At 40.0% G+C, this 116,533-nt stretch overlaps 3 protein-coding genes across 5 annotated transcripts; all 3 read left to right on the top strand.

Annotated features, from left to right (window-relative positions):
• Positions 1 to 2,126: 2,126 nt before the first annotated feature.
• On the top strand, positions 2,127 to 73,706 carry LOC103030813 (protein shisa-7). Its single transcript, XM_007256473.4, has 7 exons — positions 2,127 to 2,699; positions 37,035 to 39,174; positions 45,543 to 45,715; positions 45,897 to 45,989; positions 49,416 to 49,481; positions 50,445 to 50,633; positions 64,300 to 73,706. Exons 2-7 carry the CDS (start codon positions 38,423 to 38,425, stop codon positions 65,199 to 65,201), a joined length of 2,175 nt encoding a protein of 724 aa, XP_007256535.2. The 5' UTR covers positions 2,127 to 2,699; positions 37,035 to 38,422; the 3' UTR covers positions 65,202 to 73,706.
• Positions 73,707 to 77,385: 3,679 nt separating this feature from the next.
• si:dkeyp-69b9.6 (zinc finger protein 865) lies at positions 77,386 to 87,740 on the top strand. Its single transcript, XM_007256472.4, has 3 exons — positions 77,386 to 77,743; positions 80,091 to 82,874; positions 83,039 to 87,740. Exons 2-3 carry the CDS (start codon positions 80,807 to 80,809, stop codon positions 85,441 to 85,443), a joined length of 4,473 nt encoding a protein of 1,490 aa, XP_007256534.3. The 5' UTR covers positions 77,386 to 77,743; positions 80,091 to 80,806; the 3' UTR covers positions 85,444 to 87,740.
• Positions 87,741 to 92,519: 4,779 nt separating this feature from the next.
• dbpb (D site albumin promoter binding protein b) lies at positions 92,520 to 110,956 on the top strand. Of its 3 annotated transcripts, none has more exons than XM_007256471.3 (5): positions 92,520 to 93,133; positions 96,539 to 96,753; positions 100,276 to 100,695; positions 106,283 to 106,536; positions 107,273 to 110,956. In XM_007256471.3, the coding sequence occupies exons 2-5, from the start codon at positions 96,561 to 96,563 to the stop codon at positions 107,486 to 107,488; spliced, it is 1,083 nt and encodes a 360-aa protein (XP_007256533.2). In that variant the 5' UTR covers positions 92,520 to 93,133; positions 96,539 to 96,560; the 3' UTR covers positions 107,489 to 110,956. The 3 variants fall into 3 exon arrangements, with proteins under 3 accessions (XP_007256533.2, XP_007256532.2, XP_049336359.1); XM_007256470.3 differs by having other exon boundaries at positions 92,521 to 93,133; positions 96,536 to 96,753; XM_049480402.1 differs by lacking the exon at positions 92,520 to 93,133 and having other exon boundaries at positions 93,775 to 96,753.
• Positions 110,957 to 116,533: the final 5,577 nt, after the last annotated feature.

Below are 116,533 nucleotides of genomic sequence, written 5' to 3'. Positions count from 1 at the left end.
AATAATACAATATAAAATAGTAAAAAATAAATATAAAATAAAGGTACTAATTTTAAATTAACATTTAATTTATATAAATAATATATATATATATATATTATTTATAGTATATATAAAATACCATAAAAAACTAATTTGACACATAAGTATAAAATATAAAATAATTAAAAAGATAATAGTAAAAGGGTTAGTAAAATGTTAAGAATGATAAGAAAGGATTAAATGAATAATAGAACTGAGAACAAAAATGAAAATATAAAACATTAGAATAAAAATAAATAATAAATAAATAAAAATAAATTAAAAATTAAAAAGATAAACTAATTTAAAAAAAACTAATTAAAAAAATCACAGGCTTTCTGGTGGGGATTTGAAACTAAAATTAAAAAAAAAAGATTCAGTGAATAATACCAAAGGAATGGATGTTTATTTGTTAGCTGGTTGGTAAGCTACGCTAAGATTTTCATTCAGTGGTGTGCAAAGTTTGTGTTAGTGTCAACTAGCTTTTTCCCATATATGTAAATAAATACTGAAGACACCCATACTATGAAAGAACCCAAAGGGATCATGTTGTAGCTTAAAGCTGATATCAGTAAGTTTTGGGATTTGGGGGGTTTAGGGCCCTCTCTGGTGACAATGGGTAATAGGATGTGGAGAAATCATTTTTTAAACTGGGCGGGTGTGATGTGGTCTCCTATCAGAGCAGATGAATCCGATTTCAGGTTATGTTCAGTCAAAGAGAGAGATGAGTGAATGAGCTACTGAGATCTGAGCTTCCCCTTCTGAAGTCTCCAGTGCTCCACCAGATGCTCGAGTTCAGTAAAACTGAGCCAGGCTGTAGAAGAACTCTGGCAAAAAATGACTCCCAAGTTTTTAGAATAAATATATTAGGCTTAGCAGGGATGGTCGTTCCAGCACACTGCTAACATTAAACACAATATTTTATCACTTCTCCACTCAGAAATTCTTCTGCTTTGAGTTTAGAAACAAAGTAATACGAATTGCCACTTTAAAAGTGGCTCTTATCTTGGGTGCTGTTAACATGCGGTTTCTGATGAACTCATCCTGTACAACAGGGGGAACTCTTGCTCTTCCTTTCCTTATTTTTAATAGAGTTTGCAACTGCACTAGGGGATACTGCTTGAGGTATGTTTTTTGAATCTTTTTGGATTGACTGACCTTCAGTTCTTAAAGTATTTTATTTATTTATTTATTTTATTTACATAGTTGAGTAGTTCTTGTTATAATTTGAATTAGAACATTACTCAAATAGGGCTGTTATTCACTGTATACCAACTCTACCTCTGTACAACTCACTTTACAACTGATACAACTCTCAAACCTATTAAGAGGCAATAAATTCAAGTAATTAACTCTTGATGAGTTCAGCACAGCTGTTAACTGAAAGCCTGAAATTCCAGGTGACACTACCTCATAAAGCTGACTGAGAAAATCCAGCCAAGATGTGCAAAGCTGTCATCTAGGCAAGAGGTGCCACTTTGAAGAGTCTTTTTGAAGTTTTTTTGTATGTATAACTATTAGAAGCTGTTACAGATGCACTTTACATCAGATCTGGCATTGCATTTACCTGTCTTATGGATTAGGGTGGTAAAGTGTCTGATCTGAGCTCTGGTGCATCTGGACAGCGTGCCGGGTGGCATCCAGCTTGTAAAATCGTGGGTTCTGCATTCTGCATCCAGCATCCTGCAATTCATCACGAACCTCTCTTTTTTTATTATTTTATTATATAGAATATAAAACATGCATCACCAGTATACTGCTGCTGTTTTGGTGGGCGTGAGTGGTTGGGGTGGGGGGGTGCAGTGGAGGTGGAGGTGGATGTGGGGGGCTTGTCATGCGACACGGAATCACTTATTTTTCGTTTTTAAAAAGTTAGTTATCGATTAATTCTGAAAAAAAGCTAAGAAAGACCAAAATTTAAATATCAAATATCGATGCATCCTTTTTTTCGTAATTTTCTTTTTTTCACACAGAAATGAATAAAAAACAAACACAAAAACACGAACACAAAAAATACGCAACACACACACACAAAAAGAAATGACAGCGTTGCCCGGCAACCGACTCCATCCCCCTCATCAACCTCCTCCCCTCTCCCTCTTCTTTCAAGCCAGCCAGCCAGCCATGTTCGCCAGGAATTAAGGAACCGAACCCAAGACCCACAGGTTCTGGTCTGGTCCAGGAGGTTTGGATGAACAGGAACCACTGAGGAACCTGCTGTGAAACCACACCACCAACATCTGAGCACCACCACCAACAGCATCACCATCAGCAGCATCAGCACCACCACCAGCAGCATCACCAGCTCCAACACCAGCAAGTAGCAGCAGCAGCAGCATCAACAGGGAGGGGGTGCGTGCGCGCGCGCGTGCGTCCCTTCGAGCGAGCGCGTGCGTCCGCGTGCGCTCCTTCAGAGCAGAGCAGAGCAGTCTGCAGCGGAACCAGCAGCAGCCAGCTATCTAACATGTTGTTGGGTGGCACTCTGGGTCTGCAAGCAGAGCTGACACGACTCCCATTCATTCCTATGGGGAAGAGTTTCCGATATTTTGGCCACGCGAGGAAATAAGTGAGGGGGGAAATACCTGCGCGCGCACTAATTCACAAGTTCTGGAAGATGGTCCGCGGTGTGGTGTGAAGTTCTGGGATGGAGAACCGGCGTGAGAACGTGAGGGAAACAAGTAGGTGGAACGCCAAAGACGCGTTTTCCCGTTTTTTTCTTCGCTTCGTGTCGGAATTGTCCGTTCCACCTTAAATGGGGCAGCAGTTACGTTGGGGCGCCTGAGGCGCCTCAGTCACCCCAACGTTACTGCTGCACCATTTAAGGTGGAACGGACAATTCCAGCAGCAACGAAAATTCAATATTCTTAAGTTCAAAACTGAAACAATATGCAACAATAGTCTCATCGTTTTGTCTTTTTTGTGTTCTTTGTTTCTTCAAACAATTAGCACTTCTTACTATATGGACAAAAGTAATGGGACACCTGCTCGTCTGTTCGGAAAAAATATATAGTAATATTAGAAATCGACTCCGATACTGGAATACTGTCCAAAAGGATCTATGTTTTTAAACCTAGGCTCATTTTCTCTAAAGTCAGAGTCAAAGTCCTATTTTTTTGGCAGTTCTTTTTTTTTCTTTTCTTTTTATCTGCAGAGTCAAGACATGAGAAAAGACACAAGCTGTGTGTGTCTCTCTTCATGCATTTGCACACCACTGTCAGTAACTGTGGGGGGGGGGGGGGAACTCATGACCAATTAATACTAATGATTAATTTGGTAGTCGATAAATCAGTCGATTAGTCTGCAAATATTTCTAGCTGTCTCTATCGCTTCAAAAGATGCAAGCAACAAAACATGGAATTTAAGCAATACTAGTGATTATTTTATCAGTCAGATAATCAGTCGATTATAATTCAGGTTAGTCAACAGGTTAGTCGATTAGTTGACGATTATTTCTAGCTGACCGTATTGCTCCAAAACAATATAAACTGCAAAACATGGGATTTTAGTGATACTGTTTATTTTGGTATTCGACTAATCAGTCGATTATTTCTCAGATTATTCAGTATAGACGATTAGTTGACAATCATTTCTAGCTTTCTCTATCTCTTCAAAATGGTAGAAAAAGCTTAACATGTGATTTAGGCAATACTAATGATAGTTTTTTCAATTTAGTCGATAATTTGGCTTTTTTTTCTAGCTTCTTCTATGGCTTCAAAATGATACAAACAACAAAACATGGAATTTAAGCAGTACTAGTGATTATTTTAGCAGTCAACTAATCAATAGATTATTTTTCAGATTAGTCGATCTAGTCGATCAGTTGACAATCATTTTAGCTGTTTCTATCGCTTTAAAATGATACAAACAACAAAACATAATTTAGGCAATACTAAAGTTTATTTTGTCAGTCAGATAATCAGTCGATTATATTTAAGATTAGTTGAAATAGTCAATATTTAACGATTTTAGCTTTCTCTATCGCTTCAAAACAGTATAAAATGCAAAACATGGAATTTAGGTAATGCTTATGTTTATTTTGGGAGTCGACTAATCAATTGATTATTTCTCAGATTAATCAGTATGGTCGATTAGTTGCCGATAATTTCTAGCTGTCTACACCGCTCTAAAACACTAGGAACTGCAAAACACGGGATTTTAGTAATACCAATGTTTACTTTGGTAGTCAAGTTATCATTCAATTATTTATCAGATTGGTCGATTCAGTCGATTAGTTGACAATCATTTTTAGCTGACACTATCACCCCAAAACAATATAAACTGCAAAACACGGAATTTAAGTTATACTGTTTATTTTGCCAGTCGACATATTGGCATATAGGTGATTAGTTGCTGATCATTTTTAGCTAACTCTATCGCTCCAAAACAATAGAAACAAAGTAGTCGACTAATCAGTCAATTATTTATCAAACTAGTTGATAAAGTCGATTAGTTGACAATTATTTTCTAGCCTTCCCTATTTCTCCAAAATAAAAGAAAAAGCGAAACATTTTATTAAGTAATACTTCTGTTTATTTTGGTAGTCCACTAATCAGTCGATTATTTATCAGATTGTTTGATATAGACAATTAGTTGATGATTATTTCTAGCTTTCCCTATTTCTCCAAAATAAAAGAAAAAGCATAACATTTCATTAATTAATACTGATGATTATTCTGGTAGTCGACTAATCAGTAAGTTATTGTTCTGTTTTTTTTTTTTCCATAATTTTTTGCATTTTTTTATAGCTCCAAAATGATAGAAACAGCAAAACATGGAATTTAAGTGATACTAATAATACCAATGATTACTTTGGTAGTTGACTAATCAGACGATTTTTTTTTTCAGATTATTCGATTAGTCGCTGAGTAATTCTAGCTTTATCTATCGCTCCAAAACGATAGAAAAAGCAAAATATGGGATTTAAGTAATAATAATAATACTTTTTATATAATTATTATGGTGGTCAACTAATCAGTAGATTATTTTTTGATTAGTTAGTCGATTAGTTGATTAATCAATGATTACTATATTTCTCGCTTTCTCTATCGCTTCAGAACAAAAGAAACAGCAAAACGTAGGATTTAAACGTCAATTAAAAAGACTGGCATGTGCTAATGCACTCCACATGCACTCCGGTAACGGGAAGTCTCCAACTTGGGCTCGTGCACTCGCCTCTCTCCACTCGGCTCAGCTCGGCTCGGCTCGCCACAGCTCAGCTCTGCCCGCGCGACTAACTGGCCTTTATATTATGCCTCGCTATTACTATAGCAACTGTCTGCTGTCTGCAGAGCCCTCAGGCATGCTCGGTTTTCATGCAACTGCTTGTTTTAAGACGGTATTATATGTTTTTAATTCATACTTTTGTAGTTATTGAAGTGTTCTATTATCTTTTTAAGCAGCCTTACTCGGATTATATTAAAGATGTTTTTATTTATTAGTATTATTCTATTATTTTCTTCAGAACATAGAGCAGGTGGCTTGCTACATTTTTTTACATTGCTGCATTATTATTATTTATTTTTGTGACATCGTGATGTATAAGAACCACTGGCTTCAGTATATCACTATAAAGAAGCCTTAAGGAAGAGTATAGCGCTAATATGTATACATGCATATACATATACATGTACACATACAAGCCGTTCATATATATATATATATATATATATATATATATATATATATATATATATATGTGTGTGTGTGTGTGTGTGTGTGTGTGTGCAAGTGGTTGTTTTGTGACATAACTATACTATCTGCATCACAGGGAAGAACTATTGAAGCATAAACTGTATTTATATGTGGTTATTCAAGCTTTAATAATTCTGTAATAAGTCTGTATATATAACCTATTGTCTGTATATAACATAAAAACAGCTTTAAAAAACCACATCAACACATTCTGCAGATATTACCTAGAACCCTTTCTGCAGAACCCGTAACAATAGTGGAATCTATATAAAGAAGGAGACATTCCTCATGGTATTGAAACGTTGTCTTTACTGAAGAACTCCTGAAGAACGTGACTCATTACATTAGGTGGCATCCTTTCTGCAGCTTTGTAAAAAAAAAAAAAAAAACATGTACGAGACATTCTTCATCACAGAGAAGAACGGTTAAAGCTATGTTTATCTTTTGAGCTTTTACGGTTCTAAATGGAACCACTGTGCTTAATAAAGAACCCTTGAGGAGGGGTATAGCACTGAAAAGAGGCTCTTTAAAACGTTACCACAGCTTTAAAGAATCATATACAACAGACAGACATTCTGCAGGAAATCCTGAGGAACGTGACTCACAACATTATTATATTTACAAGATATTTACATGAGTCCACTTCTGAATTTCAGTTTATTTCTGATCCAGTTTCTGAATCAGTTTCTCTGATTTTGATATTTATAGGTATATGTTTGAGTAAAATGAACATTGTTGTTTTATTCTATAAACGACAGACAACATTTCTTCCAATTTCCAAATAGAAATATTGTTGTTTAGAGCATTTATTTGTAGAAAATGAGAAATGGATAAAATACCAAAAAAGATGCAGAGCTGTCAGACCTCAAATAATGCAAAGAAAACAAGTTCATATTCATAAAGTTTTAAGAGTTCAGAAATCAATATTTGGTGGAATAACCCTGTTTTTTAATCACAGTTTTCATGCATCTTGGCATCATGTTCTCCTCCACCAGTTTTACACACTGCTTTTGGATAACTTTATGCAACATATATATTATATACAACACATTCTGTCAGAACTCCAGAAGAGCGTGACTCATAACAGTAGTGGGATTCTTTCTGGTGCTTTGTAGAACCATAAACAAGATACTGTCCATCACATGGTTCTATATAGAACCATTGTCTTCTTTGGTGCCTTAAAAGGGAAATTTTATCCATCTTTTTTTCCATCCAAGTTAGAATATGTCTATAAGCTATACAAAACATGTTCATGAAGTTCTTTGCACAGACGTTTTCAGTTTCAGTCTCTTTCGGAATGAGCCATTTAATTTCTCGGTCACTTTTATGCAAATAAGCATGCTCACACTTGGTGTTTACCACATGTTAGTGTTAGCTTGTGCTAAATGAAAAGACATAAACAAACTAGTTAATGCTTAACTGTGATAGAAGTACAAAACTGATTATTTGAAAGTATTTACCAGTATATCTCCCTCATCTGCTAGCTTGCCACGAACAGTAGGTACAGATCCCTCCCTCAGACGAAGTCTTCTGGCTAATCCTGCTGTGTATTGTCTGAGGTTCTCAACCAAAATGACGAATATGGCTTTTTTTCTACTGATCTTGTTGGTGGAGCTCTGGTGTGGGTTGACAGACGAGGGCTGGTGCCAGGATGGTTCTAGACCCAATTGGAAATAATGTGGCTCCTTTAAAAGGTAGAGACAGCTTTGAAAAACCTTATACAAGACATTCTGCATCACCCAGAAGAACTTTATAAGCATATATTTGGTTATTTGAGCTTTCATGGTTCTATGAATTGACCTGTTGTCTTTACTTCTGAAGTCTTCTGAAGAACGTGACTCATAATATCACTTGTCGCATCCTTTCCGCTGCATTGTAGAACCGTATACGAGACATTCTTCATCACAGAGAAGAACTATTGAAGCATATGCATGTTTTTAAGCTTAAGGAAGGGTGCAGTACTGAAATTAGGTTCTTAAAAATATATCTGCAGCTTTAAAAAAACATATAAAGACATTCTGTATCATGCAGAAGAAATGTTTGAGAATATATATGGTGAATCATTTGCTGTTTTTCTACTGCAGAGCTGAACAGTTCTGAGGACAGAGGGTATCCATTTCTGGTGGCTTCCAAACTGAGCTGGGAGAGCTAATCTTACTTAGCACCACAGAACCGGACAGTGGAAAGGCTTACAGACTAAGAGATCTGTCTATTGGTTAGTTATGCGGCCACCATAACAATGTTTAAATTAACCCTGCCGCTAGCAATGCTAATGCTAATGCTAATGTTAAATGGACAGACTGATGATTAGGTGAATGATGGATGCATGAATTTATGGACTGATGGATGGGTGGATGGATGAATGGATAAAGCAATGGAAGGATTATTTGAGGGAGTGATAGATGTATGGATAAATGGACAAGATGTGTGAATAAACAAATTAATCGACGAATGGATTTACAGTGTAGAGAATGGAGTGAAGGAAGGGTGAAAGAATGGATGGAGTGATTGTTGGATAGATATATGTATAAATGTACAGAGTGATGTATGGGTGGACTAATTGATTGATACTATGAATGAGTGATAAATGATTAGAGTGATAGATGGGTGAATGATGGATGGATGACTGGAGGCATGCAAGGATAAAGTGATAAAATGATGGATAGATGAACAAACTAAAGAATGGATAAAGGGTCAGAGGGACAGTGTCTGGGACTGAGTGATTGCTCATGTTCTGTCTCTTTTTTCTCTGTTTCTCTCTCATGCGTTTTCGCTTTCTTGTGCTGTCTGTCTTTCTCTCATGCTCTCTCTTTTTTCATGCACTGTCTCTCATCCTGTCTCCCTCCCTTTCTCTCATGCTCTCTCTTTCTCTCATGTTCTCTCTCACATGTGCTGTATCTCTCTCTCTCATGCAGTTTCTCTCTCCCTTTCTTTCATGCTCACTTCATGTGATGTCTTTCTCTCATGCTCTCTCTCTCTCTCATGCTCTCTCTCTCTCTCTCTCTCATGCTGTCTCTCTCTTCATGCGCTGTTTCTCTCTCTCTCTCTCATGCTGTTCAGTATAATGTGTGGCGCTGCCCTCTCCTCCCACCACCTGCACGGCTGAAACACGTCCGTGTCAATCAAGCTCCACTCAGAGCCCTCAGACTGTACCCGTCTTACAGCCGCTTCCCTTCGTCTGTTCCTTAATCTGATCAGACAGAACCCACAGACGGTTCTTTGTGAGGCAGGGGAACCGGGCTCCTCTGAGAGAACGCTGGATAATAGCCGACGCTCCGGAGTGACAGAACGTTTCGGCCATTTGCGCCACGGACTGCCCGCCGGTGCCAAGAAGGCCATGTGTAATTTCCCTGTGATTTGCACTGGCTGTGTAAAGTCAGAGCCGGAGTCAGAGTCACTGCTGAAGTGTCAGAGTAGATGTCAGCTGGGAGGGATGGGGGGATGGAGTGAGTGGTGTATGGAGGAGGGAAGGAGGGATTGATGGAGGGATGACAGAAAAGAGGATGAAAGGACAGGTGGAGGGAAGGATGGGTGGATGGAGTGAAATAAGGGAAAGAGATTAAGGAATGGAGGGTAGGGATGGATGGAGGAACAGATTAGAGAGGAGTGAATGGAGAGATGGATTTAGAGAGAAATAAACAATGGATGGATGGGTAGATGGAGATGAAGAAGAACAAGCTATTGGGGATTGATAGAGGTAGTGATAGATGGAGTAAGTGATCAAGATATTGAGGTAAATATGGGTGCAGGAAGAATGGAGGTAGGAATGGATAAAGGAATAAATGGATGGATGACTGGATGGGGAAGAGATAAAGGGCTAGAGGAAGAGAGGGAAGGATTTATTTAAGATAGAGATAGATGGAGGAGCATATTGAAGGATGGGTGGAGACAGGAACATAGGTAGAATAGGTAGATGGATTAATGGGAGAAGGGGTTGATGGAGAGAAGGACGGAGAGAGGGGTGTATAAGGGATGGATGGAAAACTGGGTAGATAATATATGGAGGAATATATGGTGGGATAGTTTCAGGGAGTGATAGATGGATGGTGCAATAGACAAAGGTAGAGGTTAGCGAATTGAATGAAGGGATTGATGGAAGGATGGGTAGAGGGAGTGATTGTTAGATGTACTGAGGAACAGAATGGAGTAATGGATGGAGGGATTGATCTATGATGGAGGGATGAGCAGTTGAAGCAGTTAAAAATCTTGCACATGATTACAGTGTATTAGCATTGCTATGGGCTACGCTAGTGGGTCTGTGCAGAGAGCAGAGGACAAAAGGCAGTTTCTTGGAGGTGTGCGAAGAAAAAAGCTCAGAGGGAGAAGGTCTGTTCGTCCTCTCTGTCATTCTCTTTTCTCCCTCTCTCCCTATACACAAGTATGAACTGCTGCAGTGCTATTCTGAGAGAGAGCTAGCTGCCTCAACCCACGCACTGAATATCATAAAGAGAGAGAGAGAGGGAAAAAAGAGAGAGAGAGAGAGGGAAAGTGAGAGAGAAAGTGAGGGTGGGGAACGGTGGAGAGAGCGAGAGAGAAAGAAGAGAACGTCCAAAAAACAGAGACACGTCGTTCACTGGGCTGGTGGGAAGAGAACCCCTTGTGGTAGCGCTAACGCTGTAGCGATGTTGACGCTGACGTCGCGTGGTGATTCGCAGCGAGATGTTTGGGCCCGCTGACGCTTCCCTGATGAACCCGGCGTTCGGGTCGAGCGTTCTGGAAAGTGGCTGTTTGTCAGTGCGCCACATCTCCAGCGCCACATCTCCCTCTCCCATCGCCCACAGTCTCTTGCTGATCGGGCTGCTGCGCTTAAGAAAGGCTAATCCAGTTTACACAGAGGGGCGTTCTGTTCCACACAGATTATAAGCTGTTTTAAATGGCCTACGCAGGCTAGCGCCAGTTCCCTGTGTGCACTGATACACATGTGCGCACCGAGGTTACTGCTGACCATTAATGTGGAGTTTTAACCTTCATATTTAACCCTTGTGTGGTGTTCATATTTTTGTAACTCGTTTACTTTGTTACTTGTATTTAATTCAGCGAAATTAAGCAATTTTACATTAAAATGCTTTACACATGCTTGCTTCACCTAAATTGTAAGCAATATAAACAGCTTACATGGTTAATATTTGCCCTTTACCTTTCTTATGTTACATTTCTTTCAAAAAGTGCTACTCTTTTTTTATTAGTTTTTTAATAAAATGTAAAAGAAAATGAATTTAACTCAAGATATGAGTAGAAAATTTGTTTAGTTTCAAATTTACAAATGAAGCAATGTTTATTAGTCCTTGGACAAACATACTGTATGTAATATAAATGTGTAGGGGGGGGGGGTTGGGGTGTACAGTGTGTGTTTATCGAAAATGTGTTTTGATATATGTTTTTCACAAAAAATGAGCCAATGCCAATGAGTTTGAGTTAGAAAAAATATATTTTTAGTATCATTTGATGAAAAATGAAAACGGGTCCCACAGACCCGAACACCACACAAGGGTTAATATCATAAATTGATCCATGAATCGATCAGTGCTGGTTGAGCAGCACAACCAGCATCACCAAACTTGATGACCAACATGACTACCATTGCTTTCAGGGATGTGGGGAATGTCCAGCATCACATGACCAGCATCACCAAATCTAACGACCATCATGACTATCTGTGCTGAAGCCTCTATAGACATTTATAACTTGCAAAGAGACTAGACACCCTTAATAAATATGAGTACAATTGAGCTTAAATCATTAAGGACATATTATGCAAAACTCAGTTGCTGTGTGCTTTTTTTCCCACTTGAATCAAATGCTTCCATGATCCGTTGGATGGTCAGCAGATGAGGGAGGTGTAAGTAATTTCAAATAATGAGTTTTGTGCTTCTGCCGCAGTTAAGGATGAAAGTTTTTGGCTATTTAGCACAACCAAACACAAACGTGTGGTAAAGGCTCAGTGTAAACATGGGGCTTGGCCAGCAACAGCTTATTTGCATAAAAGTAATTTAGCCTTTAAACCAGGAGTGTCCAAACTACGGCCCGCGGGCCATTTGCGTCCCGTTTCCTTTTTTGGAGCGGCCCGCGAGGTTTTTCTTGCACAGAAAAACGGGCAAAAGAGTCTAAAAGCGAAGGGTGCGCATTTCTAGCACAGAAAAACGGGGCAAAAGAGACTAAAAGCAGAGAGGGTGCGCATTTCTAGTGCAGAAAAACGGGCTAAAGAGTCTAAAAGCGGAGAGAGTGCGCATCTCTAGCGCAGAAAAACGGGCCAAAGAGTCTAAAAGCGGAGAGGGTGCACATTTCTAGCGCAAAAAAACAGGTCAAAGAGTCTAAAAGTTGCCGTAATGAAGGAGTTTAATATTAGGAGACATCATGAAATTAAACATCAATTTGAAAAATCTTTGTTTACACAAAACTGTCAAAATAAAGACAGTTAGTCAAGTAAAATGGTGTGTAAATGAAATAATCAGGAAAATGTATTATTTAAAGTGGTATATTTCATTATTTGTTTTATTACAGAGTCTGTGGCCCGTGACTTCAAATATATTTCTTCTTCTGGCCCCCATCAGAAAAAGTTTGGACACACCCCTGCTTTAAACGGTACTTAAATCATTCTGAAAGAGACTAAAACTGGCAAGAATAGAGCTGGTGAGATCTCTTTATGTAAGAGTGATTTTGTCAAAGATTTTTGAATGGTCCATAGAGGTATTCTAACTTAAAAAGAGAGAAAACTGTCCCTTTAAAGTTGCGTGGTCAGGGTTGGCCAGTTGTAGTAGTGTTGCCCAAGCTTTTTTCAGGTATACAATAAAAATGTCAGCAAGTATTGGTTTGAATTATTGGCCATATTGATATCATCATGCATACCTAATCACCATGTTGGTTGACCTTCTTGACCAGCATCACCAACTGATCATCCATTGTTGTAAATTCACCAACTTGACCAGTAAGACCATGTTGGTCAAACAGCATATCCACAGATAACAATTTTTGATTACTTGAACAATTTAAAATTTGTATTATTTCACAATAACATTTACATTTTTTTCAATTTAAAAAATTCAGACCCACAAATTCTCTAAATTGCTAAATTTGTATTTTTTAATCAAATAGATTCAAATTCATGCATCTCAAAACACAAAAACAGAATTGTTCGGATTCAAATGTATGAATGAATCACATCATTACATCATAAGTACATCATTAGCATTCAGCCAGTGTTATGTACTGCTTCTATTACCTGTGGAATTGCTCACTGGATCCAGAGATATTTGAATGTATGTATGTGTGTATGTATGTTTGTATGTATGTATGTGGAAGTGGAATAGGCTGGTCAGAACAGAGCTCCACCAGAGCATTTCCCTCCATCCATCTGTGCTAAATTTACCTCAGAAGATTCAGAGGAATCATCCATTATATAGATAAAGTACATCACATCCCATTAGGAACATTATAGACTAATACATGTCCACCTAGCTTCACTGTCAGTCTAAACACGCTCCAAAGCACTCAACCTTCTGAACAGTTTAGTAACTGTAAACAACAGGTGGTAATAACAGGATTCCTTTCCTATTAGCATGTAGCCTGAACATGGGGTTACAGTTACTGTAATACTTAGGCTACCAGTTACACCTGCCTGTAAATCTGAACCCACTGTAGTTCTAAAAGGTGGAGTCATTAAAAAAGTTACTTTATTTCATTAATTTGTTTTAAAATGTGAAACTCATATATATATATATTATATAGATGTATTATACACAGATTGATCTATTTTAAGCGTTTATTTATTTTATTGTTGATGATTATGGATTACAGCTAATGAAAACCCCAAAATCAGTGTTTAAAAAAATAAGACTACTATATAATTATATACTTTTGGCAGTGTGGGCAGTGTGCCAATTCAGGCTGGAAAATGAAATCCTCATTTCTATAAAAGTTGGCAGCAGAGGGAAGAAGCATGAAGTGCTGTAAGATTTTCTGGAAAAAAAATGCACTGACTTTGGACTTGATGAAACACAGTGGACCAACACCAGCAGATGACATGTCTCTCTAAACCATCACCGATCATCAGTAAATTTTACATTTCATTTGTAAATCAAAGAAGCAAAGTCTGGAGGAAGAGTGGAGAGACACACAGTCCAAACTGCTTGAGGTCTAGTGTGAAGTTTTCACCAATCAGTGATGGTTTGGAGAGACATGTCATCTGCTGGTGTTGGTCCACTGTGTTATTATCAAGTGCAAAGTCAGTGCAGTTTTGTTTTCCCAGAAAATCTTACATCACTTCATGATTCCCTCTGCTGCTGACAACTTTTTATGGAGATGAGGATTTCATTTTCCAGCAGGACTTGACACACTGCCAACACTGCTAAAAGTACCAATTGGTCTTATATAATATTATTCTTTTCTCAGATACTGACTTTTGGGTTTTCTTTAGTTGTAAGCCATAATCATTAACAGTAGAAAAGTAAACCTTTCCCATGTTAAAGGTCTAATCAGAGACATTGTTAATGAATAGACCAGCCACTGATTCAAATATGACTGGGAGTTTTAATAACGCTAAATAGAGCTTCCATTTAAGAATAAAGTCCTGAAAGAGCCAATCAGATTGATGCTTACACTGTGAGTGAAGGGAGGGTCACCATGCTAGTGGGAAAGACCTGCTTCACTGAGGAGATCAGTAGTAGTCCATTAGCCAGCATTATTTTGTGATTTTTAATCAGTGACATAAAATATGTTGTTTAATTGGTAATTTGGCCCTCAGTTCAGAGTAATTTGGTCTCTCCTTACTTAAACATTTAGGGGGCTTCTTCTTATTGTATGAGTGCATATTTTCGTGTTTGGCGAGGCATTGTGACAAAGATCAAGTTTAATATAATAAATATATGAGCAATGTTTCTAAGTTAAGTTTTAGAAGGTTTTGAATGTCAAAGAACATTTTTATTCACAACGATTATATTATGTAGCCTGAAAATAAAGCTAAAAGTCTAAAAGTTGAAAAAAGGGCAATGCAAAAAATGCTTCTTTTTTTACATATATTTAGCCTTCATTTTGTTTGCAGACAGACAGTTGTAATTAGTATCAGTAAATATAGTTACTCTGTATTGTAGTAGAGAAGTGGGCGGAGCTTCTGGTCATGGTGAACATAAGGCTTGTGTTGTGTACAGTAGTAAAGTTGTAAGTGGTATTAGTGAATATAGTAACTCTGTATTGTAGTAGAGAAGTGGGAGGAGCTTCTGGTCATGGTGAACATAAGGTTTGTGTTGTGTACAGTAGTAAAGCTGTAAGTGGTATTAGTGAATATAGTAACTCTGTATTGTAGAGCTTGTTGGTGATAAAGGTGTTTAAAATAATCTCTTGTTCATGTGGTTCTATTAGCAGTTGTTGAATGAGGGATGAATATGCAAATTCCTTCCCATTTTTCTTTAAAAAATATTGTTTTTAAACATTTAAATCATTCTCTCACACATTTGTTAAAAAAATGGTGATTCATTTTAGTTGAGAACTTCGGACAGTACACAGCAAGATTAGCCAGCAGACTTCTTCTGAGGGAGGGATCTGTACCTACTGTCCAAGGCAGGTCAGCAGATGAGGTAGATGTAAATTCTTTTTAAAAAATAGTTTTATGGTTCTGCCTCAGTTAGGCCTGAACTAGGTTGTTCGTGTTTTGACATTTGGCACACGCTAAAAGCGTAAGCATAAAATATCTTGTGTTCATACTATAAATAATCTATAGTAAAAAAAAAAACACTACACCTTTTTATTATTTGTTCAGAATATTAAATAAATTACTCGTTAATGGTCGTGAGAGACACACTGACACATTTGGTTGCTTTATGGTCACAGTTTATGACCATTTTTAATTAGAGTAGCATGTATTGCTTCTGCCATCTGCCTGTTATGTATCCCGAATTATCTGGATTTACTGACTGACATCCTCACATGTTCTTCTGGACAGTGGAGTTTATCTGGATTTTGGTGTTTAGATTCTGAGCTTAGTGGCTGTTCAGTGCTTTGTTCCAGTTGGGTCAGTTTAGCCTTTGCTGTGGTGGCAGTTGCCATCTGTTGCTCTGTTGTCCAACACCAATCAAATCATCATATTATTCACTGTGTAATTTTAATGTTATGCCTGATTGGATTATAGAACTAAAAAGACTAAGACATACAATATCAGAAACTAGGTAATTAAAGTTAATATGTTAGGGATTGCTGAGGAGGAATTGGCTAGATCAGGGGTGTCCAAACTTTTTTTGTTGGGGGCCAGAAGGAGAAATATATTTCAAGTCACAGACTCTGTAATAAAACACATAATGAAATATACCACTTTAAATAATACTTTTTTCCTGATTATTTCATTTACACACCATTTTACTTGACTTACTATCTTTGTGTAAACTAAGAATTTTCAAATTGATGTTTAATTTCATGATGTCTCTTAATATTAAACTCCTTAATTACGCCAACTTTTAGACTCTTTGGCCCGTTTTTCTGTGCTAGAAATGCGCACTCTCTCCGCTTTTAGACTCTTTTGCCCCGTTTTTCTGTGCTAGAAATGCGCACTCTCTCCGATTTTAGACTCTTTTGCCCCGTTTTTCTGCGCTAGAAATGCGCACTCTCTCCGCTTTTAGACTCTTTGGCCCGTTTTTCTGCGCTAGAAATGCGCACTCTCTCCGCTTTTAGACTCTTTGGCCCGTTTTTCTGCGCTAGAAATGCGCACCCTCTCCACTTTTAGACTCTTTGGCCCGTTTCTGACACCTAGAGTTCAAACTTTGAATCTCACATTATAAAAACCTGCTTAACAGCGGGCCAACTTTCATTCTATTTCTAAAATACCTCGGGGGCCGCTCCAAAAAAGGACATGGGCCGCAAATGGCCCGCGGGCTGTAGTTTGGACACCCCTGGGCTAGATGCTTCTAATACATCTTAGCTCTATTGGAAAGACACTGTTGGTGGACTATTCTCAGTCCAGAAGTGAGAGTGAAAATCTCCAGCAGCACTGCTGTATCTGATCCACTCACTGTACCAGCAGAACACACACTAACACCTCATACACCACCACCATGCTAATCAGAGTCACTGCAGTGCTGAGGGGAGAGGGAATGGAGAGTGAGAAGAAGGGGAGAAAGGGAAGAAGGGGAGAGGGTGAAGAAGAGGAGAGAGAAATAAGAGAGGGAGAAGAAGGGGAGAGGGAGAAGAAGAGGAGAGAGAGAAGAGGGAGAAGAAGGGGAGAGGAAATGGAGAGGGAGAAGAAGGGGAGAGGGACCACAGAGGAAGTAAACAGGGAGAGGAGAGGGAGAAGAAGGAGAGAGGGAGCAGTGAGGGAGAAGAAGGAGAGAGGGAGCTGAGGGGGAGAGGAAGGAGAGAGGCAGTGGAGAGGGAGAAGAAAGGGAAAGGAAGTGGAGAGGCAGAAGAAGGGATGAGGGAGCAGAGAGGGATAAGAAGGGGAGAGGGAGCGAAGAGGAAGTGGAGAGGGAGGAGAGAAGGAGCGATGAGGGAGAAGAAGTGAAGAGGAAGAAGAGAGTGAGAAGAAGGTGAGAGGGAGCAAAGTGGAAGAAGAGGGGGGAAGAAGCGGAGTGTTAGAAGAAGAGGAGAGGGAGAAGAAGGGGAGAGTAAGCAGAGAGGGAGAAGAAAGGGAAGAGGGAGAAGAAGGGGAGTTCGAGCAGAGAGGGAGTAGAAGGGGAGAGGGAGAATAGGGGAGCAGAGAGGGAGAAGAAACGGAAAGGGAGAATAAGGGAGCAGAGTTGGAGAAAAAGAGGAGAGGGAGCTGAGAGGGAGAAGAAGTAGAGATGGAGAAAAAGAGGAGAGGGAGCTGAGTGAGAAAGCAGAGAGGGAGAAGAAACTTAGAGGGAGCTGAGAAGGAGAAGAAGGGGAAAGGGAGAAAAAGAGGAGAGGGAGAAGAAGAGGAGAGGGAAATAAAAGGGTGGAAGATGGAGAGAGGGAGCTGAGAGAGAAGAATGGGAAAGTGAGCCGAGAGTGAGAAGAAGAGGAGAGGGAGAAGAAGAACAGAAGGATGGAAGAGGGAGAAGAAGGGAACAGGGAGCTGAGAGGGAGATGAAGTTCTAACCCCATAATTCATTGTGGTCTCTCTCTGAAGCTTTCTGCCGAGTTAATGTTAAATTTACTGTTCTAATGTTGTTAGGTTTTATGACTCTTAGTAGCTGTTGATCAAGACATACACTACGGTCAAAAATTTTGGAACACCCCTTAATGTTTAGTAGTTCAGTAGCAGTGCTTTATTACTGCACTTCACCTGTCAGACCTCTGATTCTGCTCTTCACTGCTGAAACTGAGGCTTAGTCCAATCTTAAGCTAACATCGGCCAGACATCTTCCTGTTTCCTGTAGCAGTTTCTCCACTTTCCAAGAGTCTTCTGTAGGTGTAGGAAACAGTACTCACCACTCTCTGGCTTCATCTGTAATTTCTCTGAAGAAAATACTTTTACTTTTAATATTTACAGAATTCTCTGTATTCCTGTGTCTTTTTTCTAGTTATTATGATGAAAATGTGAATGTACACTGGATTTTGTAAATTTGTACCATTAACTGATACTGTTTATGTCAATATATAAAATTGTTTAAATTTTAATAGCTTTTAAATATAGTTTGCACATATATGTACATTTACAAGTGTTTACACTTTACTTCATGGATGCTGGGTAATGAGTGTAGAGCTTGATGTGTAGACTGGAGTGTTTTGTTTGTGTAGGTATGTTCGTGTCCATGCAGGTCGTGTGTTTGGGGGTGGTGACTAATGATAGAAATCACAAGTAGGCCTATTAGCCACACGGCTGCAATTACACTAATAGGAATTATTAAGGGGGGAAAACACTGTGTTCACTGAAAATGGATTCCCTTGCAGTAATATAAAAAACTGTATGAAATGAATTGTGTGCGAGAGTGTGTGTAAAAGTGTGTGTGTGTGTGTGTGTGTGTGTGTTTGCTGAGGAGGTGCAGGAAAGGCAGAAGAAGAACTGCTGAGGAAATGAAACTTCATGTCTTCTAAATTGGCTGAGAGTGAGATTGATAGGCAGAGTTTAATAAATGGTGATATAATTAAATCGCTAAAAAGTAATTAATATAGAGGTCATAAAAAGCTGAAGCACTGTGTGTGCGTGTGTGTGTATGTGTGTGTGTGGAACAGTTTTTCCAGCTCTTTGTTGTACGTAGTACAGTCTTACGATTTCAGTATAGTAGTGTATAGGGTGCAGTATAATATTATATCAAACAGACATGTACTGTAAGGTACTAGAGACCCAGAGGTGTCAAGGAATGATGTAAAAATACTTCGGTACCTTACTTAAAGTGTCAGTCCATTTTGTTTTGTTTCTAAACTGAAAAAAGAAGCATTTCTGAGTGGAGAGGGGATAAAATATTGTGTTTAATTGGTACCAGTGTGCTGGAACGACCATCCCTGCTAAGCCTAATATATTCATTTTAAAAACTGGAGTGTCAGGCGGGAGTTTTTCTGGTCACGTCACACATTTTTATGTACTTACGTCACACTTACAGCCTCTAGAAGAGGATACGGCTCAGTATCACTGAACACGAGTGGCTGGTGGTGCATCGGAGACTTTAGAAGAGGAACCTCAGAGCTCAGTAACTCATTCATTTACACTGACAAAACTGACAACTGTATATAATAACTCTCTTACATCCTCTGAAGACGTTTTCCTCAGCAGTTTCTGACTGAGAATACTCTCTCTCTCTCTCTCTCTGACTGAACATAACCTGGAATCGGATTCATCTGCTCTAAAAGGAGACCGCATCACACCCGCCCAGTTTAAAATGATTCTTCCGCATGTTCAGTGCAATTACCCATTCTCACCAGAGAGGGCCCTAAATCCCCCACTTCACAAATATTACAGACATCGGCTTTAAGTTGAATTTATTGTTATCTATTCTTTACTGAAGTAAAGACTTTTTTACTTCTACGCCTTACATTTTCACACAGTTATCTACCCTTTCTACTTCCTACATGGTAAAAGAACCCTATCCAGATCCAGTGAATCTGATTGTGATTGGATGTAGCGGAGTATAAACATATACCATTCCGACACCCTATTGGTTTTTACTGTAATCCATCACACCTGCACATCACGTCTCTCCCCCCCCCCCCCCACACACAAATTACACTACAAAGCAAATTAAACTAATCCATTTATCTCAGCAATATGGAATATAAGGAATTCTCATTTTTAACTAAGTATTTTTTATCTTGTGAGCTGAGCTGAAGAACAAAGTGTAGAGATTCCAGATTTCTCCTGGATGCTCCTCAGCCAGCATGTGTATATTATGTTCAGTTCCGTCAGCAGCTCACCTGATTTACCACATTTACCAATTTACCAAACCAGGTGTTGATTAATATGAAAATAACTAGAAATAACTCTATTAAACTCAGATGAGGAGGAGAGATTAGGAGATGTTTTAAGGAAAACAGGGCTGTAAAAGCTCTGCTTTTTGTAAAATTGCTGTTTGTATTTATTGTAATGCTGGTGTTTTACTAAGCTAATAAACACTTCACAGATAAGAAGCTTTTTCTTTACTGAATATATCACAGGTGCCTAAAACATTTGCACAATACTGTATGTAGCCTAGTATGAAGATGATCCATGCAGAGATTTGTGAACTCGTGACAAACGTCCAACTACATTCTACTAAAATACATTCATTTTCAATTTGTGTATATATGCAGCTGAAACACCAAGTAGCCTAGTGCATCCCAAATGTATCAATATTAACACTTCAATATAAAATTATAGTCATTATATAGTCATTTTAGAAGAAAAGTGTTTTTGGGAGGGGGGGATAGTGCACCAAAGGCTCCTGTGGTGTGGACTTTTGTCCTTGATATCATTTTTTTCCCTTTACCACTTTTGACAGACAGACTACAGAACTACAGAAGTATTTTAAAAACTAGTATCTATACGTCTACCTGAGTAATGAATGTAAATACATTTTTACACTTTTGTAGAGACCCAAACTTGAGTAAAAGTATGAGAGCTCTATCAAAAAAGTGGAAACAGAGGCAAAACTGGTCTTTCTTTCCTGGGGCAGGACAGCTGTTTATATTTATACTAAGACTTAATTACACACAGCTGAACTCTATTAACTAATTAAATGACTTCTGAAGGAAGTTGATTGCAATGGATTTTACTTAGGGGTTTTAGAGTAAAGGGGCTGAATACTTTTGTCAAACAAACTTTGAAAACCATGTATCATTTTCATTCCACTTCACACTTATGCAATAATTTGTGTTGGTCTATCACGTAAAATCTCAATAAAATATATTTAAGTTTGTGGTTGTAAGGTGACACAATGTGGAAAAGTTCAAGGGGTATGAATACTTTTGCAAGCCACTGTAAAATGGTAAGAGCAGACATATGGACGTATAGACACTGAGAGGTCTGAGAGGCACTGTGATATTCGTAGAGAGATCAAAGGGTCTTCATACAGCATGTTAGTGTATATAGTGTACAGTATTTTAGTGTATATATGGTGAGCAGTATTTTGGTACAGTGTGTTAGTGTATATAGTGTGCAGTATTTTAGTGTATATATGGTGAGCAGTATGTTAGTGTTTATATGCTGAGCAGTGTGTTAGTGTAAATGGTGTGCATGAAGTTATTGTGTATATAGCGTGCAGTAGGTTAGTATATAGAAGATGAGCAGTATGTTAGCATATATATGGTGACCAGTATGTTAGTGTATACATGGTGAGCAATATGTTAGTGTATATATGTTGTGTGCAGCAGGTTAGTGTATACATGGTGAGCAGTATGCTAGTGTATATATAGTGTGCAGTATGTTAGTGTGTATATGGTGCGTAGTATGTTAGTGTTTATATGCTGAGCAGTGTGTTAGTGTATATGGTGTGCAGTATGTTACTGTTTATATAGCGTGTAGTAGGTTAGTTTATATATGGTGTGCAGTCTGTTAGTGTATATATGGTGAGCAGTATGTTAGTATATAGAAGATGAGCAGTATGTTAGTATATACATGTAAGTGTATATGGTGAGCAGTATGTGAGTGTGAATATGGTGTGGAGTATCTTAGTGTATATAGTGTGTGTGCAGTATGTTAGTATATACATGGTATGCAGTATGTTATTGTGTAACGTGCAGTAGGTTAGTGTATATATGGTGGGTGCAGTATGTCAGTGTTTATGATGTTCAGTATGTTAGTGTAGATAGGGTGTGCAGTATGTTAATGTATATATGATGAACAGTAGCTTAGTGTATACACAGTGTGCAGTATGTTAGTGTAGATAGGGTGTGCAGTATGTTAATGTATATATGATGAACAGTAGCTTAGTGTATACATGGTGTGCAGTATGTTAGTGTATATATGGTGTGTGCAGTATGTAAGTGTATATGATGTGCAGTATGTTATTGTAGATAGAATGTGCAATATTTTAGTGTATACATGGTGAGCAGTATGTTATTGTATATATAGTGTGCAGTATGTTAGTGTGTATATGGTGCGTAGTATGTTAGTGTATATGGTGTGCAGTATGTTATTGTTTATATAGCGTGCAGTAGGTTAGTGTATATATGGTGTGCAGTCTGTTAGTGTATATATGGTGAGCAGTATGTTAGTATATAGAAGATGAGCAGTATGTTAGTATATATATGGTGACCAGTATGTTAGTGTATAAATGGTGAGCAGTATGTTAGTGTATATATGGTGTGCAGTATGTTAATGTATATGTGCTGAGCAGTAGGTTAGTGTATATTTGGTGTGCAGTATGTTATTGTGTATATAGCGTGCAGTAGGTTAGTGTATACATGGTGTGCAATTTGTCAGTGTATATAGAGTGCAGTATGTTATTGTATATATGGTGTACAGTATGTTAGTGTGTATATGGTGTGCAGTATTTGTATAAAGCATGCATTAGGTTAGTGTATATATGGTGTGCAGTATGTTAGTGTTTATATGGTGTGTAGTATGTTATATATATATGCCGAGCAGTATCTTAGTGTATACATGGTGAGCAGCATGTTAGTGTATATATGGTGAGCAGTATGTTATTGTGTATATAACATGCAGTAGGTTAGTGTATAAATGGTGTGTGCAGTATGTCAGTGTGTATGATGTGCATATGATGTGCAATGTTAGTGTATATATGTTGATTTGTATCTTAATGTATATATGGTGTGTGCAGTATGTCAGTGTATATGGTGTGCAGTGTGTTAATGTTTATATGGTGAGCAGTATGTTAGTGTATATCATGTGCAGTATGTTAATGTATATAGTGTGCAGTGTGTTAGTGTACATGGAGTGCATTATGTTAGTGTATATAGTGTGCAATATGTTATTGCATATATGATGAGCAGTATTTTAATGTATATATGGTTAGCAGTGTGTTAGTGTATATATAGTGTGCAGTGTTTTAGTGTATATAGTGTTCAGTATGATAGTGTATACAGCATGCAGTATTTTGGTGTATACAGTATATGGTGAGCAGTATGTTACTGTATTTAGCATGTAGTATGTCATTGTGTATAGTGTGCAATATGTTATTGCATATAAGGTGAGCAGTATTTTCGCGTATATATGATGTGCAGTATGTTAATATATACAGTGAGTCCAAGAAGTATTTGATCCCTTGCTGATTTTCTTTGTTTGCCCACTAATAAAGACACTATCCTTCTGCACTTTTAATGGTAGATATATTCTAACATGGAGAGACAGAATATCAAGACAAAAATCCAGAATATAATTTTAAAGAATATATTTTAATTAATTTGTATTTCAATGAGGAAAATAAGTATTTGATCCCTCTTGCCAAACACACTCAATACTTAGTGGCAAAGCCTTTGTTTACAAGCACAGCGGTGAGACGTTTGTTGTAGTTAACCACAAGTTTAGCACACACACCAGGGGGAATTTTGGCCCACTCTTCTTTGCAGCTCCTCTCTAAATCATGAAGGTTGGTGGGCTGTCGCTTGGCAACTCTGACCTTCAGCTCCCTCCATAGATTTTCGATCGGATTGAGGTCTGGCGACTGGCTGGGCCACTCCATGACCTTAATGTGATTTTTCTTGAGCCAATCCTTTGTTGCCTTTGCTGTATGTTTAGGGTCGTTATCATGTTGGAAGACCCAACCACGGCCCATTTTCAGATCCCTGGCAGAGGGGAGGAGGTTGTCCCTCAGGATTGTGCGGTACATGGCTCCATCCATCTTCCCAGTGATGCGGTGAAGTAGCCCTGTACCCTTGGCAGAGAAACACCCCCAAAACATTATGCTTCCACCTCCATGCTTGACGGTGGGCACAGTGTTCTTGGGGTCATAGGCAGCATTTTTCTTCCTCCACACATGGCGGGTGGAGTTGAGGCCAAAAAGTTCAATTTTGGTCTCGTCTGACCACAAAACCTTCTCCCAATAACTTGGTTCATCTTTCAAATGATCATTGGCATACTTGAGGCGCGCCTCCACATGTGCTCTCTTCAGCAGGGGTACCTTTCGGGCACTGCAGGATGTGAATCCATTGTTGCGCAAAGTGTTGCCAATTGTTTCCTTGCAAACTGTGGTCCCAGCTGCCTTCAGGTCATTTGCTAACTCCTGCCGAGTGGTTGCAGGACGATTTCTGACCGTTCTCAGCATCATTGCCACCCCACGAGGCGAAATCTTCTTTGGAGCACCGGGCCGAGGTCTGTTGATTGTCATGTTATACTCTTTAAACTTTCTGATAATTGATAATAGTTGTTACTTTCACATCCAACACCTTACTAATCTTTTTGTAGCCCATTCCAGCTTTGTGAAGGTCAACAATTCTGACTCTGAGGTCCTGTGACAGCTCTTTGGTTTTACCCATGTTGGAGACTTGAAATCTGTGTGATCTGTCTGATTCTGTGGACAGGTGTTTTTCACACAAGTGATTAGTGAGAACAGGTGGCTTCAGGTCAGGTAACAAGTTGATTGGGAGTGTCTAACTGGTCTGTAAAAGCCAGAACTGCTAATGAATACTAAGGGATCAAATACTTATTTCACTCCATGAAATACAAATCAATTAATATATATTCCTTAGATTTGTTTTCTGGATTTTCTTTTTAATATTCTGTCTCTCCATGTAAGAATACATCTACCATTAAAAGTATAGAATGATCATGTCTTTATTAGTGGGCCAACAAAGAAAATCAGCAAGGGATCAAATACTTCTTGGACTCACTGTATGTATTGTGTGCAGTATGTTAGTGTATATATGCATATGTACCATGCTGTGCACTGCATGTATATGTGTGTATTTTGGTTAGTGTATACATAGTAAGCAGTATGTAGGTGTATATAGTGAGCAGTATTTTAGTGTATATGGTTTGCAGTATGTTAGTGTATACATGGTGAGCAATTTGTCAGTGTGCAATATGTTATTGCATATATGGTGAGCAGTATTTCAGTGTATATATGGTGTGCATTATGTTAGTGTATATAGTGTGCAGTATGTTAGTGTGTACATGGTGTGCAGCGTGTTAGTGTATATATGGTGAGCAGTTTTTTAGTGCATATATGATGAGCAGTGTGTTAGTATATATGGTATGCAGTGTGTTAGTGTATATAGTCTGCAGTATGTTAGTATATATATGGTGAACAGCATCTTAGTGTATTTGTGGTGAGACATATGTTAGTGTATATGCGTGTATATATAATATATAATGCACCTATATGTGTGTGTTGGTTAGTGTATATATGGTGAGCAGTATGTTAGTGTGTATATGTTGTGCAGTACCTCAGAGTGTATATGGTGTGCAGTATGATAATATATATAGTGCGCAGTATGTTAATGTATACGTGGTGAGCAGTGTGTTAGTGTATATATAGTGGGCAGTGTGTTAGTGTATATGTAGTGTGCAGTGTGTTAGTGTATATATAGTGGGCAGTGTGTTAGTGTATATATAGTGGGCAGTGTGTTAGTGTATATATAGTGTGCAGTGTGTTAGTGTATATGTAGTGTGCAGTGTGTTAGTGTATATATAGTGTGCAGTGTGTTAGTGTATACATAGTGTGCAGTGTGTTAGTGTATATATAGTGTGCAGTGTGCTGGTGTATGGTGTGCAGAATGTTAATATATATATAATGTGCAGTATGTTAATGTATACGTGGTGAGCAGTGTGTTAGTGTATATTTAGTGTGCAGTGTGTTAGTGTATATATAGTGTGCAGTGTGTTAGTGTATACATAGTGTGCAGTGTGTTAGTGTATATATAGTGTGCAGTGTGTTAGTGTATACATAGTGTGCAGTGTGTTAGTGTATATATAGTGTGCAGTGTGTTAGTGTATATATAGTGTGCAGTGTGTTAGTGTATACATGGTGAGCAGTGTGTTAGTGTATATATAGTGTGCAGCATGTTAGTGTATATGGTGTGCATTATTTTATTGTGTATATGCTGTGCACAATGTTAGTGTATATATGGTGTGCAGTATGTTAATGTATATATGGTGTGCATTATGTTAGTGTGTATATGGTGTGCAGTGTGTTAGTGTATATATAGTGTGCAGTGTGTTAGTGTATATATAGTGTGCAGTGTGTTAGTGTATATATGGTGAGCAGTGTGTTAGTGTATACATGGTGAGCAGTGTGTTAGTGTATATATAGTCTGCAGTATGTTAGTGTATACATGGTGTGCAGTATGTTAGTGTATATGGTGAGCAGTGTGTTAGTGTATATGGTGAGCAGTGTATTAGTGTATACATGGTGTGCAGTGTGTTAGTGTACATATAGTGTGCAGTACGTTAGCGTATATATGGTTTACAGTATGTTTGTGTATATATGGTGAGCAGTATTTTAATGTATTTTGGTGATAAGTATGTTTGTGTATATATGTTGAGCAGTATGTTAGTGTATAGAAGATGAGCAGTATGTTAGTGTATATATGGTGAGCAATATGTTAGTTTATATATGTTGTGTGCAGCAGGTTAGTGTATACATGGTGACCAGAATGTTAGTTTACATACGGTGTGCAGTATGTAATTGTGTATACATGGTGTGCAGTATGCTAGTGTGTATATGGTGTGCATTATGTTAGTGTATATATGGTGTGCAGCACGTTAGTGTATATATGTTGAGCAGTATGTTTGTGTATATATATTGATCAGTGTATACATGGTGAGCAGTATGTTAGTGTATAGAAGATGAGCAGTATGTTAGTGTATATATGGTGAGCAATATGTTAGTGTATACATGGTGTGCAGAATGTTAGGGTGTATATGGTGTGCAGTATGTTAATATATATATAGTGTGCAGTATGTTAGCGTATATATGTTGTGCAGTATGTTAGTGTATATGTGGTGTGCAGTATGTTAGAGTCTATAGTGTGCAGTATGTTAGTGTCTTTAGTGTGCAGTATATTAGTGTATATATTGCATGCAGTATATAAGTGTATAAATTGCGTGCATTATATTAGTGTTTATATGCTTTGCAGTATGATAGAGTGTGTATGGTGTGCAGTATGTTAGTGTATATATGTTGTGCAGTAATATATAGTGTTAATATATAGTGTGCGGTTTGTTATTGCTTTATTTCCTTGCTGTAGATACACTATATACTCTTTGCGCATATATACCATGCTGTGCACTGCGTGTATATGTGTGTGTTGGTAAGTGGTGTCACAGAATGCTCTCCATTCTCTGCCACCCACTCACTCAACTCCCACACACACACACACACACACACACACACACCATAACCACACACACAGCTTCTCTGCCATACCTCTGGCTCTGTTTGTTCCCGCTCCTCTCCGCTTTCATTTAAATCCCTACCCTGCATTTATCTCTCTCTTTCTCTCTCTTTTCTTTTTATCACTCTCTCTTTTTGAATCTCACCGATTCTTACAAATCTCTCACATGCAATGATTCTGATGTCTATCTCTCTCTATTTCTCTCTTCCTTCTCGTTCGCCCCTCATCTTTCCTTCTTTTTCTTCTTTACCTACTCCTATTTCTTTCTGTCTCACACTCTCTCTCTCTCTTCCTCTCTCGCTCCCTCTCTCTCAACATGCATGCACACCGCATAAACATACTGACACATATAATAATGCACCCACCATCTCTCTCTCTCTCTCTCTCTCTCTCGCTCTCTTGCTTCCTCTCACGCTCATCACACGCTGTATGAAAGGAATTGATCACTGTTTGTTCAGATCATTGCCACTATTCAAACCTCTCAATGCCTCTGACTCACACTGCCACATAGTAACACATTAAACAAGCCGCCATTACCCGGCCCTGCGACGCGTACCCTGCAGAACGGCTATTATACAATGTTCCTTCCTTCTTCTGTCCGTAGAGAACCTCTAATATACACCATTCCATCCTTCTCTCTTCAGAGAACATCTAATGTACATCATTCCATCATTCTTCTCTCCATAGAGAACCTCTAATATACTAATGTGCTCCTTTCTAATGTCCATAGAGAACCTTTAATTTACAGCATTCCATCAATCTTCTGTCCATAGAGAACCTTTACTATACACCATTTCATCATTCTCTCTTCAGAGAACATCTAATGTACATCATTCCATCATTCTTCTCTCCATAGAGAACCTCTTATATACTAATGTATTCCATTCTAATGTCCATAGAAAATCTTTAATGTGCTCAGTTCCTTCATTATTCCGTCTATAGAGAACCTTTACTATACACCATTCCATCATTCTTCTGTCTATAGAGAACCTCTAATATACACCATTCCATCCTTCTCTCTTCAGAGAACATCTAATGTTCACCATTCCATCATTCTCATTCTGTCTGTAGCGAAGCTCTAATATACGCAATAACTTCATTCCTCATCGCTAACTTTAGTTCTCTCCCTGGTAACATTAGTATTTTAGCTAGCTCATCACTAGCTTTAGTTCTCTCCCTGGTAACGGTAGTGTGTTAGCTAGCTTGTTGCTAAGGTTAGCTAGCTTGTGGCTAAGGTCAGTGCTCCCCGAAATAACACTAATATGTTAGCTAGTTTGCTTCTAACATTAGTTATCTTGCTGGTTTGTAATTATCTCTCCTTTTTGTTCTAGATGTCTGGAAAAATTAGCCGTGGTCTCTGAGGTCACTGTTATCGAAATGTGGCAGAATTTACATTCTGCTAAATGTTCTTTCTTTCAGGAAGTCCTGCATACAAATTCACGATGATTCACATAACCAAAGAGTGTAACTCCAGCGAGCCGGTGAGATTGGGGAGCTGTTAACTTTCAGTGTCTGAGGCTGGTAAATCTGATGATCTTTTCCTCTGCAACAGAGATATTTTTTGCTGTTCCGTTCCTGTGGCGGTCCTGATGAGTGCCAGTTCTATCATATAATTTTAATATTATAGTATTTATAGTATTTTTTCCTTATTTAGTTGAGTATTTCTTGCATTAAAATGTTACATTACTCAAATAGGGCTCACTGTATAGCAACTCTACATCTTCACAACTTTACAACTGATGCTCTCAAATACTTTAAGAGAAAAATATTTTTTAGTTTGGATAAGTTTGGATGAGTATTTATCTACAATGCAGGACATTTTAAAATAATGAAAAATCACTGAATTTAAAATGTTTCTAAAATTCGACTGCTACTGTGATTTATGTTTTTATTTTAATAATAACAACACAGCATAGTATTGGTGACTGATCATATTTGTAATGACGCCTATAATTGAATCGCTTTGCTTATTTGTGGGACTGTATCTGTGCTCCTGTTAGTGACACTAAAATATTGTTTTATAATGGAATTTCCTTCTATGATGCAAGCTAATGTGCTTTCAATATTCTTAACGTGATTGGCGGTAAGAGGAAAGAAATTGCTCAATAGGTGTAAGCGGTCATAAATAAGGGGATATCGTTGATAATAGAGGCTGACTTGTTAGCTAGATAGCTGCATGTGTTGGTGCACTAGTTGTAGCTAGCTCCTTTTAGTGAATGTACAATTATTCTTGCTTGCTTTTACTGCACAGTTCTTTGTGTGGTGTCTTCATTTTACAGTATTTATTTATTTTATTGTTTGTGATTAAATATTTAGTTAAAATGAATAGATTTTACAATAGACATCACTTACATTACTACATACAGTACCAATCAAAAGATGGCACACACATTTTTATTAAGTTGGCTTGTCAAAGCCAACTTATAGTTCTTCTTATTCTTCTTATTATTATTATTCTTCTACGCTAAAATTTCTCAACGCTACTCCTCCTACAGTTTTTGAGCTAGAACCACCAAACTTCACAGTTTGGTAGAACCCATAGCCACTTAAGTTGCTTGTGCTTTTCTAAGCGATCGGAGAACCAGGGTTCTAGCACGGTTCCGTCAAAGTCACTTTTTTCCCCATAGACTTCCATTCACACTTTTTTCAAACTGCTCTAAAAGTCACAATTTTCAAGTTAGAACCACGAAATTCACAAGACATACAGAACTTGCAGAGACGTTTCAGACGATATGCTGATCTCACCGATACGATTTACGGTTTTCGTAAAATTATCGTACGAACTTTCCCCATAGGAATGAATGGGCGGAATGTTGGCCATCTCACACACACCAGCCGATCCTGCGCACGGCCCCCCTCTCTGCCCTGCTCCTCAGTACTGTATCTGTATGGAGAAGAGACTGCTGAACACAACCCACACCAGAACCAATACCACACTACACACACACCACACCACACACAAACTCCACACACCACACACTCTACACACCCCACACATACCCCACACCACACATACCCCACACCACACATACCCCACACCACACACACACCACACACCCTACACACCCCACCACACTATACACCCCACCACACACACTCCACACACCACACACACTCTACACACCACACCACACTCCACACCACACATACCCCACACCACACATACCCCACACCACACACACCAAACCCCACACACACTATACACCCCACCACACACACTCCACACACCACACCACACTCTACACAACACACACTCCACACCACACATACCCCACACCACACACACTCCACACCACACAAACTCCACAGCCCACACCACACACACACACGAACACACCACACAAACCTCACACCACACACACTTTAAACCACACACACTCCACAGCTCACATAGCCCACACCACACACACTCCACCCCACACACACTTCATACCCCACACCACACACACTTTAAACCACACACAAACTCCACCCCACACATACCACACACACTCCACACCACACATACCCCACACCACACACATCAAACCACACATACCCCACACCACACACACTCCACACCACACAAACCCCACACCACACACACTTCAAACCACACATACCCCACACCACACACACTTCAAACCACACATACCCCACACCACACACACTCCACACCACACAAACCCCACACCACACACACTTTAAACCACACAAACTCCACAGCTCACATAGCCCACACCACACACACTCCACCCAACACACACTTCATACCCCACACCACACACACTTTAAACCACACACACACTCCACAGCTCACATACCTTACACCACACACATACCACACACACTTCACACCCCACACCACACACACTCCACAGCACACATACCCCACACCACACACACTTCAAACCACACATACCCCACACCACACACACTCCACACCACACAAACCCCACACCACACACACTTCAAACCACACATACCCCACACCACACACTTCAAACCACACATACCCCACACCACACACACTTCAAACCACACAAACCCCACACCACACACAATTCAAACCACACATACCCCACACCACACACACTTCAAACCACACATACCCCACACCACACACACTCCACACCAAACAAACCCCACACCACACACACTTCAAACCACACATACCCCACACCACACACACTCCACACCAAACAAACCCCACACCACACACACTTTAAACCACACACACACTCCACAGCTCACATACCCCACACCACACACACTCCACCACACACATACCACACACACTTCACACCCCATGCACTCCACACACACTTCACACACACAAACCACACTCTACACACCACACCACACACACTCCACACCACACCACACTCTCTACACACCACACCACACACACTCCACAGCACACATACCCCACACCACACACACTTCAAACCACACATACCCCACACCACACACACTCCACACCACACAAACCCCACACCACACACACCCCACACCACACACACTTCAAACCACACATACCCCACACCACACACACTTCAAACCACACATACCCCACACCACACACACTTCAAACCACACAAACCCCACACCACACACACTTCAAACCACACATACCCCACACCACACACACTCCACACCAAACAAACCCCACACCACACACACTTTAAACCACACACACACTCCACAGCTCACATACCCCACACCACACACACTCCACCACACACATACCACACACACTTCACACCCCATGCACTCCACACACACTTCACACACACACACCACACTCTACACACCACACCACACACACTCCACACCACACCACACTCTCTACACACCACACCACACACACTCCACAACACACACACTCCACACCTAATACACACAACTCACCCCACACTCCACCACACATACACCACACTCCACCCCACATTCCAAACACACCACACCAAACACACTCCACAACCCACTCCACACCCCACACACTCCACACCACACTACACAACTTAGTAACTATTTGACAAGCCAACTTAAAGTTCGTTCACGAACTTTGCCTTTTCTAGTTAATATTTGTTCTTTATTTGTAGTATTCACTACATTATAGATTAATATTAAAGACTTAAAAACTATGAAAGAATGTATATGCAGTTAGCTAGTAGACAAAAAAAGTGTTTGACTTCACAAACACCCGACATAAAAACCAACCCAGCTTTTCAGGTTTTGGAGGAGTTTGAGTGCAGAGTAAGGGAAAAGCTGTTAACAAAAGCTTAGCACTTCTAGAACTCCTTAAGGACAATTGGAGAACCATTCCATGCTCTACCTCATGAAGCCAACTGAGAGAATCAGCTAAGAGTTAGCATTAAACTTGGCATCAGAGCAAAAGGTACTACTTAAAAGAATCTAAAATATAAAACATATTGTGGCTTATTTAAAGATGTGGGCTCTATTTCAGCAATCATTAGGTGAAACGTTAATTGCGCATCACACAGCTGCATTTTGGTGATGTCAGTGTGTCTTTTAAATCTTGAGGGCACAAAAAAGTACACCTTGTGTGGCTCGAAACATGCAAAAGGTACTACATGTACTAATACTCTTAGGTAATCATGAGTGTGTTTTTGATGCAACGTAAGATCAACCAATCGGTGTGCCAGTAGTCATTCCCTTTAAGAGGCAGGTGCGCTCTGACTTTGGCGAATTGCTATCTTAACAGCGCTTTCACGAAGTAAAGGTGCACCAGCAGCTAATTTAGGGGAAAAGCAATGTTATTTTATACTTTATTCTGTCTATTGTTGAGGCTAAAGTCGGATATGAGCTCTGCGCTGCATCTGAATGTGTATTTAGCTAAGATAGGAATGGACTCTGACGATTCACTGTTGTCTAGGTTGATTTCAGATAGTAGCGTGCCTGTGTTTTCTGCTGCCAAAATAGCAACACACCAGAAATTTACCTGAACACACCTCACTTCCAGACCACCACACCCATCAATGTAGATTTAATCCTTAATTCTGACACTGTTTTAATGGCACAGCGGTGCACAGCGTGAAAATAGACTGTTGATGGGGTGTACTGTAGCAACAGATCATTGTTATGCACCTTACACATGGTGTACTATAGAGCCTTGTGTATTTACTCCATAAATCTGAGTTTAGCTGCACTTCAGATTTTGCTTGTTAAAAATACAGAAAATACAAAAGATACAGGTGTGTCCAAACTTTTGACTTGTTGCTGATGTCACTAATAGTTGTTTTAGGGTTTTTCTGTACATCTCTCTCAATGTTTCTCTCATCAACTGCTGTGTTTTTCCTTGGTCTACCTGTTTAACATCTGTTACTTAGTACACCAGTGATGACTTTCTTCTTCAGGACATTCCAAACTGTTTTTTTCTGGCTATATATATATATAGCTTGTTTGCATTATATTCGTTATAGCTTGTATTTTGGTATTTGCAGTGTAGAAAGGAACATTTAGCAAAATAGTAAAAAATATATATTTTTTATAATAAATATTATTATTTGTGGAGGGCACCTTTAATTTAAAAGCATTGATTCAGAGAACAAACATTCAGAATCTTCAAATTAATGTTGATTAAATGTCAGAATTTTAACATCACCTGATGCCTATTAGACATGTTAAATAAAGGTTGTTTTACGGTTGTTTTTGCATCATCAGCATTACACATTATACATTATACGTTTATTCAATGTTCTTTGCTATCAGGGGCAGTAATACCTTTTATTGTAGTATTATATTTACTGTGATAAAATGATTGAGTTATAATAATTACAGTACTGTGATTATTGCTGTAATAAAAAATACAGTATTTTATAGGTACGTTTCACAGTGTTCTCTTCAGGTTTTTAAGGAACACAGAGGCGTTATAACACAGCAGTCTCTGCTGGTGTCTGTGCTGTCTGTGCTGCAGAGCTGGAATTTCACCTGTTCCCTCTGCAGGGAGTGATTCAGCCTCCAGTATAATCAGTCCGACACCAGTCTCCTTTAATAGCTGTTGAAAGGCTCTGAAAAGCTCTCAGGTGCTCGTATTTATTAATGATCATCGGTGTAGTGATGGACTGATGTACCAGGGCCTCTGCTTGCTGGAGCTGTTATCCAGTCTCTAATATCTCTAATGTTCTTATTAGCATGACGCAGTAAAGGCTGTCTGACCGAGCGGCAGTGTGTGCGGACAAAATCCTGCGGTCAATATTGAGGCTCTGTCCTACAACTGTATACTTGTGTTTATGTATGGGTTTAATCTGTGGTATAAATGCTAAAATTGTGTGTAATCAAATTGTTTAACATGCAAGAATCAGTGAATGATTGGTGTATGTATATATATATATATATATATATATTTATCCTCCCGAGACCCAGCTTTAGCTTGCAATTAGTTACAAAAAATTAAGGGTGCGGGAACAGCACTTTATCTGAGGAGATCCTGCTGCTGTTCCGCACTGTATGAGCATTTTATCCAAGTAAAATAGAAAAACAACAGGAACCGGGTGGGGAGGGATGGATGTGGGTAGGGTGAACTGGAAGTGGTGGGTGGGATTTAAAAGAGGTAGGACTGTTTTTGTAATGCACTATATTGTTACATCTATAATCTATAAGACTTTCAATAAAAACTTGAAGACAGATGACAGCAATTATTCAAAACAAGAAGAATGGAATTGCTCAATCGATCCACAGGGGAAAGTTCTGAGTACTGAATCATTTCATTCATTTATTCATACAAATTTTACTTTGTCTTTGTACAGGAAGTCGTTTCTGCAAAAACGTCCTCAATATGTCCTCAAATGGGGACAAATATTTATTTATATATATATTTATTTATTTATTTATTTTATTTGAGTGTAATGTTGTCAATTGACCACTAGAAGTGTCTTCATATGTGGCCAAAGGGTCAATGTTTTAAATGATTTAGTAATAAAGCCCATATATGTCTCATTCTCATTTTGTCATGTAAATTAATGTATTAACTAGTGTCAATTAATAGTAGTTGAGACACTACTGAACCATTTTACAATGTTTATTACTGTTGTAGCATGCCAATAATCTTGTCTGGACCATTTTTGTTTATGATTATAATTATATCAATTTTACCTTTTTTTTTCTTTCTTGTTTTTGTGTTGTTCAGGGGTAACATAATTTTCAGTCGACACTATAAAATTACACTGATCATCAAAATATATTTGCAGTCAGAAGAAAGTGTGGGATTGAAATGCTATTCAATAGAAAGACAAAGGTTACCAAGATTAAAAGGAACAATACATGATAAATGTATGAGTGTGGGGTAGAGTGTTGATAGCATTTCAAATAGCATCCTACACATTTTCAATTAGAGATGGGCTTGGCGATGTCTTCATGACAAGCTCTTGAGTTGGCAGCACCAGTATGTGGACGAGCACTGTCCTGCTGGAATAACACAGGACAGAAAAGGTGGTGCCACTGGTTGCAGGACCTTATTAATGTAACATTTGGCTTTGGTTGTTAAAGGATTTGTAATGAAGACCAAAGGTGATCTTATGTATCATATCAGATCACATTGTCCCCAATAGGAACTTTTACAACTCGATGCTAAGTAGGGTTCTCATATTTGAAGGATGCCTCTCCCAACAGCAGATTTTAAAATCTCTTCACAGGTGTTCAATGGTATTTAGATCCAGATTCATTACTAGTCACTTCAGAAATATCCAGCTCTTTGTTTCCATCTATCTCTGGGTTCGTTTTAAAGTATGTTTGGGGTCATTGTCCTGCTGGAAGACCCGTGACCTAGGACGCAAACCCAGCTTTCTGACACAGGACCCTACATTGTGACCCAAAATCCTTTGATAAACTTTAGATTTTATGATTCCTTTGCACACATTCAAGACACCCAGTAGTGGAGGGCGATATGGGGAAAAACATATCACGATATGGATTTTTTTAATATCACGATAACACTATATATCATGATTTAAGTATGTTTTCAGTTATTCTTCGAAAAATATGACGAAATAATATTATTGCTTACTTTTTTCCAACTTTATTTCAAAGTGACATTAAACCCAACTTTTACAAATGAGAAAAACTACCTTTTATTGCAGCAAAATATATGTATCAAATGAAAACAGAGGAGGTAGATGCAGTATCTAATTTTTTCAAAAGAACAATGCGTCTCTATTGTTCAGCTCTCATGATATTTATCATCATATCGCACAGCACTAGCACTCAGTATCTTTGAACCTCTACCATGTAGGTATTGTGACTGTAGGTATTGTGTTCTTTTTTTTGTAGGCCTCATTTAATTTTCAGTAAACACAGTAGAATGATGTGATTTACCAAGAAGCATATCTTGGTCTCATCTGTCCACAAGACGTTCTCACAGGGTTTTCGCTGATGCACCCTGAGCCTGCAGGACAGCTTGAATTTCTTTGGAACTTGATTGGGGTTTTTTTCTCTGCTTTTTTTGTGTTGTTCCAACACACACAAAGAAATAAACATATGTAATTTCAATCATTTTCTAGTAGAAATACTTTTTTTGGAAAAAAGTGCCAACGTTTTCAGCCAAGACTGTATATCAAATAAAATGTACACAGTACACAAATTATTCTTATATATACTGTAAATATACGTGTGACATGCTGTATATATGACCTCACAAACCAATGCATATTTGTGTGATTTCTTATATGTTTCAGAAACTCACGGCTTCACATTCTGAGCGGTTAAAAGGATCGCCGGACCCCCAAACGCAACCAGAACCAGGGAGAGCGATGTAAAGGAAGGCTGAACTTTTTCAATATCATTAGGACTGTTTACACGTCTTGAATGGTTTCAAAAGATTCACTGAAGGCTCAAGACTATTCTGAAGAGTACTTTGAAGGTCTTCTTCTATTTTACATTTTTTTCGCCCATCTCTTTTTAAAACTGCTGGAATAAGTGCATTTTCTTCACTTCGCTGTGAGCTGTGAGCCATACCTACAATGCTATTTCAGCTGCAGACTTTTGTGAATTGCGAGGTTTTGTTCAGCATCAGGTCTGAATTATTTACAGACTGACCAGTAAGAGCTTACCCGGACAAATCTCACCAAGATTTGGCTTGCCTTGAAGATAAGCCTCTGTAAATATGAACGGCGGTTCGTGTTGACTTAACATCGGTTAGATGTGGCGAGAGTGGCCTCCAAAGGGCTGCGCGGTCAAAATGATTCCCCATCACACTGACCTTAACCATTCCAAAGATCTCACCACCCTACGTAGTCCTCTAAAGACGTAGATTAGCACAATGACTAGGGACATTACGGTAATGTCTATTAATAGAGTTGATTCTTAATCTCTTTTAAATACGTGAGAAATTTGCATTCAGGGAGTTTTGCTAAAGACTTAAGTGCCACTGTTGAATATATCGAGTGCCCAGTATTGTCTCGTATTGAGGTCGTAAAGAGGTCGTAATGAGGTCGTACTAAAGACGACGACAACACAAAAAGCCAGAAACATTAGTTTACATTTTATGGTGTTTACAGTTGACCTTAAGTGAGATTATTCATCTTAATAAGTGCCGAAACAGGGAGGTATACTTAATGAACACAGCTGTACAGCCTTCCTGACTCACCCATCGTTTGATGTAACGCAATTAATAAGGGAAGCCATTGTTACTCTTCAGGCGTAAACTCACTTTTTAGCACTTTCGTTCTGTTTAATCACAAACCTCTAAGGAAAGGTGGATGAAAGAACATCTCACGTCGCCTCAAATGAGAACAGTTTTCTTCGCGGCCATCTCCAGCATACTAAACGCCAATCTGAACTTGTTGGCATCTTCGTTATTTTCATTCCAAAGCATCAGATTTCCTCTAACCTTGAGAGCACACTGTAAAAGCCTCCCCACCTTTTTTATTCTGGCTGAGAACTTTGCACAACCCCCTCCTTTCCTTCCCAGTCATTAATTTATGGACTGTTTTGATACATACACTCCCCTCGAGGCCCGTCACTTGCTCGTCTCCCATGTGGCTCCCCTGAGGAGGCCTGTTTGGAAGGAGGATTCTGGGTTCCGCATTGTGTGACGAGGTTGAGTCAGCAAGAGAAAATAGCCATGTTTAGTCACAAAAAGATCACGATGCCCACCTTGGGAGCTGGAGTATGTGTCACCCTCTGCTTCCTGCTAATCTCTTTGCCCCTGATCGCATGGTCAGCCAGCGTTTCAGATCCCTCAAGGGCCAGAAACGTTCCCAGGAGGCCCACCAGTGCGCCCACCATCAGCCCCAGGCCCAGCAGCTGGGGTTTCCTACAGCAGGGCAGGAGTGGGAACGGGAGGAAGGGCCTGCCGGTACGGCAGAAGCCGGCACTCGTCACAGCGGAGACGCCGCAGAGACCCCAGGCCCAGGTCATGCTGTCCAAAAACGAGACGGCCAACGCCCTGAAACCCCCGCTCGGGGCGGCCCAGGTGGCTCCGCCTCCCCGGCGACGGGTGGAGGTGGACGTGTGCCGCGGCTACTACGACGTCATGGGTCAGTACGACCTGACCTTCAACTGCTCCAAGGACGACTTCATCTACTGCTGCGGGACGTGTCACTACCGCTTCTGCTGCACGGACCCCTCGCGCCGCCTGGACCAAAACCTCTGCAACAACTACCACTCCCCAGTCTGGGCCAACACGGCACCGCCGGGCAACAAGCCCACCCACCAGTCCACCGAAATCGACAGCAGCCGCATCGAGCAGAGCAACAACACCATCTACGTCATCGGAGGGGTCATCTCCTTCACGGTGGCCGTGGCTGTTGCCATTAAGGTGGCTTTCCACAAGGCCTCGCGGCAGCCCCGCAACAGGGAGCTCAACATGCCCAGGTGAGCAGATCCAGCTTTATGTCTTTTAAGGTCTCAAAACAACACGTCATATAGACTAGTCATATAGACCAGTGTGGGTAATGAGGGAGTTAATGAGGCTATGACACACTTCCTTTTTTATGATTTTATGATAAAACAATTTAAGCAATTTCAACAATGTTTCAATATTTTTTATAATCTTAACAATATAACAAGTATGTTACTGTTGATTTGTTGCTATATATGTCTTATATAGGTCTTACTATACAGCTGTTTTGTTTAAACCAGTATTGTGGAGAAATAATATTTCTTGCTCTGGGGTAATTTGCACTTTAAGCCAGCACTACAGGACACGCTTTACACATGCATTTGCTGACAAGTTACAGAGATGTTACACAAATGTTAATAAATTAAACGTTTGTGGTGCCACAATATAAAAACTACCTTGGCACCACCCCTCACCCGTCAATCCCAACCAAAGCCTAACCCACTAGACTAGACCGTTGAGGGTCTAACATCTCAGACAGTACAAAGCAGGATAAGCCAGCAGACTTCATATGAAGGAGGGATCTGTACTTACTGTCTGTGGTAAGTCAGCAAATGATGGAGATACAAACAAAAAACAAACAACTGTTATTGTGGGGCTCTGCATACTGTGTCTCACTTTGCACACTTCCATGGTTAGGAAGTTAACATGCTAACTTGTGACACTGTATTTACTTATTAATGGAAAACTATGGGGTGCCACACTAGATATTATCCTTGCATATTTATATATATGCATATCGCTACTGTAACTAACTGTGCTGAGAAAAGCAGGCTTTTATACAGTACCAGTCAAAAGTTTGGACACACCATAAATTCTGTGTTTTCATTTTTTTTAATGTTTTGCATTGTAGATTAATACCATCATCCAAACTATGAAGAAAAACATATAAAATTATTTGTAAACAAAAAAGTGTTAAACAAACCAGAAAAAACTTTTATATTTTAGATTCTTCAAAGTATCACTTCTTGCTTTAGACTTATCAAGAGTTAATTACTTGAATTTTTTGCCTCTTAATGTGTTTGAGAGCATCAGTTGTAAAGTTTTGAAGAGGTAGATTTGGTATACAGCGAATAGCTCTATTTGAGTAATATTCTAATCCATATTATGAGAAGCAAAAACTACTCAACTATTTAAAGAACGAAAATACTTTAAAAAATGAAGGTCAGTCAATCTGAAAAAAATCAAGAACTTTGAAAGTACTGTATCTTCAAGTGCAGTCGCAAAGACCATCAAAAACATTATGATGAAACTGGCTCTCATCAGGACCACCCCAGGAAAGGAAGATCAAGAGTTCCCTCTGTTGTACAGGATAAGATCATCAGAGTTACCAGCCTCAGAAATTGCAAGATAACAGCAAACCAGATAAGAGCACCTAAATGCTTCACTTTTTAGTTACTACATGATTTCTTTTGTGTTCCTTCATATTCTGGAAGACTTCAGTATTCATTTATAATGTTGGGAAAATATGCTGAGGCTTATCTGCTTATACACACACTATAGTAACCCAAATTACAGCACATTCACCCACTATAAAACAGTTACTATACATCAGCTGCTAAGCTAAGCTAACACAGATAACTGAACTGTGCCTTGAAATGACATCATGTTTGGGTATATCGACTACTTAAATCCAGCACAAAAGTTCCAAAACCTCCAAACCCACACTGGACAGAGCTAGCTGGTCTGTTTGTGGGGTTTAGGTGTGGTTTTGAGTGTTATCAGTTGGTATCAGTTAACAGTGGTATCAGTTCAGGGTGCAGCAGGGTGACCTTTAATGATCTCATAATGGAGGATCCAGTGATACTCCAGCAGGAAATGTACTTAAGATGAAACGTATCGGGTTTGGAACATTATTTAACGTCTTTCGTTTTTGGGAAACGCGTTCCTGTAGGGCAGAACTTCGTGAACTATCGTGTCAAGCCTTCGTCAAAATCGGCAAAAACACAGATAAAGACAAAAAGTGATCTGTTACTTCGAAGAAAACAAATGAGGGGCTTATTTCGGTGTTTAATTGGTTGTTCAGTAAAGCCTGAATTAACCCTATCCGGACGGGATTAGTTTCTCAGGGGGTCCTGAATTAACCCTATCCGGACGGGATTAGTTTCTCAGGGGGTCCTGTGGTAATTTTCTGTTTAATGGGGGTCCTGGGGGTATGTACTCTGAGAAAAGTACAAGCTGAATTATCTACTGTTTTTCACTGTACTTCGTGGTCCTCCGGTAATTTTAGTCCCATCCGGATGCACATCTCTGAGTTTCGTCATGCATTAAGACATACACAAGGGTTGGACAATGAAACTGAAACACCTGGTTTTAGACCACAATAATTTATTGTGGTGACGGACAGTTCTGGTGGAAACAGGAGAGTTGAGATGCACGTTGAATTCTGCCATCATTTGAGCAGCCGTGGTTTTATGTTTTTTTGGATACAATCCGGGTTAGCACCCGAACATTCCTTTCAGACAGCTTCCTCTTACAGCGTCCACAGTTAATCCTGTTGGGTGTAGTTGGTCCTTCTTGGTGGTATGCTGACATTACCCTGGATACCGTGGCTCTTGATACGTCACAAAGACTTGCTGTCTTGGTCACAGATGCTCCAGCAAGACGTGCACCAACAATTTGTCCTCTTTTGAACTCTGGTATGTCACCCACAATGCTGTGCTCTTACCCTGATACTTGAACCTTCACACTCTTCTCTTACTGGTGCAATGTGCAATTAATGAAGATTGGCCACCAGGCTGTTCCAATTTAGCCATGAAACCTCCCACACTAAAATGACAGGTGTTTCAGTTTCATTGTCCAACCCCTGTATAAAGAAAACTTTACAATAAGGATACATGAAGAGTACTTATGACAGAATGACTTAACTAATTGTTAATTTACTTTTTTTTCCAAAACAAATGGCTCAATTCATTATTAATTTACAAGATTCATTAGCATGATAACGTCACCTTCCTAAAATAATCCTAAAATATATTATTTTGCCTAAATCATCAAAAATGCTGCATGGCCACCTGTGGTAAAATCTCCTACATCCTCAGTTAATCAGATCATTTAATTCTACCCCTTTAGGATGATGACCTACTAATTTATCATGCCTAATCAAAATAAAATGTGACTTAGGCAGCTTTCCAAAACCAGGCTAACTTCACTGAACTAATCTCCACCATTGAGGTCTCAACCCCAATTGATATGAGATTTTTATTATAATAGAAAGTTTACTTCTTATTAATAAAGACTAAATTGTTGAATTGTTTAATGTATTTCTCAAATGTTTTTTAATCAATATTTTTTTTATTTTTTATTTAGGATTGTTTCTGGCTGGATCTACTGCTTTTTTGTATTTTGTGAAAAACTAAAATAAATAATTAGGTGATTATTTTAGAAAGGAGACGATAAATTAAGTTCAATAATTAGTGTCAATTATTATTGTCAATAAGTTGATATAATACTTAAGCATACAACAATGTTTATTACTGTTTTACTGTTTTATTACTGTTTTGTTCAGTTCATTGATGTACCCTTATGAATTGTGAGAGCGCTGAGTGGTCCAGAGGTCTAAACACTGCCAATATGATCAGGAGATCGTTGGTTCGAATCCCGCTCATGTAGCTTGACATCAGCTGCCGGAGCCCTGAGAGAGGACAATTGGCCTTGCTCTCTCTGGGTGGGTATATGGTGCTCATCCCTCCAAACTGTGATGTTGATCGGCATAAGGTGTCTGTGAGCTGATGTATCAGAACCGAGGTATCCATTACAATAAGACTGCTTACAAAATATTTGAAAAAATATTGTTTCTGTGAAATAAAATACTTTCTATCATATAATTTTAATTTTAAAATGAGAAAGAAAATCATTTTTATAAACCCAATATCGTGTATCGTTAACATGTTTCTCACAGAGAAAAATAGCTTAAATACAGAATTCATAATAAAGGACCAAATGTGCACCTGTGTCCATGTCTGTGATACCCCCGGCATGCAATATAAGACACTGTTATCTGAATAATATTAGTGCATCTCCAACAATTAGAATATAATTGAAAAGTTACTTTATTTCAGTAATGCAGTTTAAAATTTAAGATATAGAGTGATCTATTTTAAGCCTTTATTTTTTTATTGTTGATAATAAAAAATAAAAATAGATTACTCTTTGTGTAAACATCTACAGGGGTTGGACAATGAAACTGAAACAACTGTCATTTTAGTGTGGGAGGTTTCAAGAGCAGAGTGTGAAGGTTCAATTAGCAGGGTAAGAGCACAGTTTTGCTCAAAATATTGCAATGCACACAACATTATGGGTGACATACCAGAGTTCAAAAGAGGACAAATTGTTGGTGCACGTCTTGCTGGAGCATCTGTGACCAAGACAGCAAGTCTTTGTCATGTATCAAGAGCCACGGTATCCAGGGTAATGTCAGCATACCACCAAGAAGGACCAACTACATCCAACAGGATTAACTGTGGACGCTGCACCTCAACTCTCCTGTTTCCACCAGAACTGTCCAGCGGGACGATAAATTATTGTGGTCTAAAAGCAGGTCTTTCAGTTTCATTGTCCAACCCCTGTATAAAATATGAGTTTCACATTTTAAAATGAATTACTTACATGAAGTAAATTTTCATTGATATTCTGATTTTTGAGATGCACCATTAGATACATTAACCTTATAATCAAGTCTATTAGACATCTAAATAATTCCACACAGATTGACAAGAGAATAAGCTTATTTAAACAGGCAGTTAGCACCATGATATTTGGTGCGCCATGAGTAGAGCTGGTCAGTGTATTGTAAATATCAATATATTGATATCAGGTGGCGGAGGTGAGAGAGTGTGGGTGGCAGGCATATTTTAGAGCGGTAGAGGTAGGCGTTAGGGGTTTTATAGTGAAGTTGTTCACGTCTTTGCTGATGGAGTTCAGATTCAGATTCTGTGAGCTGAAAGCAGTTATGAAGGAACAGAAATTGCTGAAAGATGTAGTCAGTGGTTGTGGATCAGAAGGGCGGAGGTTGGGTGGGAATGGGTACAGTGTGTTTGAGGGTGTTGCATGATGGGAGATATTGGGCAATATTTTAGCAATCTGTAGGCAAACCATCAATGGTGCACCATGCAGCTTTTATTAGGGTGTGTCAGTGTGTCTTTGCTATCGTAACGACTGGAAAAGTAAGCCTTACACGGCTTGAAACTCTTTAAGATACCAATCTTCCAAAGTCAGAGAGCGCACCTGACTCTTAAAGGGAATGGCAAGTGACCCGCTGATTGGTTTATGTCATTTTATGCCCAAAACAAACCCATGATTAATTAGGAGTATGTATTTGCGTGTTTTGAGCTGCACAAGGCGTATTTTTTGCATTCTGTCGATACCAAAGACACACTGATGCCCTAAATCAAGCTGCAGAGTGCGCCATTTTATCTTCTATCGGTCCTGATAAGAGCCAGTTTCATCATAACATTTCTGATGGTCTTTGCGACTGCACTTAAGGATACTTTCTTTACTTAGTTGAGTAGTTCTTGCCATAATATGTTTTAGAACATTACTCATATAAAGCTATTCACTATATACCAACCAACTCTATCCCTTTACAACTTTACAACTGATGCTCTCGAACACATTAAGAGACAAGAGATTCAACTAATTACATTTTACATTTAATTACATTTTAAGTTCAGCACAGCTGTTAACTGAAAGCCATTCCAGGTGACTCTACCTCATAAAGCTGACTGGGAAAATCCAGCCAAGATAGTAGCAAGAGATGCTTCTTTGAAGAATGTAAAAAATAAAACAAATTCTGGTTTGTTTAATATTCCATAATTTTATACTCATGCTCGTACTCAGTTTGGAAAGATTGTATATATTAGGGCTCGAACCCCCGCTCATGCAGCTTTGCCATCAAGCTGCCGGTACTCAGAGGGAGCACAAATCGCCCTGCTCCCTCTGGGTGAGTAGATGGCGCTTTCTCCCCATGTCACTAAAGGGAGATGTCCGCAGCACAGGGCGTCTGTGAGCTGATGTATCAGAACCGAATCGCCGTGCTGTCCTCCAAGCGCGCTGTGATGCTGTTCGGCAATCCTGCATCAGCAGCAGCTCGAAAAGAAGCGGTGGCTGGCTTCACATGTATCACAAGACTTCACAGGAAGCATGTGTTAGTCTTCACCCTCCTGGTGTGTTGGGGCATTACTAGTGATAGGGGGAGTCCTAATGAGTGGGTTGGGTAATTGGCCGTGTAAATTGGGGAGAAAATGCAGCCGTCATATGTATGTCTCTAATGTCGGGATGAGTTTAATCTCACTTATGCACTCTTTTCTTATCACTTCCTCTAATTGTGTGGGTGGTTTGATAGGGCTCTAGTGGACATGCTGCGCCACCAGTCCAGCCCTGTCCAGCAGGGCGAGCGAAACAACAGCGTGGCTCTGACCACTGAAAGAGACGGAGGAGGAGGAGGAGGAGGAACAGGAACTCTCGGACGACCACCGAAAAACCTCTATCCCACCCTGCAGAGCAAAGACAACCGCCGTGAGTGAACCAAACCCCCCTTAAACTGCAAGAATCATAGTATCAAAAGTGTCTGCTTTAGGTGTCCACCAGGTTATTCAGTATCCACTATGAATTATTTAGAATCTTATATGATTTTTTTTTACGTATTATGAACTTTGTATGTCTATTAATGATTCAGTATCTGCTCTGAATTATTCAGTATCTACTGTGAATACTATGGGAGGAGGAGGAACAGGAACTCTCGGACGACCACCCAAAAACCTCTACCCCACCCTGCAGAAAGACAAACACAGTGAGTGCACTAACCCCTTCCTTAATCTGAGAATGATTTAGTAACCACTATGAATTATTTGGTATCTACTATAAATATTGAATATCTATTCTTGAATTGTTAGGTGTCTACTGTGAATTATTCATAAACTTCTATAAATGATTCAGTATCTACTCTGGATTTTTAAGTATTATTAAAATAATGAATTATTCAGTAACCACAATGAATTATTTGGTATCTATTATACGTTATGTAATATCTGCTCTTGATATTTTAGGTGTCTACTATGAATTATTCACAAATTACTTTCTCTACTCTAATTTTTTAAGTATTACGCAAATTATGAATTATTCAGTAACCACTATGAATTGTTAGGCATATACTATAATTTATTGAGTATGTACTCTTGAATTTTTAGTAGTGGTGTCAATCGATAAAAGACATTATAAAAATGAATCACAAAAGAATTCTGTGATTAATTACAATTATTTACACTTTTTCTTCCTTAAGACTAAGCTTTTTTATACTGAGTATTTAAATGTGAATATAAGAATCAGTGTTAGAGACACTTAGATTTGTATTATTAGTGCCAATCACTTAAAATAATTGTAATATTAACAACAATATTCTGTAACTAAATCATAGATAAAATACATGTTTTAAATGCTGTATGTTTGGGAAGGGGGCAAAAATAATGGTGTACTATGATTTACACCTGTAAGACCAGATCCTTTTTGTACTGTATTATAATATCTCAGGGTAGTTTTACTGTATTATAATATCTCAGGGTAGTTTTACTGTATTATAATATCTCAGGGTAGTTTTGATGCTTTTTAAACTAGAATAGTGTTAATAAGTTTAACTAGGAGGTTTAATGGAGACAATAAACAGTAGTGTAGCTCCATATTCCACACTCAACAGCATAAAAAAGGGTAATCTACATTCTGAACTCAACACTAAGTGCTGCTGTGTTATATCTATAAATTAAACTGATAATGCATCACCAGGCTCTGTCAATTTTGTCATGTTATTAATTTGTGTTTAAAACTTTAGTTAACGTGTTAAAGTTTACTGCATGCGTTAACATGTTAATGTTGACAGCACTAATTTTCAGATAGCTGCTATAAATTACTATTTAATTCTTATTACTATATTTTGGTATTTATTATAAATTGTTTACTGCTATGAATTATTTATTATATACTATAAATTATTTTATAACTACTATAAATAATTAAATATTTACTATTCATGTCTGCATGTCTTATTCACTATTATCTACTCTGAATTTGTAAGAATTCTCTATGAATTATTTAATATCCACTAAGATGTATTTAAGATCTACCAATAATTAATTTATCATTCACCATGAATTATTCAGTATTACCCCAATGATTTTTAAGTAACTAATATAAATTACTGTGTATCTATTTTTATGATTTATTTACTGTGTACTCTTAATTAGTATTAGTAAGTATCTATTATAGATGATGCAGAGCTTTACATATATAATATAACACTATATCTGTAAAGTGAAGCTGTGTGTTCTTTGCTGCTTTGATTGAGGAGGAGCAGGACGATGGTGGTGATGCTCATGTGATTTCAGGCATCACAGCTGCAGTGTTTGACCCGGGGTGATGGGACAGTTTGGGACAGTGATCTGCATGTTGGTGCCCGGGAGTCTCGTGGCATATGCTCGGCACAAGCCTGTGGAGCTTTTTAAATAACTCAAAATTATGGAACTACAACACACATAGACATTCAGGGGCTGGAACTTTAGCATTAGCATTAGCTTCAGAATAGCATAGCAATATATGATTTTAGGAAATGTATTTCTAAAATTAATAATAAAAAGCCTTTTGGCTTCCTAATGAAGATCAGATTGTTCCAGTCATGCTATCCAACTGTTCAAAACAACGCTTTAAAGGGTTTCCTACGGTGTATTTTCATATCAAGTTAAGTCTGGAGTGATTAGCTGCTACTAACCAAGTTAGTAGCTTGCTTCACAAACAGCAAGTAACAAAAGGGTTACAAGCTAGTAACACTGAGCAACAAATCACTACAGTTTAGCAAACGTTACCTTGTGGAAGTCAAAGTTTAAACTGAAAGAAGTGTTTAATTTGCTCTAATATATCCCTGCTTCACATATTCACACTGACAGGACCTGTTGTACTGAACCAGAATGTCTTTAAATGAACTTCTCCTAACAGTCTGCTGCTTTTATATGACTCAAAGAGCCAATCAGAAATAAGCAAGAAAATATCTTGCGTTGTCGTGATTGGTTCGAAGATTTTTCCAGAGATCATTTAAAAAATAGTATTTGCTCGCATTGCACTTGGGGGGGCAAAACGGATGCAACTGAATTTTATGATCTAGTTGAATTTTTGTTTCATTGTGATTTTTTTTTTTTGTGCAGTGTGAGGTGAAGCAATGTCCAATTAACTGCCCAAATAAGCTGCGAGCAATCTGTCAGTTCTGACATGCCAGACATTTTGTTTAATTTTATTTCAATTTTTTCCCATTTTCTCCCCAATTTACACGGCCAATTACCCAACCCACTCACTAGGACTCCCCCTATCACTAGTGATGCCCCAACACACCAGGAGGGTGAAGACTAGCACATGCTTCCTCCTATACATGTGAAGTCAGCCACCGCTTCTTTTCGAGCTGCTGCTGATGCAGCATTGCCGAGCAGCCAGCGCGCTTGGAGGAAAGCGCAGCGGCTCGGTTCTGATACATCAGCTCACAGACGCCCTGTGCTGTGGACATCACCGTAGGAGTGATGTGGGGAGAGAGCGCCATCTACCCACCCAGAGGGAGCAGGGCCAATTTTGCTCCCTCTGACGCTGGGGTTGGAACCTGCGACCTCCTGCTCATAGTGGCAGCCCTTTAGACCGCTGGACCACTCGGCGCCATGCCAGACATTTTGGCTACTTGTAAGCTGACTTCGTCACAACCTGTTTTCTCAAAATTCATTGCAAATATACCCCTTTAAAAAACCTTCCTTGCTTCTGGATGTATGGAGAAACGTTTTCGAGGAGATACTGGAAGTCCTCAAATGATATTTGCAGCAGGTCACAAAAACCCTTCTTATCATCCATCTACATACTAGATTTTCAATTAATCAGAAAAAATCCAATCCACTGAAGTAGCAGCATACCTCCAATTCCCACTGTAAAATGAACAAACCATAGAGTCCACATCATCTCAGCCACCTGTGAGTCCATGTACTTGTCTTTTTTTTACATGGAATTTCAGCGCACAACAGGGCACAAGTTTGCTGCTTTTGACATGCAGTATGAGTCCCTGTGTCGCAGCATGTCAGTCAGAACGTATAGTGTGAGCATATGAATCGCAGACTCTCCACAACGCACCTGATTAAGAAAATCAATCTATGTATGCCTGGTTTAAAATTTACTAATTCATGTGTAATTATTGTGTTTTCAGTGGGAAATCTGCAGCACAACTTCATCCATACTACAGGGTCCAGCCCCAAGCACACCGCCACTATTGGTAAGTCAACACATGACTCTTAAGGCCATTGCAATTTCTAAAAAAAAAAAATAATAATACATTCCTTTTAATGATGATATACAAAGATGATGATACATACTACTGTTCAAGGACTCATCATTCCATGCAGTATTTTATATTATTAAATTAAATAAACACAAAATAATATGTGACACTTACATTGCATATACCTTTCAAGAAACCCATGAGCCCAACATCACTTAGACACTTAGACATCACATATTCACATACACTGCTCGGCCAAAAAAAAAAAGTTGCCACCAAACAAAATGTGCTTAAAGTAGCTCCACACTTTATTGGTAGAATTCTGAGAGCCCTGACATTTAAAATGAGGCACTTCTAGTTATAAACACTGTTTATACACACAATACCTTGAGTGTTTTTTAATAAACTAGCTGTGCACTTTCAAAGCTCTTAGTCCCTCTTTTTAAATATCAGGGCCCTCAGAATTCTGCTAATGAAGTTTGGAGCTACTTTAAGTTTGATAATGGTGTAAAAATAGCCATTTCTTTGCATGGGCAACAATTTGCCCCTATTGCTAGCTTTGTAAGCCTTTTGGCAGCATCAGCTAAAAGTGCTGTATTTCAGAATGCTGGGGAAGAACTGAGGTGGACTATTCAACAAAAGTTTGTACTTGTTATCATGTTTCAGTACACTCCAAATCCATTTCACACTACATTTCTCCTTTAAGTTTTTTTACCTGGTAAGGATTGTTTAATTTTTGACTACAACAGGACCACTTCAACAGATGTGCATAATCTTTTGTATATGACTGTATATACAGTATACACTATATAACCTAACATATTTACTCATCTATCCAAATCACTGAACCCAAGCAGCTCCATCTATGAGCGGATAATTGGCAATATAATGTATGTATATTTGTATATATGTGTATGTGTGTGTGTAATTCTCTTTTCTATGTGTTTTTTTTCACAGAGCACGCTCCTCGTATGAACAACATGCAGATGGTCACAGGCGGGACACTGAAACCGAGTAAGCACACAAACGCCATGAAGCCCCAGCCGTCCTTCCACCATTCCCTCCACAACCTGGCCCAGCTGCCTCCATCCTACGAAGCCGCCATGAAGCCCGAAATGAACAGATACTCTTCCCTCAAACGTCTCGGTGAGTCTCCACAACCATCTTCACTTTAATCCAGGTGCCATGCATCATAGAACAACATGGACCAATAGAACAGAATGCTTCAGGGTAGCCATATTTGATCCTGAGGCCATTGTGCCCAATACAGAGCAGTACAAAATAAGAGTGTTAAATTCAACTCATGGTAACAAAATCCCACTCATTACAGTGTTAAAATAACACAAGAGATTGTATGGAGTCCTATATTAACTCATCAGTGTTAACAAATGTACTTACTAAGGTAAAACAACTCTTAAAGGTGATATGTATATTATATTATATTAATGTACATGTAAAAAAAAGAAATAATAAAATAAGGTAGCTATAACACAGCATTTAATTTAATTTAGTAACAGGAGACCCTTATTCACCCTCCAACCCAACACCAAGACCCAATCCCTTTTCACCCCTTGGCTCTACCACTTACCTCTACCCCTTGTTTCTGAGTGTAACCCTCCCCCTCGGTTTGCTAAAGTTGAGTAACCTACCTAGTTTCTGGTTAACTTGCTAATTTTAGGGCATTGTAGGTCTTCAGAAAGAGGGGAGATGGTGCAGAAATGAATAATTATTGTCCATTTCTTATTTTCTCTGTGATGGGTAGTTGAAATTAGCTTTAAATAGCTTTTGTTTTACTTTGTTTTTCCGTTCCACCTTAAGTGCTGCAGGACCTGCCGTCTGTTGCACCATTTAAGGTGGAAAGGCAAAGTTAGCTAGCAAGCTACCTTCTGAGACAAACTACTAGCGACCTTTTTATGCGTGTTATGAAAAATTTAGCCATAAAACATTCAAACTACACATTAAACTGTGGTAATATAGTGCTAATCGTCACTTTGATCTGGTTTCTTAACAGTTATTCTCATAACCCTCGGTTTGAAGTGTGCATCTGAAAAATATCCCTATGAAGGGCTAACAAACACTATCCCTTCCCCCTACCCCTCCAGCCTAACAAGAATCGGGACACCCCTACCCCTGTTTGTGCACACGCAAAACAAAGGGGTAGGGGTAAGGGGTAGGGCTTAACGGTAAAATGGAATTGGGCCCAAGAGGGTGAGGAACACTCCACCAGTGGACCCATCACAAGTCTATTTGTAATGGTCTGTTCATCATTTAGCGATATAGAAATAAAAGGACAATCATCCATAACATTAACACTGCTGCCGGGTGAAGTTAATAACATTGATGGTCTAATTCCAATGGCTACTGTAACAGGGTAGATATATACAGTATTAAGCAGCAAATGAACAGTCAGTTTAAGATGAAAACAGGGTAAGATGAAAGGGTAAGAATCTAAGGGTCCTATCTTACACCCTGTGCAAGACGCATTTGTGATGGTCATCGCTATCTTACTCCTTGCCAACAGTTTATTTTAAACCTTCCACCTGCGTTGTTTAAATAGCAACTATGCTTGTGAATATATATCTACACTGAAGGACATTGAAGTGAGGTGTGTTGAGGTAAATTTCTTGGCAATGGAAAACACAGGTGCAGCACTGACTGAAAACAACCTAGACAGACATCAACAGTCAGTTGTTTATTGCTATCTTGGCAATACAGACATGCCATGCATACATCCCCGAATATTACACATACAAGAACAAGCAGCAGTGCACAAACCCAAACTAAATTTCACATCAACAATAAACAGAATACTAAATAAAATAACATTTATGTTCCTGTAAATGCTCGTGCACCTCAAAACATAAACCAGCAGGTCAGTTTTCTGTGCTTAGAAGCATTTGGACACGTCCAGGTAGCTGCACTGTTAAAATAGCAATCTGCCAAAGTCTAGGATAATTTTCTGAGCATGATTTATTACAACAGGAGACCAGAACAGGTTGTAAAACAAGAAATGGTTCATGTATTAAATGCCAACTTTCTGATGGAGACCCTTATCCAACTTCCAATCCAACACCAATAGGGAGTTAGGATATGGTTTCACAAGTGCAACCATCAACTTAATCGCATTTATTTACATAAACACATATAACACACACACATAATTCCCACAAACAAAATAAAACCCCTTAAAAAATGACAAAAATGGTGATTTTCACTCATAAATCCATCCACTATAACATTAACACTGCTGCCAGGTAAAGTGAATACAACCAAATGTTGATCTACCCAATATTGGACAGGTGGTTTTAATGTTATGGCTAATGTGTGTATCAGCTTCTGCACTGTTGCATTATGGGTATAATTAATGGACATAACTCTAACCCTAAGCACAGCCTTGCTTAAAAATATCTGTACGCATGGGGGTTTTGTTTAAGGCAGTGTCAGTGTTACACAAGAACGTCAGGCAACTCTAAACGTTCGTTAAGGTCATTTTAATGAGGGCAGATTGCAGTAAGGCAACCTCATTCTAGCACAGACGCATCTAGCCTTAAGGCTTCTCTCTGTAAACCGCCTGGATGGAGAGAGAGAGAGAGAGAAAAAAAAAGAGAGAGAAAGAAGGAGGACAGTATAGACAGACAGAAACAGGCAAAAAAAAAGGGCAACATGGTATTTAAAGACATGGCTGTGGTGCGTCTGTGCCTCAGCGCACTGAAGCCTATACCCTAAAGTATTCACGTACGTATCGTCTGAAGCCGACAGATGGTGTTTCGTCACTCGCAGCACAATCGCTAGCGTTAAAGTAACACCTGCAGTGTTAAACTGCTCACTAATGTACAGTTTGTAGTAATATAGCGTCCCTGTGAGCTGGTAATTTAGTGCTAGGGATTTGTGGCGTGTGCAGGCTGGCTTTTTAAAGCATTTCTTCATACTTTTTTAGATTTTAGTGCATTTGATTTAAGACAGTGGCAAGAAAAAGTATGTGAAACTTTTGGAGTTGTATTGTTTTCTGCATAAATTTGTCATAAAATGTGATCTGATCTTTATTCAAGTCAAGGGTACTGACAAATATAATATGTCTAAAATAATAACTAGGGGTGTGACGAGATCTCGTGGCACGAGATCTCGCGATATTAAAACGTGACGATATTTCTCGTCAAGCTTTAACCTGTCTCACGGGGAAAAAAAATAATTTAGTGTGGACTTTTTAAGCGGGATCTGGCAACACAGCAGGAGTGCAACTAGTTTTAGCGCCCCGGGGGGAGGGGGTGGAGGAGATCCACAGCGCTAGTAATGACAGAACCAGCAAGCTGATTGGCTGTTTCTCCTGCGAGAAAATTTATATGGGGCTTTCATTTGGCGCCCCCTTTAGTGCAGCGCCCCAATGCGTTGTAGGCAGTTGTACTAATCCCTTAGTTCTGTACTGTATTTAAAAAAAAAAGTTCTGTCTCTGTTTGCACTTCAAGCATAGTCTTAATATGACTGGTTATGGTTATGCATAGTTAAATTACAAGTGATTTAGGGGAAAAAACACAAACCATAGGCTTATTATGACTGGTTGTGGTTTGCACTTATTGTTTGCACTATATAAGACCTAGAAAAGTTTTATTTTTTTCATTCTTTTTCTTATTTCTATTTCTTATAGAATCAATGTGTGAGAGGAACCAGTCTGTTAAATTTGCGTTAAATGATTTTGTCAAACAAAACTCTAGTTTTCATTTTTGACATTTTCTTTAAAATTTTATTTTTAAATATTGTCTCGTCTCGTTCTCGTGAACCCAATATCGTGTCTCGTCTCGTGATATTAGTGTCTCGTCACACCCCTAATAATAACACAAAAAATGGTGATCATTCTTGTCTTCGTCATTGAAAACAATCATCAAACCTTAAACAAGTGGAGTCTTGCTAGTTTGGAGGTGTGTAAAGCAAATTTAACTTTTTGAGTTTGTTTAGCACAAGAAGGATATGCATATGTGAGCTATGCCGCACCAAAAAGAGCTTTTAGATGATCTACATCTGCTTTGCGACGCAGTAAACTCACAGACCAATCACGTGTGGGGTAAGATCACCAAACGCTCTCTTCAGTCAATCAGATCTGTGCAGATGCGGTAAGAAAAAAAAAAAATAAATAAACACACCGCTCCTCACGCGGGATCGAACCCGTGTTGTCAGGGTCGCGGTCCCGCTGCTCCGGCTGTTGAATTGGGATGCGGCCGTGAAAAAACGCGCCGAGCGCGACAGAGAGACAGGCTAAGAATGTATACAAAATCTGGCCATAGAGGCATTTGTATTATTATTATTATAATATATATATATATATTTTTATGATACTTTTAAAGAACCTTACAGGATATAGCACTGAATCATAACACAAGTTAAAAATCGGTCCGGACCTTGGCCTGTCGAAATTTTGGACCATACTGAATTCTAATTAAATACCCCTGCTCAACAGTAAAGCAAATAATCTACAAATGGAGTAAATGTGGGACTGTGGCTACTCTGTGAAAAAAATGTACAAATTTGGTTCAAAATGACCCAAAGAGCACAAAGGAGACTCATCAATGAGGTAAAGAAACAATCCTTAATTACAAATGGAGATTTGAAGGCATTGTTGGTACAGTCTAACATCATGAGTGTTCAGGATGTGTTCTACAGTCTGTATAACCTTGAATAAACAGAGAGTCCAACAAAGGAAGCTTCTAACTTTTAGTAAATCTGCTTACTAAAAGAACATTGCTGCATGCCTGAAATATGTAAAATAGCTGGGCGGCACGAGGCGTCACCGGTGATGGGGACGCACAAAGGGGTGGGACAATTGGATATCTAAAATTGGGAGAAAATGGGGGAAAATCAGAAATAAAATTATAGAAAAAAATAATTAAAAAATCCACTAAAATCAAACTATTGCTGCACTACATCTGGCATACAAAAGGCACAGCACATCACCATGAAAGCATCCTTTCAACAAGAGGTGTGCCATATCATATCGTACGCAATAATATCGCCAACATTTTTGAATATCGTGAGCGATATTAAACCCTGAAATATCATCAAAAATTCACACTGTTTTCATTTCCCATTAAATATCTACTAGAGACAAATTATATCTGTCCAGTATCATTTGTTTTACTGCAGCACTGGATATATAGATATATATGGAGTGCATTATTAATATTGTATAGTAGTGTATTCTTGGAAAAAAAAAGAATTCAGTTTTTGTTATATCGTCCAGAGTATCGCTTTCGCAAAAATACCATGAAATATCGTGATATTATTTTAGGGCCATATCGCCCACCCCTACTTTCAACCATAAAGTATGATAGAGGGAACATCATGATTTGAACTTCTGTGCTACATCAGGGCCTGGCCACGGAAGATTAAATCAAAATATTTTACAGGATAATGTGAGAATGTCTGTATGTTTGCTGAAACTCTGTAGAACTTGGGTGATGCAACAGGACAATGACCCAAATCATTGTAGTTGTGAAGTCCACAACTGAATTACTTAAAAAATAAAATTAAGGGTTTACTTATCTTTTCCACTAACACTCTGAATGTTGAATAAGTGTGTTTAATAATGACCTGCAAGATCATATACTTTTTGTTATTTTTACAGACACATTATATTTGTGGATAAAGATCAGATCACATTTTATGACACATTTATGCTGAAAACCATGAAACAACCATGTTACAATATTATATCCAGTGCATGAGCAAACCAGTTGCCTGCAACTGCAAGTACAATGACTTTAGCAATGGTAAATAAGACCATTATAACTAAGCTAGCATTACACCGTAAACCCTCATTTTAATATTTATATCAATTGCTTTGCCCAGTCATTGCACTTTAGACATTTTATATTCATTTTATATGCATATTAATTTTTGTATGTCAATAAATGGTCCCAGAAGCCAATGGAAAACAAGCTGCCAACACATTAAACTCAGAGATCTTAGTTTAAATTATGTATATGTGGTCACAAACGTTCACCTAAACTTGGCACTCACTTACAGTCTTTAACAAGACTAGGAGAGCTAAAACCATTAAGCCACAGAGCTCAAATAGCCCAAAGGCCACCAACCCAGCTGTGTGTCTCCCAGATGGCAGATCCAGAGCGGTGCCCACCCTCTCTGCATAACCCCTCCCAAGGGAGATGCCCCACCCCTGTCATCCTCGCACACAGGAGAACAGAAACATGGCTACAGGCAGCCACACACACAACCCAGAGCCGCCCCCCTCCCAAGGGTCAGCCGTCCCGGCGACCCCACCGACCCAACACAAACCCCGTGTACAACAAAACAGTGCAACGAGTGCAAGGCCGGCAGGTTCCGCACCACTGTCCACAGTGTCCGACAGTCTCGGCCTATAGGGGGCCAGCCTATCACGGTGCACAATCATAGTGCGTCTGCCCCACCGGATCTTATACACCACCTCCCCCAGCCTGGACAGCACCAAGCACGGACCCACCCAGGCCGACTGGAGCTTCGGGCACAGTCCCTCCTTCCGCTGAGGGTTATATAGCCAAACCCTCGCCCCCACCGCCAACGGGTCCCCAAAGCAGCGCGTGTCGTACGCACGCTTCTGCTTCTGCCCGGCAGCAGACTGGTTGGAGCGTGCTAGACGGTGCGCTAATTCCAGCGAAGACATAAGGTCCGAGACGAAAGTGGGCGTGTCCGAAGCGTACCCGCCCCCGTCAGGAGGCGCCCCAAAAGCCAGGGAGACCGGCGTCCTCAGTTCGCGCCCGAACATAAGCAGAGCCGGCGTGAATCCCGTTGTCTCCTGCACAGCGGAGCGACAGGCCAGCAGCACAACCGGCAGGTGCCTGTCCCAGTCACGCTGGTTCTTGTCCGAAACCATGGCCAACTGCGCCGCCAGCATGCGGTTAAAACGTTCCACCAGTCCGTCACTCTGCGGATGAAGGGGGGTCGTCCTGGTCTTATGGATTCCCAGGATGCGGCAGACCTCCGCCATGACCTCCGACTCAAAATTTCTCCCCTGGTCGCTGTGCAGTTCTTCCGGAACCCCGAATCTGCAAAAGAACTCCCGCACCAGGATATCCGCAGTAGTGACCGCCCCTTGATCCGGCACCGCGTAGGCCTCTGGCCACTTCGTGAAATAGTCCATCGCCACCAGAACAAAGCGATTTCCAGAGTCCGTCACCGGAAAGGGGCCCAGCACGTCCACGGCCACCCGCTCCATCGGGCTGCTGCACTGGTAAGGGTGAAGTGGGGCGCGGGGCGCCCTCGAGGGGCCCTTCTTGGCAGCGCACACGTCACAGCAGTGCATGAAGAGTTCCACGTCGGTTCTACACCCAGGCCAATAGAAGCGTTGCCTCAGGCGCTTCAGAGTCTTGGTGACACCAAAGTGCCCAGCCCCAGGTGACCCATGAACTCCCCGTAGGACCGATCCCCTAAGCGCCCGCGGTACCACCACCTGAAAAACCCGCCGCCCGTTCGCCGGATCCTCCCAGGTATGGCACAGCACGCCGTCGGACAAACTAAAACTAGCCCAGTTGGAGCGCAACGCCTTAGCAATCGGGCCCAGCGGCACCACCTCCCCCCACGACGGTGTGACGTTCGCACTGAGCGCGTGTACTGCCCACGATAATTCACGATCCGCCCGTAGCGCATCGCGGAGCTGCTCTACGGACACCTGAGCCACCCCGACAGCGCCAGTAACATCCCCGGAGATTGCAGCGCAGCGTGCAGTCTCAGCAGATTTCTCCTCAGCACGAGCACAATGTTTGCAGTCGGCGGCCACACACGGCCGGCGCACTGCATCCGCGTTACTGTGGCCACGGCCCGGGCGGTGCACAACCTCAAAACGAAACTCCTGGAGTCTAGACAACCAGCGCGCGAGTTGGCCCCCGGGCTTGCGGAAACGCATGAGCCACTGTAGCGAGGCGTGGTCGGTGCGCAGCAGAAAGGGCACCCCATACACGTACGCTCGGAAATGTTTAAGGCTTTCGACCACTGCGAGTAGTTCCCGGCGCGTTACGCAATAGTTGCGCTCCGCCTTGTCCAGGCGGCGGCTATAGTACGCTATTACGCGCTCGGAGCCATCCTGAACCTGCGACAGGACTGCTCCGAGGCCGTGGTCGCTCGCATCAGTATCCACAATGAAACTCTCAGACACCTTCGGATACGCTAGAATCGGAGCATTGCACAGGCGGCTTTTTAGCTCCTCGAATGCCCGCTCCGCCTCGTCAGACCAGCGGAATTTCACACTAGGCTTAGTCAGAGCGCTGCCACGTCCACGAACCCCCTAATAAACCGCCTGTAATACGAGGCGAGCCCCACGAAGCTGCGAACCATTTTTGCGTCTCGCGGTGTGGGCCAGTCACGGACCGCCTGCGTCTTTTTGGGATCGGTTTCCACGCCAGCACCGCTCACTACGTGGCCCAGGAAGCTCACACGCTGCCTTAGCAGATTACACTTTGCCGGATTGAGCGTCAGGTTAGCCGCCTGAATTGCGCCGAGCACCATTTCAAGGTGAGACAGTGCGGAGTCGAAGTCGGTTCCGTGCGCCAAGACATCATCCAAATAAACGACGCAGCACGACCGCGGAACCCTGCATAAAACACGTTCCATAAGACGCTCAAAAGTAGCGGGCGAGTTACACAATCCGAACGGAAGCACCGTGAAATGCCATAGGGCTGAGCCGAGCGAGAAAGCGGTTTTCTCCCTATCCCCCGCCGCGAGGGGCACCTGCCAATATCCGCTCCTCAGGTCTAACGAGCTGAACCAGGCTGAGCCAGACAGCTGGTCCAGCGTATCGTCGATCCTGGGGAGCGGGTAGGAGTCAAGCTTCGTGACAGCGTTAAGTCGCCGATAATACACGCAAAAGTGCCAATTTCTATCCTTCTTTTTCGCAAGGACCACCGGGGCCAACCACGGGCCGCTCGAAGGCTCAATAATGCCCGTACTCGCCATCTCGCGGACTAACTGCTCTGCCGCTACGCGCTTTGCCAACGCCAGACGGTGCGGCCTCAGCCTGATGGGCTGGGCGTCACCCGTGTTTATCGAATGAACCGCAAGGTTAGTTTTAGTACACTCACGCTCAGACACAGCGAAACCCGTGCGAAAACGGCCGATCAGTTCGCGCAAACGGAGTTGTTGGGGACCAGATAAACCCACACAACTGCGCTCCAGCATCTCCTCTATCGGATCTACACTCAACCCCGCATCCAGCGGACCCTCTACCGTATTACGCACCGAATCACACACATTCCCTCCCACCAGTTCACTTACCCCTAACTCGTCGCGTATCTCTACGGGGAGTCCAGTCACCAGCACCGAGCCCCGTGCACAGTCAATGATAGCTCCGACGCGTGAGAGCAGGTCCTTGCCCAGAATGCACGGGTCGTTGATGCGTCCTACCCAGAACATCAATCGTCAACTCCGTTAATCCTAGGAGACCTATAGGCTCCGCGGTGACTGAAGAGAGCGATGCGCTGGCTGTTGTCAGTCACGAACTCGCCCGCTACCTCCGTCGCGAGCTCGGGCCGTATCAGTGAGACTGACGAGCCCGTGTCCACCAGCGCGTTCACCGTCACTCCATTCAATGTGCATCTCAGGAAGTAGCCGCTGAGTCCGGCAGTTCCGGAAGCAGATCCCGAGGGTAAGCATAGCGTTCCTGGCGGCCGCCTCCGACGGTTGGCGGCTGAAACGTGTTCTCAGCGCCCGCCTCAGTTCAGGCAGCTCGCAGCGGCACTCAGCGGGGAGCTCGATCAGTACCCTCAGCGCGTCGCCCTGCAGCGCCAGGCAGAGGTTGGCTGCCGTCTCTGCGTCCGTCCAGCCCGCACCGCCCGCCACGATCTCAAGCTGAGCTTCGAAGGCTGTCCAGTCAGCGCTGCCGTCGTAGGGGTTGAGCCGTCAAGCCCGCCATCCAGGAGGCTTGCGCCGCCATCATCGCGCCGTCCGTTCCACGAGTCGGCGCCGCTGTCCTCGCGCCATCCGCTTTGTGAGCCAGCGCAGCCGTCCTCGCGCCATCCGCTCTGGGAGCCAGCGCCGCCGTGCTCGCGTCGTCCTCTCCCCGACCACGACCTCCGAACAGCCCGCTGGCGCCGTCAGGTCCGAGTCCACTCCGCTGGAGAGCCTTGCCTCTAGTCCGTTGGTCCGCTGTCTTCCTCCTCAGCCATTCGATTTCCCCTACCAGCAGCTCAATATCTTCCAGCAGGGTCACTTCTGACACCAAATGTGGCGTGGAAGAGGAAGGAAGACCCGTGAGACTCATGCTGAATGCTCAATAGCTCCTTTATTGAACAGGCTTGCCACTCACTTACAGTCTTTAACAAGACTAGGAGAGCTAAAACCATTAACCCACAGAGCTCAAATAGCCCAAAGGCCACCAACCCAGCTGTGTGTCTCCCAGATGGCAGATCCAGAGTGGTGCCCACCCTCTCTGCATAACCCCTCCCAAGGGAGATGCCCCACCCCTGTCATCCTCGCACACAGGAGAACAGAAACATGCCTACAGGCAGCCACACACACAACCCAGAGCCGCCACAGTATTTTAGTCTTCTTTTTTTGTTTAATTGAACTAAAATACAGCTTCTAAATACTCACAGAAAATTAGAAGAACAAAGAAATATAGCCTACAACATAGATGGCAGGCTTTTAATCATAATATATGATGTACTGTACCATACCTAGGGTAGCTAGGTACCTAAAAGTGAGTCTCAGAAATGTGTATGCAATTGAATGGCCCTAGAAGCCAATGGAAAATAAGCTGCCAAAAGACTAAACTCAGTTATTATACACTGATCTCAGTTTGAATGTTTATGTAGTCACAAAAGTTCACCTAAACTCAAAATAGTGGAGTAATGTTTGTAAATATCACATTTTTAGCTAAAATAGATGTAATTTATTTAAGGTTATTTATATTGTGGGTTTACAGTGTGTAGGATATAAAATAGGACTTGTATAATTTGTATAATAATAATAAATATTTAATACATTGTACAAAATATAGAAAAACCCTGTATTTCTAAAACAGAACAAAACTGTATCTTGTGTCCGTTATTATATTATTTCAGATTATTTCAGAAGTATAGAAGTTTTTTATTATTATTATGCTGTACATCTGCTGCTTTAGAGATATGAGGTTTCAGCCTGACACTCATGATGTTTGTATAACTGTGGGTTGTGTAACTATTGATGTATTGACCTGAAGATCCATCTTGGAATTGATTACAATTAGTGGTGGCCGTCTGCCAATACTGATAATTACAGGCATAAATTACATAATTTCTTACATCATCATTCAGATTTCTGTCTTAAGTTTTTTTTTCTTTTTCTAACCTTTAAACATAGACTATGTTTTACATAATGATTTGGCTGCATAAATACACACAAATGACAGCTTAATAATATATTTGTTTACATTTGTGTGCATTTGTTTAAATCATGTAAAGGAAAGGTAGAAAGAAAGGTAGCACCTCTGAAAATAACACCAGTAGAGACCAGAGACAGTAAAATCAGTCACAGCAACACTGGTGACAGTAACACATAAAAATAACACCAGTGACAATAGTGACAGTAACAATAAACCAGAGACAGTAACATCAGTAAAAATAACACAGCTGACAGTAACACCAGAGACAGTAACACCAGAGACAGTAACACCAGTGACAGTAACACCAGTGACAAATCTTTATATGGAACCATGAGCTAAATCAGGGGTGTCCAAACTACGGCCCGCGGGCCATTTGCGGACCGTTTCCTTTTTTGGAGCGGCCCGCGAGGTATTTTAGAAATAGAATGAAAGTTGGCCCGCTGTTAAGCAGGTTTTTATAATGTGAGATTCAAAGTTTGAACGCTAGGTGTCAGAAACGGGCCAAAGAGTCTAAAAGCGGAGAGGGTGCGCATTTCTAGCGCAGAAAATCAGGCCAAAGAGTCTAAAAGCGGAGAGAGTGCGCAGTTTTATCGCAGAAAAACAGGCCAAAGAGTCTAAAAGCGGAGAGAGTGCGCATTTCTAGCGCAGAAAAACAGGCCAAAGAGTCTAAAAGCTGAAAGAGTGCGCATTTCTAGCGCAGAAAAACAGGCCAAAGAGTCTAAATGTTGCCGTAATTAAGGAGTTTTATATTAAGAGACATCATGAAATTAAACATCAATTTGAAAATTCTTAGTTTACACAACACAGTCAAAGATAAAGATAGTAAGTCAAGTAAAATGGTGTGTAAATGAAATACTCAGGAAAAAAGTATTAATTAAAGTTATATATTTTATTATTTGTTTTGGCCTGTGACTTCAAATATATATTTTTTCTGGCCCCCAACAAAAAAAGTTTGGACACCCCTGAGCTAAATTATAAATGTTCAGATATTTGTGACTTTCTTTGGACTTTACAATAGATGAAAAAAGATTAATATCCTCCTGAGACCCGAACTATTGCTATGTAGGAGCTATGTAGGATCAGTAGGACCGAACAAGTATAAAAACTAAACTTTGTCTTTGTATAGAAAGTCATTTTTGCAAATAACATTATCCTTATAAGGAGACAGTAGTTTATTTTAATATTTAAAAATGGTCAGAAGAACAAAATTAGTCCAAAAACTAAATTTTAACTTTCTGCAGTGAGTAAATAAACTAGTTTCAATCGTAAAATTGGATGAGAATTTTTACCTGGCCCATGTTTCTGTCTGGAATGGCTGTAGAAACATGTGACTGGGATTCCCGCCATCTTATTTTTAATCACTTTAAAAATTAAAGAGTTAATGTTGTCATGTGACCACCAGATGGTACAGGCAATGTCTCCATATGAGGACAAAGGGTTAGCATTAAAAAAATGTTCAATCATGATGCAGACATGCAGAAATTGAATGTCCTCATATAAGGACACAGTGGGTCTCAAGAGGATATAAGATGATTAATGCAATCAGTGTGGTTTTAATGCTGTACATTTGTTTCTTTAAATTTATTTATAATTTTATCTATGTCAAATAAATCATCAAGTAGATTATTTCAGATACAATAGTGGACAAAATGTTATTTTATTTAGGACACTTAATACACTAGATTGTATTTAGGGGCATTGGAGCACAGGGAGCCGAATACAAATGCATGGCATTTTCTTTATAATTCACAATTACTTGCTACTTTGTGTTGGTCCATCACATAAAATCCCAATAAAGTACATTCATTTGCGGGTGTAATGTGAATAAATGTGGAAAAGTTCAAGGGATATGAATACTTTAATATGCACTGTAATATGCAACCCTATCAGAGTGTTATATTTTAGTGTAAATCATACAGCTGTAATTGCAGTAATGTTCAGTGCTTCAGTGCGCCTCAGACTGGTCCTCTAGACCCTCAGACATTCCACATTTAGACATTAGTCCAGGCTCAGACTCGGCCACCAGTGTGCCTCCTCTGGGTATACAGTGATCTTAATGGTTTGGTTCAGGTGTTCTGGGGGTTTTGGGACAGAGCAGAAATGTGGAGCATGTTGGAGGACTGAGGACTCGTTTATTTGCAGATTCTTCTTTAGCCTAAATCACTCTGAGTGATTAAAATAAAATTATGAAAAAGACAGAGTGTACTACACACTGAAAAAGGGGGAGTGACTACACACTGACAGTGAGCGTCAGAAACTGGGAGGTTATTATAAGTTGATTTAAAGGTCCCATATATGTATCCGCAAATGATCATCTAACAAATTGTGGGTTTACAGTGTACCAATAATTTAGAAACCCACCAAAAGATTTCCAAAAAAAAATTTACTGGGAATGAATTAAAGCCATAGAAGTCCAAATGAAAGAGAGTCAGTAATTTTGAGAACTCACTCGATCCATTCTTTTCTTCTTCACAGAAAAAGGAGGTCTGGAGGAATATTCCGGTTACTGCACCACCAAGCGGAGACCCAACAATGCCCCTCCCGGCTTCCACTCCTCCCAGCACCACCTACCATGGGGTGGCGACTACACCCTCGGCGGGAGGGGTACACTGCCCACCCACGCCACACGTCCCCGGATACCCCACCCCCAGTCAGCCCCCAGCCACACCCCCAACCCGTACCCCCTGGAGCCACCCGAATCGAAGCACAACCCTAACTACGACACGCTCTCCAAGCCGCCACGGCGGGTCAAGTCTACCGACCAGCTCCTGGCGCTCGCCGACGGCAACACGGCGACGCTATCCCGCATGAACAAGAACCAGCAGCACCAGTACTACAAATCCAAAAACTCCAACACCCAGAACACCCTGCGCAAGTCCAAGGAGAGGCTGCTGATGTCTCCTGACCACCTGGAGGAAGAGGTGGGGGAGTACGGGAACGGCGGAGGCGGCATGGGCATGGGCGACTACACGGGCGGAGGGGGCATGGTGCCCACCCTGCCGCGCATGGGCCACCAGAAGGCACAATCTCAGCAAAACGTCTGCGCCACGCCCTCACTCGACCGCCATCACATGATCAAGATGAACTCCCACCCCACCTCAGGCCGGGAGCAGGAGCGCAACGCGGCCGCCATGTCTGGTCACCTGGGGGGCGGCGGCAGCGGCGGCGTGGGATGGAGCGAAATGCCCAGCACGGGGGTCGTGATGGGGACGGGAACGCTGGGCGGGCACAGCGCCAGGAGGATGGCGTTTGCGGCCAAGAGGCAGAACACCATTGAGCAACTACACTTTATCCCCGGTGGGGGAGGGCCAGGTGGAGGGGGCGTGGCCAGAAACCAGGAGGTCCGAACGGGGAGCAAGAACGAAGTGACGGTGTGAAGATGAGGACGAAGGGGAGGGTTAAGAGAGAGAGAGAGAGAGAAAGCAAGAACGAGAGAGAGAAAGAAAGAGAGAGTTAAGGAACATGAAGGATATGCGGAGGAGAGAGAGAGTGGGCAGAAGAGGGAGTGAAGTAATGAGAGAAGAGTGTAAAAAAGAGTGGGTGGATGGTAGAGGCAGAGAACGAGAAGCAGAGAAGGAACCAGAGAAGGAGAGGAGATGGAGGCACGATGGAGATGAAAGAATGGAGAACCTGGGAAAGCAGAAGCTGTAAATACAGAGAGAAGAAGACGGAGGTTGTGAAGACAGAAGCTTAGAACCATGTATTATTTTCCTCTTTGTAAAATTCCAGCCATAATTACAGTATAATAATTATGTGTATGTTCAAAGTTTGATGAAAGCCACCTCATAAAACAAAACATCAACAAACGAGCATCACACGAGCGAAGAGGCAGGACGCTGCTTCTCGAACGCAGAATTTCATGTCACTGTGTGTCACGTTTCTACTGGATCTTTAAAAACCATTATATTTATCGCCATTCTAGAGCCATATGTTCGGGAAATGTCCAATGGAACATTCATCCAGGACTATATATAATATTAAAAGGAAGAAAACTTGGACACATTCAGTGTGCCTACATAAAAAAAAGAATCCTTCGTATTGGTTGGGTTGCGCTAACGAGCCAACTCAAGCCAGTATTGATAAGAATAAGAAATACCACATACATACAGGATGGCCTCTGATAACGGGAGTGGGCTGGCTTTTTAATGTACCACAATCTACTGCCACACCAGTATATATGGGTGACGTCTGTAATAATCTGGGTTTGCTTGCATTCCAAAAAACATTGCCACGATGAAAAAAAAAATCATACAAGGGTAAGACTTTGCTTGAACTGTGTTACACAATGATGTGGGCATAACCATGCTATAAGCAGGTCACAGGAGACATTATATCAGCAATATACATAATATAACTAGGCCTGTTCACTTAGTTTAGTCTAAACAACTTAAAATTATTTTTTTTACTTCTGCATCTCAGTTTGGTCAGCAATACACAGAGGTGTCAAATGTATACACATTCACTCTATACTAGAAATATAGGTACTAGGATTTAAGAATACTTCTGTAGAAGCTGAAGCATTGATTCAAGCATTTTACTCTTTAAGTAAAAGTGTAAAAGTAGTTTTCATTACGTTTTTAGTGAACAATCAATTTGTTCACTCTATATATAACATAACATCTCAAGATTTGGATGCTTTTGACAGTGGAGCTCCGAGCTCTTGCTGGGATTTGAGCTCATGATGTCCTCACACTTGATGAGCTGTAGCTAGACCGTAGGGCCGGTCTAGAACTGTGAAATTACACTGCATAAATTTACCCTTCAATTCTTTCTCGCACAGAAATGTACATGGCTTTACAGCCCTAGAGTGGAGTTACTGTCTAACTGCTAGCTTGACAAGATACAGTATCATACTACATGAAATCATAGGTTCAGATCCCATCAACATCACACAGTCTGAGAGTAGGGTTGGTTATAGAGGCACTGTGTACAACCAATTTGTAACTCAATTTCTAAATTAATTGTTGAGCCAATTTAATTAAGCTATTTTCACATTGCACACGGTAGCCGCATCGCTGTATGCTGATCCCCATTGTGTTCCCCTGCACCCTTGTTTCCCCCAGCACCAGAGCATTTTGTTGCTTTAAAAGTGTTGTGTTTCCACGCCCATAACCACGCCTCTGCCATGCCGTAAAGTTCAGAGATAAAAGGAGGAAAACCAAAACCAGAGCTTTATTCTGAGTTTGAAACAATGTCTACATATCTAAAGATGCTGTAGCTGACACCACACACCAAATCACTAATCCCAGACGTCACGTTTTTTTAAAAACCCTGCCTATATCAGCTGGTGACCCTCTGTGTCAGAAGCATTTTCTCCCCAATTTACACGGCCAATTACCCAACCCACTCATTAGGACTCCCCCTATCACTAGGAATGCTGCAACACACCAGGAGGGTGAAGACTAGCACATGCCTCCTCTGATACATGTGAAGTCAGCCACCGCTTCCTTTCGAGCTGCTGCTGATGCAGCATTGCTGAGCATCCGGCGCACTTGGAGGAAAGTGCAGCGACTCGGTTCTGATACATCAGCTCACAGACGCCATGTGCTGTGGACATCACCCTAGGAGTGATGTGGGGAGAGACCTGCGACCTCCTGCTCATAGTGGTAGCGCTTTAGACCGCTGGACCACTTAGCGCCCAAGGAGAATGTTTGACCTACGGCCGAAATGCCAGTGCAGACACCTTTCCATCCCATTTTTTGAATGTTCTGCAGAAGTTGAAAATTCTCTGGTTGTCTTTTGTTTCATCCACCCTTTGCACGCATGCCATCCACCCCTTAAGTGCATTTTCTACACTCTTTAAAGTATAGAGTATAGTGTAACATGCTTACTGTTTCTAGACTTTCCTATACCTACTGTAACTGTATTAGCTCAAATCAACATCGCACAATATCTGGATCATCAGCTAAGGGCACCTTTGTGGCTCATTGGCTTATGACATGATTATACCTATAACTGTGTCACCCATTTCAAGCAAAGTGTTACCAGAATGAGATTAAATGAGACTGTACTCTCTTAAGAGATGCCCACAGGATCCTTGCCTTGTTTGTCCAACAGCACAAAATCTTCAGCACACGTTCTGCCAGAACAGCTCGGGGATAAGCACCTACTTCTGTTGGGATTCTGAACTGGAAAGTTCACAGAAGTTCACGGAAACCCAGTAACGATTATTTTAGTCACCTTGCCCACACAAATATCTCAAGGAAGGGACCGGCAGCCTGCCTGCCTTGCCAATAGAAGCCATTTTTTACACCTGGGCGGAAAGGCCCGGCCTGGAGTGGGTCAAAAAACAGAACAGAGCAAAAGCTAAACATAAAAAACAAGATATGACAATATGACAATCACCATTTCTATCCATCTGATGAGATGAACTTTGGCACTTTGTTGAGATTCTGAGCCGTCACTTTTCTTCAGCACGCAGGGATTCAGACCAGGATCACGCGGGACGCTTTGACCAGGAGGACACTTTAAGAACTGTTACGCCGTCGCAACGTCCCGACGACCCAACGGCCCAACAGCCCAATGTCACAATGGCCCAAAGCCTCAGAACTATTAGCTTTGGTTTGCTCACCACGTCGGGGCGTGCTTGGGTCGTTTGCGTTTGTTATGTCTGTCGCCGAACAGACAGGAATAAGAACGCTGACCACGTAACATAGCTCAGGTGTGCACGCGGGCACTTAGGTGAGCTCACGGATGAGCAAAAAAGAAAAAGAAAAAAAGAAAAAAAATACTCGCTGGGGTTTTTCTTTTCCAGACTTTCTGGAATCCCCCTAAAGCCATGACAGCAGGCGTCAGTGACGGGAGTAGAAAAGTTCAGCTGTGCTTTCATACATACCTGCTGTCCGTCTGTCATTCGGGGAAAAAAGGACAGAGCACCATACCCAATATCCTAATCAATAACTTATTAAGCTTATCAATATTAAGGGCTATACTACATGTGTGTCAGTGGCTTTGCCTGCCCACAGTTTTTGAGTTCTTATTTAAAACGACGACATTGACGTTGATGGCGGTAACGTTGATGTATAGAGGTGGCGGAGGAGGCGAAACGAGGTGTGACGAGGCGAAGCGGGCGGGGCTAGGTGAGGCGGGGGCGGGGCTAGGCGAGGATCAGCCCACAGGATAAGCCCTCTGAACCAGTTCAGCTCTTCTCGGCTCCTGTTTTACTCCTTTATTTTTATGGTTTTACTGCGAGTACTGGTGATTTCCGTATTAGATAGTCAGTTACAGATGTAATTATGTGTCCCAGTACAAGTACTTGCCTACAGAGAGCCACCTGAGGGGCGCTCGCTCGCTCAGCGGCGGTGGGCTAGGCTCGGTGGGCTACGCTCGTTTACTCTCAGACGGGAACTAAAAACGGATCTTGACGAATCACAAAACGATACGTAGAGACAATCTTCCTACAGACTACATAAGTGTTTGTTATCGTCATTACTATGACAGTTAATATTATGGTTATTGGTGATATTTATTCTTATTGCTGTTATGATTACTGATTATCTTCTCATTATGATGGTGATATTTTTTCTTCTGTGGTTTTAGTGTTTAACTCGTTTTTTCGATATATTTCTCATGCGATCGATTACTTTTACGACTGCTCGCGAAAAACACAAATAAATAAATGAACGAACGAACGAACGGACGTACAAACAGAAGCACAAGCGGGCGCTCGCTCTTTTTAGTGCATCCCGGCGACGAGTGCGCTCCGATGTTCCTCGGTGTGATGTCATATAGTGTGAACCATCATATCCAAGCTTGCCAGTTGTCACTGTTGCTGCGGCATCACAAACACGGGGTTTTTTCTATGATGTCACGGTGTGTGTGTAAATGAACAGTAGGTTGACATTAATGCGATCTCAGCTGTTTGAATGTTTATTTCAGGGAATATTAGAATAGCTAAATTAATTTAGCGGTTTTTATTTGTCTTAATAAGTCTGTAGCAACGTCTGTTCGGTTTTGTACCCACAAGCCATAACTGTACGTTTTTATGAGAAACGCAACAAATAAGATACCATCAGTTGTGCTAACTAACGCAAGGCCTGCGACATTTTCACCATGCTCAGTGCGATAAAAAAAAGACGCTTGGTGACCGTGTCGGCTTTGGAGGCTACGCTCTCTGTTTTGAGAGATTTGGTTTGAATGGGGGGTTGGAGATTGGGGTTGGGGTGGGGTTGGGATTTGGGGTTGTTTGGAAAGAGCCATAAAGGAACAGTCCTGTTCAATACTTATCATTAAAAGCTAATGTTAAAGTGGGACGTATCGTTTCGTAACAAGTCTGGGGACATGCCTTATTCAGGAATGCATCATTTAGCAGACATTATCAGCATCGTGCCCATATAAGGAACTCTACTTTGGGGTTTACGTTGGTTCTCTGTATAAGAAAAATGGATATCCTCACTTAATTCCACTGGATACACTGGATCCTCTGAATTATAGGTTTAGCCAAGCATGCTACATCAATATATAGGCTATAGGCTTAGCTGGGCATGGCTTATGAACTCACAGTTCTAGCTGCAACACTGAGATATTCCCAGCAAAAAACAAACGTTAGCAATGCTTAAAAAATGTTTAGCCTGAAATCAGAATGTTATTCAAACAATGCTCACATAATGTTCCCAGCTAGACAAACACAAACGTTATGGAAACGTTAATATAATAATATTTGCAGAACTGTTGCAGCAGCATTACCAGAATGTTTAAAAGCGCTAAATAAAAACAACATTCCAAAAAAATCCAAAACACTCTAAGAGAGTTAACTGTAACGTTCAGAAAACATTTTACTGATATACCGTATTTTTCGGACTATAAGGCGCACTTAAAAACTTTTAATTTTCACAAAAATTTACAGTGCGTCTTATAATACGGTGCGCCTTTTGTATGGATTTTACTCGTCAGGTTGTAAGGAGCAGTAAACACACACTCCGTGCAGCGTTATAGAGAGTTTCAGTGCTATACAGAGTCCAGAGCCGTGCAGCTCCGAGGCTGAGCAGCAATAGCATTAGCTAAATGCTAACCGCTAAGCTAGCTAACTTTTTCACTGTTCAGAGATCAGTATTATCTAAATTTAGTACTTTTAATACTGCTGGAGCAGTATTATTAGAGTTAGATGCTAATCGCTAAGCGTTCCCTGTTCAGAGGTGAGTTATCGGCCTGTAAGTCTGTGCTGCTTTGCCTGGCTAGCATTAGCTAGATGCTAAGCACTAACTCTCTCAGAGGTGAGTTTTATCAGCCTGTAATCTGCTTGTTTACCGTGTTAAAACAAGCTACGGGGGACGAATCGCTAGCTAATATCTCACTGTCTTACCAGAACACGCAGGATTACTCAGTGTAACGCTGTCGTTTAAGTTTGGGTTAACTTTACTAGTTTAGGTGACTAGCTAGCGTGCTAGCGGATAGCTATGCTAACGCTGGTGCAGCAAGCCTTAGTGGAAATCTGGAAATCTAAGCTTACTGTAAATAAACTGAAGCACTTTACTCACCCAAATAAACAGTTTTCAGGAGAGGAATCTGTGTAGATTAATATCCAGCACTCGTTTGACTTTGAAAGAGCTAGATTTGTATACTGAGACGCTCCACCGGCAAGACACCCCCCCCCGCCATGGCGCCACCCCTGTTCACTTTGATATAGGCACCCTTTCTAGTGTCACTTAATGCGCCTTATAATGCGATGCGCCCTATGTATGGAAAAATACCAGAAAATAGGCGTTCTTTGATGGTGCGTCTTATAATACGGTGCGCCTTATAGTCCGAAAAATACGGTACAATTGTTAGCATGGTCAGCACTCATGTATGACTATGTATGAGTCAGTGCTAGGCCATTTAGTAAGTGGTAGCAAAGTAAACTGATAGCTTCAGTCAGAGTGCCATTATCATGCAATACTGGCACTCGTAGAACATCTTTCAGCCAATCACATTGCACGGTCAGAAGTATCTGGGTAATAACGAATAATCAGACTGTGGCTTAAGAGTCAGAGTCTAGAAGCATTTTTAGCTGTGTATTTTAACACAAGGTATGATTGATACACAATTAGCCAGTGTGAAATGACAAAAAAATAAATATTGCTTCCAAATTCTGCATTTATTTGCAGAAAATGAGAAATGGCTGAAATAACAAAAAAGATGCAGAGCTTTCAAACCTCAAATAATGCAAAGATCATATGCCGTCCATATGCATAAAGTTTTGGAGTTCAGAAATCAGTATTTGGTGGAATAACCCTGGTTTTATTCACAGTTTTGATGCTTGGCATGTTCTCCTCCACCAGTCTTACACACTGCTTTTGGATAACTTTATGCCACTTCTGGTGCAAAAAATCAAGCAGTTCAGCTTAGTTTGATGGCTTGTGATCATCCATCTTCCTCTTCGTAATATTCCAGAGATTTTCAAATTGGTAAAATCAAAAGAAAACATAATTATTAGGTGGTCTCTCTTTTCCAGAGCTGTCTAATGATATTTTAATAATGCGTGTTCGGCAGCTTGGCACACAAAATGTATTAACCGAGTTTGTTATAACAGAAAGTCATGCCCCTGTTATACTAGAAAATTCATTTGAAATGCTAGTGCTCAGCTGATGTTACTCACGTGTCAACAGCAATGCCAAAAGCAGGGCTCAGCCAATGTTGCTAATGCTTTCTTAGCAATGTCTATGACCGTGCTCAGCCAACATCGCTAACGCCATGTTAGCAAAACCAGCGACCAGACATGTCTAATTTTGCTAACTTCAGCGGTGCCGGTCACCGTGCAAAGTCGACGTCACTAATGCCAGATTAGCAATTTGGGCAACAGGGCTCAGCTACCTAATAAGCAGATCCCACAGCCTGTAAGCCCTCCCACTGAACAGCTGTCCCAGTCTGGGTACCAACCATACTCAAACTATTCAGCCCTGCAGTTACAGTGGCCGAGAAATCCCAACACAAAAAGCAGGAAACATCAAAATGACAACAGAGGTGCTGCAAATACAGCCAGAACACAACAGACTTTCCCCTGGGGAGCCTAAAAGAGGCTGTACCCATAACCTACGTCTTCAGTAATGTTCGGTTAGGCAGCACTTTTAATATGCATGCAACCATAGTAATCACAGTAAACAAACATAACTTACTTTTCAGAAGGTCAGAGGTTGGCACCAATAGTCTTCTGTGCACACAGCAAAGTTTGAGATGTTAGCTTAGGGGTACAGTATCTAATATGGTCCCCTGGGGAAATTCCTTGCATTTTGACTGTGTTTGCAGCATGCTTTTCTATTTGCAGCAAGTTTCTCTATTTGCAGCAACTGTGTCGTCAATTCGATAGATGTGTTTTTGTGTGTTTGGCTTTCTTGGCCACCATTAAAAAAAACAAATGTAGTGTTACGTTAGCTTGCACGTAGCAGTATCCACATTTTGACTTGTCATTAAACCTGTAAAGCAGAGGACCCAGTGAGATTTAGTCCTGTATCACTCAGCAGACATCCAGCTTAAACCCATTACGATTTCCTATTATGGGCTCCACTGCAGAAAGACGACACAACGTCCACAGGTCTATTGCAACCTGCAGGTCCCCGAACAGAACTCAGTAAGAAGGTGAAAGGATGTGAATGCTTTGACTTGAATGGTTGTATGCTCACAATCTTGTGAAGAACCCCACACTCTTCAGTGAGGAGCAGATAGAGAGAGTCTGATTCGGATGAAACACCTCTGAATGTACCTTCAAATCTGCAGGGGAATGTACAAGACGAGAGAAGAGCCAGAAAGAATGTTTGGTCAAAAGTCAGTCAAGCTCTTATTCACTGAAATGTCCAAATCTCATATTGTTTTACTAAGTGCTTTGTTTCATATATCCCTCTTAGGTAAGAAATATAAGGAAAATTGTGATAATTTCACCTTTGTAAAATAAAGTCGACTGATGAAAACATTGTGTTTGGGATTACTGCCTTAATGACACACCTACACCTCTTATCTATGAGAAAATCACAATTTTACTATTGTTTTCTAAAACAGGGGGCTGCAAAGGTACTAATAAGGGCTGTTTGATAACATTTTTGTTTTCTTTTCTGTTAAAAAAGTACATATTTTACCAATTAGATAGTTGTATCATGCCCAGGCCAGGCTTAGAATAGAGTTAGAGCCCTATTACATTCAACCCTGTCACCTTGAACCAGTCATATTCAACCCCGTCACACTCAACCCCGTCACACTAAACCCCGTCACATTCAACCCCACGACAGTCAACCTTGTCACACATAACCGTTACTCCGTCTGAAACAACCATGTCACATTCAACTTCGTCACACTCAACCTCGTCATACTCAACCTCCTCACACCCAACCCCCGTCACACTCAACCTCGTCATACTCAACCTCCTCACACCCAACCCCGTCACACTCAACCTCGTCATACTCAACCTCCTCACACCCAACCCGTCACACTCAACCTTGTCATACTCAACCTCCTCACACCCAACCCCCGTCACACTCAACCTTGTCATACTCAACCTCCTCACACCCAACCCCCGTCACACTCAACTCTTCATACTCAACACAGTCACACCCAACCCCGTCACACTCCACTTTTCATACTCAACTCTTCATACTCAACCTTGTCACATTAAACTCTGTCACACTCAACCCTGTCACATTCAATCAGTCAGAACCAGCCCTATTATGTTTAAACCCGTCACACTCATCTATCACACTCAAACTAGTTACACTCAATACTGTCACTATCAACCCCATCACACATAACCCTGCCACTCTCAGCCCCATTGCAATTAACCCTATTACCATCAACCCTATTACATTCCACCCTCTCACATTAAACCCCGTCACACTTAAACCCGGTTTACTCAACCTTGTTACAACAACACTAAGATTTAACATTATGTTTTTTTTTTGTATGGTTTGTAATAAATGTTCATATCTTGTGTTAATACTATACTTAATGTAGAATGGTACATTAAAAAAACAATACATTTAATATTATTATTATTCGTACACTATAATTATTATTATTTGTAAAAGCACCTTTCAGCTAAAAGCATTGTGATTGCCAATATTTAAAAATGTAAACAATTCCTACTATTGAATATGTTAAAATACTATTGAACTGTTATATATAGGTTATATTTTCCATTATCAACAATACAATATGTAACACAACCACAAAATGAACGTTTATTCAGTGTCCTTTGCAATCAGGGAAATATTTAATGTCAATTCTTTTGACATTTTGTAAAGGTGACAATTTTGTTTCATACATTTTCAAATTTGAATGTGGTCCCAGATAGCCAAAGGACATTGAATCATCATTCAATTTACCAATTCAACAGAACTGTTTTTGGTACAACAATTTTACGTTGAATTTACATTATAGAATTTTAAATAAAGGTTGTTTTACAGTTGTTTGTTTATTGCTCTTTGCTATGGGGGAAATGTTTAATGTTAATTTAAATAGTATTTTATTCAATTTCGTATTTTAACATGTTTTCCACATTTCTTGTTGTATGAAGCTTGAATTTTAGCTTGTATTTTATTCTCTTTAATAATTTAACGTAGTTATGAAGGTAAATTAAAAGTAAAATAAGGTAAAAGCAGAGCTAAACCCTGATTCTGCCTCTCCAGCCAGCAGTTTATTTACTGTCCACCTGAGAGACACTGAGCAGCAGCAGCAGCAAGGCAGCCATTTTGATGCGGACAGGGATTTTGAGTTTGAGCAGAAGCGGAGCAATAAAATGGCCTCTGTCTGCTCACAGCTCACAGCGCTAAACACAGAGGAGTCGAAGCGTAAAAGAATCATTCGGAATGTGAAATTAAACCGCTGTGGAAGCAGAAAGTCGCGGTGTATCTCACTTAGCGCACATTAAATACCGACACACTGTAACCAGCTAGCCGCTACATACCACTGATGTGTCGTTTGAGCACGAGTCGGCTCATTGAATCATTAAATCGACTCGTCTGGGTAAAGGCTATGAACAGACGCGCAGAGAGGAGCCGATTCACTACTGCGAATTAACAAAAAATAAAAAAATAAATAAATAAATACAATAAAATAAAAAGATTACATTCTTTTTCTGAATAAAAAAAACCTAACTAATTTTACGTAATAATCAGTATATAGCATAATATATAATTTTCCTGTGGTAGACTGGAACTCTAATACGGCACCACCCACACCAATAAAAGTCCCTGTGCTAACCACTGCACTATTACGCTGTATAATATTCTCCTAATTATGTAATAAATTGTAATAACAATGTATGTGTAAGGAATATGTTTGGACACACATTTCATTTATTTTTACATTGTAGATAAATATTATAAAAACAATTAAGGGACACATATAGAATTATGCAGCAAACAGTAAAAACACAGTGTTAGTCCTCCACAATCCCCTGATCTAAATCTGATGAACTGAGATGGTAATTTGAGGTGATTTGGGATGAGCTGGAGCTTCACCTGAAGGAAAACTACAACTATTGTTTAGCACCTCCAGGAACTACTTCAAGATGCTGAGAAAACTATTCCAGGTGACTCTCCCTCATAAAGACACTAAGATTAAAACCAAGAGTGTGCAGATCTGTCCTCAAAGCTAAATGTGCTACTTAGAAGAAACATATTCTGTTTTTTTTTTGTTTACAAAATAATTATGCATGTCTTTCTGTATAGCTTTAAAGTACACTACAATGTAGAAACTCATAGGGAAACTAATAAAACAGATTAAATGAGAAGAGGTGTGTCCAAACCTTTGACTGGGGCTGTATATTACTATATTACAACACCTGGTTAGTAAAGGTGGATATTCAAAGAAATATTACAATATGTGTTACCTAGAAAGATGGATTTCCTAATGAGCACAGAATGGTTGTACTAGTTCCTTCTGAGCCATTACTACCCAGCTAAAAATCCAGCTCAAACATATAGAAAGGACATAGGGAGTATTATTTTTTTATTTTTTTTAGTATGACTGAGGTGAACCAACTTTTAGATGGTTGCTAAGGTGCTGCTGTGTGGATGTTCTCATCTTAACCTTTTCAGACCTGAATTATGTTCCAGTGATATAAGACAAATATGAGAATGCTTTTTTCTGTCTGCATTGCACTGAAAATTTACGGATTTAATAAACAAACAAATAAAATAAATATCTAATATTCATATTTGATCATTACAGTGGAATCATTTGTTATTTCTATTTTGTTCTTAGTCTGCAATGTAGATTGAAATAAATAAATAAAAAAAGAAATAAAGAAAAACACTGTACAGATTTTTGAGCGGTACTGTATATTTACACTGTTTAAATAAAAAAGATTAAAACAAAATCTTGATCTTGAATCTGTGGAGCCCCGAGTCATTTGACTCTGGCTCACTAAAAAGATTCGAATCTGAATCGTATATTCTACAAGTGCAGTGAAACAACAACAGTGAGCAAAACGAGCATTATTGGATTCTGTGTACACATTACTCTGTTTTAATCAGATTTATGAGCTCAAATAGACAATTATCTACTTTTTTCCCCACTTATTAAAGAGTTTAATGTGGTATAAAACTATCCGGAAGTGTTCAAAGAGGCCGGAAGCGACCGTTGTTAAGAGCTCCCACGTCATTTACTGCTTTGCAAAAAACCAACACAACATTTTAGCCGCCAAAAAAAAAGGGAAAATAATAAAAACACAGAAAGACTCGGTCGAAATGGAGGTTTGATGGCGTTTAAAAATGGGACAAATCTGCGTGGAGCGTGTTTACTGCGTGGAAAGAGGCGGGGCATGTGTTGAAGGGTGAAAAGAGAAATATGAGGCTTTAGCAGCAGCTAGCCGGGAGCTAACGCTAACGGAGGCAGCGCGCGCGGAGCAGGGGGGCTTTATATATATGAGGCGAGGGAGGAGCGGGGAGGCGGGGAGGGAGAGGGCAGCAGGCCCCGTTCATCTCCTAACCCGGGATAAAAGATGGACGCTTAGGTAAAAACAGAAGGCCTGGTTTGTGTTGTGTGTGCTGCTGTTTTGCTGGTTTCATCCAGATGTGTAGTTGCGCAACAGATAAACGACACGGCGCGCGGTGGCGGCGGGCTGTGCGCTGTGCGTTGCGGGCGCGCGCTGTTGCGGAGCCAGCTGTTTTTGCATGCATTCTAGCTAACGACGTGTTAACCGTAGCGTAGCCCCCAGCCCACCCCAGCCCATCCGAGCCGAGCTGTTTATCTCTGTACTCGTGCATTCGAAATACAGCCTTTAACTGTACGTTTTGCACGAGTTTATGTCCGAGTTCAGCGTCTCGAGCTCGTCGTTCGTGGTCTCGTGTTTGTGTTTGTCTAATTTAGCTTGGCTGTTTTCTCTCCCCGTTAGTTAGCTAACCTATCTCTGTCCCCATGTCCTCGCGCGGCAGATGCATGTTGGGTTTGTGCATGGTTTGTGATGTGCAGAGATGGGTCTAACAACAACAGTTATAATAATTATAATCTAGTGAAAATAATAATCATAACTGTAAATTCCCCATTATCTTAATATGTATCCCTCTTACTGACGATCCGTGCGGTCCACTAACCCCCCAAACATTACCTTTACAATATAACTAGTTAGTTAGCTAATAATAACACCACGCATCAGCGCGAGACACACACGCGGCGACGATGATGCACGTAAATGTGCATACACAGAAACCGAGTGCAACTTATGTGCGCGCGCGTGTGCGTTTGTGTGTTTTGTGTGTGTGTCGTGCAGCTTTATTTTATTGCACGCTCCTGCACGCGCTCGCTGTTTCCGCGTCGGTAACGATATGACGCTAATTTAATGCATGAATAAAACTGTGTTTATACAAGCAGTTCTGCACTGAGATAAACAGGGTTGTTTTACTGTTGTGTTACGGTTGAATGTGAATGTGTTTTTGTAATACCTGTATAAGAAAATGATACAAAGAGGACTGTCTATATCTATATGCATATAAATATAAAAAATATATAAGAAGATAAGTCCTACTGTTACATGTATTAAAATACAGTAAAAAAGCATGTAACATTAATTTTATTGCATGCTGGTTTTGTGCAGCATCGGTAATAATATGACACCAATTAAACACAAAATAAAAACGTTTATACAGACAATTCTACGTTGAGATATTAGATAAATTCAGTTGTGCTACTGCTAATGTGGTAGTGTGTTGCATGAGAGGCAGATGAATGTGCCTATTAATCAGAACAGAAGGCGAAAAAATCTAACATTAATAAAATTCGAATATAAAGTGTAAATATTAACATAAATATATGGATATATATTGGATTGGTTAGAATATTATTGTTTTGCATGTAGACGTATGTAATAGCTATTTAGCAAACGATGCACTATAAACAATTTATGACTATATATTATATATATTTGTATATCTGTTAAAAAATATTTGAATACTGGAAACCTTTTAGATTTTTTGATAGATTAAATGCATTAGAAAAGGCATTTTTGGTGCCATGTAGATATTAAATAAATTAAGTTGTGTTACTGTTTTTGAGCTGCATGTGAGGTACACACACACACACACACACACACACACACACATACATATACAGCTCTGGAAAAAAATAAAAGACCACTTCTGAATTAGTTTCTTGGATATTGCTATTTATAGGTATATGTTTAAATTGATTAAAATGAACATTGTTGTTTTATTCTATAAACTAAAACAACATTTCTCCCAAGTTTCTAATAAATATATTTAGAAATCAATATGTTCTCCTTCACCAGTCTTACACACTGCTTTTGGATAACTTAATTGCTACTCCAGATCAAGCAGTTCATCTTCCTCTTGATTAGGTTTTCAATTTGGTAAAATCAAAGAAACTCATAATTTTAAGGAGTCTCTTATTTGTTCCCAGATGTATGATCTATATATAAATATATCAAAAGTTTTAGTTTTTGAACACCCTGTATGGCCCAGTAAAGTAATGACTTTAATACTGCACTTTACCTGTCATATGTATATACTTACAGAGAGAGACATCAAGGAATAGTTACAGTTTATTTTGATTTGATCCAGGTTATGTTGATGTGCTCAGCAGAAATGGGTCTTATTTTTTTATGTAGAAAATGTAAATTATTTCACGACAAAATTATTTGTAAATCAGATTTTGTCCATAGAAATAATGAGTTTTACAATAAATTATAATAGCTCTTATTATTATTAATAATAATAATAAATACAGTTATTATTTTGATCATTTTTATTTCCGACACATTGTGTTTAATAGTCTGTCCCCTGTATATCTTATAATAAACATGTTTTCAGTTGATTTTAAATATTTTCTCTTTTTTTCTGTCTCAGAGGGAAGAGGAGTGGCATGGAGAGCCTGTCCATGCCTGTAAGGGCAGACACTCGAAGGAGGAGAAGACCTCTTATAACAGTGGAGAAAGTGGCCGGCATGTTTTACTGAAACATGGGAGTGGACTTTTGTATGGCTTGGCCTTGAGTGGATTAAAAACATAATAACTGAAGCACTGACTGTAACAAATGCAACACATGGCACTTGAAGGAGCTCATACATATCTGGGATGAGCATAAACACAAACATGTAACAAAGCAAGACGCAATTTCTCTCTGAAAGAGGACAACCTGAGGCACTTACTGTGCTCCTCTGAACATGTGAAAATAAAAGGTCACTCGATATTTTCACGGCTTCTTATTGACATTATATGAAAGCCCAGTTGTAAGACTGATGGTAAAGAGGAGCTGACCAATGTGCAATATAAGGAATATATTGTTTGAGAAGGAAACACACTATAAAGCACTGAAAACACACGATAATCAACTTTGTCTGAATGGAAAAGCCACAACTGGCAATAAAGTGAGGACTGATAATGAATTGATAATGGTTATATTCTGCAGTAGGTCAGCTAAAAGCAGGCCATTGTCTATAGAAAGATTTTTGTGCTAAAGGATAAACTTCTTGTCGCATCTCATCTGGCGGTCTCACAGAAGTTGTTGCTGCTCTTTGAGCAGAAGGTGTTGCCACAGCACACCCATGTTTTAGTGACTGGGAAATGTTCCAGTTTGGAAAATACAATGTGGACATCATAGAGATGCTAAGTGGACACCAAGCCCATCAGTTCAAAGGTCTTGGATTAGAGCGACAACTACAACACCAGCAGCAAGTGCAGCTTCACCAGCACCAGTTGCAGCAACAGCAGCAGCAAGTAGAAACATCTGGGGCTATTCTGTCTGGTCTTGGTTTGGGCCCGCTCCAAGGACCAAGAAGCAGTGCCTTTTCTGATTCTGCATCTATTTTCACAAAAATGAGCGCACCTCCCCCACCCCTGCAGCAGCAGTCATTGTCTTCATCCTCTCAGAGTTCGAGGAAATCCAGCAAAATGTCTGGGAGCAGTAGCAGTGGGGGAAGCCACGTGAGCGGGTATCCTCAGTTTCTGCGCTCATTTCATCCGGCCGAGGCAGCCCTCGCGCAAGACCATCTGCATCCAGGAGTCGGACGATTTGACCAGTTTGCAGGCAGTAGTGGAAGTGGAGGAAGTGCCGGCGGAATAGGAGGACTTGTATCGTCTGTCCCGCCACCACCACCTCCCCCATTACATCCTGGCCTCTCCGTCCCTCAGGCGTCCCCAGGGCCATCCTCTTCTTCTCCATCTCCTTCAAGTTCTGTTTCTAGCTCCAACAACCCCCCCAGCAGTAGTACAGTAACCTCTCTGGGTCACCAGTTGGCAGGAGCTCAGTCTGATGCAAGGAGCTTGCATCAGCAGTTTAGCTGCATGCTAGCAGCTAATCAGTATTTTCTTTCTGGAGTGCCGGCCAATTCCAGCTTAGAGCAGTTCTTGGTCCAGCAAGGCGGTCACAACCATCTTGGCTTAGGTTTGGGACAAACTGGAGGAGAGTCGAGTTCCGGCCTTGCTCCGCCCCCGGCTCTCCACTCCTCTCACCCGCACAGTCACCCGACCACCCTGCCACAGCCACAACAGCCACCGCCACAACAGCAGCAGCTGCCCCCTCACACTTTGTCACACCCACATCCACATCCCCATCACCCCCTCCATTCCTCCTCTCAGGCATCTTCATTAGGTGGTTTTGACTTTCAAGGAATCCCCGTCCTCTCCTCAAACCAGCTAGCATCCCTCATGCAACAAGAAGCTGGTTTGCCACTTCCTCTGCCTCTGCATCTCTCTCTTTCTAAAGATGAAGGGAAAGGAGACAGTGGATCAGGAGGTGGAAGTGGAGGAGGCAGGAGAAAGAAAGCTATGGCTGGCTACTTGCCTCAGCGAAAGGCTGATGGCAGTGGAAACAACAGCAGTAACAATCACGGCTCTGCAAATCCAAACCCCAACAGCAGTAGCGCTTCAGGGGGTCTAAACCAAGATGGCGGAGGCATGTCAGGTATTGGTGGAGATCCTCCTTCCCATCTGACTCCTTCATCTTCCTCTTCAGTTGTGTCATCCTCATCCTCTTCTGCTCCCTCTTCTACGTCAGCTTCAGTCTTGGTGACAAACAGTTCCAAAGGTGACGGTCACGGTTCCATGCACCCTCCTTCATCTCAGCCTGAAGCAGAGGCACTTTACCATTGCGGAGAGTGCGGCAAAAGTTTTACGCACTTATCCAGCCTGCGCAGGCACTTGCGGAGTCATGAGCTGACCACTGCAGGCACGTCGGGCACGAGAAGCAACGTAATCAATCCTATCTTGCACCCTGCAGACCCATGTATTCCCCACTCAACCCAAGAATCGGCTTCCTCCTCATGTCCCAGCCCGGACAAGACTTTCCACTGCCAGGATTGTGGTAAAGGTTTTAAGAAAAAAGGACACCTGCTTCAACACGGCGTCATTCACTCTGGTGCACGGCCATATGCCTGCAGTACTTGCAGCCGGGCATTCAATCGGCGCGAATCTCTCACCCGCCATGAAAAGATACACGAGGAGAAGCCTTTCCGATGCCCGGCTTGTGGGCGCTGCTTTCGTGAGAGCACCTCATTGCTGAACCATGCAGCCTCGGGCACCTGTGGCAAGTCAGGGAGAGGGCCAAGACAGAAGAATGACAGCAGTAACCCTGTTGGTGGCAAGAGCAATAAGACAGGGGCTTCCAGTGATGGAATGGTAACTAGTGCGGTGGGTGAGTAACGTAGTTTTAACAAAAGAAATGTAATATGTATGCATATGTAACAATATGCATTTATAATAATATGCAGTATAAACTAACATAAACCAAGCAAATGTGCCATGTTAATACTTTATGAAGGGTATTATTTTACTAATATTATTTACTCTGTTATGCAGGATCTTACCGGAGTGATGCTTACAGCGATAACTACAAAGACCAGCGCCCTCAAAGCAACCTATACTCCGGAGCATCCTCATGTGGTGGAGGCTTAGGTGGTCCGGCACTTAGAAAAGCACCTTTAGCTCCCACTTTGCACCCACACCCACAAAGCCAACAGCATCACCATCCTCAGCAGCATTTACCCCTCTCTTCACTGCTTGAGGATTCTGAAGACGACGTCACAAGCTCTGTCAATAATGCTATATCCGCCATCACTGCTGCAGCAGCAAATTGCATGGGTGGTGATATCAACACTGGTGGAGGCCGAGGAGACGACAGAAGGGATATCATTGGAGGATTACTTGGAGGTCTCGGTCTGGGCTCTCTTTCATCACCTGGGGGTCCATCATCAACATCCGGTATGGACAAATCTTATAGGGGTGGTCCGAACCAGGATGCCATGGCTCCTAACCAACAGTCAAACCACCAGACACCAGGGGGAAAACCTAAGCGTCCTCGGAAACCAAGAAAAAAGAAAGAACCTGGTCCACCAGGTACAGAGCCTCCAAAAAGAAGACCACCCACTCACAGACCTGTGGGTGTCCTTGGGGAAGTTAGGCCATATTTATGCAGCATCTGTGGCCGTGGATTTGCACGAAGAGAGACCCTGCGGAGGCATGACCGTATACACACTGGAGAGAAGCCTCACCACTGTACAGTGTGCGGCAAATATTTCAGAGAGGCATTTCACCTTAGCAAACACCATACTGTGCATTCTGGAGAGAAGAACTACAAATGTGTTCTTTGTGGGAAGGACTTTGGATATGCCCAAAGCCTAAAAAGACATGGGAAGCTGCATCAGAAGGGAGAACTGGAAGAAGTGCCAACAACACCTGGAGGAGACAACCTTAACAGTTATCCTTCAGCTAGTGGGAGCATGATCCCAGGGGGTCCAGGCAATTCTTCGTCGTTCTACTCATACCCACAAGACATCAAGCCCCAAGGAGGGAATCCTCAGCCCCCTCCCAGGCTGTACACATGTGCTATATGTTGGAAATCCTTCCGCCATCACTTCCACCTTACAGCGCATCATCAGACGGTGCATGAGGGAGGTGGTGACAAGCTGTTTTCTTGCGAAGTGTGCGGGAAGGCCTTTGCATACTCCAACAGCCTTACGAGACACAGACTGTCTCAGCATGGCCTGACGCGTAATGGTCAAGGTACACCTCAAGGGGGCAGTAGTGTACCAGGAGAAGACAGCAACGTTGCTGGTTCAATATCTGAGAGTGAGGCTGCAACAAATGCTTTGCTCCAGCTTGCACCCAGCAGCGGAAGCCAGGGAGATCCTCCACCTCACAGCGGAGTTCTTCACAGTCACCAGCAGCCTCCACCCCAACCGCAAGCCGGGTATTCGCCTCTGTTCTACGTACCTGAAGCAGGTACGTCCCTACCCTCATCCTCCAACACCACCCCTTACTCTCAGCCTCTGCCTTCAAGTTCCACCATTTCCTCCCTCACCCATCAGCATGGTGGGGTGAAAGGAGAGCCAATATATCAGCCTGGCCAAAGACACACGCTCAACCCAAACTTGCCTGTTCACCCACTTGTGTTGCCTCTGCCAGAGCACCACTCCCAGCACCACTCCCATCCCCAACAGCATCCAGATGATGTCCAGCCACACCACCACCACCACCACCACCACAGCTTTCCCAGCGAGGAAGAGCTGCGTCGTCGCAAGAAAAAAAAAAAAAGACGGATCGGGAGAGAGAAGATAGGCTACGAATGGAGCCGGACCGCAAAAATGGACGGGGACCAGGGGGATCTCTCGGCTGGGGAAAGGAAGCGAAATGAAAGGAGAAGACTTCAGAAAAGAAGGAGAAAAGCGATTCGCAGGAGGCAGCGCAAATTCCGGAGAAAGATGGCCATGCTCCTGAGGGTCAGGCGAGGTGGTGGAAGTGGTAGGGTTGTATATGAACTGGGTCCTCCAGAAGGACTTGAACTGTATAGATTGTTCTCTTGGCAAGTCCCTCTCAAACGGTTTCCTTGCCCCTTCTGTTTTCTCACCACATTTTCACGACGAGCAGCACTCATGGTCCACATAGCGGCTAGACACTGTCCCAAAGTTAGTTACCGAGTGGATCGATTGAGATGTCTTGTCTGCGGGAAGCAATCTCGCAGGTTCCTCTCAGCCCTTATCCACCGGAGCTCTCATTTGTCCAACAGGGCATTCTCCTGTAGACGCTGCCCCTCGCGTTTCTGGAACGCAGCTCTCCTCACGAGACATAAGAGAACTTGTCGGGGAAAACTGGCGGAACTGAGACAAGGGAGAACCCTTTGTTTTAAATTGACAACGGGGAAATTTTTCAAGAGGGTAGAGGGTAAAGGGAACATCTCAACCCTGCAAATACAATACAGTCACTGAGTGCCCTTCAGTTATTAAGACTTTGGTATGTCATTGAAGAAGAGGGATAATTGAGTTTTGCATGGAAGAATACTGTAGAGATTAACTGACTTGGTATCTGACCCCTCAGTAACTTTTCAGTGCTTTTAGAGTTTATTCTTTTCTGTCTCTCTCTCGCTCTCTTTCTCTCTCTAATCATCACCATAAGTTACTCTCACAAATCAAAAAACTTCCAAATCAAACTTTCTCACACAAACACACTGCAGACATCTTTTATAAAGGTATCAACTTCCCTCTCTGATCCACCCCTCCTAATCCTCTAAAGGATGCTATACCCTTGTGCGCGTTAAAGAAAACCTTGGCTCCTTGGCTGACATTAGGTGAATCTATAGTAACGTTACTAATACAGTACTTTCCCCTAACAGTAATGCTTACTGTAACTCAACAAACGCTCTCTGTAGAATTATTCTGTCTCTGGTATGTATAACGTGTAGTCGATGTTCACTTAGAGCAAGTGTGGGGATGTAAAGCTCTTCAGTGTGTAAAAAAGAAAAAACGAAACTTAAAAAAAAAAAAAAGCATTAGTAGCATAAGGAGAAAAGAAAGATTCCTCTAAGGAAGATCAGTGTTTTGTTTAAACCTGTGCATGTTGAACACTGGTCTCAATGTGTTGGGTGAGTGTTAAGATTGTGGACCTTTGATCAAAAGGTTACGCAGTCGATAAGAAGTGTGCAAAAAGAAATTAAAAAAAGGAAACCCAAAATAAGCTTTACTTTCGTATCTCCATCTTCATGCTAGCCATCGGCGACAAAGATCTAATAAGATGGAAACTGGCATGAAGAAGGAAGGACCAGCACTTAAATTTAAAAAAGGCTTTTTCTAGATAATCAGTAATAAGGACTATGTCCAGCCCTGCTCCTGGAGAGCTAGCTGTGTGCAGTTTATTACCAGTCCACCTACACTAACATCTAGTCACCTACAATTGGCCAGTTTACCAGAAACTCTTCAAGAATCACCTTATTTCATTAGATGTTGCAGGTTTATATCCAACGTTATGGACTGTAGTCCATTTGGTTTGTGTTTATCAGGCACAGCAGCATAACTCAAGCAATGTTCACCAACCCTCACCCTTCTGACGATTGACTTTCCTACAAATTTGAATCCAAATCTAATCTCAAATCAGTGTTGATCATGGTTGAATCTAAGACGAAGACAAAGGTGTCAAACCTGCCCACGACTGGCTCGGTCTGGCTGCGGGTTCTTTATTCCAGAAAAACAGAAGCGCATGTGATTGTCTGTTTGAAAACAAGTGGAATGAAGGAGCTTAAACGCTGACATAAGTATTGAATCTGCACTTTGTATTAAATTCGTTTGAATTAAACATGGAATATTTAATGGGGTAATTCATAAATGTGAATTTTAACAATGTTTTCTCTCTTTTGAAGGGGTGAAAAATAAATTAATTAAATAAATAAACTAAAGATTACGATTACTGCCCAGATATACCAAACTTCGTTTCAGGAGGGGAGGGTTTTAAATGATCATTTTTTTTGGTAGGTGACTAATCTGCCTAATCTGACTCGAAACCTGCACTAAGGTCGATGTCCAGGACCATGGCTGGTGTCCCTGAATGGCTAGTGGATGGCATATGCCAGCAGATGGCCTATAGCCTCTATCTAAGTCTTAACACCAGCTCGATGGCCCTACAGTGCAGATGTTTCTGATAAAGTGGCCAGTTAGAGTTTATCATGTGAATGAAGGTTGGAACTAAACTCTCCGTAGGGTAGCTCTCCAGCATCAGTTTTGGGCTTGCCTAAGTTACAGTAGAATTCCAGGATTGAATTTCAGTGGAACGAGGCGGAACCCTCTTCATATTGATATCTACCCTGTTAGCACAGTGATAATTTTATATATAGAGTCTAAGTTAGAGATAGAACGGAACAAGTGTACTGTAATGTAAATTGTGTCAATATTTTATTATTGTTATGATTTTTTTAAAAACAAAGGTCAACTATGTTTCTATCATAGCTACATCGCAGGTCGTAGGGAAAGCTAGTGGAAGTTATCACTTTAGATCAGATCTTGATTAATGTATTAATGTGTCTGACACGGTCTGTCCACTTGCCAACTATGAACATATCCCTTATATCTTTCTCACCTTTTTTCTTATGTAGAGATGTCATACTACTCATAGCTCATCTCTCTTTTGTTTCTTTCTTGAAAATACGTAAAGTAATAAGTATGTTTCTATCACTTTATTTACCTATGATAAACTGGTTGTTGATGATATCCAAGCATTTAATAAAATTTTAAAACCACTTCTTTGTTTAATCCCCTAAAATGTGTAGATTTATCGACACCAGGCCTGGCAGAGTGCATTAGGGGGGTATTAGGAAATTGTGGAAAAAAAAAATTGGGTAACACTTAATTTATTGTTTTTTATTTTTTTAATCAAGAGTACTTGCGACAAATTCATAAGTAATTATGAATTGACACTAGCTGAGACATTATTAATTAAAAAAAGCAAATGTTTTTTAAAAATAATTTAAAAAAATGTTATTTGCAACATTTTAAGCATTAAGTGTCAATTAATAATTAGTTAAGACATTATTCACACAGGTAACAATATTTATCTATATATTATTTTAAACATATTAGCAGGCTTTAGAGAGAATGGACACCCCAGTTCATTCAGCCTATATCGTCGCTGTCCAATGAAAAACATTTATCTCCACAACAGCAACTTTACAGGAGAGATAAAACCTTCTTAACTTTCAATCAAATTTTATATAAAAAAATTCATTTTAGTTCATCCTGAAGAATTTCTATTGGTTTATTCATTAATACATTTTGGCACAGTGAAAGGCACAGTTTGGGTTTTCAAAATGTATGGTAAACTAAATGTACTTGTTTTTCATTGGACAACAACAATACACTGTAAATCGTCGCTGTACAATGAAGAACAAGTATCTCCAAAACAGCTAATATATAGCAGCTTTTTTATTCCAGGTAATTTTGAAAAATATGTATTTGTTTGTTTATTAAGAAATATTGTCTTAGTGTAAAGAACAGTTTGTGTGTTCAGATTCTGTAATAAAATGGACAGAGACTATTTTTTTCTCATTGGACAGAGACGATATATTGGTGGTTATAGGGAGGATATTCAGCCTGGACTGTGTTTTAAGTGAGGCAGGGAGCAGCCAATCAGAACAGAGCTCATTTAAATGTTTTATAAAATGTAAAAAACAAAAAATGATAATAATAAATTGCAAGTATATATATAATATTTAAATTAGAAGCTCTACAGGCTTTTGTTCCAAAACATATTTAACTCTCTGGAGAACTTCTCCATTTTGGCCACAAGGTGGTGGCATTAGATTGTTATATGATTTAGGCCGCATTTCAAAAACAGAGCCTTTCACTCTCCCTAGATACTTCCTCTAGAACGAGTGCACTCTTCAGTGCTACACACTAGTCATCATTTTGATGCATTGTAGTGATGTTCATTTTAATAGATTGTTATGTAATTGCTGTAATCAGCTCAAAACACGTTCTCTCGTGTCAGCACGCTCGGAGTGTGTGTTGTGGACTTGGTGGACCGTGCAGAAGTAGTGATGTGTGGATTGGGACAGGGCCCGGGTCTGCAGCAGTAGTAGGCAGAGAATGACTGACTGTCACATGGACTTAACACTGACAGTGGGTGGGAAACAAGTGGAGCGTACAGGCCCTTGTGTATGTATGTTCAAGGGAGGTGTTTGTGTGTGTGTGTGTGTGTGTGAAAGAGAGAAAGAAAAACAAATCTACACCACAGATAAAAGAAAATCTTATTTTTTTTGTATCACACACTATCAGTTAAAAGTTTATAATACCCCATTTTTCAAAATTTTTGCCCTTTATATTTAGCAAACAATTAATTGCTTAACAGCTTACAGTTTGTAAGCAGCAAAGCAAAGAAATAAACTGAGGTTTGGAAATTGATTAAAAAGCCTTTGTCTGTAGTAAAGCAGTGCTGGAACAGATGGTGTTACTGCACTCTCTCTACTGCAGCATTTACACACTTACACACAGCACATTCACACTTTCACCATAATACATAGAAAAAGACACAGAAACAGAGATAACTGAGTGAGTACTGTTTTCTTACACCTTCAAAAGACTCTCAGGAGAACTGGAGAAAACTGGTACAGGAAGATTAATGTCTGGCTGACCCACATGGCAACAGCTAAATAGCTTTAGCTCAGAGAAGGATTAGATGGCTGATAGAGGTGAAGTGCAGTAATAAAGTAATTGATAAGGTGAGAAAATAAAAAGCACCTTCTCTGGGTCATAAAGCACTGCTTCTGGACTACTAAACAGTAGGGTGTTCAAAAACCTTTGACCGGTAGTGTATATGATAGCACAGTCACACAAAAACATTGTCAACCTCTTTTAATGCTTTAGAAATAAACATGCTAGTTTAATTACTGTATCTTTAAAGATATACGTGTTCTGATTGGCTGCCATGTGTTGAGCTTCATTATAAACGCAGTACAGACTTTACATTCTACATTAAACTAACATAAACAACAAGTACAGGTTGATATATGTAAATGAGCAGAGCTGAACCCCTCCCTATAATGTCAAAGTGAATAATCAGGGCTAAATGCTGTTAGGTTGAACAGGAAGGTACAGTACATTGATCAAGCCCAATAATATCAGAGTCTGTAGTCCTGTATCTGTTTCTCTGCATATTTTATCATGACCCTCCTTTCACCCTGTTTTTAAAAAGCTCAGAACCCCACAGGTTAGACCACCACAGAGCAGCTATTATTATTTGGGTGGTGGGTCATTATTCTCAGCACTGGAGTGATATTGATTATTAGCATGGTGGTGGTGTATGAGGTGTTAGTTTGTGTTGTGCTGGTATGAGTGGATTAGATACCGCAGTGCTGCTGGAGTTTTTAAACACTTCAGTGTCACTGCTGGACTGAGAATAGTCCACTAACAGAGTCCTGTGGGCAGCCCTACACATTCACTCGGATTGAACGAGTGTTCAATCTCAGAGCGCTTTCTATTGATGCACAATACACAGCAACCAATCAGTAGAGAGTAAAGCTCATTTACATACAGTAGATCAATGTTAAAGGGCCATTAGGAGTAGATGTAGTATGTAAACATAGAGTATTTAAAGGTTTACACCTCTTTATTTGGAAACTATGGCTGCATCCCAGTTGTGTACTACACACTTATACTATAATACTATAAGGTATATCCTATATGCTAATTGTAATAGTGCAGGTTTGGCAGGTTGGTACACAAAGTATTAATGTAGTAAAGTTGTAGTAAAGTATTAATTAATTACTACTTTAAGATTATCTACAAACTACCTGGTGTTATTTACATTAGTCAGGATAAAGAAAGATGGCGTTTTGTTGGATACAGGCCCTTTAAAACTATATATCACTTTCAGATTACTGCTATAGATTATCTGGACAGGATAAGAACTCCTGCTTTGTTTATGACTGACCTTTCCTCAAACTTGGCCACATTATGGTGGATTACCCTCTACCACCCTGTCATAGCTCGCCCTGCTGCTGCTGGGTTACAGAGGGTTAAGCCCAGATAGCAACAGTATGCTGAATCAATGTTCATTTTTCCATAACATTAGTGCATTGAAACAACATTGATTTAACATTGATTCAACCTTACGGGTTTGTATGTATTGTTTATATTAAACTTTACTTACATTATATATATATATATATATATATATATATATATATATATATATATATATATATATATATACACACACACACACACACACAACCTTAGAAAATGTAATGCAACATAAAAATAACGTTTATTCAACGTTCTTTTTGCTATCATGGCAGAATATTTTCTCTAAATTTGCTGTTCCACCTCAGGATTATCAGGTTCATCCTGGGCAAACCCATTTCCTTCACACACACACACACACACACACACACACACACACACACACACACACACAGCATATCCACGGTTCCGAGCTGCTGTCCTGGCGCTGTGTACTCTCACGCGGCTGTAGCATGGGGGGAATGTGTGGGCGGGGCCGAGAAACACGCCTCCGCCAACCCGCGCCGCCGAGGGGAGGAGTCCGGGAGTCTCTCGGCCAATGACGGAGAGGCGGCGGCCATGCCGGCATTGTGCGCGCGTGCTGCTGCCATGTGCTCTCGTGAAGCGTCTCCGTACTTTTAAGGGACACCGCGTGCACGAGCTGCTCACGTTTTCAGCGGATTAGCAGCGAGGAGAAAAACTGCCTCTCTCTCTTTCCCTCCCTCCCTCTCTCTCTCAATCACTTTCAATCACTCGTCCTCTCTGTATGACTCTGGAAAAACTACAATAATAAATACTTTAATATTAATAATAATAATGCTAGTAGGGACTGTATCATTGCTACTATATGTATATATCTCTTTCCGTCCCTCTCTTACTGTATGACTCTGGAAAAATATATAATAATAATAAAAAAATAATAATAAGAATATTAGTAATAATAATAATAACAAGAAGAGGAAGAAAATAATAATAATAATAGTCATTAGTCACTATGATATTAATACAATAATACAATGTAATCAACAGTATATAAGTATTTATGAAGTCAATGCATAAAATGCTGGTTAAGCCTTAAAGACAGAAAGAACAAAGTGAACAAAACGTGACAAAAAAGTAAAACAAAATTCATAACAAGCAAAAACATAAAAAGCAAATGTCATTAAAAAATGTTTGCATACATATATACACAAAATCCTATGAAATATGTATGAAATATTTAAATACAATATTTATTTTTATACATTTTATTTTGTGTATATAAACCACTGTATGTACTATAAGCTATAACACATAACCAGTGTCTGTAGTTGTTATTATAGTATAGTATATTATAATAGTATAACAGTAATAATATGATTCAGGTTGTTTACTGAATCGATTCGTTATTAGTGAATCATTGATGGATTCGCTATCATTGATTTATTTATTTATATATATTTTTACTCACTCGCTCTCTCGCGCGTGCCTCTCACGAGGGGGCGTGCCTCATTAATGTTATTAATATTCATGAGGCCGGGGAAGAGGTGTGACGTCACGTGACTTCGCCCGTGTTCGTTCCAGCTGAGCGAGGAGCCTGAGACACACGCGCACGCGCGCGCGCACACACAGCGAGGAAGGGAAAAAGCGATAGAGGCTGAAGAGAGAGAGAGCGAGGGAGCGAGCGATAACATCCAGCCAATCACAGCGTGCCGTCGCCACGGGCTGCTCGTGCACGGGTCCGTTCCCCCCCGCGTTTTGTTTTCATTTCTTTTTTTCAGGGATCGCCGTTCGGGCTCTTCACCGGGTTCTCGCGCGTCTCCGCTGTGATTTTCTGCCTCCGCCGGAATTTCCCACCGTTTTTCCTCCTAAACAGCAACTTTCCCGTCTTTGCGCACGGAGCTCCGTTTAATCCTGGACGCACGTGAATCATTTTTCCATCTGTGCAAAGTTTCTGTAGCTCTGGAGTAACTGCAAGGGATTTTAAACGCTTTAACCCAGTGGACTACCAGCAGCACCACCAGCAGCACCAGCTCAACCACCTAACTCACCTACAACACCTCCAGAACCTCCTCCAGCAGCAGCACCACCACATGCAGATAGAGATAGTATGCAACTCATATTCTGAAGCAGCCTTCACTGAAGAAGCCTAAAGGTAAGCCTGCTCAGATCTCCACTGCTTTAGATAGCCAAGAAAAAGATCTGCACTGATATTAAACTAGTGCATGTATCCAGATCTTGTAGTTCTGAAATGCTAATTATGAGAAATGTTATAGTTAAAACCCCTAAAGAAGATGAAATATGAAATGGATTTTTTTAAGGGCCCATATAGTGCAAATCTGAACCACTCTACCAGGTATGAAATTGAATGCTCCTACATATACAGTTAGGACTATATATATATATATATATATATATATATATATATATATATTATATAATATTTCACATTATGATCATTATATATATATATATATATATATATATATATATATATATATATATTTCACATTATGAGCATTATATATATATATATATATATATATATATATATATATATAATGCTCATAATGTGAAATATTAGTTGAACCACTAAAAAGATTGCAGTTAAAGGGCCCATACCGTGCAAAAATGAATCACTCTAATGTTTCAAAATAAGAGTTTGATGCAGAATATAAACAGTGTCAAATTTACCCCCATTTGCATACCAGAAATGGTACATCACAAACTTGCTGTTTACTCGCTGTTTACAGTTTACAGTTCTCAGTTTTTGAAAAAACATAATACAATAAAAAAAAAATTGTTTGACGCAGCATATAAACATTGACAATTTTTCTGATTTTGTGATGTCACAAACCTGGCCTGCAGCCTTTAAAGCCTATTCTTACTGAACTTATAAGGTGTGTTTCAGCTCAGGCCAGCCAATACATACACTGGTCTAAAATGGAAAATTAAATAAAATTATTAACGGCTCATGCTGTGTAAAATAAATCACTCAATTTTTTAAAATAAGAGCTTAGATGCAGAATATAAACATTGTCAGAATTTCGCAAAAAACTCTTTTGTGATGTCACAAACCTGGCCTACAGCCTACAGTCTGTCCTTACTGAAGTTATAAGGAGCGTTTCAGCCCAGGCCAGCCAATCAGAATGGAGATCAGCTGCTTTTCCACACTCTTTATCTGCACTGGTCTTAAAGTAGTGCATGTGTCCAGACCTTATAGCTCTGAATGAGAAATGTTACAGTTAAAGCACTAAAAAATATGGAAAATGAAATGTAATTATTAAAGGGCCCATACTTTGCAAAACTGAATTTCTCCCAATTTTTCAAAATAAAAGTTTAATGCAGTGTATAAGCATTGACAAAAATGGTACATCATTAATTTACGTTTTGTGATGTCACAAACCTGGCCTACAGCGCTTATTCTTACTGAAGCCTATTCTTACGGAAGTTATAAGGAGTGTTTCAGCCCAGGCCAGCCAATCAGAACAGAGATCAGCTAATTTCATGTCTGTATTGTGTTTTAAGTGCACATTTGTTCTGTGTTAGCTTCTAGCACACCAGTAGCAGATATAACATTCTCACAAATGCGCAATTTAGGTGTGTTTTCCTGGCAAATATGGGTTGTGTTTTGTACCCCACTGGGATTGGCAATGCTATTCTGGCAAATAGATAAAGGCTAATTATTTCTTTATAGTGTAATTAAAGTGTTAAAATAGTGTTGTAAAGCTATTCACACTGTTAAAAACAGTGTACCATGTGCAGACATAGGCCTGTTAACCTTATAATATCCTTAAAACAATGACTTTACTGAAATTAAAGGGCCTATACAGTGCAAAACTGAAATGCTCTTAATTATTCATATTTTCTCTAAACCCATACATGACACAGTGCCCCCCCAAACATCCAATTTTTATAGGCTATTTTAAATTTGAACTGAGGGTGGAGTCAGCAAAAAACAGAGGGTTTTGTGGCCCTTTAAGTGCATACCTCACGGTTATTAGCTTAGCGTAGCATGTTGAGTAAAGCCAAGGTGTTTATACAGTATGTGTTTAAAGCATGTTAGCATGGGCTTCAATAGACAAATTTATAAATGGCTGTCAGACTCTGATGCCAACTGCTGGGGCGACTCAGCCAGTGGTATTTCAAACACACCTGTAAATTCTTGGTTCAGGTGTGTTGACCGAGAAAGCATGCACCTGTACTGTAGTTACCTGCAGAAATGATATGCTGGCAATATTAATATATCATATTTCTCATAATTGTACTGTTATAAGATATTTAAAAGTGTCACATTTTAGACTGATACAGTGTTCTGTGTTTTTATGATAATCTAGAAATTAGATGTTACAAATAGTTAAGATTGCAGAATGTTATGTTAATGGAATTAAAGGGCCCATATCATGCAAATCATATTATGAATTTTCACTCATTTTTTTTTCTAAAATAAGAGTTTGATTTAGTGTGTCAAAATTATCAAATATTTAAAATCCCACAATCTCCTCCCCTCGGTCAAGTGGTCCAGCGGACTAAGGCACTGCCACTATGATCAGGAGATAGCTGGTTTGAATCCTGTTCATGTAGCTTGCTATAAGCTGCTGGAGCCCTGAGAGAGCACAATTGGCTTTGCTCTCTCTCCTAGTGTGAGTTGCTGTACTTCCCGCCGAGAAATTAGATGTAGCCAATGCTACATAAGCAGGAGTTTGAAAAAAGGTGGTGTATCAAAGGAGGCATGTGCTAGTCTTCACCCTCCTGGTGTTGGGGAATCACTAGTGATATGGGGAATCCTAATTAGTGGGTTAGGTTTTTGGCCTTGTTGATTTGGGGAGAAAATGGGATAAAAAAAAAGAAAGAAAGAAAAAAAACGTATATTCTAAAGTCGCTGTTTTGTGATGTGACAAAGCCTGTTTACGCATATTAATATAATATTAACCCAGTACCCATATCATGAAAACGTAATTTTCCTTATATTAAATGTTTCAATATATCAAATACATATAGAAATATTTGAAAATATGAAAAAATACTGTAATTGTATGGTCAGGTATATTAAATATTTTTGTTTGAGATCTTAATTTAATTTAAGTAAGATATAGATTTGAAATGCTCATGGAAAATTAACAGTATAGAATATAGCCATTACAGAGTTAGCAGTAGTAAGCAGCTCAGAAAATAGTAACTTACTCTTAAAGCCTATAACATAATGGCCAGCATGTTAATTATAATATATGATCTGCAAAGTTAACATAAGGTAGTCTAGGGGGAAATGACTACTCACTGACTCTGAGGGTCAGAAACTGAGGGACAGTCACGATTATAATGCAAATAGATGGTGCCTGAAGCCAATAAAAAAGTATCTGACAATGGCAACAGACTAAACTCAATTATTATGAGTTAATTTACTGTTAAGCTCCCATTTGAATGCATAATTTAGAAGTTTAATATGCTGAAATAAAAATGTGGAAAATCACATGTATGGGCCCTTTAGATCTTGCAGTGTGCTTGTTTACTCACTCTTCAGGGTCATGTGATTTATTGCTGTGTGTTCATTGAATAGTAGTGATCTCCTCCAGCGTCAGCTGATGGCCGGGCCACTCTCTCAGCTCCTGCCCCCTGACCTGCCCCCTGCTGGAGCCAGCCCGCAGTGCGGCAGCTCCAACCAGCCAGGAGGCTCCCTGAGCGGCGGACAAATAAACTCTGTGGCTAACCTCAAATCCCTCCTGCAGCTGCCAATGAAGGGGGACCAGCGCTTCAGAGACTGCTGTGAAATAAAGGGTGAGGACACAAACACTATACTATAGCTATTCATCTTCTGTTTTATAAGTACTTTTTAAATAATAGCTACATTTAGAGTGTTATTAATATATATATATATATATATATATATATATATATATATATATATATATATATATTCACCCTAATGAGAGACTGTAGCTCCACCTCTCAGTGTATAACATCACAATACCTACATTTAGAGTATTATTAATACAGTAGCTTGAAAAGCTATTTGCCCCTTACAAATTTCTTTAGTTTTTCTTACATTCTTACATTTTTCAGATTATCAAACAAACTTTAATATCATACACATATAACCTGGGTAAACATAAAAAAACACCTTTTATTTAATTTATTAAGGAAAAAAAACTATCCAAACCAGTCTAGCATTTTATAAAAAGCTGAGTTTAATTTTACTAACCACAACCAGGCCTGATGACTACCAGACCCGTAGAATCAAGAAATCATTAAAAATAGAACCTGTATGACAACATTAAGCAGCTAAAAAAAGTCATTGGTCATCTATCAGTCTGGAAAAGGTTACAAAGTTATTTCTAAAGCTTTGGGACTCCAGAGAACCACAGTTAGAGCTATTATTCACAAATAGTGACTTCCCAGGAGTGACAAACAATTCCAAAAGGGCATGGACAACTCATCCAGGAGGTCACAAAAGAACCCAGAACAGCATTTAAAGAACTGCAGGTTTCACTTGTCTCAGTTTAAGTCAGTGTTATTTTTTCAATAATATGAAAGAGACTGGCAAAATTGTCAATGGTACCAAAATGAAGGTTTTGGAGTGGCCTAGTCGCTCCTAGTAGAAAAATATCCAATGCATGAAATTAAAACAATTCTGTAAAGAAGAGTGGGCCAACATTTCTAAAAAATTCCACAGAGATGTAAAAGACTCGTTGCCAGTTATCAGTAAAGCTTGATTGCAGTTGTTGCCGCCAAGGGTAGCACAATCAAATTATTAGGTTTAGTGGGAAAATACTTTTTACACAGGGCTAGGTTGGTTTTGCCATTTTTTTTTACTTTAATAAATAAAATTATTATTATATAAAAAAAAGTGATTTTTATATTTACTTTGGACAAATACTTTTTCAAGCCACAGTATATATTCACCCTGATGAAAGACTCAAGCTCCACCTCCTTCAGTGTATATAATCATAATACCTACAATAATAGTTTTATTACTATATATATATATGGTCACTCAGTAGTTTGTCTTTATTGCTGGTATATAGATTGAGGTAGGGATTTTTACCCATACCAAACTTTTAAATAATTTCTAAAATACTGTGTCTGAGTCTGGATAGGCCATTATTTGTGATTTGTATGGAACAGGCAGCTTAAATACATTAAATATATTCTTTACATTCACATCATGCAGTGGAGCAGCTACGGTAGGTTTGTCTGGTTCTTTAGTTCTGCACTGGAGTTATAAGGATAATGTAAAAAGATATGGAAATATATGTACACCAATTAGGACTGTTCCTACATTGTGCCTACACATTTGCCTGTAACCATGTGGAGGTGTTCTGGATTGCCTTATAGATATGCTTATGTGGTTTCTGACACTGCCTCTATGCATATATCATTTTTGTGCATGTCTTATTCTTTTTTATAGATAACAGTACTGTGCACAATATATATAAACGCAATAGCGACTCTGTTACATAGTGGCATACAAAAGAATAAAACAAAAGAAGAAAAAATATATATAGTAAAACAACATTAAATATAATTAAAAACAGGTTATGGGTAACAATTGGGTATACTACAATATATTGTGAAACAAACTCATGATGGTAAAAAAACCCACTTATAAAGGCTGATATATAAAGCCAATATTTAGGGTTTTTCGGAACTGATCCCCCTTTTATTATTAATACTACTACTACTACTACTACTAAAAATAAAAATACTACATAATAAAATTACTGCATTAAAATAGCTTATTACTCTAAAGGTAACGGAATCTCTTTTACAGTTTATTCACAACAAACAAAGAAAATGGGTAAAATATTGACACGTAAGAAGTGCAATAATATTATCTTACTTCAGTAAAAGATAAGCTTTTTCCAGTGTCTCCGCATTCCTACAGAGGGCTTCCACAGCATCCTCTATAAAAATTACATCTTAATGATATTTAGATGAGTGTGTCATCTTTAATAATTAATAAATTATACAATAAAAATGTGAGCAATAACTGCAGTCCAGCCTCCAATTCTTGTTGGTGTCTGGAGAGGTGCCTGAAGTGTTAATTAAATATCGGCATTGTGTACAAAATGATGTTTTTTATGTTTTTTTAGAAAATCTGATTATTCAGTCGATCACTACTCAACGATATTTCACAAGACAATTCTCTATGATACTGCAATACTTCTACACAGCATCTAATACTCTAAAATAATCAAATACCAGGAATTAAAGATTTATTGGTGTCAGTTTCACAGAATTTAATAACCAGTATTATTCACCACAGGTTTACCCTATCCATTTGATTAGTGCCTCCATGTGGAGTAATGAAGCAGTAACTTTAGTAAGTCTAATTGGGGGTCGAATCTTAGGGAGTTTAGAGCACCTATGTTTCAATAAATACATGCATATTTGATATCACAAATCAATAATATAATGCAAACCAAAAACTATACGATATTTCCACATATCAATATATTGTCCCACCCCTAGTGGGGATGCTAATCGTTTACCACTGGTCAGAGCAGGGTGATACAGGGTGCTGCTAGCTGGCAAGCTGTGATACAGAATTCTGAGACAGATTTAATTTTTAATAGTATTGGTATGTTTAACTGACTAAGCCGGGTCAGCAGTGGACTGTTTGTTTCTGAATTAAAACAGCTTGTTTTTATCCTCACTGATTACACAAGATAAATTTCAGGTTATGACTTAGTCAACCTAAAAGGTTCAAAAGCAGCCTGAAATCTTCCCGCCTGAAAGTATTTCCTCAGGGCGAATTGAGGGCGAATTGAGATTTTTACAGCTATTCTTAAGGTGGGGCTGCTTTTTCAGTTTAGCGGTTAAAGGAAAAATCCACCTTAAGGTTCAAAATTCCTCATTCGGTCATTCAGAGCAGTTTGGTTTGAAAACCTCTATTTTAAAGAAACCTATTGAGATTTATACACAATAAAATCCACAGTGTTAAAATCACAATGTAAAAAAATGGCCCTAGGCATTTTCCCAGCAACCCAACTCATTGAAAGTGTTAAAACACAACTCTTTAAATAGTTATTATGTGTATTTTTTTTGGAGGGGGGTTGTGTTGTTTGTGGGCGTTATTTGTGTGTTTATGTTATATGGGTTAGCTGTACTGGTTCCATTGGTGCAGTGGAGTTGGGTTGGAAGTTGGATAGTCTTCTGTGCTGGGTGGTGTATTATGAGAGAACCACTACTTGTGTACCTACCTATAATCTGGAAAACTGTTGAAATAAACTCTGCACTTGAGTTTTTGCTGAAACATTGAATGTTAAATGCTGACCTGGTTCTCTATCTCTCTTTCAGATAAGGACAGGTTAGATGTAGACGAGGACTCTATGGGTCGGTGTATCGGACGCGGACGGGGTGCTGGTGGTCTCGCCTCGGACGGTGCAGGCAGCTCCAGCACTTCTGGTTTCTCCAACGGCACAAACGGCTTCCTGGGCGGGTCGCTATGGGAGCGGACGCTGCCGTGCGACGGCGGCCTGTTTCAGCTGCAGTACATGGACCTGGAGGAGTTCCTGACGGAGAACGGCATGGGCAGCATTAACGGCGGCTCCAACGCCGCACAGGTTCCCTCACAAAGCTCCCAGTGCATGCCCACCTCCCCACTGCCCTGTTCTTCGTCTTCATCGTCGTCATCATCATCGTCGTCGTCAGCCTCCGCCTCTTCCTCGCCCACGCTGCTCGGCCTGGACATGATGAGGAATGGTGACTGCCTGCACGGTGAGTCCTTGTTTTTTGTCCTCGTCAACTCCATGTTTTAAACACTTGCCTGACCAAAAAAAAAGGTCACACACTCTACACTCTACTATGGTTTAGGTCTGGACCCCCTTTGGACCCTTTCACTATCTTTTCCCCATGAATCCTGGCATTGTCAAGCTTGTACAGAAGGCACTAGGCATGCCTAGCTGCCTCTCTTTTTACCCTGATGCTCCATCATCACTCAGGTTAAATCAGGTTAAATCTTGACTCATCAGACCACATGACCTTCTTCCATTGCTCCAGAGTCCAATCATTTAAAGCCGTTTTCGCCAGTTAGCCTTATTGATAAGTGGTTTTCTTAAAGATAAACAGCTGTTAAATCCCAATCCCTTGAGTTCCCTTTACTGCATTTTGCGTATGGAAATGCTCTTACTTTCACTATTAAACATATCCCTGAGTTTTAGTGTTTTTTTTATATTATATGATTACACCATCATATAATAGTAATGTGCTGGACAGTTCTAGTTCTAAACCCGTTTCAGTAATCTCCTAAGATGTTGTCTGATTGATGCATTCCAATAAATTGATCCTTCTGAAACAGAATAACATGTTTTTCATGAACCACAGGACCACAGTGTCTTTCCACATGGTTGTTTATTAAGTGAGAAGCTACTCACTGCATCAGTTAGGATTAAGTACTGTAAACTGATGCCAACTGAAGCATAATCACTTCCTGCAGTAATTATCCAATGGGAGGCTCTTACCTATTTGCTTAGTTAAATCCAGGTAATGACCTTTTTTGGCCAGGTAGTGTAGATTTCCATCACTTACGTAAGGGACAGAGGTAAGTCCGAGAGGTCATCTGTAAGTTCATCTAGTCTACGTAAAGTTTAGGTCTTTGCAGCTCATGTTTGACGTTTGGTTTCAGGGAACATTGCAGCAAAGATTTTCATTGTTAGTGTTGTCCCATTAATCAAAGCATGTGGTAAAGAATTTTAGATTGAGGTTAAATTCATTTATTAATATACATGGATTACGGCATTTACGGCCTGCGATAAATTCCAGTTTTGTACTAATAATTTGTATTGGATAAGCAAAGATGGGTAGAGGATCTCTAGTTTGTAACAAATGTGAAAGAAAATAATTGAAATGTTTAAAAACAATTTTCCTCAAAGAAAGACTTGAAAGGTTTTGCTTATTTCTCCCTCTACAGCCCATAATATCAATCAACCATTCACCACACCAACAACTACACAAATACCCGCTAAACCACCAACCACTACACCACACCAACCACTAAACCAATACCTACTACACCATACCAACCACTAAACCACAGCAACCACCAACCCAATACCCACTCTACCACTCAAACCACCCGCACACCAGTCACTCTTATACACTTCAGTCTGAATGGATTATTGATAAAAGTTCAAACACCCTTAAAATCCCAGTAATCTCCCAACAACCTGACCCTGCCTGAAGGATCTGATTTATGAGACCTTGCTGAGTGTGTGTGTGTGTTTGTGTGTGTGTGTGTGTGAGGCCCTTGTTTATCCTATGTGCAGTTAAGACTCGGCTGGGCTTGGAATGTACAGTAAGTACACTGCTATCAGTCACGAGGGACATAACAGAAGATAAAAGACACATAGAAAGAGAGAGAGACAGAGAGAGAGAGAGCATGAGAGAGAGACAGATAGACCCAGCTAATGTTAGAGTTAACATTCTTAGAACATTCGGTCTGTCATGTTTCCTGGAATTTGTTAGAACATTTTTATTAAACATTTTTAAATGTTCTGGTAACATTGCTGCAATTCCTGTGTTAAGACTTTAATATTTAGTTTAGGGAATTATATTTTTAATGTTTCCATAATGTTAGTATTCGTCTAGCTGGGAGTGTTATGAGAGAAACGTTCTAATAACGTTTTGATCCAAACCATTAATATGTCACACGTTTTCAGAATGTCCTGTTAACATTACAGGCTTACCTTTCTGGAACCTTTTAAAAACATAGCTAAACATTCTTTTAATGTTCTGTTTTAGCTGGGGAGTAAGACAGAAAATATGAGATGGAGAGACAGAGAGAGAGACAGGCTAAGAGAAAGAGAAAAGGAAAGACAGAAAGAGGGAGACATTCAAAAAGAGACAGAAAAAAAGAGAGCCAGACAGAGAGACATGCAAAGAGAGAGAGACAGATAGACAGAGAAAGAACAACAGAAAGAAACAGAAACAGAGAGAAAGACAAACAAAAAAAAACAGAGAAGGAGATACACAAAGAGAAATAGAGAGACAGACAGAAAGAGAGAAGGAGAGAGAAAGGAGGAATGCAAGAGAGAAAAAGAGACAGACAGAGACATGCAAAGAGAGAGAGAGACAGGGAAAGAAAGACAGAAAAGTGAGACAGAAACAGAGATAAAGAGAGATAAAGATACATGCAATAAAAAGATATAGAGAGACAGACAGGAAAAGAGAGATAGAAAAAGAGAGAGAGACGGAAAGAGAGAGAGAGAGAATGAGAGAGAAAGAAGGAGGAATGCAAGAGAGAGAAAAAGAGAAGGAGAGAGACAGAAACAGATAAAGAGAGAGAGACAGAAAGAGATGAAGAGACAGAGAGAGACAGAAAGAGAGAGAGACAGAAAGAGATGAAGAGAGGGAGAGCTGGACAGCTGGACAGAACCGCACACATCTAATGAAAGGAAGTGAGCCAGTGTGTGTGTGAGTGAGTGACGGAGTGTGTGCTCAGCGCGCGTGTTTGTGAGTGTGTGCGCGAGAGTGTGTTTGTCTCTTCGCGTGTTTTCAAAATCTCTTCCTCATTTCACACACGTGGTGCGCATGCACGCGTTCTCTCACGTGCGGCGGCGAGAGCAGCAGAGTGAGAGAGGGCGGGAGGAGGAGTGGGAGGAGTGAGTGAGTGAGTGTGTCTGTGTACCAGTGTGTGTGTGAGAGTGTGTGAGGGCATGTGTGTGAGTGTGTGAGGGCATGTGTGTGTAAGAGGCGAGTTGAGAGGCGGAGTTAAAGGGCTCGTGGCATGGAAAACTTTCCTTATTTACCTCACAGTTTGTGATGTCGTATGTAAACAGTGTTTAAGGTTCAGTATATAACTTGATCAGAGGATGTCACAAAATTCATAACCCAGAAAACAAAAGTCGAAGTTAAATTCTCAAAATCTAATTTTTCCACCTCAAATGCACTAAAACGTTAATTTCTGACATCTGAATTAATTTTTGTTTTTAGTATTGAACTGTTTGTATTTTTGCAAAAGAAGTGGCAAAAAAAATTTCCAAAAGCAGTGTGTAAGACTGGTGGAGGAGAAGATTCCAAGATGCATGAAAAAATGCATGATTAAAACAAGGGTTATTCCAGCAAATATTAATTTCTAAACTCTTTAATCTTCATGAATATGAATTTGTTTTCTTTGCATTATTTGAGGTCAGAAAGCTCTGAATATTTATGTTATGTCAGCCATTTCTTATTTTCTGCAAATACATGCTCTAAATGACAATATTTTATTTGGAATTTGGGAGAAATATTATCTATAGTTAATAGAATAAAACAACAATGTTCATTTTACTCAAACATATACCTATAAATAGCAAAATCAGAGAAACTGATTCAGAAACTGTGGTCTCTTAATTTTTTTCAGAGCTGTATTGTCAACGAAATTGTCATAAACAATTTTATTGTCATTTTTAGACCATTAAATGTCACTGACAAAATGATAATAAAATAGCATGAGAAAGCATTTATACCCTTTTAAAGACAACAAAATTGTAATTAATCATAATTTGAGAAATATATATAGTTTTTCTTTCACCTACTGCTGTGTCCACACTGTGTGTATTGAGTCACAGTTATTAAAGCATAGGTCATTTAGCATAACTGGCTTAAATACTGTTCACTTTTATATATGTGATTATACATGCAAATAAACACAATTACCATGACTGACCTAGCTTGCACTGTGCTATTTCAGTCTAGAAAGAGACATTTAATAATAAAAATTAAGATTTATAAAAAAAAATAAGATTTTATGTTGTGCCCTCTTTGTTGTGGAGCATATGTTCAGCTTTGCTAATGGTCCATGTTGAAATTAGGCTAAAATTAGCATCTTACCTTAGAAACAAAACACTGATACCTTGAAAAAGTTGATTAAAAAAAGCTGTTCATAAATATAATGTTAATATAAAATGTTTTTTTATTAACATTACAGTTTTGTTTACTTAGCTTAGCTTTTAGCTACCCCCTCACCATCACCCAGCAGCGAGACCTGCTGAATTAGAGGAAAACATGGTGATACAGCAGTTCCTTACTATTGTCACATAATGCGCTTTAAAATCCGGTGTGCCTTATGTATAAAATAGACCAGAAAATAGATATCCATTGATAGTGCAGATTATAGTGCAAAAATATGGAACATCCGCTTATACAGCTTCCTATCTGTTTGAATAGGGAGACATAAATAATTATTATTTTTTTTGCTCTCTCCTTTCATCACTACCATTGTGTTGCTGGTTGGCAGTGGTGTCTGTTGGCTGACAGAATGAAGGACCAGTGCTGAGGATTCTGCAGTTTTCTCTAAGCATGTGGCAATTTAATAATACTGCACTGGTGACGGTTGGATAGGGTAGTGAGTTGGTGGGTTAATAGGCTCTGCTCTGTTTTAATTTGATTTTTATTTAAATAGAATTTAAATATAATCATCTCTGTGTTCACACCACAATCTTCAAACATCACTGATGAACAAAAACGTGACAAAAATGATGATATATATGATATATATATATATATATATATATATATATATATATATATTAATGCTATATATGATGAGGAAAAGTGGTGGAGTAATTGTGGGTAATGCAGTGTTTTACTTACTGCTGCCCTCTGCTGACCATTAGTGAAACTGCAGTTGTACACCAATGGAGTTTGACTCACTCAGGGCATATGTGCAAATTAAATAATAATAACACTTTCCAATAAGAGTACATTAACATTAACATTCATTTCATCAGAATATCTCAGCTGATTATTCACTTAATTAACGTCGATTGATGTCTCAATTCATTATTATTTACAACATAGCATCTTAAGCATTAACATTTACTAATGTTTAATAATGCTAAATAACTAGTGCTAATTAATAATTAGTTGAGACATTACTTAACCATTTAACAATGTTTATTACTGTTTCTGTTGTTTGTGACTCTTGTAAACCAACATTTATACTTAGTAAAGTAAAGTAACAAAGCATTTGTACTTCCTTGTTAGTTAATATTTGTGGCTGGTATGTGATTTGTAAAATAAACTACTATTTTAAACCAGTTGATTATATAAAATGGTATATATTACTGTATTAAATAATGGTAAAACTTTACAATAAGGGTCACAAATAGCAGTGCAGTAATTAACAATGTTAAATTATTAAATTATTTCCGACTAATTATTAATTGACGCTAGTTAAGACATTATTAAACATAAATGCATTTTAATGCTTAAGAATATTGTAAAGAGCTATAAATTAAACAATATGAATTATTTTATTTGTATAAACAATGCTATAAACAGCAGCAGAAACTCATGTTGTTTTTTTCTGTCTCCTTTTATTCAGGCACTCCTCAGGGCAGCCTAGACACCTCCCCCTCACCCTCCTCTAGCTCCTGCCCCCCACTCACAGCCCCGCCCGCAACCAACGGCAATGACATGGTGGTCACCTTCGATCCCGACCCTGCGGACGTGGCGCTGTCGAGTATTCCGGGACAGGAGGCGTTCGACCCGCGGCGGCATCGCTTCAGCGATGAGGAGCTTAAGCCCCAGCCCATGATCAAAAAGGCCCGCAAGATGCTCGTCCCCGACAACATGAAGGTAAATGCACCTGTACAAACCTATACAATGTTTAAATGGCAACAGAGCTTGTGAATATTTCTACACTGATGTGTGTGGTGGTGAGGAAGTGGAGTGTGTTCATGGAAAATTTCTGGTGTATTGCTATCTTGGCAACGAAAAACACAGGTGCAGACGTCAACATTCAGACGGCATTGCTATCTTGGCAACACAATTGCACTATACACCCCTGCTTGATACACACACACAAGGACACGCAGCCGTGCACATCAACAATGAACAGAATACAAACTAAAATAACATTGCTGTTCTTGTAAATGAGCTTCTGACACACCTTTACAGCATGAATGAGCAGGTCTGTTTCCTCTGCTGAGAAGTGCAGAAGCACTGCACCATTAAAATAGCAATCTGCCAAGTCAGAGCGCATTTGGTCCCTAAAGGGAATGGAACATGATGCTCGGGTTGGTTTATTTAACGTTACAGCCAAAACACACCCCTGATTAATTTAAAGAATTAGTATTTGCTTTTTTTGAGCATTTCGAGAGGCACACTTTCTTGACCTAAAATGGTCTGAACTAGGGTTCTAGAGCTCCTTTTAATTGTACTGTTTAGTTTTCCCCAGTAAACTTATCCTTTCAATCTAATATCATGACATTAACACATATAAAGCTATTTATTGTCAATAAGTGTAATTGCACTATGGCATTGTTGTATGTTTCCTGTCATTAATCATCTTCATTATCCTACCTCTCTCCAGGACGATAAATACTGGAGTCGACGCTCAAAGAACAATGAGGCGGCGAAGCGTTCGCGAGACGCCCGGCGGCTGAAGGAGAACCAGATCTCGGTGCGGGCTGCCTTCCTTGAGCGAGAGAATGCCTCCTTAAGGCAGGAGGTGGCCGACATACGCAAGGAACTTGGCCGCTGCCGCAACATCCTCAGCAAATACGAGAGCCGGCTGGTGGACCAGTGAGGAGGAGGAGGAAGAGGGGCGAGAGAGAGAGTGAAAGATTTAAAGAAAAGATTAAGAGAAAGAGAGAGACCACTGAATGTGTTCCAGGACGACGGACATAAGCTGAGAGCAGGGCTGCAGCGATTAGGTTAAAAAGTCGTCAGCAACGTCAGTTTTGACCTGCTGCTGTACTCAACAAAGTGCTCTACCATGCTTCATAATGTTCCTATGAACATACAGTGATTCTGACAGACTGTAATACACTTCAGGAAGCACAGGGGGCGCTCTATAATGCTCTTTAATGTTCATATGATCCACACTCTCATTCTTACAAACTGTAATACACTACAGGAAGCCTAGCAGGCGATATATGGGATATATTGGTTATTTTAGTGTATGAATGGAGTAATAGGCTACAGATTACTACTAACTCTAGAAAGTTGCAGCCCTGGCTTGGAAACAGAGGAACGTGGATGGACAGAAAGAGATTAAAGAGATTAAAATGCAGGGATGGACAAAAATGCCAGTTTTTAACCCTTTGATCAAGAGAGTTTCTATGGACTAAAAGAAATGTTGGCTTGTTATAAAATGCTTTTGATAATGGGGAGAATTGTATATTTTTGTACAATAGAGAAATGTGATATGGGAAGAGGTCATTTCTGACAAAACAATATATATATATAAATATATTAAAAACTAAAAACAGTACATACTATTGATGGCAGGGCTGTAAACAAGCTAGAGTTGATGTGTTTAAAATGCTGGAACTTTAAATCATTTTTTATAAAGCAATCATCACTTAAAGGGGGATATTTTACATCCATTTTCCAAAATTGCTTCATAATTAAAATGGTTAAAATCTATCAAAATCATTTAATCAGAGTGGGTTTGGTGTGAAACGCTCCTTTCTAGATCAACTTACCAAATCAGAACCGTTCACAGTGATGGTGAATGGAACGAGACGTCCAAGGCTTTTTTTTTTTTTTTAATACTTTATAATGCTTTATGAACCTGCACTATTAATATTAGTATATAGTACATACCTTATAGTATTAGTGATACTGTGAAATTGAGACGCAGCCATAGACTGATGTAACTGATCACCACAGAAATATAAACTGTTCATTCCAAATGTGTGACCAATAAGCTACTAAAAAGGAATCTGCCATAGGACAGTCCCACTGAGGACCCGCCCCCTACCGCTACTACAGCCTGGACTTTGAAATGCAGCTTATGTTTAACCATATTGAAGGCAATAGTCAAAGATTGTGACTTAAAACTTATTCATGTACAGTACCTGTCAAAAGTTTGAACATGCCTTAAATTCATTCAATTATTTTAAAATGTTCTGCATTGTAGATTGATACTAAAGTCATCCAAACTATGAAGAAAAACGTGAAATGGTTTAGTAAACAGAAAAGTGTTAAACAAACCAGAATATGTTTTATATTTTTAATATTTTATATATTTTTAATCTGGAATTTCAGGCGTTCAGTTTACAGCTGTGCTAAACTTATCAAGAGTTAATTACTTGAATTTCTTGTCTCTTAATGTGTTTGAGAGCATCAGTTGTAAACTTTTGAAGAGGTAGAGTTATGTGATTTGAGTAATGTGATAATCCATATTATAGCAAAAATCTTTTTAACTAAGTAAAAAAAAAATGACTTAAAGAAATGAAGGTGTGTCAATCCGAAACATTTCAAGAACTTTGACAGTATCCTCGAGTGAAGTCAGAAAGAGCATCAAAATCGTTATGATGAAACTGGCACTCATCAGGACCGCCCCAGGAAAGGGAGCAAGAGTTACCTCTGTTATTCAGGATAAGTTCATTAGAATTACCAGCCTCAGAGACCACAAGTTCCAGCATCACATAAATGCTTTACAGAGTATTCTGGTTTGTTTAACACTTTTAAGTTTCTACATGATTCCTGATGTGTTTTTTCGTAATCTGGAACTTTAGTACTTATTTAAAATGTAGGAAAAAAGGAAAAAGGAAATAGAAACACAGAAGACACACGTGTCTGTGCTTACGTATGACATAAAATAGTAAATATATATAAATATATTTGTCAGTCTCTAGTTTTAGATTTTATAGTTTTGACGCTTTTTCACGTACTTATTGACCCTCACTGTGAAGATGTGGTAAGTGGTGGTTGGTCAGTTTATTTTTTTTTTAAAAGCCAAGTGAACCACAGTTTCACACCAAATTTCACACCACTTTGAGTATGTTCATCCTCAAATTTAATGGACTTCCCCTTTAATGCAAACGATTATACAGATTATGAATACTGGGATTTGAATTCAGAGAACAGACTGTAAAGTATAAATATAAATATATATAAATACAACAAATGTGTTTCAAATAAGTTTTAAAAAACGATGTGGATGTACTTAAGCACTTGTCATGTAATTGCACAAACATGTGAAGGAGTGTAGGCAGGGAAAGGACGGGACATGTCTTCGTTTTACTTTTGTTTGTTTGTTTTCTTTATTCTTTTCTTATTATGGGATGGTTGAGAGAGAGAGAGACACCAAGAGAAAAAAGAGAGAGAGAGAGACTCTGTTGTGCATGAGCCCCTTTTTCTTACTTCTCCTCGTTTTGTTGAATCATGATTAGTGGTGATTAGTGTCGAGGCGAGTCTTCGTTACACACATACTCACTTTTCCTTTTCTTGTGTTACTGGAACACACACACACACACATACACACAAACACACACTGACACACAGACATCTAGGTGCATCCTCTTGATCCCCACCTCCCTACACCTATCCATCCACCTCCCCCCCACCCACATGGCTTAACACTACAGCAGTCCTCCCAGGACTACATTTCCCACAATCCCCAGCGCCAAAAAAAGGCGCCACAGTGTTTGAGTTCCCTAGTGTACTTGAACCCTCTTGCAGAAACTATCCTTGCTGTGCAAAGCATAGATCTGTACTATATTGATACGAATAGCAAGAATTGCCCTTATCTTGATTGTGTAGAGAATATCGTCTGTATTGTACACAGATGTATGTATTTTTCGATTTTTCAAAAAACAAACAAAAAACAGACAAAAAAAACAACAACAACAACAACAATGGGTTTGCATGTGGACGTTTTTTTTCGGGGGAACGATTGTGCTGTCCTTTTTTGCAGGTTGTCGCCCACTCGTATATGCAAACCAGTCCCAGGAAATGTGTGTTTTTACGCCTCTGCTTTCCCGGAGCTCACGCCGGACTCTCAGAGACTGACCAATCAGCGGCTGTGAAAAAGGCCGCTGCGTTTTTGGTTGAACTTTAGGGTCGCCAGCAGCCCGGCGGTGTTGGTCGACTCGTTTTCACTCTCCTGTAGACTTCAGTTCTTCGGTTCTTCGGTTCTTCGGTTCTCCCCCTCCCGACTCTCCACGTCCGTTTCTTTCTTCAGATGACCATTTTCTTTCAATCCTGATTGTTCTTTGATTGTTATTACTTTTAATATAATGATTAAACTTCTGTTCTTCCTTTGTTTTGCTGTCCTTGTCTTTTTATATATATATATATGTATATGTATGGTCCATCCAAAACTGCAGACACATTTATAATATGGGAAAATTTGACTCGTCAGTCAACTCAAGTTATAATTTAACCATCCCAAATTATTCCATTTTTAGAGTTTTAGACTTTTACCATTTAACATTTTAATCAATAAATCAATCACACTTTATTTTTAATACATTAAATGTAACTTTCATTTTCAAAGCTGCCCAGTATTTAAAATTTAAAGGGACTAAAAAAATAAAATAAAAATTAAAATCAACTAGTTAATCAGGTCAAAATTAGGATCTTATCAATCATTGGTTGAAATAAACAATGCCTGTAGTTTTCCATTTCCTCACTAAGTTCCTCACAGTGGAAAATGTTGGGGTTCCAATAATTAGTGCTAAAGATATTCAAATCAATAAAACAGCAAGGGTTTCCAAACCCTTTATGCACCTGCCTTGTTTTGTCTAAAGAATTATTGGACACTATAAATCCTATAAACTTAATTAAATTAATCACTTCTCAAATATCTGTCTTCATCTGATATATGATATATTTAACTGAAATTGCTGATCCGAACAACCAATGATTTATAAAAGAAAATCATAAAAAATATTTTTTTTCATAACACTGTACATACCATTTAATATACTACAAACTGTGACGAGATGCTGGATTTATATTCTTTAGCGAAAAGTTAGGTACTTAATGTAATATTAAATTCTTCACTTGTAAAGTCAACTAGATCAGAGCATTAGGCAGATGTTGTGGGGTGTTCCTGGTATGCAGTGGCCAAAATTTACCAAAAGTGCTCCAAAGAAGGTCAGTATGTGACCCATGCCCACTGATGCTCATTAAGGTCTAATTTAGGATTTAAATGATCTGCTCATGGAACTTCCTGGTGCCAGAAACCACAGGACACCTTCAGAAGTTGTGCAGAGTGCATGACTGAAAAGGTCAGCGCTAAGCCCCAGCCCGAACCCATTCTGACGTCTGTGAAGGCCTAGAAGGTCCCCAGGGTCCCCCGCCACACTGGATTAATGACCATTCGGATTTCAGTGAACTGCACTGGGAACTAGGGCCTTTTCTGCTTCACTGGCTCTCTGCCAGCCCATCTCCAGTATTGGTCAATCGAAGTTCCAGTGATGCTTGGCAAATTCTCCATGTAAACATGTGATCTGATGAGAAAGAGGCTTTCTTCTGGCAGCTTTTCCAAACTATTTGCTGGCATGGAAGCTGGGTCTGGGTGACCCGATAATGATGATGCAAGTAAATTCTGCAATTTTGAAGGAATTGTTTTGCTTCTGTAAATAATTTTCATCAATCCCTGATTCAGCGGACACGTCCACCACTGGCCTGTCCAGCTTAACTCTTATTTAAGATTAAGGTTTTGTACACAGTAAAATTAAGAATGTTAAATTAACTATTTTACACTTTGCCCAAGGTGCGTCACAATGTTCATTGCTATCTTCCACCCCACCAACAGTCATTTTTACCGCCTTCCATCGGTACCGTCTTTTAATATTAACAGGTAAGCAGTGGAATTAGTGGCACTAGCTAGCTTGCTAGCCTGGTGGTCACCATGGTTACTGCAGAAAAGGAATCTGGAGGAGACACCGGAGGATAAAGCTCCAGTGATGAAAATGCCTCAAATCCAGCTGGAGAGAGGTGCGTTATGGGGTAGAATTCAGGAATATGGTTTCCATGTTTGGTTAAGCTACTGTTTCTTTAAGACTAACATCATTATCAAATACCACCTAGCAACAACATAGCAACCGCTTAGCTAATTCCGCGTAGACAGACTACACTAGTGATGTTACTGGTGGTGATGAAGCATGAATTGTCGTATTGCAGTACTTCTTTAACTGTTTAATTATACTATATTTAAGTATATATTTACATGCTGTGATTGTAAGAAAATTATTTAGTATTCTTTTTATTGTTTTCTTTGCACAGCTCCTCCCACAGTATGGATTATAGGCGACAGCTATGTTCGCCGTGGGGAGGAGATAGCGAGGAGCTCACTGGGAGGTGACCTGGGAGTGCAGGCTGAGATCAGCTGGTTCGGCTGGGGAGGACTAAGGTGGCGAGGACTTGTTCCGTTCTCTAACCAATCTCTACAAGGAAGAACGGCTCCGGACGTGCTCATCATCCACTGTGGCGGCAATGACCTTGGAGGGATGAGCGCCGTCCATCTCAGTGCAGAGATGAAGTTGGATCTGCTTGATCTCCACCGTCGTTTCCCACACATAAAGATCATGCTGTCAGATATCACCCCAAGACGCCAGTGGAGGTCCACCATGCACCCCAAGCGGATCGATGCGGCCCGGAAACGGGTAAACCGCGAGATGTCCGATTTCGTCTTGGGAGTGGAGGGGGGTGTTATTCATCACCCGGATATCATGTTCCACAACCCTCGGCTCTTCCTCAGAGACCAGGTTCACCTGTCTCCTTCAGGCAATCAGCTGTTTTTGAATGACATTGCAGAATCCCTGAAAACCTTCATATAATAAAGGTGATTCTGCTGAAATCATCTGGATTCCTCTGGATTTATTCTACACTGAAAAACACCAGGAGACAACTCAGTATAAGATGCTATTAAATGTTAAAGTTTTATTTTCTATAACATTCCAAATCTGTAAACTTAAAAATAGTTTATTTTTTGTGCATAAATGAATTCATGTAACAACATAAATACAATAAATACCAAATTCTAAAGATTGGGTAGATAACAAAGTTCACAGTAGACTTCATCAGCCTAAACATTTCAAATAATTCATTTTAAACCATTCTCAATTACTTAATTAAACTCATATGTAAGCTATAAAAAAATCAATATTTGCAATATTCATCACAGGTTTACCCAACTCATTTCATTAGCTCCACCATGAGGAGTAAAGATTCAGTAGGTTCAGAAGGTTTAGAGCATCTACGTTTCAATAAATATAACTAAAGCCCTTCCCGGACGGGAATAGTATTTTAGGGGTTCTGTGGTAATTTTCTCTTTTACGGGGGAGGGGGGTCCTCTGTGATTTTATTCCCGTCCAGAACAACTGTGTATGTGTTTTTCTCAGACGTCTTCTGAGAAAATTACAGGCTGAATTACCTACCACCTTACCTACTATTTGTCCACTGCTGCGCACCGGAATTACATTTTGGGTGCACGTTTCCACGGAGATCTATGTAAACACAAAACACAAACACAGAAATAGAGGAGCTACTGAACGCGATGTCATGTGACCTTCTTCTAAGAAACTAATCCCGTCCCGATAAGGCCAAAGTTATTTCCAGGTACGATATTCTGTGATAAAATATGTTGCCATATCGATGTATAAATCTAACTCTCCAAATTTTTTCCCATTTTCCATCTCTGCTCTTATATAAGTGCACCAACTAAATGGGCCCCAACATAACAAGTGCTTAACCCCTTCAGACCCAGCGTCCACTGCAATGGACATGCCATATTTCTGTCTCTAAACCAATAAATACCCTGCAGATGAATTATGTTAATATTAGTGGTGTCAATCTATTAAAAAATTTGATCTGATTAATGACAGAAGAATTCTGTGATTAACTGCAATTAATGGCATTTGTTTTTCTTCGAATTTTTATAGTGGATATTTAAATGTAAATAGAAGAATGAATGTAAGAAATGTAAAATGCAATTATATGTGTATTAGTGGTGTCAATTAAAATTATAATATATACTTGTATGTTTGAGGGGAAATAAAATTATCACAGGGTGCTGGAATAAAGAATAGATGATAAATTGGATTGTGTTTGCATGTAGCGTGTGTGCGTGCGTGTGTTTGTGTAAGAGAGCTTGCACTTACAGCCTATAACACTGTATCCCCTGAGAAAAACAATACCATATTTATTGCACTAAAAGGTGCGAAATTAAAAATCCTAAAATTTTCCCATTCCCATTCCCACTCCCTGTTCAGAGGTGACTATTATCCGCCTGTAGCCTTCTGCTAAACCTGGCTAGCACTGCTGGAGCAGCATAACCCTTACCCGCTAACTTCGCTAAGCGCTAGATTTTTAGTCGTTCAGAGGTGAGTATTACCTGCCTGTAGCCTGCACGTTTACTGTGTTAAAACAAGCTACATGGGACAAACCACCTTACTGGCCTTACCGGAGCACTCAGGGTTTCTCGGTGCACTGCTAGCTGTTAGCCGCTAATGCTAATTCTCTAGCCTCAGTGCTGGAGAAATTCGGGACTCTAAGCCTACTGTAAATAAATGGAAGCGCTTTACTCACCGAAATAAACTGTTTTCAGGAGATAAATCTGTGTAGATTAACATCCAGCACTCGTTTGACTTTAAAAGTAAGTCCTTTTTATTACAGTTTTGTTTACTTAGCTTATTTTACTGAACTTACTTAGCTACCCCCACCACCACCCGGCGGCGAGTAATACAGTAATATTAAATTATTATATGGGGTGAACTCTACCTAAATAAAGTTAGTGCACAGTGAACGGGTGTGTCCATTTTTAATGACTCTGCCTAAGTTGAAGGTTAGAGCTCTGGATTCTGAGTGCGGGATCAATCTAGGATCAATCTGGGACATCTTTTTACGCAACATTAGTTTCCTCAAGGGCCGATCATTCCAGAGGGCACGGTGTTTCCCTTTGGCTTGATGATCTATCACCCAATTACCCGTTAGGAATGTAGCTGCACTGAACCACATACTTTCTACGACAAAAACTGCAGAAGTATTTAGGGTTAAATACATTTATCAGGGTTAACAGTTTATCTTTAAGGTTAATCTCCACTATGTCCTTTAGGCTGCATTTTAGCCAGTCAGGGTCTCGATTCACCACCAGTGTAAAAAAAAAACATTAATTAATGTTAATGAGTTAATGATTTTCTTTCACATCAAACCCCTACTCTGACTGAAATCATCTCACACACTGAGTTACAGAAATAAATACTAAATACATGTGTATGTAGACCTGAAGAGGGCGGGGGGAGGGTTTTGGTTGTGGTGTGGGGGTCTCAGAAGTGTGACATTCATCAGTGGGGTGTGAGAGCTGATCAGTGACTCTTCTGGAAGTGAACTTTGACTGAACACATAACACTGCTGATTTAGCTGATGTCTCTTTGTTTGTTTGTGTGTGTTTGTGTGGGTGTCAGTGTGTGTGTGTGTGTGTGTGTGTGGGAGGGAGGGGGTGGGGCTTTAATTGATTACTTCGAGCTCTTTTCCTAATGTGTGTCAGTTTAATCTGTCGTACTGATCAGAAGGAACACAGAGATATTGGGCTGAAGTTAAACGTTAGGCTTAGAATTAGGGGTTAAAGTTCAAGCTAGGGATGCACTGGGTTTAGGATTAGGGTTACTAGATTATAGGTTGGAAAAGTCGCTAGATTTAGGGTTAGATTTGTTTTAGGGTTATATTAGGATTAGGATCAGATGGGCTCAGGGATAGGGTTAGATTAGGGTTATACAATTCCTTTATTTATTTATATTTATAAATATTTATACATTCAATTCATATAAATATAGGATGACCTATGAGATCAGCTGCCACCTCTGTATATAACAATAATGTCTGAGGTAAAAAC

This window comes from Astyanax mexicanus, chromosome 6 (assembly GCF_023375975.1).
Source record: "Astyanax mexicanus isolate ESR-SI-001 chromosome 6, AstMex3_surface, whole genome shotgun sequence".
Lineage (NCBI taxonomy): Eukaryota > Metazoa > Chordata > Actinopteri > Characiformes > Acestrorhamphidae > Astyanax > Astyanax mexicanus.
This window is presented reverse-complemented; position numbering and strand designations above follow the sequence as displayed.

What these genes read in the sequence shown, in the direction of transcription:
- LOC103030813 (XM_007256473.4), top strand. Translation starts at nt 38,423, where the DNA reads ATGTTTAGTCACAAAAAGATCACGATGCCCACCTTGGGAGCTGGAGTA. An exon ending in CCTGCAGAAAGACAAACACA is followed by an intron (nt 45,990 to 49,415) that starts GTGAGTGCACTA and finishes TTGTGTTTTCAG; the next exon opens with TGGGAAATCTGCAGCACAAC. An exon ending in CAAGCACACCGCCACTATTG is followed by an intron (nt 49,482 to 50,444) that starts GTAAGTCAACAC and finishes TTTTTTTCACAG; the next exon opens with AGCACGCTCCTCGTATGAAC.
- si:dkeyp-69b9.6 (XM_007256472.4), top strand. Translation starts at nt 80,807, where the DNA reads ATGTTCCAGTTTGGAAAATACAATGTGGACATCATAGAGATGCTAAGT. An exon ending in AATGGTAACTAGTGCGGTGG is followed by an intron (nt 82,875 to 83,038) that starts GTGAGTAACGTA and finishes TCTGTTATGCAG; the next exon opens with GATCTTACCGGAGTGATGCT.
- dbpb (XM_007256471.3), top strand. Translation starts at nt 96,561, where the DNA reads ATGGCCGGGCCACTCTCTCAGCTCCTGCCCCCTGACCTGCCCCCTGCT. An exon ending in AGACTGCTGTGAAATAAAGG is followed by an intron (nt 96,754 to 100,275) that starts GTGAGGACACAA and finishes TCTCTCTTTCAG; the next exon opens with ATAAGGACAGGTTAGATGTA. An exon ending in TCGTCCCCGACAACATGAAG is followed by an intron (nt 106,537 to 107,272) that starts GTAAATGCACCT and finishes ACCTCTCTCCAG; the next exon opens with GACGATAAATACTGGAGTCG.